General features: G+C 41.5%; 5 protein-coding genes and 1 long non-coding RNA gene across 6 annotated transcripts; 5 read left to right on the forward strand and 1 right to left on the reverse strand.

Annotated features, from left to right (window-relative positions):
- The first annotated feature begins 5,515 nt into the window (after positions 1–5,515).
- Positions 5,516–20,915, forward strand: LOC123728690 (cell adhesion molecule CEACAM1). The gene is made up of 10 exons (XM_082961098.1): positions 5,516–7,042; positions 8,933–9,024; positions 10,173–11,200; positions 11,991–12,314; positions 17,315–17,584; positions 17,844–18,098; positions 18,470–18,590; positions 18,841–18,869; positions 19,139–19,320; positions 20,573–20,915. The coding sequence occupies exons 3-10, from the start codon at positions 11,155–11,157 to the stop codon at positions 20,621–20,623; spliced, it is 1,278 nt and encodes a 425-aa protein (XP_082817224.1). The 5' UTR covers positions 5,516–7,042; positions 8,933–9,024; positions 10,173–11,154; the 3' UTR covers positions 20,624–20,915.
- A 6,406-nt stretch (positions 20,916–27,321) lies between these two features.
- LOC106578688 (cell adhesion molecule CEACAM1) lies at positions 27,322–61,739 on the forward strand. Its single transcript, XM_082961084.1, has 11 exons — positions 27,322–27,453; positions 42,533–42,622; positions 42,886–43,206; positions 43,947–44,231; positions 44,690–44,956; positions 48,705–48,980; positions 50,262–50,516; positions 50,864–50,981; positions 53,785–53,828; positions 54,327–54,370; positions 58,918–61,739. Exons 2-11 carry the CDS (start codon positions 42,553–42,555, stop codon positions 59,158–59,160), a joined length of 1,923 nt encoding a protein of 640 aa, XP_082817210.1. The 5' UTR covers positions 27,322–27,453; positions 42,533–42,552; the 3' UTR covers positions 59,161–61,739.
- An 11,688-nt stretch (positions 61,740–73,427) lies between these two features.
- On the forward strand, positions 73,428–77,463 carry LOC106578696 (hemicentin-1). The gene is made up of 6 exons (XM_014157806.3): positions 73,428–73,566; positions 74,480–74,524; positions 74,751–74,999; positions 75,771–76,046; positions 76,177–76,452; positions 76,968–77,463. Exons 1-6 carry the CDS (start codon positions 73,515–73,517, stop codon positions 77,057–77,059), a joined length of 990 nt encoding a protein of 329 aa, XP_014013281.1. The 5' UTR covers positions 73,428–73,514; the 3' UTR covers positions 77,060–77,463.
- A 4,422-nt stretch (positions 77,464–81,885) lies between these two features.
- LOC145863971 (uncharacterized) lies at positions 81,886–87,194 on the forward strand. Its single transcript, XM_082968621.1, has 2 exons — positions 81,886–81,940; positions 82,438–87,194. Exons 1-2 carry the CDS (start codon positions 81,886–81,888, stop codon positions 82,803–82,805), a joined length of 423 nt encoding a protein of 140 aa, XP_082824747.1. The 3' UTR covers positions 82,806–87,194.
- A 21,922-nt stretch (positions 87,195–109,116) lies between these two features.
- Positions 109,117–122,828, forward strand: LOC106578676 (hemicentin-1). Its single transcript, XM_082961124.1, has 21 exons — positions 109,117–109,324; positions 109,733–110,032; positions 110,771–111,052; positions 111,320–111,595; positions 111,723–111,998; positions 113,772–114,023; positions 114,137–114,412; positions 114,659–114,910; positions 115,075–115,350; positions 115,812–116,063; positions 116,177–116,452; positions 116,699–116,950; positions 117,115–117,390; positions 117,852–118,103; positions 118,217–118,492; positions 118,739–118,990; positions 119,155–119,430; positions 119,894–120,145; positions 120,703–120,981; positions 121,281–121,538; positions 122,019–122,828. Exons 1-21 carry the CDS (start codon positions 109,270–109,272, stop codon positions 122,096–122,098), a joined length of 5,226 nt encoding a protein of 1,741 aa, XP_082817250.1. The 5' UTR covers positions 109,117–109,269; the 3' UTR covers positions 122,099–122,828.
- A 755-nt stretch (positions 122,829–123,583) lies between these two features.
- On the reverse strand, positions 123,584–124,180 carry LOC106578730 (uncharacterized). Its single transcript, XR_001322513.3, has 3 exons — positions 124,101–124,180; positions 123,854–123,931; positions 123,584–123,716 (listed from the first exon to the last, which is right to left on the reverse strand). It is a non-coding gene; the product is annotated as an uncharacterized LOC106578730 (long non-coding RNA).
- Positions 124,181–142,125: the final 17,945 nt, after the last annotated feature.

The raw sequence follows: 142,125 nt of genomic DNA on the forward strand, positions 1-142,125 counted from the left end.
TTACACTTCGGATAGTGTCTTGAACGCACGAACAAAACGCCGCTATTTGGATATAACGATGGATTATTTTGAACCAAACCAACATTTGTTATTGAAGTAGCAGTCCTGGGAGTGCATTCTGACGAAGACAGCAAAGGTAATAACATTTTTCTTATAGTAAATCTGACTTTGATGAGTGCTACATTTGCCGGGTGTCTAAATAGCGAGCCCGTGATGCCTGGGCTATGTACTTAGAATATTGCAAAATGTGCTTTCACCAAAAAGCTATTTTAAAATCGGACATATCGAGTGCATAGAGGAGGTCTGTATCTATAATTCTTAAAATAATTGTTATGCTTTTTGTGAACGTTTATCGTGAGTAATTTAGTAAAATGTTAGCGAATTCCACGGAAGTTTGCGGGGGGTATGCTAGTTCTGAACGTCACATGCTAATGTAAAAAGCTGGTTTTTGATATAAATATGAACTTGATTGAACAAAACATGCATGTATTGTATAACATAATGTCCTAGGGTTGTCATCTGATGAAGATCATCAAAGGTGAGTGCTGCATTTAGCTGTCTTCTGGGTTTTGGTGACATTATATGCTGGCTTGAAAAATGGGTGTCTGATTATTTCTGGCTTGGTACTCTGCTGACATAATCTAATGTTTTGCTTTCGTTGTAAAGCCTTTTTGAAATCGGACAGTGTGGTTAGATTAACGAGAGTCTTATCTTTAAATGGCTGTAAAATAGTCATATGTTTGAGAAATTGAAGTAATAGGATTTTTAAGGTTTTGAAAATCGCGCCACAGGATAGCCGTGGCTGTTACGTAGGTGGGACGAATTCGTCCCGCCTAACCTAGAGAGGTTAAATCTGGCAATGCGGTTGCGTTCAAGAGATGTAAATCTATAATTCTTTGAATGACAATATAATATTTTACCAATGTTTTCGAATAGTAATTATTTAATTTGTTGTGCTGATTGACTGGCGGTATTGGAGGGAAAATATTTCCTCAACATCAACGCCATAGTAAAACGCTGTTTTTGGATATAAATATGATCTTGATAGAACAAAAAATGCATGTATTGTCTAACATAATGTCCTAGGAGTGTCATCTGATGGAGATTGTCAAAGGTTAGTGCATAATTTTAGCTGGTTTTCTGCTTTTGGTGACGCGTGTCTTTGCATTGACAAAACATTACACACAGCTATTTTCAATGTACTGTCCTAACATAATCTAACTTTATGCTTTCGCCGTAAAGCCTTTTTGAAATCGGACAACGTGGTTAGATTAAGGAGATGTTTATCTTTCAAAGGGTGTAAGATAATTGTATGTTTGAGAAATTTGAATTATGACATTTAATTGTTTTCAAATTTGGCGCTCTTGATATTTCACCTGTTGTTGATAGGGTGTACCAGGGTTGGGACGCTTGCGTCCCACATAGCCCATAGAGGTTAAAATACTCCTTCTGCAACTCAGAGTTCGTAAAGTTCTGGTTTAAATAAAACAGACAGAATTCCCAGCTTACAATTATAAAGAATGTTTATTCATGAGTGCGCTCTGAAGTCCGTTGTACAGAGACATCATTTTTATAGTTCACTCCTTACTTACGCACACACATACATTCCTCTCCTATCCTAGTCCAACCTCGTTAGACTTATGCTTAACCCTTAAGTTACTCATTCTACATACTATATAGACCATATCCCTAATACTTACGTTTCAGGGTAGAATTATTTAATCATCACATTCAAACATATAAATCCCTTAACAATCCAACCTTAATGACTAAATAATACACACTGATACATCAAACGCTATATGGAAACATAAATGTTGCATAAGAATAACCAAAACCAATACATTTACATTCGATACTCATCAATTATTGTTCTAGGCCTATATCCAATTATAACTCTTATTTTCAGGATTTTCATCATAATCTTCACGAAAGGAACAATCAGTCTAAACATTGAAGATCGTCTCATCAAACATTGACTCCTCGTAATTGAATGAATCCTCCACCAGGCTCGGCAGCAGGTATTCTTAATGTTTTTCCTCATAATCCTGGACTATCGGACCACCATTTTATTACGTTTGCAATTGCAACAAATAATCTCCTCAGACCCCAACCAAGGAGCATCAAAAGGCGTGCTATAAATTCTCGGACAACCCAAAGATTCCTTGATGCCCTTCCAGACTCCCTCTGCCTACCCAAGGACATCAGAGGACAAAAATCAGTTAACCACCTAACTGAGGAACTCAATTTAACTTTACGCAATACCCTAGATGCAGTTGCACCCCTAAAAACTAAAAACATTTGTCATAAGAAACTAGCTCCATGGTATACAGAAAATACACGAGCTCTGAAGCAAGCTTCCAGAAAATTGGAACGGAAATGGCGCCACACCAAACTGGAAGTCTTCCAACTAGCTTGGAAAGACAGTACCGTGCAGTATCGAAGAGCCCTCACTGCTGCTCGATCATCCTATTTTTCCAACTTAATTGAGGAAAATAAGAACAATACGAAAAAGAAATTTGATACTGTCGCAAAGCTAACTAAAAGGCAGCATTCCCCAAGAGAGGATGCCTTTCACTTCAGCAGTAATAAATTCAATAAATTCATAATTGAACTTCTTTGAGGAAAAGATCATGATCATTAGAAAGCAAATTACGGACTCCTCTTTAAATCTGTGTATTCCTCCAAAGCTCCGTTGTCCTGAGTCTGCACAACTCTGCCAGGACCTAGGATCAAGGGAGACACTAAAGTGTTTTAGTACTATATCTCTTGACACAATAATGAAAATAATCACGGCCTCTAAACCTTCAAGCTGCATACTGGACCCTATTCCAACTAAACTACTGAAAGAGCTGCTTCCTGTGCTTGGCCCTCCTATGTTGAACATAATAAACGGCTCTCTATCCACCGGATGTGTACCAAACTCACTAAAAGTGGCAGTAATAAAGCCTCTCTTGAAAAAGCCAAAACTTGACCCAGAAAATATAAAAAACAATCGGCCTATATCGAATCTTCCATTCCTCTCAAAACATTTTGAAAAAGCTGTTGCGCAGCAACTCACTGCCTTCCTGAAGACAAACAATGTATACGAAACGCTTCAGTCTGGTTTTAGACCCCATCATAGCACTGAGACTGCACTTGTGAAGGTGGTAAATTACCTTTTAATGATGTCAGACCGAGGCTCTGCATCTGTCCTCGTGCTCCTAGATCTTAGTGCTGCTTTTGATACCATCGACCACCACATTCTTTTGGAGAGATTGGAAACCCAAATTGGTCTACATGGACAAGTTCTGGCCTGGTTTAGATCTTATCTGTCGGAAAGATATCAGTTTGTTTCTGTGAATGGTTTGTCCTCTGACAAATCAATTGTAAATTTCAGTGTTCCTCAAGGTTCCGTTTTAGGACCACTATTGTTTTCACTATATATTTTACCTCTTGGGGAAGTCATTCGAAAACATAATGTTAAATTTCACTGCTATGCGGATGACACACAGCTGTACATTTCAATGAAACATAGCGAAGCCCCAAAATTGCCCTCGCTAGAAGCCTGTGTTTCAGACATAAGGAAGTAGATGGCTGCAAACTTTCTACTTTTAAACTCGGACAAAACAGAGATGCTTGTTCTAGGTCCCAAGAAACAAAGAGATCTTCTGTTAGGGCTAGGGGGCCGTATTGACACGGCTGGATAAAAAACTTACCCGATTTAATCTGGTTACTACTCCTGCCCAGTAACTAGAATATGCATATAATTATTGGCTTTGGATAGAAAACACCCTAAAGTTTCTAAAACTGTTTGAATGGTGTCTGTGAGTATAACAGAACTCCTATGGCAGGCCAAAACCTGAGAAGATTTCAAGCAGGAAGTGGCCTGTCTGAGAAGTAGTGTTTCATCTTGGCTCTTTTTATTTATCTGTGCAATAACGTGACACTTCCTACGTCTTCCATAGGGTCTCAGAGCCTGGGAAAACATTGAACGATATCGAGGCAGGCTCTGGCTGAAACACTTTATCAATTTTGGCAAGTGGCCGCTCAGAGTACTATGGGCTTAGGCGCGTGCCCGCTTCGACCGAATGCTTTCTTTTCCTTTGTCTGTTTATCTAAACGCAGATTCCCGGTCGGAATATTATCGCTTTTTTATGAGAAAAATGGCATAAAAATTGATTTTAAACAGCGGTTGACATGCTTCGAAGTACGGTAATGGAATATTTAGAATTCTTTTGTCACGAATTGCGCCATGCTCGTCACCCTTATTTACCCTTTAGGATAGTGTCTAGAATGCACGAACAAAACGCCGCTGTTTGGATATAACGATGGATTATTTTGGACCAAACCAACATTTGTTGCAAGATAAGCAAAACATTAGATTATGTCAGCAGAGTACCCAGCCAGAAATAATCAGACACCCATTTTTCAAGCTAGCATATAATGTCACAAAAAACAAAACCACAGCTAAATGCAGCACTAACCTTTGATGATATTCATCAGATGACACACCTAGGACATTATGTTATACAATACATGCATGTTTTGTTCAATCAAGTTCATATTTATATCAAAAAACAGCTTTTTACATTAGCATGTGACGTTCAGAACTAGCATACCCCTGCAAACCTCCGGTGAATTTACTAAATTACTCACGATAAACGTTCACAAATAACATAACAATTATTTTAAGAATTATAGATACAGAACTCCTTTGTGCAATCGAGGTGTCCAATTTTAAAATAGCTTTTCGGTGAAAGCACATTTTGCAATATTCTGAGTAGATAGCCCAGCCATCACGGCTAGCTATTTAGACACCCACCAAGTTTAGCCCTGACCAAACTCCGATTTACTATTAGAAAAGTTTGATTACCTTTGGTGTTCTTCGTCAGAATGCACTCCCAGGACTGCTACTTCAATAACAAATGTTGGTTTGGTTCAAAATAATCCATCGTTATATCCAAATAGCGGCGTTTTGTTCGTGCGTTCAAGACACTATCCGAAGTGTAAATAAGGGTCACGAGCATGGCGCATTTCGTGACAAAAGGTTTCTAAATATTCCATTACCGTACTTCGAAGCATGTCAACCGCTGTTTAAAATCAATTTTTATGCCATTTTTCTCGTAAAAAAGCGCTTTTCCGGGAATCTGCATTTAGGTAAACAGACGAAAGAAAATAAAGCATGGGGTCGACTCGGGCACGAGCCTGAGTCTCACAGTACTGTGACCAGCCACTACCCAAACGCGCTACTTTTTTTCAGCCAGAGCCTGCAAAGCCACGATTCAGCTTTTTGCCGCCTTCTGAGAGCCCATGGGAGCCGTAGGAAGTGTCACGTAAAAGCAGAGATCCCCTGTAATGGATAGAGATAATCAAGAAGGGCAAGAAATTGTCAGACAGGGCACTTCCTGCATGGAATCTTCTCAGGTTTTGGCCTGCCAAATGAGTTCTGTTATACTCACAGACACCATTCAAACAGTTTTAGAAACTTTGGAGTGTTTTCTATCCAAAGCTAATAATTATATGCATATTCTAGTTTCTGGGCAGGAGTAATAATCAGATTAAATCGGGTACGTTTTTTATCCGGCCGTGAAAATACTGCCCCCAGCCATAACAGGTTAAAGCAAGGGCTGATTTCAAGGTTTTACTGCTAACCTACAAAGCATTACATGGGCTTGCTCCTACCTATCTTTCAGATTTGGTCCTGCCGTACATACCTACACGTATGCTACTGTCACAAGACGCAGGCCTCCTAATTGTCCCTAGAATTTCTAATCAAACAGCTGGAGGCAGGGCTTTCTCCTATAGAGCTCCATTTTTATGGAATGGTCTGCCTACCCATGTGAGAGATGCAGACTCGGTCTCAACCTTTAAGTCTTTACTGAAGACTCATCTCTTCAGTGGGTCCTATGATTGAGTGTAGTCTGGCCCAGGAGGGTGAAGGTGAACGGAAAGGCTCTGGAGCAACGAACCGCCCTTGCTGTCTCTGCCTGGCCAGTTCCCCTCTCTCCACTGGGATTCTCTGCCTCTAACCCTATTACAGGGGCTGAGTCACTGGCTTATTGGTGTTCTTCCATGCCGTCCCTAGGAGGGGTGCGTCACTTGAGTGGGTTGAGTCACTGACGTGGTCTTCCGGTCTGGGTTGGCGCCCCCCCTTGGGTTGTGCCGTGGCGGAGATCTTTGTGGGCTATACTCGGCCTTGTCTCAGGATGGTAAGTTGGTGGTTGAGGATATCCCTCTAGTGGTGTGGGGGCTGTGCTTTGGCAAAGTGGGTGGGATTATATCCTTCCTGTTTGGCCCTGTCCGGGGGTATCATCGGATGGGTCCACAGTGTCTCCTGACCCGTCCTGTCTCAGCCTCCAGTATTTATGCTGCAGTAGTTTATGTGTCGGGGCGCTAGGGTCAGTCTGTTATATCTGGAGTATTTCTCCTGTCTTATCCAGTGTCCTGTGTGAATTTAAGTATGCTCTCTCTAATTCTCTCTTTCTCTCTTTCTTTCTTTCTTTCTTTCTTTCTTTCTTTCTTTCTTTCTTTCTTTCTTTCTTTCTTTCTTTCTTTCTTTCTTTCTTTCTTTCTTTCTTTCTTTCTTTCTTTCTTTCTTTCTTTCTTTCTTTCTTTCTTTCTTTCTTTCTTTCTTTCTTTCTTTCCCTCTCTCTCGGAGGACCTGAGCCCTAGGACCATGCCTCAGGACTACCTGACATGATGACTCCTTGCTGTCCCCAGTCCACCTGGCCGTGCTGCTGCTCCAGTTTCAACTGTTCTGCCTGCGGCTATGGAACCCTGACCTGTTCACCGGATGTGCTACCTGTCCCAGACCTGCTGTTTTCAACGCTCTAGAGACAGCAGGAGCGGTAGAGATACTCTCAATGATCGGCTATGAAAAGCGAACTGACATTTACTCTTGAGGTGCTGACTTGTTGCACCCTCGACAACTACTGTGATTATTATTATTTGACCATGCTGGTCATTTATGAACATTTGAACATCTTGGCCATGTTCTGTTATAATCTCCACCCGGCACAGCCAGAAGAGGACTGGCCACCCCTCATAGCCTGGTTCTTCTGTAGGTTTCTTCCTTGGTTTTGGCCTTTCTAGGGAGTTTTTCCTAGCCACCGTGCTTCTACACCTGCATTGCTTGCTGTTTGGGGTTTTAGGCTGGGTTTCTGTACAGAACTTTGAGATATCAGCTGATGTAAGAAGGGCTATATAAAAACATTTGATTTGATTTGATATTTGTCGTCCCACTGTTCTTAACTTGGGATCGGTCCATATCTCACCATCTGTTGCGTCATCGATCTCTCCAGAGTCCTATTAATCAAACCTCTCACACAGGGAATCAATCAACAACCACTCAACAATAACACACTCATACAGGTGAAAACAGCCCACAACACAGTGATTCCAACATTTTTCCATTTCCCAAACATACTATCGAACCACCCTGTCAGGGAAGTCTCCACCCCAGAGTTCTCTGCTAACTCATTTGCCAATGTGGTTAAACCAGCCAGGGCCTTGGTCACTGATCCATCTGGAGCTGTGTGATTTGGGATGAAAGTACAGCACATTGATCCAAATATCACACACACACACCACCCTTCTCAGCCAGTAATATATCCAATGCTATTCTATTCTGCCAAGCCATCAAACTAGCTGCCTCCGTCTGTTCTGCTAATCCTTTTATCGCATCACTACTATAGTTGATGAAGCGCTGTTGATTATGAATAGATATAATTTATCCAATCCACATTCTTATTTAAGGTGGAGCACCAGAAAATGCTTGACTCTAACCCTGCTAATATTTGGTTTCTTGCTTTAAATTCATATGGCACCCCTCGTGGAACCCCAATACTATCAATGTATACTCTATCGTCGAAGGACCCTGACGGAGCACTCCTCCTCTCTCTTCTGCCTTGCTCTAGGTCTTTGTGTTGAATAAGGGTGAAGGGCAAGCCTAACTGTACAAATGCTCAAATACCTGTCCAATTCATAGGTAAATTCGGCCACAGTTTCACTCCCCCACACAACCACCAAACATCAGCTCTTGGCTTCTCAATCTTACTGAAGTCCTCGGATCTCAACCACCCTGTCAGATCCCTCATAGTCTCATCAGTAGTGACATTTTCAGTCCTGTTACATCTGGCCACCTCCCCCAAGTCTCTCCCATGAGTATTGTACCGGGCCAAACCGTAATTGCCTCCTCCTGCCACTATGAAGGGGGGAAACCTAGATCTACTAGGCACATGGGGATACAAATAATGTAGATCAGTACAGCTATCATTGTCAGGCTTTCCTGCTTTCATGAAAAGATTTACCATACACGCTACCCCTCTAGGTGAATTAGTTGCATCAAGTGGGAATGGTGTAGTCGTTAATCGGGGTTTGGCTGCTCCACAGGCATAACCTTCTTTCTTAGCCATAGACCTTGCTGTATATTGGATCCACTCCATCCATAAATTAGTATCCGCGAACCCTATTTCTACCTCTATAACTTCGTTAACAGCTCTGGCAGTCTGTCCTGCTCCTCCTCTGGCTCCTCCTTGACTTACCGCTGGCTGAATGGCAGCTCTGAGGTCACAGCCATTGATGGAGTTCAGCTTGGTGATGGCAACAGCACTCTCACCATAGTCAGAGTGACCCGGTATGACCAGGGGCCATTTAGCTGTAATGTGTCCAACCCAGGCCCCCAGTGTCTGGTCTGGAGCGCAGTCACGAGCTCTGCAGGTCGGCTACTGCGTAGCATCCTAGCGATGACAAAAGCCACGGTCTTCCCCAGAAAGACTATGTAAATCACGATTGTCAGACGGCCAAACAACTTTTTGGAAGGCCGTTTTGGGCTCTAAAATTACTTTATTATTATCAAATTCGATCCCCGCGCTGAATTATTTGAAAGTTCAAATCAAGATATTTAATTAAATTGTGATCCATTCTGATGACTACATTTGTCATCACACAGGACCACGTGCTGACACAGACCAATCACTGACACAGACCAATCACGGGCCGGCAGACTACGAGGCTACAATTATCATTGTATCAGGAACCAAGGTAAGACCCAGATGCAGACTGTCGAAGTAACAATGTTTATTATAGCAACAGGGGCAGGTAACGACAGGTCAAGGCAGGCAGGGGTCGATAATCCAGAGTAGAGGGGCAAAGGTACAGGACGGCAGATAGGGTCAGGTCAGGCAGAGGTTGGTAGTCCAGAGTAGTGGGGCAAAGGTACAGGACGTCAGGCAGGGTCAGGTCAGGCAGAGGTTGGTAATCCAGTGGTGGGGCAAAGGTACAGGACGGCAGGTGGGCTCAGGGTCAGGACAGGCAGAGTAGTCGGGCAGGCGGGCTCAGAGACAGGACAGGCAAGGGTCAAAACCAGGGGGGCGAGAAAATGAGAGACTGGGGAAAAGCAGGAGCTGAAAAAACGCTGGTTGACTTGACAAAACAAGACGAACTGGCAACGGACAAACAGAGAAAGCAGGTATATATACACAGGGGATAATGGGGAAGATGGGCGACACCTTGAGGGGGGTGGAGACAATCACAAGGACAGGTGAAACAGATCAGAGTGTGACACATTGAATACATATTCAAATACCATGGTTTGATGATAACTAGACTAGATAGGGAATTTGCTCACACTTAACTTTGTGCTAATTTTTGTTTGATTTTACAAAGCCAGTCACCATGCCGGCATGTTTAGTATTTAACTGTACTAATCGTCATTCAAGAGTCTAATCGTACTTTTTTCTGGTAAGTTAGTCGTAATTCTGATTATCATTGTTCATATTTGTTGTCCGTTTTTTTGTTTTCCAATGTTGACCTGGCTAAGTTCTAGGTAACGCTGATCTTTTAAATTAACCTTCTGCTGCAAAGGTTTAACAATAGACTAGCATCAGGTTATTGCATGTTTATGCAGGTTATGGGCCTACCAGGTCGACTTAGCTAAATTAATTTGGTTAGCTTTGTTTTTATGACATGCAGTAGTAAGCTTTAATGGCTATGCATGTGCGGTAGCTAATGGGGATCCTAATAAACTAAACTAAACCATATATACTCAACAAAAATATATAAATGCAACATGTAAGGTGTTGGTCCCATGTTTCATGAGCTGAAATAAAAGATCACAGAAATGTTCTATTTGCATACAAAATGTATTTCTTTCAAATTTTGTGTACAAATTTGTTTTACATCCCTGTTAGTCTAGACAGTCGTGACAGTCGTGAAGAGGGCACGACAAAACCTATTCTCCCTCAGGAGACTGAAAAGATTTGGCATGGGTCCTCAGATCTTCAAAAGGTTCTACAGCTGCACCATCGAGAGCATCCTGATTGGGTGCATCACTGCCTGGTATGGCAACTGCTCGGCCTCCGACTGCAAGGCACTACAGAGCGTTGTGTGAATGGCTCAGTACATCACTGGGGCCAAGCTTCCTGCCATCCAGGACCTCTATACCAGGCGGTGTCAGAGGAAGGCCCTAAAAATTGTCAAAGACTCCAGCCACCCTAGTGATAGACTGTTCTCTTTGCTACCGCACGGCAAGTGGTACCGGAGCACCAAGTATAGGTCCAGAGGCTTCTAAATAGCTTCTACCCCCAGGCCGTACGACTCCTGAACACCTAATCAAATGGCTACCCAGACTAGTTGCATTGCCCCTCCCCCCACTCCCCCTCTTTTACACCGCTGCTACTCTCTGTTGTTATCGTCTATGCATAGTCACTTTAATAACTCTACCTAGATGTACATATTACCTCAACTAACATTCCTACAAAGCTGGGTGTTGGTTCTAAGTGATCCTACAGTGATGTCAGTGTTTGAGAAGGAGTATATTATATATAATATATCATCTATTATCAGAAAATACCTAAAGACCAAAGTCTACTATCTTTATCAGTCAAAGCCTGCAAAACAATAGAGGGCAACAGGCTCAGTGAATGTAAAACCCAGCAAAGCTTCCTTATTAGTCTTAGTGGAGGTGGATTGTAGTATTCTGAAAGTGGAGTTTGGTCATTTGTTCCTTCATGCAGCGATATCTCATCAAAACCCTTTATCTCAATATTCCTTCCTCATATCAGGTTTTGATGTTACTGTAGACCACTTTTATTGAAGCCCTGTCTCTTATGCAATACTTATTTCTAGGTACAGAAGTAGTCTGAAACACAGGCATTTGTTACATCAGAAGAGATGGTGGCATCTGTAGTCGTCTTTCTTACCATGGCAATACTCTCAGGTGAGACCTTATCTGCTGCACTCAATAAAATACAGCCACATATAGGTTAGCCCTAAAAGCACCGACAAGGGACAATTTTAAATCCAAGGGGTGAAACACGTTATAATTTCTAAACCCTTTTTGATCCTTCTGAAAATGTAGGACCATGATTTCTGTGTTAATGTAATACATTCTTCTCTGTTCCCGTGACAGTAGGAATGGTTCTTCAATCAATAGCAGGTTCTTTGTCAATATTCATAGACGTAGTTTCAATGATGTTCATGCCCATCTCTAAGGCCATACACATTTAATTAAATGTTTAACGGATTGGTGTCAGATCTTGTCCATAGATGGCTTGCATGGTAAAGAAATCAATATGTCATTTTGTAATTTGGGTGAACTATCCCTTTCAGTTGGTGACAAATGCTGCTTAATATTTGCTTGCACAAAAGATAGTCATTCTACTAGGCACAATGGCTTCCACAGTGACTTCCAAAATTGTCTTGATAAAATAATTATGTTATAATTAATTTTGGGGGCGGCAGGTAGCCTAGTGGTTAGAGCCTTAGGCCAGTATCCAAAAGGTTGCTAGATCGAATCCCTGAGCTGACAAGGTAAAAATCTGTTGTTGTGCCCCTGAACAAGGCAGTTAACCCACTGTTCCTAGGCTGTCATTGTAAATAAGAATTTGTTCTTAACTGACTTACCTAGTTAAATAAAAGTGCATAAGAACTCATAAAAACTGTCTGGTTACAGTGTTTTTTGTTTGTTTTGGAGACATGATAATCAAGCCCTGTTAATGTTTCCTCAGTATATTGTGCTGGTCTAGAAGTGCTTCCACCTGGACCTGCGAATGGAACATTGGGAGGAAATGTGTTTTTCAAAACCACCATCAATCCAACCACACTTAGTGCAATTGTCTGGACTTTTGGTGACCCCCCTGTCATCATTGTTGACTTTCTCAGTTCTGAAGGTCCTGTGACCGGAGAGGGATATGTTGGCAGGATCAGTCTGGACAATAGCACTGGATCTCTGGAGCTCTTGAAACTGACCATTGCTGACAATGGAGAATACAGAGTGATCCTAAGAGAGTCTGATTTGATGTATTTGTCAAATACTTCACTGAATGTCTATGGTGAGTACCTCCTGAGTTCCAAAAGATGTCACTTAATGTTAAAGTTGAGTTGTCAACTGTGAATTGAATGTACTTCCATACCTAAAAACAATACAAAACAAAAAACTGAATGTGCTTGTTGAAATGCAGTTACTCTAGTCTTTTGATGGTGCAATTTATTTGATGGATATCTCTTGACACTCTACTACAAACATGATCCATGGTCAGAAGCAGAGCTAGTGTGAGGGCCATGGGTACGACCAGCGTGGGTTTCAATTCCAATTAAATTCCAGTCAATTCAAAAAGTTAAGCAAACTCCAATTCAAATTTCAATTTTTACTAATTGAAAACCATAGAAGATAATTGGAATTGGAAATTAAGTGTACTTCCTGAATTTACAGGAACTGAAATTGAATTTACCCCAACCCTGGTGATCACCCCAGGGACCACACACCTAGGGGCCCCCTGATCCTGGAGAAATAAATAAATAAATAACAACAAAAAAACTTTTCAACAATGATGTACCAAAAACCAAAGAAAAAAACATTTTTGACACTGTAAAACATCCCAATATATACAGTTGAAGTCGGAAGTTTACATACACTTAGGTTGGAGTCATTAAAACTCATCTTTCAACCACTCCACACATTTCTTGTTAATTAACAAACTACAGTATTGGCAAGTCACAAGTCATTTTTCCAACAATTGTTTACAGACAGATTATTTCACTTACAATTCACTGTAACAAATTCCAGTGGGTCAGAGGTCTACATACACTAAGTTGACTGTGCCTTTAAACAGCTTGGAAAATTCCAGAAAATGATGTCATGGATTTAGAAGCTTCTGATAGGCTTATTGACATAATTTGAGTCAATTGGAGGTGTACCTGTGGGTGTATTTCAAGGCCTACCTTCAAACTCAGTGCCTCTTTGCTTGGCATCATGGGAAAATCAAAAGAAGTCAGCCAAAACCTCAGAAAAAAAATTGGAGACCTCCACAAGTCCGGTTCATCCTTGGGAGCAATTTCCAAACACCTGAAGGTACCACGTTCATCTGTACAAACAACAGCACGCAAGTATAAACAACAAAGGACGATGCAGCCATCATACCGCTCAGGAAGGAGACATGTTCTGTCTCCTAGACATGAACATACTTTGGTGCAAAAAGTACAAATCAATCCCAGAACAACAGCAAAGGACCTTGTGAAGATGCTAGAGGAAACGGGTACAAAACTATCTATATCCACAGTAAAACGAGTCCTATATCAACATAACCTGAAAGGCCACTCAACAAGGAAGAAGCCACTGCTCCAAAACCGCCATAAAAAATATAGACCAAGGTTTGCAACTGCACATGGGGGCAAAGATCGTACTTTTTGGAGAAATGTCTTCTGGTCTGATGAAACAAAATTAGAACTGTTTGGCCATAATGGCCATTGTTATGTTTGGAGGAAAAAGGGGGAGGCTTGCAAGCCACAGAACACCATCCCAACCGTGAAGCACGGGGGTGGCAGCATCATGTTGTGGGGGTGCTTTGCTGCAGGAGGGACTGGTGCACTTCACAAAATAGATGGCGTCATGAGGAAGGGAAATTATGTGGATATATTGAAGCAACATCTCAAGACATCAGTCAGGATGTTGAAGCTTGGTCGCAAATGGGTCTTCCAAATGGACAATGACCCCAAGCATACTTCCAAAGTTGTGGTAAAATGGCTTAAGGACAACAAAGTCAAGGTATTGGATTGGCCATCACAAAGCCCTGACCTCAATCCTATAGAAAATTTGTGGGCAGAACTGAAAAAGCCAGTGTGAGCAGGGAGGCCTACAAACCTGACTCAGTTACACCAGCTCTGTCAGGAGGAATGGGACAAAATTCACCCAACTTATTGTGGGAAGCTTGTGGAAGGCTACCCGAAACGTTTGACCCAAGTTAAACAATTTAAAGGCAATGCTACAAAATACTAATTGAGTGTATGTAAACTTCTGACCCACTGGGAATGTGACGAAAGAAATAAAATCTGAAATAAATCATTCTCACTACTATTATTCTGACATTTCACATTCTTAAAATAAAGTGATGATCATAACTGATCTAAGAGAGGGAATTTTTACTATGATTAAATGTCAGGAATTCTGAAAAACTGAGTTTAAATGTATTTGTCTAAGGTGTATGTACATTTCCAACTTCAACTGTAAAACTATTTCATTAGATCCTGGAATTGGTCTGAGCTGGTGTTGCTTATTTTATAAAGCAATGTACAACTAGCTGTCTGTCACTCTACCCCCTTGAGGGGCCCCCTGGCCTGGGACTGGCAACTGCCAGGGCTGCTGTCTGCTGCTGGGAGGGACCAGGGTCTTCAAAATGATTATTCATTTATTTAGTACGTTTGTTAGTTTAAAACTGCTAATAATGATTGAAAAAAATAAATATGAACATTGAAAAGGCTTGGCTAAACAATTTGTTTTCATTTAATATTATTGTCTAATTATTACCTGGAAAATTATTCTAATGTTGTATTGGTGCTGTATGAAGTAGACTATTAGTAGTGTTAAACTAACAAACTACTAATAGTCTACTTCATACAGCACCACTACATTGTTTCACAACCAAGAGACTCTAGGCCATTTTTTAACATTCAGCTACTGTAATATAGCAAGCAATGTATTAGGCTACATCATTTTCCAACATGCAATTAGCGGGAAAACACTGTTCTAAAGGGCAGCTGATCCCAGTGGTTTCATGTGACAGGTACAAATATCTGTTAGAAACTTAGAATGAGTGGAAATCTAAAGATGCAACAACTAGAATGGGTTGCTAATATGACTTATAAAAAAAAGTGGCTATCTAAAACCTAATAGGGTTCTTCGGCTGTCCCCAAAGGAGAACCCTTTAAAGAACCATTTTTTGTTCCAGTTAGAACCCTTTTGGGTTCCATGTAGAAACCTTTCTACAGAAGGTTCTACATGGAACCCAAAAGGGTTCTACCTTGAATCAAAATGGGTTCTACCTGGAACCAAAAAGGGTTCTCCTATGGGGACAGCCATTGAACCCTTTTGGAACCCTTTTTTCTAATAGTGTAGGATTGTGACTTTGGCTTCTGGACAATGAAATAAAGTTGATATAAAAATGTATAGCACAAGAGAGAAATGCTGGTTTCAATGATATATGAGGAATAGTTATAAAATTATTCCCTAAACATTTCTATGGTCCAATTTTGGCTATAGGCTACTTCGAAGCAAGGTTAAACATGTGTCAAAATAGGATATGACGTAAAACGGTTTTCACACGCGATTGTATGTAGAAATGTTGCACAATGACTGGGATTATAAGAACACATGATCAATGAGCTGCGAGCTCTCGCTTTGCTCAAACTAGGCTCTGTATGCGGTTTGCAGTAACGCAAGTTATAAATAAGTTAGATGATAAAATAACCTACTAACAGCCTAATTTTTTTTTATGATGGGGCATATCAGCTATTAATTTTAAAAGATTTGCTAAGGACCTGTCATGCCAAATAGTGTCCCCTTGCCAAATAGTTTCCCCCTCTACGTCATTGATGGGATTCGATCAGTTCTAGCTTCTGTTGCTGGGCTGTTGCTAGAACTTCAGGTTGGATTTCACAGCTGTTTCACAAGGTGTTCATTATTGTAAATTGTAAGGTATCCTTTGATGGTATTTATTTGTTCCACATTATTCATTGTTGTAGCCTAGGACCTACAATATATTGAACCACAAGGGTGTACTAATGTGCTATGCCAGAAAAGAAAATCCTAATAGAGGACTAGTGAAATTATATTATTTCAGTGTAGACAAGGGAAGGGCAGGTTAAAATAAAAACATGACAGCCAGACAAGCTAGTGTAAGAATCAAATGGATTTGCATATGAATGGAGTGGAAATTAGCTGACTTTGTGATCTGTAAGGTAAGTAACTTTAATGTGTCAAGCAGATTACACGTTTGCTTTGCCATTTCTGAAATGTAGCAATGTTTAAGACATGGATTTCATGTTGTAATGTTAACAAGGTACCCAAAAGTAGTTTGAATTAATTGTTTCATTTTATTAGCTAAACCAAACTTGTTTAAACAGCGAAATTGTCACGAAAATCAGCCTTGTTTGCATAGCAATGATGAAAAGAATGTAATTTAGAATGTAATGATCTCAAAAATTCGAATCATTAGGTCATCCCACCGTTGATATAACAACGGACGCTAATAGTTTAGCGAATCCCATTGTGACGTAGAGGGGGACACTATTTGGCCGGGAGACATTATTTGGCATGACAGACCCTTTGAGAGCGCACTGCCCCGTCTATGCTGATGAGCTCTGCGCCTGTCCATGGTAATGTCACACCAGTGGTGTATATTTTTTAAGTACCAATACTTTAAAGTACTACTTAGCCAGTTTTTGGGGGGTATCTGTACTTTACTATTTACATTTTTGAGAACTTTTAATTTTACTCCACTACATTCCTAAAGAAAATAATGTACTTTTTATTCCCTACATTTTCCCTGACACCCAAAAGTAGGCGTTACATTTCCAATGCTTAGCAGCACTTATCAAGAGAACATCCCTAGTCATCCCTATTGCCTCTGATCTGGCAGACTCATTAAACACAAATGCTTTGTTTGTAAATATGTTTGAGTATTGGAGTGTGTCCCTGGCAACCCGTAAATTAATTAGACAAGAAAATCGTGCTGTCTGGTTTGCTTATCAGGACGGTGAAATTATGTACTTTTACTTTTGATACTTAAGTATATTTCAGCAATTACATCTACTTTTGACACTTAAGTATATTTAAAACCAAATACTTTTAGACTTTTACTGAAGTAGTATTTTACTGTGACTTTCACTTTTACTTGAGTAATTTTCGATTAAGGTATTTTTACTTTTACTCAAGTTTGACAGTTGGGTACTTTTTCGATCCACTGTGTAACATGAACATAAAACTAACTTGTTTCTCCTTTTCTTTTTTAACAAACCACAATAATTAGTATTATCTCATCTTGTATTAACTTCACAGAAACCGTATCTGGTGCTTCTATCACAATTACCCCAAACCCACCAATCATCGAGGGGGGCTCTGTCACTTTAACCTGTGATGCAGCTGGCTTCAACATCACCAGAGAGTGGATGAAGGATGGTCATCCTGTGTCTTCTGGTGACAATATCATCTTATCTGAGGATAAGAGAGTGCTGTCCATAAAGAAGAGAACAGACAGTGGTGAATACCTGTGTAGAGTCAGCAACCATATCAGCTCTGAAAATGCCAGTGACACTGTGAATGTAATCTGTAAGTACTTCCCTATAAGCCTGGGGATAAATCAAATCAAATCAAATTTGTTGGTCGCATACACATGCCAATAAAATTTGATTTGATTTGATAAATGTACCAGATAAATGTAGCAACCGTACCATCAACAGATGATCGTGAAAAGAATATAACAATGACTGAACACACACTTTACACCAACCATTATGACTCCACCGTCACACTGATTACAAACTAATGAACTTGTAGCTATGACTAACTGGTGATCTCTGTGTTACAGATGGACCTGATGGTATGGATATCAGGGTTCCAAATGAAATAGAAGTAGGACAGAAGTTTACATTGACCTGCTCTGCTGACTCCAACCCGCCTGCTAGTTACACCTGGATGCACAATGAGACAGAGATACCAGGACATTCACCTGAGTTCACTAAAGAGAAGAGTGAATACTCTGACAGTGGGGATTACACCTGTACAGCAACAAATGATGTCACTGGAAACAAAACATCTGTGGTCCATAAACTGTCAGTAAAAGGTAAAGTTAGTAGAAGTTTTAAAGACAATATGAAAATAGTAAGTAGATAAGTTACATCTAGTCATTTAGCATACCCTCTTATCCAGAGATACTTACAGTTAATGCATTAAGGTAGCTATGTGGGACAACCAAATATCTCAGTCATAGTAAGTACAATTTTTCTCAAAGTAATTATCAGAAAAGTCAGTGCTAGTAGAAGAAAAGTTATACGTATGAAGTTTTGCATTCCAAACTTGTTTTTAAATAGTGCCTTTTGTTGTGTTTGTTGTGTTGTAATTGTCACCTAGATGCACTGTAATGTGCAGTACTGCTTGTTCACTGTGTGTAGCCTTTCTCTCAGCTCTGTATGGTTGTCTCTCTGGTCTCTGCAGCGGAGGGCTCTCTAACTCCAGACGGACTGTCTGTTGTTGTCATCACTGGGATTGTGATAATAGTGTTGCTGGTTGTGGAAGTGGCAGTTAGTGTTGCAGTCTATTTCATCAAGAAAAATGGGTGAGTTAAGAAACGTTTCATTCAAACAAGTGTATTTTCTATCACTGCCGGCAATAGACAATATGGGCTCTGTTTTCACATTGATCTAAACTGGTCAGAAAAAAGGGCTTGGGTATATTTCAAAAGCACCATAAACTTTTAAAAACATTGTAATATTATGTTCTTATCTTATTACTTCACTATAAACTGTTAAAAGCACTGTAATATCATGTTCTTATACCTTGTAATGTTTATTTATTGTTGCATATAGAAGCAATGTTGAGCCAATGCATCGAGGAGGTAAGCATATGCTTTATCTCCAATCTTATAATGAATCATGTTTTCAAACATTTGTTTTATCCATTTACATTAAAATTGTCATTTAGCAGTCACTCTCATCCAGAGAAATGTACAGTTTCCACAAAGAAATGAAATGGATTCATACAAATTACATGATATAGTACAACACCTCTATAACGATGCCTAATACTGTAACAATGCTTATGCAGACAAATGCAGACAAGATAACAGCAACTATACAACCACCTCTATTTGTGTATCTCTTAAAGGCTCGCAACAACATGTATATGAGAACCCATCACCTGTGTATGAGAACCCATCACCTGTGTATGAGAACCCATCACCTGAGAACACATCACCTGTGTATGAGAACCCATCACCTGTGTATGAGAACCCATCACCTGTGCGTGACAACACACAACAAAATCAATCTCCACCTCTACCCCTGACAGTAAGTAAAACATGGGATGTGTCTGTGCACATCTGTATTCTACTACAGTCTTACTGTAATAAACAAGATTACTTTGCTTAACAGAATGTACAGTGTTGAAAATACTGTATGCAAGACTGTTTGCCAATTATTTACATTTACATTTACGTCATTTAGCAGACGCTCTTATCCAGAGCGACTTACAAATTGGTGCATTCACCTTATGATATCCAGTGGAACAACCACTTTACAGAAGTACATCTATATATTTTTTTTTGGGAGGGGGGGGTTAGAAGGATTACTATATCCTATCCCAGGTATTCCTTAAAGAGGTGGGGTTTCAGGTGTCTACGAAAGGTGGTGATTGACTCCGCTGTCCTGGCGTCGTGAGGGAGCTTGTTCCACCATTGGGGTGCCAGGGCAGCGAACAGTTTTGACTTGGCTGAGCGGGAACTGTGCTTCCGCAGAGGTAGGGAGGCGAGCAGGCCAGAGGTGGATGAACGCAGTGCCCTTGTTTGGGTGTAGGGACTGATCAGAGCCTGAAGGTACAGAGGTGCCGTTCCCCTCACTGCTCCGTAGGCAAGCACCATGGTCTTGTAGCGGATGCGAGCTTCAACTGGAAGCCAGTGGAGTGTGCGGAGGAGCGGGGTGACGTGAGAGAACTTGGGAAGGTTGAACACCAGACGGGCCGCGGCGTTCTGGATGAGTTGTAGGGGTTTAATGGCACAGGCAGGGAGCCCCGCCAACAGCGAGTTGCAGTAATCCAGACGGGAGATGACAAGTGCCTGGATTAGGACCTGCGTCGCTTCCTGTGTGAGGCAGGGTCGTACTCTGCCTCACACAGGCTAAATCTATGATGTTAAAATGCCTATTTACTCTGTTCCATCTGACGGCACAATCCACTGTCTCGTCAGCCATGCAATTTATAAACTTGATCTCCATCTCCACTATAAAAAGCATCTAGACATTGTCAATCCCTGTAGCTCAGTTGGTAGAGCATGGTGTTTGCAACACCAGGGTTGTGGGTTCGATTCCCACGGGGGGCTAGCACAGAAAATAAAAAAAATGTATGAAATGTATGAGTTGTATGAAATGTATGCATTCACTACTGTAAGTCGCTCTGGATAAGAGCGTCTGCTAAATGACTAAAATGTAAATCTCACATTTCTTTTAGACTAACATTTAGTTTTCAACAGTGGAGATTTGTATAAACCTTGTTGTCTGTTTCTCTGTCATTTGCAACATTGTTTTACTATTCAAATTTCATCTCCAGCTGTCCCATAGTAATGAATGTGTCGGGAGTCGGGACGAGAACGACAGGTAGTCAGCGTTTCTTGGCTAGACAAACTCATGAATCAGCTGGCATCATTTTTATGGATATACTGTATATATATATATATATATACACACACAAAGAAATGTCAGTTAAAAAAGGTGAAATTAAGCAGTTTTTCCAGCTTCAGTTTGAAGTGATTATGTTAGCTGTGTTGTTGGCTAGCTCCTCTGCTCTGAACAACAGTGTCCTGACGAGTGAGCACATTTTCTATGGCAGGCGAAATCACGCCTCAATAGCCCATTGTTAAGTATGTATACAAATAAATGTCACTAGAAAACAGCTTAAATGCAAATGATACTTTGTTGTTATTCTGGCTGCATGACTGTAAGTTAGCCTTAGTTGGCTAGCTAGCAAAAAAGAGATGAAAACGTTGCTAGCCAGTATGGCAATGGAACATTTAGAACAAACGACTGAGCCGCGTCCATAGATACAGAACAAAAAGACTGAACGACTGTGTCGCGTCTCTAGCAAACAAACCAATAGAACAAATGACCAGCCGCTTTGGGTAGCAACCCTAGATTTGTGTCGGGACTAAGTCTTGTGGAAGGATGAAATAGTATGAATAAATTCATCAAAATAATGTTTTTAATGAAAATATGTCAATCATTATTTGAATATGTTGGTAACCCGTTGTATAAAACTGATAATGCCCTCGAAGCCGATGTTTGGAGGATATATTGGCACGGTTTGCCGGTCCTCGACTTCGTCGTGCCAATATATCCTCCAAACGCCGGCTTCGAGGGCATTATCACTTAATTAGACAACAGCTTCCTCTGTTCGCACTCTCTGTGGTGTCCAACAGGTTGAAACCACCAAACAGCCTACCCGACCGCTCTGAAGCGTCCGCATGGTCATAAAGCACACCGATGCCGCTTTTTGTATCTCAATTCAATGATAAAACTTGGGGGACAAAAATGAAATTTCAGAATGTGGGGGGGTCTTTTTCTATTTTTACCAATGACCTGCCACTGGAATTAAACAAAGCATGTGTGTCCATATATGCTGATGATTCAACCATATACACATCAGCAGCCACAGCTAATAAAGTCACTGAAACTCTTAACAAATAGTTGCAGTCTGTTTAGGAATGGGTGGCCAGTAATAAACTGGTCCTGAACATCTCTAAAACTAAGAGCATTGTATTTGGTACAAATCATTCTCAAAGTTCTAGACCTCAGCTGAATATGGTAATGAATGGTATGTCTGTTGAACAAGTTGATGAGACTAAATTACTTGGTGTTACCTTAGATTGTAAACATTCATGGTCAAAACATATAGATTCAATGGTTGTAAAGATGGGGAGAGGTCTGTCTGTAATAAAGAGACGCTCTGCCTTTTTTACACCACACTCCAAAAAGCAAGTCCTGCAGGCTCTAGTTTTATCTTATCTTGATTATTATCCAGGCGTGTGGTCGAATGCTGGAAGAAAGGACATTGTTAAGCTGCAGCTGGCCAGAACAGAGTGGCACGTCTTGCTCTTCCTTGTAATCAGAGGGCTAATATAAGTACTATGCATGCCAGTCTCTCTTGGCTAAGAGTTGAGGAAAGACTGATTGTATCACATCTTCTTTTTATAAGAAACATTGTGTTGAAAATCCCAAATTGTTTGCATAGTCAACTTACACATAGTTCTGACACACACATTTACTCCACCAGATATGCCACCAGTGGTATTTTCATAGTCCCAATATCCAGAACCAATTCAAGAAAGCGTACAGTATTATATAGAGCCATTATTGTGTTTAAAAAAAAACAGATAAAGCAACACCTCATGGCACAACGCCTCTCCCCTATTTGACCTATATAGTTTGTGTGTATGTATTGATATTTGTATTTATTATGGATCCCCATTAGCTGCGGCCAAGGCATCAGCTACTCTTCCTGTGGTCTGCCAAAATTAAGGCAGTTATACAATTATATATTTTTTTACAATACATTCATAACAGATTTCACAACACACAGAGTGTGTATCCCTCAGGCCCCTACCCCACTATCACATATCTACAACACAAAATCCATGTGTACATGTGTTTATAGTGTGTATGTTATCTTATGTGTGTATCCATGTGTCTGTGCCTATGTTTGTGTTGCTTCACAGTCCCAGCTGTTCCATAAGGTGTTTTTTTTATCTGGTTTTTAAATCTAATTCTACTGCTTGCATCAGTTACCTGATGTGGAATAGAGTTCCATGTAGTCATGGCTCTATGTAGTACTGTGCGCCTCCCAAAGTCTGTTCTGGACTGTGAAGAGACCTCTCGTGGCATGTCTTGTGGGGTATGCATGGGTGTCTGAGCTGTGTGCTAGTCGTTTAAACAGACAGCTTGGTGCTTTCAACATGTCAATACCTCTCACAAATACAAGTAGTGAGGAAATAAATATCTCCTCCACTTTGAGCCAGGAGAGATTGACATGCATATTATTAATGTTAGCTCTCTGTGTACATCCAAGCGCTCTGTGTTCCCAAGTCCCTCTTTTTGGCACCTGATCACACAACTGAACAGTAGTTCAGGTGCGACAAAACTAGAGCCTGTAGGACCTGCCTTGTTGATAGTGCTGTTAAGAAGGTAGAGCAGCGCTTTATTATGGACACACTTCTCCCCATCTTAGCTACTGTTGTATCAATATGTTTTGACCATGACAGTTTATAATCCAGAGTTACTCCAAGCAGTTTAGCCATCTCAACTTGCTAAATTTCCACATTATTTATTACAAGATTTAGTTGAGGTTTAGTGAAAGATTTGTCCCAAAAACTGTACAATGCTTTTAGTGTTTGAAATATTTAGAAATAACTTATTCCTTGCCACCCATTCTGAAACTCCCGCTCTTTGTTAAGTGTAGCAGTCATTTCAGTCGCTGTAGTAGCTGACAATTATACTGTTGAGTCATCCGCATACATAGACACACTGGCTTTACTCAAAGCCAGTGGCATGTTAGTAAAGATTTTAAAAAGTAAGGGACCTAGACAGCTGCCTTGGGGAATTCCTGATTCTACCTGGATTATGTTGGAGAGGCTTCCATTAAAGAACACCCTCTGTGATATGTAGGCTACGTGTGCCTTTTTAAAAATGGATGTAGTTTTGTGCTTGAGCTGCTCTTTTCTATTGATGTTCTGTATTATGTCATGTTTCATGTTTTGTGGGGACCCCAGGAAGAGTAGCTGCTGCTTTTGCAACATCTAAAGGGGAGCCTAATAAAATACCAAAATGCCCCCCCCCCCCCCCCCCCCTTCCTGAGTGAAAGTTGCGGACCTGATTTTAACTTTTGATTTTTATCGTTTTACTTCAGATAGTTATGATTAACCATGTGACAGTGATTTTGAGAAACAACAACGTTATTATTGAAATGAAACTGTTCCACGGAATGTGCATATATAAATATTAATAACTGGTCCATAGATCGGTAGAAATCGTAGGATAAATTGTCTGCTTCCCCAAACTTGAAACTAATGAACTGCCTATGGTCGTTACTATTACACCCATTTAAAAATGTGTTCAAGAACGTGCACACATAGGAGGCCCTGTGAAAAAATGGGCCCGCCTACGGAAATCAAATGCCCGTCCTATCAGGAATCAAGGTAAGACCCAAGTGCAGACTGTGTGAAGTAACAATGTTTATTGTAACCACAGGGGTAGGCAAATGACAGGTCAGGGACAGGTATAGTTCAGTAATCCAGAAGTGGAGCAAAGGTACAGGATGGCTGGCAGGCTCAAGGTCAAATGAAATTGTATTAGTCACATGCGCCGAATACAACAGGTGTAGACCTTACAGTGAAATGCTTACTTACGAGCCCCTAACCAACAATGCAATTTAAAAAAATACAGATAAGAATAAGAGATAAATGTAACAAGTATTTAAAGAGGAGCAGTAAAAAAATAACAATATATACAGGGGGTGCCGGTACAGAGTCAATGTGCGGGGGCACCGGTTAGTTGAGGAAGTATGGACATGAAGGTAGAGTTAATTAAAGTGACTATGCATAGACTGTGGCAGTGGTGTGGAGAGGGGAGGGGGGAGCAATGTGAATAGTCTGGGTAGCCATTTGACTAGATGTTCGGAAGTTTTATGGCTTGGGGGTAGAAGCTGTTTAGAAGCCTCTTGGACCTTGACTTGGTGCTCCGGTACCGCTTGCCGTGTGGTAGCAGAGAGAACAGTCTATGACTAGGGTGGCTGGAGTCTATGACAATTTTTAGGGCCTTCCTCTGACACCGCCTGGTATAGAGGTCCTGGATGGCAGGAAGCTTGGCCCCAGTGATGTACTGGGCCATTTGCATTACCCTCTGTAGTGCCTTGCAGTCGGAGGCCGAGCAGTTGCATTACCAGACAGTGATGCAACCAGTCAGGATGATCTCGATGGTGCAGCTGTAGAACCTTTTGAGGATCTGAGGACCGATGCCAAATCTTTTCAGTCTCCTGAGGGGGAATAGGTTTTGTCGTACCCGCTTCACGACTGTCATGGTGTGCTTGGACCATGTTAGTTTGTTGGTGATGTGGACACCAAGGAACTTGAAGCTCTCAACCTGCTCCACTACAGCCCCGTCAATGAGAATGGGGGCGGGCTCGGTCCTCTTTTTCCTGTAGTCCACAATCATCTCTTTCATCTTGATCAAGTTGAGGGAGAGGTTGTTGTCCTGGCACCACACGGCCAGGTCTCTGACCTCCTCCCTATAGGCTGTCTCGTTGTTGTCGGTGATCAGGCCTCCCACTTTTCTGTCATCGGGCAAATTTAATGATGGTGTTGGAGTCGTGCCTGGCCATGCAGTCATGACTGAACAGGGAGTACAGGAGGGGGCTGAGCACGCACCCCTGAGGGGACCCTGTGTTGAGGATCAGCGTGGCGGATGTGTTGTTACCTATCCTTACCACCTGGGGGCGGCCCGTCAGAAAGTCCAGGATCCAGTTGCAGAGGGAGGTGTTTAGTCCCAGGGTCCTTAGCTTATTGATGATCTTTGAGGACACTATGGTGTTGAACGCTGAGCTGTACTCAATGAATAGCATTCTCACATAGGTGTTCCTTTTGTCCAGGTGGAAAGGGCAGTGTGTAGTGCAATAGAGACTGCATCATCTGTGGATCTGTTGGGGCAGTATGCAAATTGGAGTGGGTCTAGGGTTTCTGGGATGATGGTGTTGATGTGAGCCATGACCAGCCATTCAAAGCACTTCATGGCTACAGATGTGAGTGCTACCAGTCGGTAGTCATTTAGGCAGGTTACCTTAGTGTTCTTGGGCACAGGCACTATGGTGGTCTGCTTGAAACATGTTGGTATTACAGACTCGGACAGGGAGAGGTTGAAAATGTCAGTGAAGACACTTTCTACTTGGTCAGCGCATGCTCGCAGTACACATCCTGGTAATCCGTCTGGCCCTGCGGCCTTGTGAATGTTGACCTGTCTAAAGGTCTTACTCACATCGGCTGAGGAGAACGTGATCACACAGTCTTCGGTACAACTGGTGCTCTCATGCAAGTTTCAGTGTTATTTGACTCGAAGTGAGCATAGAAGTAGTTTAGCTCGTCCAGTAGGCTCGTGTCACTGGGCAGCTCTCGGCTGTGCTTCCCTTTGTAGTCTGTAATGGTTTGCAGGCCCTGCCACATCCGACGAGCGTCAGAGTACGACTCGATCTTAGTCCTGTATTGATGCTTTGTCGGTTTGAGGGTTCGTTGGAGGGCATAGCGAGATTTCTTATAAGCCTCTGGGTTAGTCCCGCTCCTTGAAAGCAGCAGGTCTAGCCTTAGCTCAGGGCTGATGTTGCCTGTAATCCATGGTCTCTCGTTGGGGTATGTACATACAGTCACTGTGGGGATGACGTCATGGATGTATTTATTGATGAAGCCAATGACAGATTTGGTGTACTCCTCAATGCCATTGGAGGAGTCCTGGAACATATTCCAAGCTGTACTAGCAAAACAGTCCTGTAGCTTAGCATCTTTTTAGTCTGACCACATTTTTATTGATCTAGTCACTGGTGCTTCCTGCTTTCATTTTTGCTTGTAAGCAGGAATCAGGAGGATAGAATTATGGTCAGATTTGCCAAATGGAGGGCGGGGGAGAGCTTTGTATGCATCTCTGTGTGTGGAGTATAGGTTGTCCAGTTATTTTCCCTCTGGTTGCACATTTAACATGTTGATAGAAATTAGGTAAAACTGATTTAAGTTTCCCTGCATTAAAGTCCCTGGCTACTTGGAGTGCCGCCTCTGGGTGAGCATTTTCTTGTTTGCTTATGGTGGAATACAGCTAATTCAATGCTATCTTAGTGCCAACCTCTGACTGTGGTGGTATGTAAACAGCTACAAAGAATATAGTTGAAAACTCTCTCGGTAGGTAATGTGGTCTGCAGCTTACCATGAGAAACTCTACCTCAGGCGAGCAGTAGCTCGAGACTTCCTTAAATATTGTGCACCAGCTGTGGTTTACAAAAATACATAGACCGTCGCCCCTTGTCTTACCAGACGCTGCTGTTCTACCCTGCCAGTACATCGTATAACCAGTCAGCTGTATGTTGATATTGTCTTAGTTCAGCCACGACTCCGTGAAGCATAAGGTGTTACAGTTTGTAATGTCCCGTTGGTAGTTTAATCTTCCCAATAACTTGTCCATTTTATTGTCCAAAGATTGCATGTTTGCGAGCAGAATTGAGGGGAGTGGGGGTTGATTCGATCTCCTCCTACTCCTCAGAAGGCAGCCCGCCCTCCGGCTTTTCTTTCTCCGCCTCCTCTTCACGCAGATCACTGGGGTCAGGGCCTGTTCCCGAGGAAGCCGTATATCCTCCGCCTCAGGCTCGTCAGAGTCGTGAAAGAAGAAAAAGGATTCTGCTAGTCCGTGGTGAGTAATCGCAGTCCTGATGTCTAGAAGTTATTTTTGGTCATAAGAGACGGCAGGGACGGGCAGAGTGGTCAAGCGGGCGGGTACAGGGTCAGGACAGGCAAGGGTCACAAACCAGGAGGTAGAGAAAAGAGAGGCTGGGAAAAGACAGGAGCTGACAGGAACAAATGCTGGTAAGCTTGACAAACAAGACGAACTGGCAACGGACAAACAGAAAACAAAGGTATAAGTACACAGGGGATAATGGCGAGATGGGGGCGACACCTGGAGGGGGTTGGAGACAATCGCAAAGACAGGTGAAACCGATTAGGGCGTGACACGTCCAACTGATTTATTCTGGCGCCAGGTCTTCCTCTCTCCACTCTTCAATTAACATCTCTGTTTGACCTCTGTGTGTCTGTGTCTCTGGAGAATGCCAGGTAAAGTCTTACCTGAAAGTACTGCCATGGTGAGAGGAACTACTGTAGCTGCTTCCATCTCTCCTGGTGATTCAGATTGAATCTGTCCAAATAATTAATAAGAGTATTCAGTAGGGTGGGGGGTGAAACGGTTCACAAAACTGACGGTTCGGTACGATACGGTACAGTGTTATCACGGTTCGGTACGGTTTCGATACGTTGACGAAATAAATGCCTGAGAAATATGTCATTTGTATTTAGATTTTCCATTTATTGTAATAGTAAACATGTGTAGCTTGAATTTCCATGAGCATATGGAAACAAAGGGACAACAAAAAACATCAGTGCCTGCCTTATAACATGAAATAAAATAGTGTTTTAAAACAGAACTTAACAAGGTGCATAGTCCAGCAGCATATATCAAAATCAGATAGCAGTGCCTTAAATAAAATAAGACCACTTGAGACTGGTTACTTGTTTTTTTCTTTAAGAAGATTAGTCTATCCACATTATCTGCAGTGTGCACAGATCGGCTTGCTGTGACATTGTCAGCCGCTGTGGAGAATACCCTCTCGCTAGGGACAGAGGTCGCAGGCACAGCCAGGTAGCGCCTTGCTAACATGGCAACATGAGGGTATATTAACTCTTTGGTCTTCCACCAAGTGGTTCACCTCCTCCTCTATGACCTTGACCTTTGACTTGGTTCCCTGCTCCTGGGTCGTGAACAACTCCCCAAAAAGATCAGCCATGGCAGACTTATTTTCTGGACGAGAACCCCTGTTGTCTGCCGTCTCTGGAGCGGGGTTTGCTCCTGTGGTATCTGTGGCTTGACCCTGCAGAATTAAATTAGATGAAAATTACTATCTCTGAAGTGGCTTTAATCTAACCACATTGTCCGATTTCAAAAAGGCTTTATGGCGAAAGCATAACATTAGATTATGTTAGGACAGTGCTGAGACAAGAAAAACCACACAGCCATTTTCCAAGCAAGGAGAGGCGTCACAAAAACCAGAAATACAGCTAAAATTAATCACTAACCTTTGATGATCTTCATCAGATGACACTCCCAGGACTCAATGTTACACAATACATGTATGTTTTGTTTGATAAAGTTCATATTTATATCCAAAAACCCCATTTTACATTGGCCCGTGATGTTCAGAAAATGTTTTGCATCCAAAACTGAATGAGCACATCAATTTACAAAAATACTCACATAAACATTGATAAAATTTACAACAGTTATTGAAAGAATTATAGATACACTTCTCCTTAATGCAACCGCTGTGTCAGATTTCAAAATAGCTTTATGGCAAAAGCACATTGTTCAATATTCTGAGTACAGAGCTCAGCCATCAAAGCAAGCTATACAGTTACCTGCCAAGTTCTGGAGTCAACAAAACTCAGAAATAGTATTATAAATCTTCACTTACCTTTGCTGCTCTTTGTCGGAATGCACTCCCAGGACTCCCACTTCCACAAGAAATTTTAGTTTTGTTCGATAAACTCCATATTTATGTCCAAATACCTCAATTTTGTTCGCGCGTTCAGATCACTATTCCAAAGGCACAATGCGCGAGAGCAAAACCCTAGACGAAAAGTCAAAAAGTTCCATTACCATTCGTAGAAACATGTCAAACGATGTTTACAATCAATCCTTAAGGTCTTTTTATCATAAATATTCGATAATATTCCAACCGGACAATAGCGTATTCATTACAGAGGAAAAAGAAGGAACGGCGCGCCTGTGTGACTGCGCAGTAAACAACTCATTGGCCTCAGGCAGTCCACTTGTTGAGTCAGCTCTTATTCTCTCCCCAGTAACAGTACAATCATGAAACAAGGTTCTAAAGACTGTTGACATGTAGTGGAAGCCTTAGGAAGTGCAAAATGAACCCTAAGTCACTGTATACTGTATAGGCAATCACTTGAAAAACTACAAACCTCAGATTTCCACACTTCCTGGTTGGATTTTTCTCAGGTTTTTGCCTGCCATATGAGTTCTGTTATACTCACAGACATCATTCAAACAGCTTTAGAAACTTCAGTGTTTTCTATCCAAATCTACTAATAATATGCATATCCGACCTTCTGAGCCTGAGTAGCAGGCAGTTTACTATGGGCACGCCTTTCATCTGGACGTCAAAATACTGCCCCCTACCCTGGAGAAGTTAAAAATATGATTTGTTGTTAGAAATATCTATCAGACACGATTATGACAATTACAATTATTACTTTATAATTACTTGTTAAATCACGTATTAATAAAATAATAAATGTCACATTAACAAAATAAATAAATACAATACCTGTTGTATATTGTTCACAATCTCTGCTGTGAGTTCATTGTAGACTCAGACGAGCAGCAGCATCCAGGTGCAGCAGGGACTTGAACCGGTGGTCTAAAGCGGTGCTCTTGTGTAAGAAGTCTTGGACACCAGGGTCAGCATATCTAGGCTCCAGGTTAACTCTGATAGCAGTCTTGACATCCCTTACTGCGGGTTCATCTTCATCAGATGCCACCATTGATTTCAGGATCATTGTTTTCATAGGCAAGACCATAGAAACTGATGGAATGCTCTCAGTGCATATCAGTGCTGTGACTGTTTTGAGAGGTTTGCACACTTTGATAACTTCCTCTGCTAGTCTTATGTCATTTTCAGACAAAGTCACAATATCTTTGACATTCTTCCTCACAGCTTGATCAGTCAGTGTAGAATACACTGCAACTTTCTGCTCAAGGTATCTCTCAACCATGTCATGGCTTGAATTCCATCTAGTAGGGACATCTTCGATTAGTTTGTGATTTGGCAGGTCCAGCATCTCCTGTTTTGTCTTGAAAACATGTGCAGCAGTTGTGCTTTTATGAAAGAAGGATACCACCTTCCTGATCTTTGCCAGGAGGCGAGAGATTGGATTCACTGACATTGCTTTTTGAGATGCTAGATCTGTGGCCCCAATCCAGCTAGTGCAACTGCATTTACAATATTTCTAGCGTTGTCAGTGGTCACAAGAATCGTTACATTATCCCTCTCCAACTTCCACACTGCAACTACTTCCCTTAGCTCTTCCCCCAAGTTTACACTGGTGTGACTACTCTCAAGGGGACATGTTTGAAGGACATGGCTTTTTATCTCCCACTCTGCTGTAATGAAATGAGCCATTACAGTAAGGTAGCTCTCTGTAGCTCTAGATGTCCAACTGTCTGTTGTTAGAGCAACAGACCGGGTTTCTGACAATTCACTCTCAAGTTGTTCTTTGATTTTTTTGTATAAGGCAGTGTCATGACTGGCCTGTTCGGGTCAGGTTACCGTGGACCATAATCCTACAGACATAGCTGACCCCAGCTAAGTAACTCATGCAAAGATTTAGAGAGCAATTATGTGTTTTATCTCCAGTACACTGCCATTATTGTCAGTTATGTAGCTGCTCTACTGATAATCTCAGTGTGTCTTTGCTGGGATGACACAATCAATCTACTGCCGGAGAATATCAACACCAAACACATTGGTTCACCGTTCCACGGGAGCGGACAGTACACAGCATACCATAATGTTCTGAATAATGGCCAAGTCTACCTCGCTCCTTATTCCACTGAACCGCTTTGGCGCAACAAACACAAGTCCAATATTTATCAGAAACTGTTAAACTACCTGTTCACTACCATCCTGCTCTCCGGGGATGTGCAACTCAATCCTGGGCCTAACATCACCGAGCCGGCGATACTCACTGGAGTGGAAAGCAGTGGATGGCCTCATCCACTGATCGTCGCCGCTGCGGAAGTGGGTGAGTGCTATGGTCCCATGGTTTCTCTCGACTCACCCGGCTCCAAGATGGAATTTGACTCTTCAAACATATCGAAGTTGCTATATGCGATCCCTGACTCTGCTTCTGGTACGTAAGCTGTTTTAATTAGTTCCCCACATCCAGTGCAAGCGGGAGGGATTGTTCATTGCACTACCGAATGGCCCCTAATCAAAACAAAACAAAATGGCCTAAACCCAGCTGTCAGAAAACACAGAAAATGTAAAAATGTTCAATGTGTCAATCACTCTCGAGTCATCTGGGACCCACGAGCTAAGCCCTAGGGACTACTAGGGGGGAACTTGAACATTCATAGTGTCATTCCAAAATGTGATCAAATTCAACATCTTCTCGCCTTTCAGAGACATGGCTCCATAAAAACTCTCCATATGCTGCTTTGATTGTGCCTGGCTACATTGTTTTCAGGAGAGACATGATTGAAGGAAGAGGAGGGGGTCTGATGATTTACATTAAAGAACATATCCGATGTAAACAAATTGAGTGGTCATGTGATAATGAACTAGAATGTATTGGCCTGAATGTTACACTGTCTCCCCAAATGTATTTTACCCTTATTGGAATGTATAGACTACCTTCCACCAAAAGTGTGTTTTTTGATCAGTTTAATAACATGCTTAGGAAATTTGATTTTGGGAAAGAGGTGTGGTGGATGAATCAGAATTAGTTGGGTAACATAGATAATTAAGATGTTTTATTTGCATAATATGCTTATGTGAGATACTTGTCATTAGAATGTATCCCTTTGGACTCTGGTGTTGGCAGTGGCACTTTTCCCTTTGCTAGGGCTCAGTCACTTGGGGCCCAGAGAGGGGAGAGGTCAGGCTTGTCTTTCACATATCCCTGGTGCAATGCAGAATATCAGAAAGGGAAGAGGACAGAATGGAACATTGTCTTCATATGTGAATGTGTCTTTACCTATTCTTAAATCATGTGAAGGGATCGCGTGATTAATGGGGAAACAATTATTTGTCTCCACAATGTCTGTGCGCAAGTCACTCCCCTCAGTGAGCTTGTCCAGGAGTGGGATCAAGAGGGGGTTTACTTGAGATGGGAGTAACTAGAGTTGACAATTGATATATGCCATTGGATGAGTTGGTGTTTTTGTACTATGAAGTACCAGGAACGAGATTAGAACCTCGTCATAGGGACCAAACTGAACGATAATTTATAGCGAATGTTATCTGGCTAAGAGATACTCCTTTCTCAAATATAAAGTCCCTTTGTGAACTGTTCCTAAGATCTGTGGTTTGTCATGTACGTTGAGAGGGGTGTATCTTGGCTATAAAAGATCTTTGTACTTTTATGTTGTCACTTTCAATTGTTCATTGGAGATAGCGCATCATTGAAAGTCAAGTGCTTTTGCAAAGCTCTTATTATCAAAGATGTAGTTTAAGTATAACTCTGACTGGTGTGTGAAGTTTGTAACTCTCATCATTTGGTAATGCAGAAATTAGCCACCACAGAGGTCATCTTAATGGGAGATTTTAAGATTAATTAAGAAGACAAGTCTTGTAGGAAAAACCCTCAAACGGATCACTAATGCCTTTGACCTTACACAGCTAGTTAAATGGCCAACCAGGGTGACTTGTTGCTCTAAAACACAGACTGATTTGGTGTTCAGTAATAAACCAGAGAGCGTGACTAAATCATTCAATATGGAAGATCATAATCTGACACATAGCCAGAAAGCTTTCTAAGAGCAGGTTTAACCTCTCTACTGTTAGAAAGCCGGATCAACTAAGAATACCTAAGAGTGAATTCAATTATTTTGAAAACGCAATTAAGGGAATTAACTGGAATGATCTCTTGTCCTCTCTCTTGTCCTATACAGATGTGAAAGTAGTCAGGTTTTTCTTTTCACAATCCAGACTACAATAAATGGCTTCCAAAAGAAAATCAAATCCAAACCTGGCCAAAAGAGCACTCTTCCTTGGCTCAATGGAGAAATCTGGAAATAGATTAAATAATGAGATTACGCTCTAAAAACAGCCCTGAACTCCAAATTAGAGCATGACAGACGTAGGTTTACCATGTTGAGAAATAAGGTGATGAAAGAAATCAGACAGGCTAAGACAAACTTTTTTATTAACATAATTGGTGAAGCAAAGGGAAATTCTAAATTGATCTGGGAGAATCTAAAAAAGTTAACAGGGAAAGACCATAGTAACACTGCAAAAAGAATAGAAATCATGGTGAATAAGAATCTAACACAGGATGCAGTCGAAATAGCAATAGCCTTCAATTCCTACTTTATTGACTCTGTCGGGGTACTGACACAGAACCCCTCCACTGGTTTATTGGGCTCAGTGCTAGTGAATGACGTTCAGCCTGTCTTCATCATAAGGGAGATTTCTGAGTCAGAGGTGAACAAGGTGATTAGCTCACTAAAGAACTCTAAAGCCAAAGATGTGTTTGGGCTGGACTATACCTTTCTTAAAAACTACAGAGTCACTCATTGGCCCCATTACTAAGGTCACCAACACATCTATTGGTCAGGGGGTGTTTCCAAGGGTATGGAAGTCGGCCATAATAACGGCCATCTTTAAATCGGGTGACCCTGCTGACGTGAGTAACTACAGGCCCATTAGTATACTACCTGTGGTGTCGAAGGTTGTTGAAAAGTGTGTAGCAGAGCAACTGATTGCCCACCTCAACAACAGGCCATTCACATTACACTCCATGCAGTTTGGTTTCAGAGCAAAACACTCCACAGAAACGGCCAACTGCTTTTTTCTGGAAAATGTGAAGTTCAAGATGGACAAAGGGGGCGTTGTTGGAGCTGTGTTTCTGGACCTAAGGAAGGCTTTTGATACTGTTAACCATGAGGTTCTTATCAAAAAAAATTTGAAGTTCAACTTTTCCCCCAATGCCTTTAGATGGATGAAACTCAGTGTGTCAAAGTGAGCAATGAGCTGTCGCCCACTCTTAGCTATGATGTGGGCGTGCCCCATGGGTCAATACTGGGGCCCCTCCTGTTCAGCCTGTACATTAATGATCTGCCTTCTGTCTGTACTGGGTCTGAAGTTCAAATGGATGCAGATGATACAGTGATATATGTGCATGCAAAGAGCAAACAACAAGCTGCACAATAACTCACTACTGTAATGGTCCAGGTCATAAAGTGGCTCAATGACTCGTGTTTGCATCTCAATGTGAAAAAAACTGTCTGCATGTTCTTCACAAAGAGGGCAACAGATGCTACTGAGCCAGATGTCTATGTGTCATGGGAGAAGCTCCAGGTGGTATCTGATTTTAAGTACCTTGGAATCATATTTGATTCCAACCTCTCTTTTAAAAAGTAGGTGTAAAGGTAATTCAAATAACCAAATTCAACCTAGGTAATTTCCGATTTATATGAAATTGTTTGACTACAGAAGTAGCAAAACTGTACTTCAAATCTATGATACCCCCCCACTTAACATACTGCTTGACTAGTTGGGCCCAAGCTTTCTGTACAACATTAAAACCCATTCAGTCTGTCTACAAACAGGCTCTCAAAGTGCTTGATAGGAAGCCCAATAGTCATCGTCACTGTTACATCCTCAGAAAGTATGAGCTCCTCAGTTGGGAAAATCTTGTGCGATACACCGATGCATGTCTTGTATTCAAGATCCTAAATGGCCTGGCTCCCCCGCTACTAAGTACTTTTGTTAAATAAAACCCAAACATATGGCAGCAGATCCACAAGGTCTGCCATGAGAGGTGACTGTATAGTTCCCTTAAGGAAAAGCACCTTTAGTCAATCTGCTTTCTCTGTGAGTGCTTCCCATGTCTGGAATACCCTGCAATCAGACACACATAACTGCACCACCTATCACACTTCCACAGAAAACATGAAGACATGGCTAAATGTCAATCAGATTTGTGAACATAATCCCTAGCTGTGTATTGTCGCTTTCCATGTTGTCTGTTGTCTGTAGCTTGTGAGGTGTGGAAACACTTTGTTGCTTTTATGGTTTTAGCTTTCTGGCGTTTTGTGCTATGTTGCTCTTTCTGCATGCTATGTCTTGCTGGTCCTATGTTGCTCTGCGTGTGCTCACTGCTCATTGATTGTCTGTATTTAAATTGTTTTTAATAACCTGCCCAGGGACTGGGGCTGAAAATTAGCTGGTTGGCTAAAACCGTCACTTTTACTAAAACGTTGATTAATGTGCACTGTCCCTGTAAAAATAAAAATAAACTCAAATTCAAACTCACACCCACCACCGGGGGAGAGATCAACAGGTATGAGGTAGGGGGTTTTATGACACCTCCCGCCCATTGTAAATCTTAAGGCAGCAGACAAAATCCCTTTGTCCTCTCATTATGGAGAACCTATCTCTAACCAGTAACATGCACTAAATGGACTTTGGGACAATATGTTTCGTCAGCCAAAATGATAGTACTGATGATACGTAGATGGAATATGAAAATGAATGTTGTTTTTGTTATGTTATTAAAAGTTAAATGGCGACTTTATAATTCAAACATTGTAATTTGAAGAGTTTTCACAATATGTACTTGATGTTTGCATACTGTACGTTGTGTGGAAAATGTCCAGATCAAATAGAATGTTTTTGTAAAGATGAAATGTGAAGTTGGTTGTCTAAATTGGATCTGAGTAAAATCCAGACCTTGCCTCGTAACTAGTTACGCCCAGAGAACTTGCCCTAAAGGTGGAAACACCTATTTCTGACCCGAGGGTATAAAACATGTGAGTTAAGAATTGACACATCAGTCTAGGTGACCCTGCGCTGCAGCCAAGGTCTGAGTAGTCAGCAACCCCAAAACATAACACAAGGTTGAAGACAAAGGAACCTTTTAACAATCTATGCTATGCATGAATAGCTGTGTCCAAGAGGGTGAATTCAAGCAGGACCACCGAGTTACCAATCTCCAAGGAATCGTGTGTCTACACTGTTTTCATTCACACGCTGGAACCATCTACACGGCTGATTAGCCGTCCTCAGAAGACCCCTTTTCAGAACAAGGGCGAGGAAACAGACCACTAAGAGAAAGGACACTGACATCGTGTGGACAATCAGAGAGTCACACCCGGTAACCACAGGAGTGTCGCCATCAGAGGAGAAGTCGGAACCCGGTCCACGAAGAAACACCCCATCAGAGACCTTCAACACGTAATTACATATTATATTCTGACCCATAAGAGCGGCAGTTCGGGGCAAGGTTAAGGTTAAACTAAGCATAGCTTACAAATGTACCCAAGTGTACCATTTCTCTCGTGCACTCTCTCTTTCTCTCTCTTTTGAAATCCCCATTTTGTGCGAGAGACAGCCCCCCAAAAAATTTGTTGGGGGGGGGGGGGGGCACATGGGGAGATTGGCAGAGTCAGGTTGGAGACCTGAGCCAACTCCCCGTGCTTACTGTGGGGAGCGAGTGATCGAGCAAGCACCATGTTATGCTGAGATACGCACTGTGTCGCCAGTGCGCAGCTACAGCTCGGTGCACTCAGTGCAAGCTCCTCACAGTGCCATGCTAGAGTTGGCATTCAGCCAGGAAGGAGTATGCCTGCTCAGCGTTCCTGCTCTCCGGTGCGTCTTCTCGGCCTAGGTTATCCTGCGCCAGCTCTACGCACGGTATCCCCAGTTCGCCAACACAAACCTGTGCAACCTGTCACAACGCCTCGCGCTTGTCGGGCTACGGTGGTTATCCAGCCAGGACGGGTTGTGCCAGCCATAAGCTCCAGATCTCCAGTGTGCCTCCACGGCCCTGTATACCCTGTGCCTCCTCTCCGCACTCGCCCTGAGGTGCGTGTCATCAGCCCGGTGCCACCTGTATCGGTCCCACGCATCAGACCTCCGGTGCGCCTCCACAGCCCAGAACGTCCTGTACCTGCTCCTCACACTCTCCTTCCAGTGCGCTTCCACAGCCCATTACGTCCTGTGCCTCCTCTCCGCACTTGCCCTTAGGTGCGTGTCATCAGCCCGGTGCCACCTGTACCAGTCCCACGCATCAGGCCTCCAGTGCGCCTCCACAGCCCAGTACGTCCTTTGCCTCCTCCCTGCACTCGACCTGAGGTGCGTGTTACCAGTCTGGCGCCACCTATGCCAGTCCCACGCATCAGACCTCCAATACGCATCAGACCTCCAATGCGCATCCCCAGTCTGGAGCCTCCAGCGACACTCCCCAGTCCAGAGCCTCCAGCGACGCTCCCCAGTCCAGAGCCTCCTCAGACGGCCTGCAGCCCGGAACCTCCTGAGACGGCCTGCAGCCCGGAACCTCCTGAGACGGCCTGCAGCCCGGAACCTCCTGAGACGGCCTGCAGCCCGGAACCTCCTGAGACGGCCTGCAGCCTGGAACCTCCTGAGACGGCCTGCAGCCCGGAACCTCCTGAGACGGCCTGCAGCCCAGAGTCTTCAGCGGCGGCCTGCAGCCCAGAGTCTTCAGCGGTGGCCTGCAGCCCAGAGTCTTCAGCGGTGGCCTGCAGCCCAGAGTCTTCAGCGGTGGCCTGCAGCCCAGAGTCTTCAGCGGTGGCCTGCAGCCCAGAGTCTTCAGCGGCGGCCTGCAGCCCAGAACCTCCAGTGGCGGCCTGCAGCCCAGAGTCTTCAGCCCAGAACCTCCAGCAATGATCTACAGTCCGGTTCTTTCGACAACGATCCACGGTCCGGTGGTAATAAAGCAGAAGGATCAGCAGGTTGAGCGGGGATTACGCCCCGAACCGGAGCTGCCTCCTCTGCTGGAGGTTAAGGTTATGTGGACTGAATTTGAGCCACCACAAACAGGAGTTGCCCACCCTACCCTTCCTTTTGTTTTTGTTTGTTTTTTGTTTAAGAGCATTCGGAGTCTGCACCTTTGGGGGGGGGTTACTGTCACGTCCTGACCATAGTAAGAGGTTATTTTCTATGGTAGAGTAGGTCAGGGCGTGACAGGGGGTGTTTTGTGTTTTTCTATGTTTTATATTTCTATGTTTAAGTTCTAGTTTTTCTATTTCTATGTTGTTGTTTTTTGGGTTGATCTCCAACTGGAGGCAGCTGGTCCTCGTTGTCTCTAATTGGAGATCATATTTAAGTAGGGGTTTTTCTTCCTGGGTTTTGTGGGTTATTATATTTTGAGTAGTGTTTGTTTCTCTCTGCGTCACGGTTTGTTGTTTTGTCATTTCAGTTACTTATGTATTGCAAAGTTTCACGGATTAAATAAAATGTGGAACTACAACCACGCTGCACTTTGGTCCGCTCCTTTCGACAGCCGTGACATTTAGTTTGTTAGTAAATAAATAATCAACTCAATTGGTGTGGTACGCACAAACTCGGGTTTGTGCAGATTCCCAGATTATGCGACATTCAGAATGAAACTGTAGAGGAAATGAATTAATTAGCGACTGTTGGACAATCGATCTTCTGATATTCTTTGAGTTCATTTGGGAAATAGAAACTCAGTAATGTCAAAACTTTCCCACAGTGCCCCAGGTTAATGAGTTAATAATTACCTGGTCCATTTAATCACATAATTATAAACAGTTAATCATTTGATGAACAGCAGTCGTCACATTAATCAATACAACGTTACGACAGCAGGTATTAATGTCTGGGCAAAATGTGTACGGGAAGGAATAGCGGCTCGACCACTTTAAGCGTTTCTGAACCGCGCATTCTCTACCACAGAGAAGGGTCTCATATCTGCCGCTATTAATTTTGCTATCGCGGCGTTGATTTCTTTAACCCTACCGTAGTCAGCCGCATATTGTTGCCTGAAGGCTGTGGGGAGTAAGTGGTTGCCGATTGGTTGCCGCTTCGTTTTTTCACCTAGTCCCACCGATTGGCACTTTGGGGTGATGTCGGCGCAAATGAGTAGTCATGTTACTCTCATTGCCACTGGAATAGGCTATCAACAATGAACAGAGCCTACATGTTGTAGAGGTTTTATACACCACTCTTTGGCAATCCCCGTTATAGTTTACAAGGATACCAAAATGTTCCCAGACGGCAGACCTGAATGACACTGGGGAATCTTCGAGTCCTGGCTCGCCAATGCTTGCCATGTTGCTCCTTTGCATTTAGCTAACTGCTAATTCCTTCATAAGCTAATTGCTGCTACGACGGTCTCTCAGCTCTGTTCTCTCTGGAGTGAAATAACTAATGAACGGAGCTGCATACAGCTACGAGACAACTTTATTACTATGTGGATATTTTACCCATGTTAATATATATGCCACTGGTTTATGCAATAATACTTTTTTTTACAATGACATATATATATATATACATTTTCCTAGCTATAATATATGATTAATGTATTGTTCGGTTCGCAGTGCGTACCGAACCTTGCACCGTGGACCCGTACCGTTTCACCTTTAGTATTCAGTCATACCAGACTCCTTGCATTGTGATCAAAATCTTAAATAAAATGTAGATAAAATGTCTTCATAAGTGATACTGCAGCACAACGGAACACATAACCAAACTCCAATGACACTTCAATAAGGAAGCTGCACAGGATTTCCCCTGTCATACAGTGTTACCCTCTACTGGTATAATACTATGCTGATCATAAATAACAATACTGGACTTTGGTGTTGAGATGTTTGACATAACAGTTTGATAATCCATCATTGTTAAAACACAACTTTTCCAACCCTGAATTTGAAAGTGATTATATTTCCCCAGCCCCATCAAACAGTGTCAGGTTTAGGCTGTCGAAATAGAAGATTGTACCTTTAGATCAGTAGAGGCTGCTGAGGGGAGGACGGCTCATAATAATGTCTGGAATGGAGTCAATAGAATGGTATCAAACACATCAAACACGTGATTTTCATGTGGTTGATACCACTTCATTGACTCTATTCCAGCCATTATTATGAGCGTCTTCCCCTCAGCAGCCTCCGCTGCTTTAGATAGAAAATAGGTTAGTTTGAGATGCTTCCTCAGTAGGAGGGACTAAATATCCTATAACTGAACACCACCATCAGGAGCCAATATTGTTTAATTTATTTTTAATTGATGATGGCCGTTGCCTCCTGACAGATTTCTCCCCCCAATTTCTGTGCTATATTAGTTTCATTAATTAATACCTTCTGTTGACTGTGACATATTATACATACAATAATATAATATACATCCAGTACATTACATACAGTATAATGTATATAAAATATACATTATTGACAAATACTTATAGAAATGTCATTAATATCAGGCATCATAGCATGGGAAAGAAACTGTGCATTAGTGACTTTGAAGTTGAACATTTGTGAAAATTGAATACTGAAAATGTTTATTTTTTGTAATAAAGGGAACTCTAAAAGAGATCCACAGCTGAACAACAATTTATTTATGTCCATTGCACTTTTCTCTGCTTACTTCTCCTTCAATTGTCAATTGTCAATTTTCAATTGTCCCTCTTAAAAGGAGCAATCTGCAGAATAGAACTTACAAATGTCTCATGAGCTTAGTTCAACTGTCATACCCCATCAGAACCCAAAATATAAGCTTGCTTTACTCCATTGTTTATAAACAAAGTAAATGTAAACAAACACTCAAAACATGGTTAAAACTATACTTTTGATATCATTGTTTTATAACAATAGAATATGTTTCTGAAGACTTCAACATTAATGTGGATGCTACCATGAATACGGATATTCATGAATGAATCGTGAATAATGACGAGTGAGAAAGTTCCAGAGGCATAAATATCATTCCCCCCTGAAAAAACGCTAACCTCCCCAGTTATTGGTAATGGGCGGAGGTTAGCATATTTTGAGGGCATGATCTTTGTCTGTGCATCTGTATTTTTCTCACTGATGATTATCCGTAATCATGATAGTAGCTACATTAATGTAGAAGTATTTAGAAACCTATTCTATTCTTATTTACAATAAAAATTAATCAAAAATGACAGAATACATTATTTACCATTCATTTCTATTGGGCACAACATAATCCAAAACACAACCAAAACAAACTGCAAATGCATCCAACAAGTTTGTGAAGTCACAAGCTTGATGTAGTCATTGCGTGCTAGCAATATGGTATTAAATACTAAACGTTTGACTAAATTTTTGAATTTGTCCAAATACTGACATCATCAAATGGGGGATTTACATACATAAAGTGCTTTCATTTCTAAACGGTAAAACAGGTATGTATGAAAACAATGTCAAATAAAAGGTGGCATTCGGTAGCTTACTGTCGCCTCATATAAAACATTTGAACTCAAATCCAAAATGCTGGAGTAAAGACCCAAATGAAAAGTTTTAGCTTCACTGTCCACATAAATATGTAGGGGAGTGTAACTAACCTAGATGAACATATTACACCACCACCATCAGAAGTCAGTATTGCTTCATGTATTTTTAATTGACAACAGCCAGTGCCTCCTGACAGATCCCCCTCTACTTTTATGTCACATTACTGTTGACTGTGTCATTTTTCTTTGTATAAATAGCTATCTACTCTTTAATGGTTACACAAATCCATTTTACAGTACAGTGCCCTTATAATCTTGTAATTGTTCCTATAATTATACACTGAACTTACATTGTAGCCTATTTAGGGTTATGGTTAGGCCTATAGGTTATGTTTAGGGATTAGGGTTAAGTTTACTGCTGTAAATTGTAACTCACTGTAATAATGAGTAATTACAATACGTATTACACTACATGAATAGTTACACCGTTTTAAGGATCCTTACTGTAATGTAGTGTTACCTACATTTGTTTGTAAAGCTTCTTTAACCATCACCAGGCAATTTCTGATTCTATTTCACCAATAATAATAACTACCTTGAGATGTTTCATCAAGTTGTATGTGAATCTAATAGGTAATATCAGTCAATGGTTTAACCATTTTGAAGGTGGGAGGACTTCGTACTCTACAACTGGGTGTGTTCTACTGGAACTAAATTCTGCTCACACACAGGCTGCTGCTGCACATGCAGGATGTCCTACAGACGGATGCTTCGAATGGATTCTCCCCGTATATGTTATCTTTATTTACTGGCTGTTATAGGTAAGAGGGAGTCATTTGAATGACTTTTTCTGCCCCATGAAATTATAAATGTGTGTTGTCATTGTTGACTGTGTGCCCTATTTCATGGAATGGAAATTAAATTATGGTAAATTCAGCTCAATCAGCCTGTTTAGAATGTAACCTGGTGAGAAGAAACACTGCCAATTTTGGCCCATTCAACTCGACCTATGCATTTCATGTTCTTTGGAAATATGTGTATGTAACTCACATATTGTTACTCAAACCTGTTCTTGCCTCCCTAGGGTCTTGTTATGGAGCAGGTGTGTTACCAGACGGGCTCCTACTTGGGAAGGTTGGAGGGAATGTGACATTTAACAGAGCATCAGACCAGCCATTTGTAACATTACAAATGAGAGTTAATAGTACAACTATATTAAACTATATCAGCAGTTCTGACACTTTCAAACCTGAAGATGCATACAGAGACAGAATCAATCTGGACAGATTGTCAGGATCCGTGGAGCTCATGAATCTTGTTCTGACTGACAGTGGACAATACACAGTGACCATTTTAACACATGAAGCAGTATCAGTGGAGGAAAACACCAAACTGGAAGTGTATGGTAAGATGTTTTGTATTCTACCTTTATCAGTCAATACTTTCCCTTCCATGTTCTAGCTTGAGGTTTCACATCATCAGTGTACGTACTTAATTGTAAGGCTGGACTGCAGAAACATTTCACAGCCATACATATACCATACTACTATACCATAACACTGACAGACGATATTTAGTAAATGGGTTTGAAGTAAAAAGCACATTTCCTGTTGCCAAATCTCAGACATATCTATGGCGGATACGTTGATTAGGCTACTCTTTGCTCCTACTTTTGCATTAGTAGGTGTTTCTCAAATTCAATGATTTCACTCAGTGTGAACCATTACTTCTGTCCATCTCTTCCCATTCCCAATGTTGTATATTACTATGCGTTGTATAATACTTGTGTATGATGGTGTTGAAAAAGGCCAAATCTGTTACATTTACATTCATTAATGTACTTCTCAGAAATATATATGGTCAGCTTGTGATGGCGTACTTGGTTCCCAAGTTATGATAACTGCTTTGTTGCAAATTTGTTTGAGGTATGGAGCAGTTAGGTCCTGCTGGTTCCAAATCTATTTGTTATTAATACCACTGTTGAGCTCTTCTGAAGGACACTTACAGGTATTTTTAGGTGTTCTAATCTGCTGTGTTGATGGAAATGTGTCTTACTGAAGCCAAGCCAAGTGTAATGTATGGTTTAGATTACTGTAAATAGTCTACTAAGGAAAGATACAATTGTTTTTGTGTTTTAACCCACAGAGCCAGTCGCCAACGTGACAATAACGCTGAACAACACTGACATATTAGTAGAGTTCAACAACTCTGTCAGTCTGTCTTGCTCCTCCTCTGGCACCTCCCTCTCTTACCGCTGGCTGAATGCCAGCTCTGAGGTCACAGCCGGGGATGGAGTTCAGTTTGGTGATGGCAACAGCACTTTCACCATAGTCAGAGTGACCCGGTATGACCAGGGACCGTTCAGCTGTATTGTGTCCAACCCTGTCAGCAGTGACATCAACAGACAGAATCTAACCCTCACTATCAGCTGTGAGTCTCTAACCTGCCTGTCTAACTCTTCTTAGTTCACTGCATGTGGACAAAGCCATTTATGTAACCTTTGTTTACCTTTCACAATTCATATGGTCATCTTCATAGCGCTTCCTGCAGTGCCTGTCTGATACTGTAAACGTAATATTTTTTGAAATAACAAGACTCATATTAATAATCCACTATATTCTGGTATTATGTCGTTAATTTATCATGCTTTGGCACATTGTTATCTTTCTGTGGCTTTCATTTCTACCTAATCAGGCCCGCCTACTGTATGTTTTGGGTGTCTGATTAATGGTAATGTAAAACCTAAACAAGATAAATGCATTTTGTGTTGACATTTGTTAGGTGGGTCATTTCAACATGGTATCAATACTCTAGAGCACTACTGTACATCCCTTTTGGTTGAATTGCCTTCATTAATGCTGGTGTTAAACATGGATCATTCATTGCAGATGGTCCAGAAAACACAGCAATGAAGGTGATCCCATCAGATGTACATTATGAAACAGGATCAAACCTCAATTTGTCCTGCTCAGCTAAGTCCAGTCCTCCTGCCAAGTTTCAGTGGGCTCTGAATGGAACACTGCTGTCCAATAAGGGACCAGAACTCAGTCTGGAGAACATTCAGGCCAGTCAGAGTGGTAGCTACAGCTGCTGGGCCCATAACACCAGAACCCTGAGGTACCAGACCTCTGAGCCCACTGACATCACTGTGCTGGGTAAGTGGTAGAGAGGTGATGGAGAGAGTCATGGGATGAGAGAGACAGACTGGTTCTTAGGGAGTCAAGGTGCTTGAGTACACATTTTTCCTTTTCCTTCCATTTTATACAAACATTTGGATGGGTAGCCTTCTTGTGTGTAGAAGAGAAGATTGTCCCTTTCAACAGAGACAGTGTCTACGACATATGACAATAGAGCTCTCTGAGTAGCGTGTGAGACAAAGCACATAGCGTTGGACTATTAGCTGGTACTGTACTGTATACTGTACAGGGGTTATTCCATGTTATTTGTTGTCAAGTTGAGGTTTGTGCTCAAGGCCTATCCAAGGTGTTTGAGTACACCTTTTCCTTTTCCTTCCATTTTGTAAAAGTGTTTGGATGGGAAACCTTCTCCTGTATGTAGCAGAGAAGTCCCTTCTAACAGAGACTGGGTGATCAACACTTTGGATGAGAGCTCTGAGTGGCACATGAGACAAAGCAGATGACATTGGACTATTAACTGATACTGTACTGAATGCTGTTATGGGTTATTCCATGCAGTGTTGGTTGCTGTGGTTGTGAACATTTTCTATAGGAGCATTGCATGTTGTAGCTGGTCAATGCTCTGTCATGCTGTTAGGAAAAAAAAACAAAAAACATGATCATCCCTTTGTTACCATTCAATGGCCTGAATAGTGTCCAAATACTGAGAAGGATGAACATATACAGTGCCTATAGAAATCTACACCTCCTTGAACTTTTTTCACATAAAAATACATCCTACAGATCTACACAACCTAGTCCACTCTTTATAGAAACGTTTTAAAAGAAAAACGAAAAAAAGGAAATATCATAATTGGATAAGTCTCCACCCCACCACTTCGTCAAAGCACCTTTGACAACCATTACAGCTGTGAATAATTTTCATTAATATTCTACCAACTTTGCACAACTCTTAGGACAACATATATCTATCGTTTTTTTTCAGAATTGCTCAAGCTCATTACATTTGGTTGGGAATCATAGATGGACAGCAATATTCAAACCTTGTCTCTGATTTTGAAGCAGATTTAAGTCAGGACGGAGACTAGAGCACTCAGAAACACTCAACACCTCTTGGAAAGCCATTCTGGTGTGTATTTGGCATAAAGAATATTGTCTCGCTGGTAGAATCTTAATGAAAATGATTCACAGCTGCAATGGCTGCCAATGCTGCATCCACCAAGTGTTAACTCGGGGGTTGGAGACTAATCCAATTATGATATTTCTGTAAAAAATAAAAATAATTGAACATTTTCTATAAGTTTCTTTCACTTTCAAAATGTGGACTAGATCGTGTAGATCTGTAGGAAAAAAAATTATTTAATTCATTTTTAGATGGAAAAAGTACAAGGGGGTGTAGTTCTTCTATAGGCCCTGTATGGGCAGAATGAAAGAGATCTTGGTATAGCTTTGACAGCTCTTCCGCATTGCACTTTTAGCCTTAAACTTCTTCAGGATCAGTGGGTCCCCCACAGGACGGTTGAGCTAACGTAGGCTAATGCGATTAGCATGAGGTTGTAAGTAACAAGAACATTTCCCGGGACATAGACATATCTGATATTGGCAGAAAGCTTAAATTCTTGTTAATCGAACTGCACTGTCCAATTTACAGTGGGTATTACAGTGAAATAATACCATTCTATTGTTTGAGGAGAGTGCACAGTTATGAACTTGAAAAGTTATTAACCTCTTGGGGCTAGGTGGGACGCTAGCGTGCCACCTGTGGTGCACTCCATCAACAGCAGGTGCATTTCAAGAGCGGCAAATTTGAATCCAAATAAATGTCAAAATTCAAATTTTTCAAAAATACAACTATGTTACACCATTTGAAAGATAAACATCTCCTTAATCTAACCACGTTTTACGATTTCAAAAAGGTTTTACGGCGAAAGCATAAATTTAGAGTATGTTAGGACAGTACATTTACAAGAGTTGTGTGTAATGTTTTGTCAAGTCAAAGACAGGGTCACCAAAACCATAAAACCAGCTAAAATGATACACTAACCTTTTACAATCTCCATCAGATGACACTCCTAGGACATTATGTTAGACAATGCATGCATTTTTAGTTCTATCAAGTTCATATTTATATACAAAAACAGCGTTTTACTATGGCATTGATGTTGAGGAAATCGTTTCCCTCCAATAACCGGCAGTCAAGTCAGCGTCAGAAATTAAATAATTAAAATTAGAAAACATTGTTAAAATATTATATTGTCATTTAAAGAATTATAGATTTACATCTTTTGAACGCAATCAACTTGCCAGATTTAAAAATAACCTTACTGGGAAATCACACTTTGCAATAATCTGAGCACTGTGCCCAGAAAAATACGCGTTGCGATACAGACTAGACGTCATGTTGGGGAGATCTAAAATCGAAAATACTATGTAAATAATCCATTACCTTTGATTCTCTTCATCAGATGTCACTTCCAGGTATCACAGGTCCATAACGAATGTAGTTTTGTTCAAAAAAGCTCATCATTTATGTCCAAAAATCTCCGTCTCGTTAGCACATGATGTAAGCCAGCCGGACTTCTCGTCATGAACGAGGGGAAAAAATATATTTCCGTTCGTTCAAACATGTCAAACGTTGTATAGCATAAATCATTAGGGCCTTTTTTAACCAGAACATGAATAATATTCAAGGTGGACGAATGCATAGCCTTTTATAACGTATTGGAACGAGGGTACCCAACATGAAGTAGCGCGCCAGGTGTCTAATGGGACATCACCGTTCCATGGCTCTTGTTCGGTCAGATCTCCCTCCAGAAGACTCAAAACACTTTGTAAAGGCTGGTGACATCTAGTGGAAGCAATAGGAAGTGCCAAAATATTCCTAAACCCCTGTGTTTTTCAATGGGATAGCTTTAAAGTCAATACAACACATCAGGTATCCACTTCCTGTCAGAAAATGTCTCAGGGTTTTGCCTGCCAAATGAGTTCTGTTATACTCACAGACACCATTCAAACAGTTTTGGAAACTTTAGAGTGTTTTCTATCCATATATAATAAGTATATGCATATTCTAGTTACTGGGTAGGATTAGTAACCAGATTAAATCGGGTACATTTTTTTTATCCAGACGTGCAAATGCTGCCCCCTAGACCCAACAGGTTAATAAACAAACTAGGCACATTTGGGCAGTTTTGATACATTTTGAACAGAAATACAATGGTTCATTGGATCGGTCTAAAACTTTTCCCATACACTGCTGCCATCTAGTGGCCAAAATTACATTATGGCCTTTCTCTTGCATTTCAAAGATGATGGTACAAAAAAAATACAAAAACAGTTGTTTTTTCTTTGTATTTTCTTTTACTAGATCTAATGTGTTATACTCTCCAACATTCATTTCACATTTCCACAAACTTCAAAGTGTTTCCTTTCAAATGGTATTAAGAATATGCATATCCTTGCTTCAATGCCTGAGCTACAGGCAGTTAGATTTGGGTATGTCATTTTAGGCGAAAATTGTAAAAAAGGATCAGATCCTATCATTTATTCACATTTGTCAGATACTGTACCATGTGCAGGCCTACTTTCTTTATCATACACAAACTTTACAGTGTTGCATGTCATTGTTCATATCACGTGTGTTCATCATGTCTGCAGGAAACTGTTACTGTTTGACAAGATAATATATTATCTACATTATAATCTAAACTAAAATCTGTATTATCATACCAACCTATCTGATTCATATGACCATTATCTTTCACAGAACTAATATCTGGCGCTATCATTACAACTTCCCAAAACCCTCCAATCCTCGAGGGCAGTTCTGTCACCTTAACCTGTGATGCTTCTGGCTCCATCATCACCAGAGAGTGGATGAAGGATGGTCAGCTTCTGTCTGCTGGTGGCAACCTAATCATCTCTGAGGATAAGAGAGTGCTGTCCATAAACCCTGTGAAGAGAACAGACAGTGGAGAATACCTGTGTAGACTCTGCAACCCATTCAGCATCGCTGATGCTAAACACGGTCTCATTGTAAACTGTAAGTAGGCCTGCTCTGCTATAAGCCTGGGGTTACAATTACTGTGTTTAAACAGGTTTTTTTGCATTAAAATGTGACAGACACAGTGTGAATGCTGGATATGCAAGACATTACAGAGTAATTGGATATAAACGGTGTTTATAAACTGCGTTTATTTTCAGCGAACTTGACATGTGTAATTATTTGTATGAACATAACAAGATTCAACAACTGAGACATAAACTCTACAAGTTCCACAGACATGTGACTAACAGAAATGGAATAATGTGTCTCTGAACAAAGGGGGGGTCAAAATCAAAAGTAACAGTCAGTATCTGGTGTGGCCACCAGCTGCGTTAAGTACTGCAATGCATTTCCTCCTCATGGACCACACCAGATTTGCCAGTTCTTGTTGTGAGATGTTACCCCACTTTTCCACCAAGGCACCTGCAAGTTCCCGGACATTTCTGGGGGGAATTGCCCTAGCCCTCACCCTCTGATCCAACACGTCCCAGACATGCTTAATGGGATTGAGATCCGGGCTCTTCGCTGGCAATTGCAGAACACTGACATTCCTGTCTTGCAGGAAATCACGCACAGAACGAGCAGTATGGCTGTTGGCATTGTCATGCTGGAGGATCATGTCAGGTCTACAAGCCCTCAGTCCAGCCTCTCTAAGCCTATTGCGGACACTCTGAGCACTGATGGAGGGATTGTCCGTTCCTGGTGTATCTCGGGCAGTTGTTTTTGCCATCTTTTACCTGTCCTGCAAGTGTGATGTTCGGATGTAGCGATCCTGTGCAGGTGTTGTTACACATGGTCTGCCACTGCGAGGATGATCAGCTGTCCGTCCTGCCTGTAGAGCTGTCTTAGGCGTCTCACAGTACGGACATTGCAACTTATTGTCCTGGCCACATCTGCAGTCCTCATGCCTCCTTGCAGAATGCCTAAGGCACGTTCACACAGATGAGCCTAAGACAGATGAGCCTCTTTAGTGTCCTAAGTTTTCATAACTGTGAACTTAATTGCCTACCGTCTGTAAGCTGTTAGTGTCTTAACGATCGTTCCACAGGTGCATGTTCATTAATTGTTTATGGGTCATTGAACAATCATGGGAAACAGTGTTTAAACCCTTTACAATGAAGATCTGTGATGTTATCTTTGAAAGACAGGGTCCTGAAAAAGGGACATTTATTTTTTTGCTGAGTTTATATAACAGTTTGAGTGTGTAACTTCAAACTGATTACCAACTAACAAACACATGGCTACCTCTCATTGGAACTGGCGATCTCTGTGTTACAGATGGACCTGATGGTATGGAAATCAAGGGTCCAACTGAAATAGAAGTAGGACAGAAGTTTACATTGACCTGCTCTGCTGACTCCAACCCGCCTGCTAGTTACATCTGGATGCACAATGAGACAGAGATACCAGGACATTCACCTGAGTTCACTAAAGAGAAGAGTGAATACTCTGACAGTGGGAATTACAACTGTACAGCAACAAATGATGTCATTGGAATTAAAACATCTGTGGTCCATAAACTGTCAGTAAAAGGTAAAGTTAGTAGAAGTTTTAAAGACAATATGAACATAGTTAGTAGATAATTATGGATCTCCAACTTGCATCACATACAGTTGGCTATGTGGCTACAGGTATGTAAATATGTAACCTGCATAGTGATATATATTTCGATATCTGCTGCTGATATGCTGTGTGAGAATGTTCCATTTAGAAAACTTGATGCAAGATGATTCATTTGTATTAGTTTAGCATTTCATGCCTTTAGTTGTGTTTGTTGTGTTGTCATTGTCACCTAGATGCACTGTAATGTGCAGGACTGCTTGTTCACTGTGTGTAGCCTTTCTCTCAGCTCTGTATGGCTGTCTCTCTGGTCTCTGCAGCGGAGGGCTCTCTAACTCCAGGTCTGTCTGCTGGTGCCATTGCTGGGATTGTGATTGGAGTATTGCTGGTTGTGGGAGTGGCAGTTGGTGTTGCAGTCTACTTCATGAAGAAAAAAGGGTGAGTAAAAAAAAATACATTTTGTTGTAAGATCACTTTTCATTCTGAAATGAGACAGTTTGAAATCAGATTATTTTATTTAGTAATAAATAAAGAATGACGTTATATATCAACTTTTTGCATGAAAAGGTTTTATTGTGGAATCCATTTCACTGAAGTATATCACTTACTGTCTCCCACACCAACAGCCTGAATTGTGGGTCTGTGAATTCTTACTATCTGTCCCACATATCCTTGCTCTGTATGGCATCTTTGTCTTAAATTGATTGAGTTAGCTTTGAAATAGCTTTCATAGCTCAATGCTGATTTGTCAGACAACCAAATACTTAAAGTTCTTTAAGATACAGGACAGTAAACCAATGAAGTCTCATTTGTTTGTTGCTCAATTCTCTGTAGTATCACCCACCTGTAAATCAGTTGGTCTATTGCATAAAGCATTTGGTAACTAACCTAAGGGCCGAATCTGAGGTGGATAGTGAGGAACATTTTTGAAACAGAGTATAACAGTAGTATACATGCGCATTGAAAAACAACACAGGCCCAATAGTATCTGAAAGAGAATCAATTCTAAATGACACTGCAATTTTCTATGTGGTTAATGGTTTACTAGTCACAACCCACAGAGGGAAATCACAACTGTATTCAGTTTAAAAAGTATTAGCTTTGTGACATATCTCCCTGACCTTTGACCCTCAGGTTTATGTGTCTCTCTGACCAATAACTGAAACTAAAAAAGATTCCTAACAAACTTTAACTCATGGAACTTATAAGGTTGGAGGCCATGGAGAGAGATTTCTAAAGTTGGGTAGTCAATTATGAATTCCTAAGTTGTCACCATTTGTTTAGAGACCATTTAGTGTGATAGAGCCCTATCATAAGTTGTCTCTGTGTTTTAACTCCAAGGTATGGCTTTTCAAGTAACCAAACACACAATTCTGGAATCAGATATCCAATCATGACTTATAATAAGAGAGGGTTTCAAAATAAATAGTAATAAACAATGTGTGAAGGCTGTGGAAATGTCAATTGAAGGGCAGTTGACCATTTCCTATACGTCATTATAAACGGATAACAACCAAAGTATTGTGCCGCCGCGTGAAGACGAGATATATAGAGTATACTGTAGTTTACCTCTATGGGCTAGGCGGGACGAATTCGTCCCACCTACGTAACAGCCACTTGAAGCCTGTGGCGCGATTTTCAAAACCTTAAAAATCCTATTACTTCAATTTCTCAAACATATGACTATTTTACAGCTATTTAAAGACAAGACTCTCGTTAATCTAACCACACTGTCCGATTTCAAAAAGGCTTTACAACGAAAGCAAAACATTAGATTATGTCAGCAGAGTACCAAGCCAGAAATAATCAGACACCCATTTTTCAAGCTAGCATATAATGTCACCAAAACCCAGAAGACAGCTAAGTGCAGCACTCACCTTTGATGATCTTCATCAGATGACAACCCTAGGACATTATGTTATACAATACATGCATGTTTTGTTCAATCAAGTTCATATTTATATCAAAAACCAGCTTTTTACATTAGCATGTGACGTTCAGAACTAGCATACCCCCCGCAAACTTCCGGGGAATTCGCTAACATTTTACTAGATTACTCACGATAAACGTTCACAAAAAGCATAACAATTATTTTAAGAATTATAGATACAGACCTCCTCTATGCACTCGATATGTCCGATTTTAAAATAGCTTTTTGGTGAAAGCACATTTTGCAATATTCTAAGTACATAGCCCAGGCATCACGGGCTAGCTATTTAGACACACGGCAAGTTTAGCACTCACCATAATCATATTTACTATTATAAAAGTTTGATTACCTTTTGTTGTCTTCGTCAGAATGCACTCCCAGGACTGCTACTTCAATAACAAATGTTGATTTGGTCCAAAATAATCCATCGTTATATCCGAATAGCGGCGTTTTGTTCGTGCGTTCCAGACACTATCCGAAATGGTAAAGAAGGGTCGTGCGCATGGCGCAATTCGTGACCAAAAAATTCTAAATATTCCATTACCGTACTTCGAAGCATGTCAACCGCTGTTTAAAATCAATTTTTACGCCATTTTTCTCGTAGAAAAGCGATAATATTCCGACAGGGAATCTCCTTTTCGGCAAACAGAGGAAAAAATCACAAAGGCGGGGGCGGTCGGGTCACGCGCCTAAGCCCAGAGTCCCTTGATCGGCCACTTGAGAAAGGCGATAATGTGTTTCAGCCTGGGGCTGGGATGACGACATTCTGTTTTTTCCCGGGCTCTGAGCACCTATGGACGACGTTGGAAGTGTCACGTTAGAGCAGAGATCCTTAGTAAAAGATAGAGATGGAAAAGAAGTTCAAGAAATGGTCAGACAGGCCACTTCCTGTAAAGGAATCTCTCAGGTTTTGACCTGCCATTTGAGTTCTGTTATACTCACAGACACCATTCAAACAGTTTTAGAAACTTTAGGGTGTTTTCTATCCATATGTAATAAGTATATGCATATTCTAGTTACTGGGTAGGAGTGGTAACCAGATTAAATCGGGTATGTTTTTTATCCAGCCGTGTCAATACTGCCCCCTAGCCCTAACAGGTTAACAGTAAAATGAGTTTATAATCATTTTGACCCTCCTTGTATTTGGCTGGCAGGGCTTTTTGTCAGTGGTTGTTATGAACAAATATAATTGTACTGAATTTGTTGGCAGTTCATAACGCACTTGTCTCATCTAAATTGGGCCTAAATGTGTCTCTGCAAATAACAATAATAATTTCCCCAAAATACTGACTGTTTCCTAACTTACATTAGTTTCTTCAAGAAGGAATCCTCCATTGAAATGAGTGTTGGCAACAGTAAGTATGAGCTCTGTGTCTCACATACATTCATTGATTTAGTAAATAATGTATATGCCCACTTAATGACCTTCTGATCTCCATCCACTTCTGCTCTGTCTACTACCACTAGTAGTAAATGGATCTCCATATGTCTACACACACAACGTTGTTTCCACATCATTTCAATGAAATTACGTTGAACCAACATGGAATATATGTTGAATTGACGTCTGTGCCCAGTTGGTCTGTTCCCAGCTCTCTAAATACATAATCTCCTCTGTCTACGTGGGCAATCAATTTCTCGGGTCCTGTTCACCATAACTTTCTACACAGACACACAAAATATAAACTAACGATAACCTGCTAATGTGAAGCTTCATGCCTGTAATCTAAGGCAATACTTTCAATGAAGGTGTGTGTATAGACAATCAAAGTTGATCGCTGCTTCAGGATTGTGAAGCCTATATACTGTAAACTACAGTCCCATCTCTAACTGCTGTTTGTGTGTCATCTCAGCAGGTAAAAGCTCTGCTAATGGACGGGGACCAGGAGGAAACCAGGTACTACGAACTGTCATGTCATGCATTTAACTGTCATGTATTTCTGTTTTCATAGCTTCCATAGTACATTTGTTTATCTGAAATGGATGCAGGCTAATATGTAATACCAGTGTATACTACATCCATTATTGACAATATTGACATACTGCAGGTGCACAGATAAGCGACTGGCCTGCTTATATTCCTTTGATTCTGCCATTTTGAGTAGAAGAGCTGCACATTGAGCTACCTGTACTGTATTATAGCTTGTCTGGCTATCAGAGATCCTGATCAGAATAGTAAATATCAGCGTTGTGTAAGACTGAAGAGAATACTGTAATGACTCTTTTATCTGTATATATCAACGATGTCGCTCTTGCTGCGGGTGATTCCCTGATCCACCTCTAAGCAGACGACACCATTCTGTATACATCTGGCCCTTCTTTGGACACTGTGTTAACAAACCTCCAAACGAGCTTCAATGCCATACAACACTCCTTCCGTGGCCTCCAACTGCTCTTAAATGCAAGTAAAACTAAATGCATGCTCTCCAACCGATCGCTGCCCGCACCCGCCCGCCCGACTAGCATCACTACTCTCGATGGTTCTGACTTAGATTATGTGGACAACTACAAATACATATTCGTCGCCAGACCCACTGGCTCCAGGTCATCTATAAGTCTTTGCTAGGTAAAGCGCCGCCTTATCTCAGCTCACTGGTCACGATAACAACACCCACCCGTAACACGCGCTCCAGCAGGTATATCTCACTGGTCATCCCCAATGCCAACACCTCCTTTGGCCGCCTTTCCTTCCAGTTCTCTGCTGCCAATGACTGGAACGAATTGAAAAAATTGCTGAAGCTGGAGACTTATATTTCCCTCGCTAACTTTAAGAATATGTTTTTGTTTCAGTCTCCATCTCCACTAACTGAAGCTAATTGTATGGATTTTTTCCCTAATAATAATGTAAAATTAACATCTGCACAGAAAGACTCATGTGAAGTCCAAATTACAGAGGAGGAACTTCTTGATGCAATTAAAGCCTTTATTAAGGCTGGAAAAACTCCAGGGCTGGATGGCATACCAGTGGAAGTATAAGAAACTTTTTTTGATATTCTCAGAGGATCATTATTAGCATGTTTTAACCACTCCTATATAAATGGTAGATTATCAGACACGCAACTAGAAGGTCTGATATCATTATTACTGAAACAGGACCCAAGTGGTGTATATAAAGATCCAGTCCATTTAAAATAGTGGAGGCCTCTTACACTTCAGTGTTGTGATGCAAAATTCCTAGCAAAATGCTTGGCAGTTACAATTAAAAAAGTATTGTCAGATATTATTCATCCTAATCAGACAGGTTTTTTACATGGACGATACATTGGAGATAATATAAGACAAGTACTGGAAACAGTAGAGTACTATGATATATCGGGGACATCAGGCCTGGTTTTCATATCTGATTTTGAAAAGGCTTTTGATAAAGTACAACTGGAGTTTATATCTAAATGCCTAGAAAATTTCAATTTTGGGGAATCTTTTATAAAATGGGTTAAAGTTATGTATAGTAACCCTAGGTGTAAAATAGTAAATAATGGCTACATCTCAGAAAGTTTTAAACTATCTAGAGGAGTAAAACAAGGTTGTCCAAAATCAGCATATCTATTTATTATTGCCATCGAAATGTTAGCTGTTAAAATTAGATCCAACAATAATATTTAGGGATTAGAAATCTGTGGTTTAAAATCTAAGGTGTCATTGTACGCTGATGATTCATGTTTTCTTTTAAAACCACAATTAGAATCTCTCCACGGCCTCATAGAGGATCTAGATACTTTTGCTATCCTCTCTGGATTAAAACCAAATTATGATAAGTGATATTATTATGATATTACGTATTGGATCACAAAAAAATGCTAATTTTACATTACCGTGTAATTTACCAATTAAATGGTCTGAAGGAGGTGTGGACATACTCGGTATACAAATCCCAAAAGAAAGAAATGATCTCACTCCAATAAATGTTTATAGAAAGTTAGCAAAAATAGATAAGATCTTGCTACCATGGAAAGGAAAATACCTGTCTATTTGTGGAAAAATCACCCTGATAAACTCTTTAATCATATCACAGTTTACCTATTTGCTTATGGTTTTGCCTACACCTGCTTTTTAAATTATATGAACAAAAAATATTCAATTTTATTTGGAATGGCAAGCCAGACAAAATTAAAAAGGCCTATTTATATAATGAACATGAATTCGGAGGGCAGAAATTATTAAATATTAAAGCATTAGACCTCTCACTAAAGGCATCAGTCATACAAAAGTTATACTTAAATCCAAACTTGTTCTCTAGTAAATTGGTAGGAATGTCTCATCCTATGTTCAAGAATGGCCTTTTTCCCTTTATTCAGATTACAACTGCTCACTTTTGGTTGTTTGAAAAGGAAATAATCTCCCAAATATCATTATTTTTTAAACAAGCTTTAGAAAGTTGGTTGCAATTTCAGTTTAATCCACCTGAAAAGACAGAACAAATAATACAACAAATATTGTGGTTAAACTCAAATATACTAATTGATATAAAAAAAAACGTATTCCTGGAAGAAATTTTTAAAAAATGTATAATTTTTGTGAATGATATAAATAGGACTGGTGGAGTTATGTCACACATACAGCTAACACAGACATGGAAATGTCTGCTCTACAACCAATTAATTGCAGCATTACCACAAAAATGGAAGAGGCAAGTAGAAGGGGAAAAAAGTAAGGAACTTGTATGTCGGCCCTGCATTAAAGAACATAAATGGTTAAAGTAAAGTGTGATAAATAAAAACGTATAACAATTTCATTTAAGGACCAAAAACTGACATCTGTGCCATATAAATTGCAAAATAGTTGGGAAGAGATTTCCGATGTACCCATTCCATGGCGCATGGTTTATGAATTGATACGCAAAACAATGCAGGGTTCAAAACTTCGAATTTTTCAATTTAAATTACTATACAAAATTCTTGCAACCAATAGAATGTTATATATATGGCGGATACAATCTTCCCAGCTCTGCAGATTTTGCTGTGAGGAGGCAGAGTCATTAGATCATTTATTTTGGTATTGTCCATATGTAGCTTGATTTTGGTCACAGGTCCAGGAATGGCTGAAGAATTGCAATATTTGCCTAGAACTAACGCTGCTGATAGCAATACTGGGTGATTTGAAAAGCAATAGTCAATCAATCAATAATATAATAATTATTTTAGTAAGAAAAAATATTTGTAATTTACGATCTGTAGAAGCTATGAGAATAGAAAGGTTCAGTACTTTTGTGAAGCATCACAGCACAGGTGAAAAATATATGGCAAATAGAAATCCAAAATGGATGGTGTTAAGATATAGATGGGAGGGGTTGACTGGAGCTGAAGGGTGGGACTAATAACAAGATAACCAATGTGAAACATACAGGGTCTGTAAAATGTATATATGTTTCGACATTTTGTGAAATAGCATAGTTACAAATAGAAATCAAACTGGTTGGACATCAGAAATAGAGTAAGGACTAAAACAAACAAAATATAACTATTGTAAAATAGATTGTGTCTGTAAAATGTGTATAAGATGTATAAACTGAAGATAGAAGCCCAAGTTTTATTGTTTATTAGTTTAGGGGAATAATAAAGGTATATTCTAAAAAAAAGTATGTATATCTATATAGGTATGTGTATGTATATTTGTGTATATGTATGCATATGTGTATGTACGTGTATGTATATGGATATATATATATTTACCCCAAAAATATATGGGGGATTGGAAATGATGCAAACAATTACATTGAAGGAAGAAACAATCTTTCCACAATATTAAGCTGATCCACCCCTAGATTTTCTATTTTTTTAATAATAAAAAAAAGCAACAGTCTGGCCTTTGACCAGGTTTATAACCTCATGTCATTATTGTGATGAGTACACTTCCAGGCAGGGGCAGTATGCGTGGACTGTTTACTGTAAGGCTGAGGGACTTTGCTCCAGGAAGAGAATATTTTATTGAGCTTACACACCTTTTATTGTGAAGTATTTAAAATAGATACAACGGTTTCCTCGGCCACTCAGTTAAGACAAATGTATTTCTGTCATGTGCCACGAGTACTAATGTGTCCATTTGGCTACAATTTATTCTCCCTGAAACTCAACCGAAAGAAATATGAAAGATATGTGGAACTGTCTTTGTAATCAACAACACTGACCTCTTTAAAGATAACAATAGAAACACGCCAACCTGTTCATAATGAACTAGTCTGGTAACTGGTTCACTAGCTTTGTGACACACCTTCACTCCTGGCATACAAGGCTAGTAACGACCACACAGTTTGAGATGATGTAACAAGCTCCCTGCCCTCAAGAATTTGTACACGAAATAACCAAAAGCAAGTTGACTGAACTAACTCTGTTTGTAATTTTCCACCGCTCTGGTGCTTATAGCTCTAGATGTCAGGCAATATTTTTGTTTTCTTGTCAGGTCATGGTCAGGACTTCACTAGGACATGTCTCTCCTCTCTCCTCCTAGGAGCTGAACTATGCAGACATCACGCAATTCCAGAAGAGGGACGGTGGGTCAGTTCAGCTGGGGAACCTGGGTACTTCCTCCACAGAGTATGCTCAGGTCCGAGTCAACAACCGGCCTGGTCAGCCTGCCAAACCGCCCACCTACGAAGCCCACCAATCCCAGCATCCCCAGGTGAAAAAGCCTGTCCTTAAGCCTGCCCCCGATGCTGCATCCACCATCTACTCAGACGTTCGAAGGAACTGAACACGCCTCCCTGTCAATCATCTGGACCAGTTGGGGTCAGTCAGGGCGACCAGGCCTGTTCAGACATGGTCAATGAAGCCCCACAACCTTCTCTTTGTCTATGTGCCAACAAAACTTTTATTCTAATACTTTATCCTTTATTAGGCCTTACAGATCCTTGAACAAACTAAAATGTCAGTTAACCCTTTAGCCATTATCAATTCATTGGGTGTTCATCTGTTTTATAATTTGTACTCAACTAATAGTAAATGTCATAATAGATCATCAGATCATGATGGATAGTGAATATTTGTATAGACAGAAAATATACAGCTACATACATAATGTGCCATTAACCCTCTAGAGCGGGGATCAACTAGATTCAGCCACGGGCCGCAAGAAGCCCAAACAGATATAATGTTTGACTAAAACACAATCATTTCAAACCTTGCTTACATCTGTATACAATCATGTGTCTCTCTATTATGTGTGGGAATACTTGGGAACAGATTTCTTAAATTGAAATTACTTGGAGCTGATTTCCTGGTGTTTTTCCAGTCTTTTATGTCCACCAATGAAGAAAATAATAAAAATAAGAAATTAGCTTGGGGGGCCAACTAAGACCACCCATGGGCCACCCTACTAAACTAACACATGGAATTGTTTTAAGATGGTCATACCAAGGATCATTTTAGATGTTTGATTTTGAATTTTAAGACCCCTTAAAGATAGTTTCTCTTACTGCTATTTTCAGTTCCCATACATACTGTTGAGGTAACTGGAGGCCTATTATACCACAAATTGGGAAAATCATTAGCATGCATCCCATGGTTTAGCAGAATAGCAACATAGAGGAACACCATCTCTCAGGGTGACGTGGGTACCATTGCCCTGGTCATTTGCATTTACCGTTTGTACTGTTAGATATCATAAAAGGGAAATGAAAAAACCCTGTGTGCAGTATGTGTAAAGGATTGATCCTATGTTTGTTTTGTTTATTAGCAATAGATGGCTCTCACAGTTGCTTTGTTTCTCTGGTTATCTTTTTTGAGTGTACAGGATGTACATTCAGGAATTATTTTTATGAATATTTTCCCTATGGCTATTTGATTACAAAAACACCAATAATAATATAGGAATTAAAGATACTATATTACTTATTATTTCTGACTATCTTCTCTGTAAATTGAAAGGTTCAGTACCAGACACATCTATCATAGAACGAGCTGTCTTGTTGTTTGTGGACAACATAGTCCCAACCAGGTAATGGGAAGTTATTAAACACTGCACTACTCCTTTAGCTTTAATAATGAAGCTGTATTTATTATTTGGGACATTTTCTACAATGATGCTTGTACCTCAAACTTATTATCAATAACATATATTACTATTTTTTGTATGTTTAAATTATTAAATTAACGTACAATGTGTGAGAAAGCAGGCTTGACTTACCATGAGATGATGACTATGATCATCTGTATGATTGCCAGCTTTATTCTGGTTTATTGTGGTTCCAATCATATTTGTTTTTTGAGAATTCACCTATGTTTGAGTCATTATGTATTTTGAAGCAAAAATAGAAGTGTCTGTATGCTTAAGAATTGTTTATTTAATGTCAAATGTACTGTACTGTCACGTTGGCATGAAGAGATTCAGGAGACAGACGCAGGAATGTGTAATACTGGGTTTTATTAAGCCCTAATTTACGGCGTGCCGTGTTAAGGGCACGAGGACAAAGACCAAACAAACACGTAACAAAACACACAGGGTAGAAACCCCAAACAAAAGAACGAGGAGTACCTCAAATAAATACACACGCGCACAATGATTAACACACAGGATGAGACCCGTAATCATCTGTGCAATCCACAAGGACATGAAAGCCCAAAATACACAGCACAGGTACTCACACGCACCAACGGACATTGGAACAATTATCGATAAGACCATGGAAACCAAAGGGCACATATATACAAATACTAATCAGTGAGAATACGGGACAGGTGTGCGTGATGAAAGTTCCAGAGGCATCCGTGACATGTACATGATTTAGTGCCATGTCTACTCTCAAACCAAACATTCCGGTCTATCTACTACCAAACAAATCATAGAGTTGTTATTTACTAACACAGGGAAAGGCACAGCATGTGTAATGCTATACTCCAACTTCAAAGGCCCTCTCATTAAACCCTTTCAATATACTTAGTAGTTCATTTACACTCATGAATCCTGTGTGGCTCAGTTGGTAGAGCATGGTGTTTGCAACGCCAGGGTTGTGGGTTCGATTCCCACGGGGGACCAGTACGGAAAAAAATGTATGAAATGAAATGTATGCATTCACTGCTGTAAGTCACTCTGGATAAGAGTGTCTGCTAAATGACTAAAATGTAAATGAATCCATTGGTTCCTATGATGTTAGTGTGTCATTGAAGTTTTACTTTTCCACCTATTGACTGCTACTGTACATGATTATTCTGCATAATGAATTTTAAACTTGTCTGCCTTTAAAAAAAGAGTAATTCAACTATTTATTTTGACATAATTGCGCTTTTATGGAAGAATTCGTTTTTCTGCCAATAAATTATATTTGCTGTAACATGGCCAAAGTGTCTGTATTGGAGTGGCAGGGAATAAGAACATGGGGTTCTGTTTTCAAATTGCTGTGTAGTACAGAAAAAGTACATCTGAGACAAGCTATTTGGGGTTTAAATGGTTTGTACTAAAGAATATATCAGTAACATATTCTCAATTTTAATAATGAACTGTAATGAATGAGGTCCACGTATAATGTTAAAACACTTCTCTCTTTTAACAATGTCATATTTTTGTAACGTCCTAGTTGAATATTTTAAAGCACGTCTCTCTTTTAAAGGGCAATTCCTCCACTGTTCAGTCTTATATTCATTATCTCCAGCACCAAACAAATGTCAACATATGTGAAAATCCATGAAAGGTCCTGAAAAATTATTCTTTGTGACATCACTAAGGAGGATTAAAAGTAAAAAAAAGCATCTTATATGGTGAGCTACCGAGTGACTAGGACAGGCAAGCCCCATACTGTTGTGGAGGACTTAATTCTTCCTGCTTGCGTGGATATCGCTGGGACAATGCTGGGGGAAAGGGACAAAAAAACTATACAGACAATGCCTCCATCAAACAACACTGTTTCACGACACATCAGTGACATGATAGAAGATGTTTTGAAACAATTAAAAGCCAGTGAATTTTATGCGTTACAGCTGGATGAGTCAACAGACATGGCAGGCCTGGCACAGCTCCTGGTATATGTCCGTTAGGTTTATGGTGGGTCAATTAAGGAAGGCATCCTCTTGTGCAAACCACTAGAAACCAGGACAACAGGAGATTATATTTTTAAAGTACTGGACAGCTTTGTGACATCAAATGTACTTTGGTGGTCAAGATGTGTTGGTATCTGTACTGATGCCGCAAAAGCCATGACAGGGAGACATTGTGGAGTGGTAACACGCATGCAAGCAGTTGCTCCCGATGCCACTTGGATACACTGCAGCATCCACCGAGAGGCTCTTGCTGCCAAGGGAATGCCTGACAGCTTGAAAGATGTTTTCGACACTGAAATGTGAAAATGGTTAACTTTGTTAAAGCAAGGCCCCTGAACTCTTGTGTATTTTCTGCACTCTACAGTGATATGGGCAGCGACCATGTAACGCTTTTACAACATACAGAAGTGCGCTGGTTATCAAGGTGCAAAGTATTGACACTTTTTTTTATTGAGAGACGAGCTTAAAGTTTTCTTTATTGACCATCATTTTCCCTTGTCTGACCACTTGCATGATGACGAGTTTCTTCCACGACTGGCCTATCTGGGTGATGTTTTTTCTCGCCTGAATGATCTGAATATAGGATTACAGGGACTCTCAGGGACAACTATATTCAATGTGTGGGACAAAATTGAGGCTATGATTAAGAAGTTGGAGCTCTTCTCTGTCTGCATTAACAAGGACAACACACGGGTCTTTGCATCATTGTATCACGTTTTAAGGTACGACCCAGATGCAGACAGGGTTGAAGAAACAAAAGTGTATTCCTACAACAGGGGCAGGCAAACAACAGGTCAAGCCAGGCAGGGGTCAATAATCCAGAGATGGCGTAAAGGTACAGGATGGCAGACAGGCTCAGGGTCAAGTCAGGCAGAGGTTAGTAATCCGGAGTAGTAGGGGGACTGTACAGGACAACAGGCATGCTCAGGGTCAGGGCAGGCAGAACAGTCAACCGGGAAAACAAGAAAACAAGGGCAAGACACAGGCAGGAGCAGGGGAACAAAACGCTGGTAGGTTCTACGAACAAAACTAACTGGCAACAGACAAACAGAGAACACAGGTATAAATGCACAGGGTATAATGGGGAAGATGAGCGACACCTGGAGGGGGTGGAGACAAGAACAAAGACAGGTGAAACAGATCAGGGAGTGTATGATTTTTGTGTGCAAATGAACTCAAGCTTACGGACAATGTCAAATGTTATATAGCCATGCACCTGAGTGAGTTGGGTACGCAATTACGCAGGTACGTTCCCAAAATGGATGACACAAACAACTGGATTCGTTATCCCTTTCATGCCCTGCTTCCAGTCCACTTACCGATATCTGAACAAGAGAGCCTCATCGAAACAAGCGGTTCTGTGAAAATTTAATTTAATCAGAAGCCACTGCCAGATTTCTGGATTGGGCTGCGCTCAGAGTATCCTGCCTTGGCAAATTGCGCTGTTAAGTCACTGATGCCCTTTGCAATCACGTACCTATGTGAGAGTGAATTCTCGGCCCTCACTAGCATGAAACTAAATACAGGCACAGACTGTGTGTGGAAAATGATTTAAGACTGAGACTCTCTTCAATACAACCCAGCATTGCAGAGTTATGTGCATCCTTTCAAGCACACCCTTCTCATTAACCTGTTGTGAGTTATTCACAATTGTCGATGAACAAATAAGGTTTTATATATAAGATGGTTAAATGAAGAGCAAAATTATTGATAATTATTATATTATTATTTGTGCCCTGGTCCTATAATAGCTCTTCGTCACTTCCCACGAGCCGGGTTGTGACAAAAACTCACACTCATTCTTATGTTTAATAAATGTATCATATAGTGTGTGTGTGTGTGTGTGGCAGGCTTACGATGATGGCAAAAAACAACATTTGAGAGTGCGCTGACCCTGGTGCTAGAGGGGGTACGCAGCTGGAGGTTGAATGTTTGAAGGGGTACGGGACTATAAAAGGTTTGGGAACCACTGCCCTAGAGGCACCACTTCATCCAATGAGAGCTTTGGAGATTATTTCACAAGTGCAAAACAACAAACTTTCATGCCATACTTAAAACCAATAATACAGTGGCACAGGAAGAATAAGCAATATTGTCATACTGTACAGTGCTCTACCTGTGACATCACACAAGGAGACTGTGAATCAAACTGTATAACCATATGAAATTTGTAAAACAGTTGGTGAAGTAGAATTTCCATGATAGACAGTGAATAATCTAGATATATACTGCATGTGATGCTGATCTCCCCTGAGGATATTGCACTGTCATTTTTTTGCTTCAGATCTGCTTTCAGAAGGCCAAATTTCATAATGTGTTTCAGCAGTGTGTAACCGTTTGCGAAACTATTTGTGGCTTTTCTTGAGAAGAGACAAAAGCAACATTCTTGACCAAATATACACGTTACCTTTATTTCAGACCCATAGACTGCAGTTACTGAACGTGTAGTTAAGAAATGATTAGCAACAAATGCTAAGAAAATTCTAAGGTCTCTCGTTCTATCAATAACTCATGTAGTATTCATGCTATCCTAAAGGAGAGAGAGAGAGAGAGAGAGAGAGAAGAGAGAGAGAGAGAGAGAGAGAGAGAGAGAGAGAGAGGAATATGGATTCAAAGCCCATAAAAGGCAAATGTTGTGTAAACAACAGTCACTGCCAGGAATAATGCAGCATTGCAGCCCTTTTACAATGTGCTGGTAAATTGCAACATGTATCGTGATAGGACCTAGCCCCATGTCCATTCCTCCTGTTGCTTTACATGTCAACCTTTACTCTTTGGAGTCATATTTATGTGCTCCATAAAGACTAGAGTGGCATAGCAACCACTTTAGTTTTAGTCCATGGTGCAGTCAGGTGAGATGGTCATACCTGCAGAAACACCAGATCAGATCACATCAACTTGGGCTCCCAAGTGGTGCAGTGGTGTAAGGCACTGCATCTCAGTGCTTGAGGTGTCACTACAGACACCTTGGTTTGAATCCAGGCTGTATCACAATCGGCTGTGATTGGGAGTCCCATTGGGTGGCACACAATTGACCCAGTGTCGTCCGGGTTTGGCCGGTGTAGACCGTCATTGTTAATAAGATTTTGTTCTTAACTGACTTGCCTAGTTAAATAAAGGTTAAATAAAAAGATCAGACACACCTTATTCGTCTTCACAGTGATGCTGACCTTGTCCCCAGGCTATTGCGCAGTGGGCACGAGATTACAGTGACGTTAACTTCCAGTCAGTTTAGTCACTGACTACCGCAGCTGTGCTAACCTGTTAGGGCTAGGGGGCAGTATTGACACGGCTGGATAAAAAACATACCCGATTTAATGTGGTTACCACTCCTACCCAGTAACTAGAATATGCATATACTTATTACATATGGATAGAAAACATCCTAAAGTTTCTAAAACTGTTTGAATGGTGTCTGTGAGTATAACAGAACTCAAATGGCAGGTCAAAACCTGAGAGATTCCTTTACAGGAAGTGGCCTGTCTGACCATTTCTTGAACTTCTTTTCCATCTCTATCTTTTACTAAGGATCTCTGCTCTAACGTGACACTTCCTACGTCGTCCATAGGCGCTCAGAGCCCGGGAAAAACCTGAATGTCGTCATCCCAGCCCCAGGCTGAAACACATTATCGCCTTTCTCAAGTGGCCGATCAAGGGACTCTGGGCTTAGGCACGTGACCTGACCGCCCCCGTCTTTGTGATTTTTTCCTCTGTTTGCCGAAAAGGAGATTCCCGGTCGGAATATTATCGCTTTTCTACGAGAAAAATGGCATAAAAATTGATTTTAAACAGCGGTTGACATGCTTCGAAGTACGGTAATGGAATATTTTGAATTTTTTGGTCACGAATTGCACCATGCGCGCGACCCTTCTTTACCATTTCGGATAGTGTCTGGAACGCACGAACAAAACGCCGCTATTCGGATATAACGATGGATTATTTTGGACCAAACCAACATTTGTTATTGTAGTAGCAGTCCTGGGAGTGCATTCTGACGAAGACAACAAAAGGTAATCAAACTTTTATAATAGTAAATATGATTATGGTGAGTGCTAAACTTGCCGGGTGTCTAAATAGCTAGCCCGTGATGCCTGGGCTATGTACTTAGAATATTGCAAAATGTGCTTTCACCAAAAAGCTATTTTAAAATCGGACATATCGAGTGCATAGAGGAGGTCTGTATCTATAATTCTTAAAATAATTGTTATGCTTTTTGTGAACGTTTATCGTGAGTAATTTAGTAAAATGTTAGCGAATTCCCCGGAAGTTTGCGGGGGGTATGCTAGTTCTGAACGTCACATGCTAATGTAAAAAGCTGTTTTTTGATATAAATATGAACTTGATTGAACAAAACATGCATGTATTGTATAACATAATGTCCTAGGGTTGTCATCTGATGAAGATCATCAAAGGTTAGTGCTGCATTTAGCTGTCTTCTGGGTTTTTGTGACATTATATGCTAGCTTGAAAAATGGGTGTCTGATTATTTCTGGCTTGGTACTCTGCTGACATAATCTAATGTTTTGCTTTCGTTGTAAAGCCTTTTTGAAATCGGACAGTGTGGTTAGATTAACGAGAGTCTTGTCTTTAAATAGCTGTAAAATAGTCATATGTTTGAGAAATTGAAGTAATAGGATTTTTAAGGTTTTGAAAATCGCGCCACAGGCTTCAAGTGGCTGTTACGTAGGTGGGACGAATTCGTCCCGCCTAGCCCAGAGAGGCTAAGAGGCCAGGGAACTTGACTTTGACACTGTTATCCACAGGGATATCATACACAAACCACAGGCATTGACTACAGGGTAGTGTGCAGGCTTTTGTTCCAGTTCAGCTCTAACACACATGATTCAATATAATCAAACAAATCAAAGTTTATTCGTCATGTGTGCTGAATACAGCAGGTGTAGACCTTACAGTGAAATGCTTACAAGCTTTAACCAACAGTGCAATTTCAAAAAAAAAAAAAGGTTTTAGGTGAACAATAGGTAAGTAAGGAAATAAAAACAACAGTAAAAAGACAGTGAAAAATAACAGTAGTGAGGCTATATACAGTAGCGAGGTTATAACAGCAGCAAGGCTATATACAGGCACCGGTTAGTCGGGCTGATTGAGGTAGTATGTACATGTAGATATGGTTAAAGTGACTATGCATATATGATAAACAGAGAGCCATCAATTACTGATTAATCAACTGAAACATTCGCTTTGTGGCAACAGGACATTGTGGAATCAGTAGCAGTCATGAAGTGATGAGGCAAGAGAGGAAGGCATTTCACCAAAATTTGAACTCACATACTAGTTTTGAAGTCATCATTTAAACCAGCCCACTCTCTGAGGTAACAAGTCATCATTTAAACCAGTCCACTCTCCGAGGTAACGAGGCATCATTTAAACAGCCCACTCTTTAAGGTAACAAGTAATAAACACATAATCGATTAACAACCTGGAATCTTTAGTCAATGTTTCTCAGCACAAGAGGCATGTATAAAGAATCAAATCAAATGAAATGTATTTATAAAGCCCTTCTTACATCAGCTGATATCTCAAAAACCCAGCCTAAAACCCCAAACAGCAAGCAATACAGGTGTAGAAGCACAGTGGCTAGGAAAAACTTCCTAGAAAGGCCAGAACCTAGGAAGAAACCTAGAGAGGAACCAGGCTATGAGGGGTGGCCAGTCCTCTTCTGGCTGTGCCAGGTGGAGATTATAACAGAACATGGCCAAGATGTTCAAATGTTCAAAGATGACCAGCATGGTCAAATAATAATAATCACAGTGGTTGTTGAGGGTGCAACAGGTCAGCACCTCAGGAGTAAATGTCAGTTGGCTTTTCATAGCGATCATTGAGAGTATCTCTACCGCTCCTGCTGTCTCTAGAGAGTTGAAAACAGCAGGTCTGGGACAGGTAGCACGTCTGATGAACAGGTCAAACAGTTGAAACTGGAGTTGAACAGTTGAAACTGGAGCAGCAGCACGGCCAGGTGGACTGGGGACAGCAAGGAGTCATCAGGCCAGGTAGTCCTGAGGCATGGTCCTAGGGCTCAGGTCCTCCGAGAGAGAGAAAGAACGAAAGAACGAAAGAACGAAAGAAAGAAAGAAAGAAAGAAAGAAAGAAAGAAAGAAAGAAAGAAAGAAAGAAAGAAAGAAGAAAGAAGAAGAAAGAAAGAAAGAAAGAAAGAAAGAAAGAAAGAAAGAGAGAATTAGAGAGAGCATACTTAAATTCACACAGGACATCGGATAAGACAGGAGAAATACTCCAGATATAACAGACTGACCCTAGCCCCCCGACACATAAACTACTGCAGCATAAATACTGGAGGCTGAGACAGGGGTAGGTCGGGAGACACTGTGGCCCCATCCGACGATACCCCCGGACAGGGCCAAACAGGCAGGATATAACCCCACCCACTTTGCCAAATTACAGCCCCCACACCACTAGAGGGATATCTTCACCAACTTACCATCCTGAAACAAGGCTGAGTATAGGGGGGGGACCAACCCAGACAAGAAGATCACGTCAGTGACTCAACCCACTCAAGTGACGCACCCCTCCTAGGGATGGCATGGAAGAGCACCAGTAAGCCAGTGGCAGAGAATCCCAGTGGAGAGAGGGGAACCGGCCAGGCAGAGACCGCAAGGGCAGCCATTTGCAGCCATCCACTTCCTTATGTCTGAAACACAGGCTTCCAGCGAGGGCAATTTTGGGGCTTCACCATGTTTCATCAAAATCTACAGCTGTGTATCGTCCGCATAGCAATGAAAGTTAACATTATGTTTCCGAATGACATCACCAAGAGGTAAAATATATAGTGAAAACAATAGTGGTCCTAAAACGGAACCTTGAGGAACACCAAAATTTACAGTTGATTTGTCAGAGGACAAATCATCCACAGAGACAAACTGATATCTTTCCGACAGATAAGATCTAAACCAGGCCAGAGCTTGTCCGTGTAGACCAATTTAGGTTTCCAATCTCTCCAAAAGAATGTAGTGATCGATGGTCTCTAAAGCAGCACTAAGGTCTAGGAGCACGAGGACAGATGCAGAGCCTTGGTCTGAAGCCATTAAAAGGTCATTTGCCACCTTCACAAGTGCAGTCTCAGTGCTATGATGGGGTCTAAAACCAGACTGAAGCTTTTCGTATACTTTGTTTGTCTTCAGGAAGGCAGTGAGTTGCTGCGCAACAGCTTTTTCTAAAATATTTGAGTTATATTGGTACACATCCGGTGGATAGAGAGCCGTTTATTATGTTCAACATAGGAGGGCCAAGCACAGGAAGCAGCTCTTTCAGTAGTTTAGTTGGAATAGGGTCCAGTATGCAGCTTGAAGGTTTAGAGGCCATGAATATTTTCATCATTGTGTCAAGAGATATAGTACTAAAACACTTGAGTGTCTCCCTTGATCCTAGGTCCTGGCAGAGTTGTGCAGCCTCCGGACAACTGAGCTTTGGAGGAATACGCAGATTTAAAGAGGAGTCCGTAATTTGCTTTCTAATGATCATGATCTTTTCCTCAAAGAAGTTAATGAATTTATCACTGCTGAAGTGAAAGCCATCCTCTTTTGGGGAATGCTGCTTTTTAGTTAGCTTTGCGACAGTATCAAAAATACATTTGGGATGGTTCTTATTTTCCTCAATTAAGTTGGAAAAATAGAATGATCGAGCAGCAGTGAGGGCTCTTCGATACTGCATGGTACTATCTTTCCAAGCTAGTCAGAAGACTTCCAGTTTGGTGTGGTGCCATTTCCGTTCCAATTTTCTGGAAGCTTGCTTCAGAGCTCGGGTGTTTTCTGTATACCAGGGAGCTAGTTTCTTATGACAAATATTTTTTGGTTTTAGGTTGCGACTGCATCTAGGGTATTGCGCAAGGTTAAATTGAGTTCCTCAGGTAGGTGGTTAACTGATTTTTGTACTCTGATGTCCTTGGGTAAGCGGAGGGAGTCTGGAAGGGCATCTAGGAATCGTTGGGTTGTCCGAGAATTTATAGCACGAATTTCGATGATCCTTGGTTGGGGTCTGAGCAGATTATTTGGTGCGATTGCAAACATAATAAAATGGTGGTCCGATAGTCCAGGATTATGAGGAAAAACATTTAGATCCACAACATTTATTCCACGTGACAAAACTAGGGCCAGCGTATGACTGCGGCAGTGAGTAGGTCCGGAGACATGTTGGACAAAACCCACTGAGTCGATGATGGCTCCGAAAGCCTTTTGGAGTGGGTTTGTGGACTTTTCCATGTGAATATTAAAGTCACCAAAAATTATATTATCTGCCATGACTACAAGGTCCGATAGGAATTCAGGGAACTCAGTGAGGAACGCTTTATATGGCCCAGGAGGTCTGTAAACAGTAGCTATAAAAAGTGATTGAGTAGGTTGCATAGATTTCATGACTAGAAGCTCAAAAGACGAAAACGTCTGGGGTTTTTTGTAAATTGAAATTTGCTATCATAAATGTTAGCAACACCTCCGCCTTTGCGGGATGCGCGGGGGATATGGTCACTTGTGTAACCAGGAGGTGAGGCCTCATTTAACACAGTAAATTCATCAGGCTTAAGCCATGTTTCAGTCAGGCCAATCACATCAAGATTATGATTAGTGATTAGTTCATTGACTATAACTGCCTTGGAAGTGAGGGATCTAACATTAAGTAGCCCTATTTTGAGATGTAAGGTATCACAATCTCTTTCAATAATGGCAGGAATGGAGGAGATCTTTATTCCAGTGAGATTGCTAAGGCGAACACCGCCATGTTTAGTTTTGCCCAACCTATGTCGAGGCACAGACACGGTCTCAATGGGGATAGCTGAGCTGACTACACTGACTGTGCTAGTGGCAGACTCCACTAAGCTGGAAGGCTGGCTAACAGCCTGCTGCCTGGCCTGCACCCTATCTCATTGTGGAGTTAGAGCCCTGTCTATGTTCGTAGATAAGATGAGAGCACCCATCCAGCTAATATGGAGTCCGTCACTCCTCAGCAGGCCAGGCTTGGTCCTGTTTGTGGGTGAGTCCCAGAGAAAGGGCCAATTATCTACAAATTCTATCTTTTGGGAGGGGCAGAAAACAGTTTTCAACCAGCGATTGAGTTGTGAGACTCTGCTGTAGAGCTCGTCATTCCCCCTAACTGGGAGGGGGGTGAGAGACAATTATTCGATGCCGACACATCTTTCTAGCTGATTTACACGCTGAAGCTATGTTGCGCTTGGTGACCTCTGACTGTTTCATCCTAACATCGCTGGTGCCGACGTGGATAACAATATCCCTATACGCTCTACACTCGCCAGTTTTAGTCTTAGCCAGCACCATCTTCAGATTAGCCTTAACGTCGGTAGCCCTGCCCCCTAGTAAACAGTGTATGATCGCTGGATGATTCGTATTAAGTCTAATACTACGGGTAATGGAGGTTAACAATCCGCTACAGATAGAGAAGTGAAAATATAGGAAGCATATTTCGTGCTTCCTCCCATGAGTGTGGTAGACTGTGTGAAACTGTTTCTGGTTATCTGGACCTTTTTTTTAGACTGCGGTCAGTATGGTCTCTCCTCCTCCCATTACGGGGTCTGAGACGCCGAACCCTCCCACCATTAGCTCTGACAAATTGAAAACCCTTGTCATTGGCCAATGGTGGGAGGGTTCGGCGTCTCAGACCCCGTAATGGGAGGAGGAGAGACCATACTGACCGCAGTCTAAAAAAAAGGTCCAGATAAGCAGAAACAGTTTCACACAGTCTACCACACTCATGGGAGGAAGCACGAAATATGCTTCCTATATTTTCACTTCTCTATCTGTAGTGGTTTGTTAAGCCACATTAGACAAGCAAAGGACCTTGTGAAGATGGTGGATGAAACAGGTACAGTGTTGCCTGGGAGGGAATACACCTTTACCTGCCAGGTGAACTGCACTGTCGACCTGGACTGCTCCATCCGCTGGCCGTTGAGGGGGAGTATCCTTACTAGCGCCTACTTCTCCGTGAGGAAGAATATCCTGAAATGTATCCCGTCGGTACCTGGTACGGTCCAGGTCTTCACCTTCATTGTGGAGCCCTGTCTAAAGAATCAAGAATGTATGAATAAATATAATTTTGTGAGTCAGATGTTAAAATCCAGGACGTTACAGTATGTCAACATAACACTCCCTGTACTAATGAAGCTATAAAGGTGTCCACATATTTTGGGTGGCCACAGAAAGAGTGGTACAAGACTGAATAGAAGTTTTGTAATGACTAGGTTGTTAAGACTGCACTGATAAAAGTGGACGCACGTGGCATTTTGGCAATATAATAGAAAATGTTTGGTGCAGTCCGTGGTGTGGTCAGGTGAAACAGTCGGTCATATAACAAACTGAGGCCTGATTACCCCCGGTGGCTCCTGGTAACACCACCCGCAAACACATCAGCTCAGACACACCTTACACAACTTTACATTGACGGTAACCTCTTTCCTATGCTACTGCGCACAGCAGGGGAACTAGATTATAGTGACGGTAACTTCCAGTCAGTTTTGTCACTGACTTCCACAGTATTGCCAAGAGGTCAGGGAACTTGATCAGTAAAGACCTCCAGTGACCCAGTTAACCAAGGGGATATCATACACAAACCACAGGGGTTGACTACAGGGTTGTGTGTAGGCTTTTGTTCCAGTCCAGCTCTAACACACATGATTCAATATAATCAACTAATGATGGTCGTCAACTGAAACATTCTGCTTTGGGGCAACAGGACATTTTGGAATCAGCAGCAGTCATAAAGGAAAGAGGAAGGCATTTTACACAAATCTGAAGTCTCCCAATATTTACTACTGTACACACTATCATTTAAACCAGCCTACTCTTTGAGTAAGGTGAGGAAATAAAAACAGAAATGTTTTAGCAACCTGGAATCTCTACTGAAGGTTTCTTAGCACAAGATGGCTGAGACGTGAATAAAGAATGTCTGAATAAATCCCAATTTTGTGACTCAGATGTTGAAATCCAGGACATTACAGTATGTCAACACAACACTTCCTGTACTAATGAAGGTATAAAGGGGTCCACATATTTTGGGTGGCCACAGAGAGTGGTAGAAGACTTAGGTAGTAATACTATGGCATTCTATTTGAAGACTTTCTACACTGTGTTGGTACTGACACTGACAGGTAAGGGGTCGCTCTCTCTCTCACACACACACACACACACACACACACACACACACACACACACACACACACACACACACACACACACACACACACACACACACACACACACACACACACACACACACACACACACACACACACACAGAATATATTTAATTCACATATATACAGATGACTGAATCATTCAGTCAATTAATCCCATAAAGGATGAGCCTACAAATGGTGATTTGGCACGAAAATAAGATAAGTCATTAATTAATTAATTCACACACACACACACACACACACACACACACACACACACAAAGTCACAATTTCAGTGTGATCATTGTAAAACATATAGGGCAGATTGTTAGCCACTCACATGAGTCTGTGACAAACAACATTATTCAGACACAGCTCATCAGGTTGTATGATGCCCTTAACGTGGCAATCAGCAGCTGCTACACCATTTTTGGACTTGAATGTAAATGAATGAATGATATGTACCCATTGATTCTTGAAGAATATAACTTATAAATGCTTCATGAGCTTAGTTCAGCTGTCGTTCCCCATTAGAATCCAAAATATAAGCTTGTTTTACTCCAATGTTTGTAAACAAAGCAAATGCAAACAAACTATATAGCCTCACAACATGGTTACAACTATAATTTTGATATCATGGATGATCAGTCCTTACATCCATAGCTCTGTCTATGAATTAGAGTTGTTTGATTTCTCCAGCCCCATCCCTCTGCTTTTTACCGAACCAGGGGTGGGGCTCCAGCTTTGTTATTGTTTTTACTGCTGATTGCCGCTTTAATGAGGTCTCTCTATCTTTCCTCGTCCTCCCTGTCTCTCTGTCTCTCTGTCTCTCTCCTCGCCCCCCCCCCCCTCTCTCTCGCTCTCTCTCTCATATATATATCTCCAGGAGGCCTTGATCCTACCAGTGTCTCAGCAGCATCTCCTAATGCAAGTGAGTATCCAACTACCTAAAACCATCAAAGATTACCTCTAATCTCTTACCATTACCACCAAAGCAATTATGTTAACTCGCAATTATATAGAGCCACATTTTACTATATGTTCAGTATCATAGTGTTTGGCATTGTGTTGTTTGTTTGTTATGTTGTTATGATATTGCGACATTGGCTTTTTATGCTGTAACAATGATCTGTATAGTAAATCAATCTCCCTTGCAGGTGGACCTGATTTAACAGGCCTTTCCTACGTGGGTTGGGTGAGAGCTGGATATGAGACGAACTTCACCTGTACCTCCAACTGCATCCCAGGATGCACCTACACCTGGTTGCTGAAGGGGCGCACTTTCATTGGGAGTGAGTTGACCTGGACCCCAGACGGTCTGGACCACATTGTGGAGCTGCAGTGTACTGCGGTCAACACAGAGAATGGGCGCTCCAAGAGCATAACCACAATCTTGGAGGTGAAAAGTAAGAGATTTTAATGTTTTTAATTTACGGTCATGCGTGCATGTGGTCCCAGAAATGGAACCCACCATCCTGGTGTTGCAAGAGTCATGCTCTACCAACTGTGCTACAGAGGCTCACACTACTCCAGCCACCACTGAAGCCTGTATTACAGATTTCTAAATCTAGTGTCAACCCCTTCGATCCTGTGCGATACCCTGCGATGCAAAGAAAATAAGAATACTTTATAGTCCATTGTCCTTACACCGAACTCAAACCGGCGGCGCGCGTGCGCCATCGTGTGCAAATTGATTTTGTCCCTCCCACACCAAACGCGATCACGACACGCAGGTTGAAGTATCAAAACAAACTCTGAACCAATTATATTAATTTGGTGACGGGTCGTAAAGCATTAAACATTTATGGCAATTTAGCTAGCCAGCCTGGAGTTGCTAGCTAATTTGTCCTATTTAGCTAGCTTGTTGTTTCCAGCTAATTTGTCCTGGGATATAAATGTTGAGTTGTTATTTTACCTGAAATGCACAAGGTCCTCTACTCCGACAATTAATCCACACATAAAATGGTCAACTGAATCATTTCTAGTCATCTCTCCTCCTTCCAGGCTTTTTCTTCTTTGGACTTTATATGGCGATTGGCATCTAACTTTAGTTACCACAATGACCGACCGAACTCGTATGGAAAACCAGTTTTCTGCCCGGATTGAATATGCTTTAGATTCCTAACCCTAACCATCCCTCCAATCACACCTCTGGATCTCCCTTCTGTGTGTTCCAGGCTCAGTGTCCGTGAGGCCCAGCCCACAGCTCTCTCTCCCCGTCCTCAACCAATCCTTCAGCCTGGACTGTAATGGCTCCTTCCCAGGCCTGCCAGTGCTCTGGTACAAAGACGGCCAGGTTGTAGCTCCAGACGCCATGATAAACCTGTTGGAACACAACACCTCCCTCCACTTTAACTCCCTGCTGCCCTCTGATGGTGGCTTCTATCAGTGTGAGGTGACCATGGCAAACATGGCTAAAAGCAAGGTCATAAGCGTGGGCTACCTGCTAAACTGTGAGTATAAGATGTAATGCCTACGCTTCATTTGAGAGAATCAGTGAATATGGGTGATCCTGTCCAATTTTCCTTAAAACATTTTTAGAGGCAAAGCTATTTTGCTGACATTTTCTTCCTTTGCTGACAGTTGATCATTGGAGTGTTAGTATCAGTGGCCCTGACACAGTGTTGCCTGGGACAGAATACACCTTTACCTGCCAGGTGAACTGCACTGTCGACCTGGACTGCTCCATCCGCTGGCCGTTGAGGGGGAGTATCCTTACTAGCGCCTACTTCTCCGTGAGGAAGAATATCCTGAAATGGATCCCGTCGGTACCTGGTACGGTCCAGGTATTCACCTGTGTGGTGGAGAACACAGCAGCTGGACGCTCTGCAGAGGCCTCCAAGACAGTGAAGGTCACAGGTAGTCACTCCCGTTTTATTGTGTGATAAAATTAAGCTTCACTGCAGAATCAATTCTTGCAATGGCAGTTTTGTGATTGTTAGGGGGTTCTTTAGATCGTAAAGAGATGACTCTCTAGACAAACCCTGGATGGAGACTGATTACTCTTTGGCAGATTTAATGATGAACTGACCACATTCATTCAGCCATGCATAAAGGTAGATAATCAATTACTATTACAATTCCAAAGTACTGATTCACCATATTGTAAAACTACACTACACTTCGACTTATATAATAATATCCATCATAAAATATTCCTACACTATTAACACCAAGTTATCTTGATACAAAATGTATTAACTCAACCTTAAACCCAGTTTTAGGTACTGTTAAATCGAAATATTGAAATCGAAATGCTTTGTTTTTTAACCTAGCTAGAATACCTGCGTACTACATGGTAAAATACTGTTTTAGACCGTTTCCATCATCTCCATAATCCCAGACTGAAGTCATGTTATTGTTCCCTCATGCAGGACCCACAGTATCAGGATCTGAAACAGTGAGGCTGAGTGGAGTTTTAGGACTGGTTCTCTGTGTGGGTCAGCTGTTCCTCCTGGATCCCTAGAGGGGGCGCTATAAGACTACAGACTATGGGAAGGACAGAGGAGAACATTGAATGAGTTCAGGTTCACCTTCAGAACAAATAATAAAACAGGAACCAACGTTTTGAAACTCTTAATCCTGTCCAATAAGAATGCTCATTTCTCAGAATAAGAATATAAGGATATAAGAATGTTTCCTCTGTTGTGGGATAATGATAGTTGAGTCATTGGAAGTTTCCAGTGAATTATGTTTATCATTCACATGCAGTAGGTAACGATGAGAAAATAACAAAACGTACATATTGATGTTATCTATGTAATATTTTCTTATTTGCAATACGTACTGCATTATTATCTTTGTTGTTGTTGAGATTACCTTGTAAAATAAACTCCCAAATGAGTGTGGTAATAAATACCTATCTTTGTATGGAGTTGTCAACTTCGGTCTTTGATTGGCAGAGGTAAGTAGCCAACTACTGTACAGTGGTACATTATATTAAAAGAAGGACCCACCAAACCTCCAGATCCACTGCCAGACGTACCAGCAGAGTACACTGTACTGTCCCTCCTCTCACTAGGGAGCAGAGACGACTCTGCTGTCTTCAAGGAAAAGTCCTATGAAAAGCTGCTGTTATAATCACACCATCTTCACACCATAACATCACTTGTTTATGTGAGAGGGGTATTATGAGACTAGCCTGACCTACATAAACAGAAGTCGTTTCATAACATGATAGTATACTGTAGGCTGTCAGTGTGTAGGCTCATATAGCTACTGTAGCCTACTTATTGCAAAGGCTAACCTGATGTACAAGTTGTACAACTCTTTACGCCAGTCCTAGCACCATGTCCAACACAATCACACACATTCAAATGTATTTGTTGGCAAATCACTTTCTGTGTGATAAGGTAATGTCAACCTCAGGCCATGTTTGCCTACCCTGTTTGGTCAGGGCATGATATGGTGAAATTGAACAATGGACACCATTTGTCATGGACCCAGAATACCACAAACTAGATATTGAAGCTAACTTCAAACCTGGAAATGGCACATGAGGAGGCGTTTATTTATCATTACAACTGGCACAAAGCCATTGGTTATTTATCATTTACAGGGTAACCTATACTGGATGCATCATACTCCAGCATCTCTTTTGATATACACCTTTATCTATGACCACATCATTTGCGTTCTATTGGAAGTGAATGCATTATTCAAACAGTATCCGGTAGTTAGTGCGCCTATCCCTAACCGTGACCCTAACCCTAACCCTAGCTTCATGTCCACACCCCGGCTCAACCCTAACTCTAAGCACCTGTGTGCCACAATAGTCACCCATTAGGAACTTCTCTCAGGGGATAGCGTTGAGCAGGGCTGTGGACATTGTGAGGGTATTTTGACGTTAAACCTTACTAATGCTTGTGTACTAAAACATCTGTCTTTAAGCCTAGGCATTGGGTTTGAGATTGTCATATAAACGAACTCATATAAGATAGAAAAGTGTGTGTGCGCATTAATAGAGGTCTGTTCTGACTGTTTGTGTGTGTAGAATGACCTCATGATGTCTGGGCACTCAGCTAAAGACTTGACAGAAACTAACCGGTTCCTCTTTGCTTAATTGGAGACAGGGCAAAGTGTTATATTCTGCACACCAGTGATAGAGCTATTGTTCTGTTTGGAGCCTGTTTCTGGGATAAACATTCATGTTTTGTCTGTGTGTGTGTGACCAGTACAACCATACATCATCTGGGCCGACAGTCAAAGGCGCTTGCTTGCCCAACTTGGGGGAACCGTTGAGCTACTGTTAGAGGAAGTATGTCTGGGGTAGCTTGACTACTGTATATAAATGCTCCTGTACTCTATGTACAAGAAGCTCTCACTCCATTACACCTGAGTGGGTGGCGTGACCAGCCTCGTTATTATAATACGTTTTTAATAAAAGTAGTACCTTGATTGATTATTGATTTTGCATCTCCTCATTATTAGTTAAAGGTAGAATTTCCACCACAACATGTAGTTAGGGTTAGGTTTATTATTACATTATATTAGGGTAAGTTATGATCACCCCCTATATTACATTGAGTAATAGTGATATGAATGATACAGACATACTGTAAATCAGGCCAAATTGTGGGTGTGACCGGTGTAGATTGCCTCTGCATTGTGTGTTGATTGGCTTGCACATGACCGTAGGATCAGGGTTGGTGTTGATCTGTATTGTCTGATAAGGTATGGACAGACTCCATAAACAAATCCTGTGGTGCCCTTCTACACCAACTCCTCTCTTCCACATGAGTACAGTAGACAGGGCAGGGAAAAATAACAATAATCTCCTTTCACATAACAGTACAATATAAAGCAAACACAATGTAGAGTATGAAATGTAAATGTACAGTAGCCTATAGACCTAGGCAGCCAACTTTCCCAATGACAGCCAGGCGTTACGTATAGTACAGTAGTGACGTGAACATAGCTAGCCTTGGACAGTAAATATATATCATCCACATATCTTAAAGACCCAGTGCAGTCAAAAACTAGATTTTCCTGTGTTTTATATATATTTCCACACTACCACTCCCAAACAGTTCTAGCAAAATTCTTGCTTGAGAAATTGCTTTTGCTATAACGCTATTTCTGTTTCTTTTTTACCCTTTTAATTGAAAACAATCACAGCAAAGTAATGAAGTGCTACTAGAATTGTTTTGATATTGAGATAAAAACGTCTGCTTCGAACCTATAACAAGCATAGCACATGACATACCTGAAAAGGAAAGGAAAAACATCCATAAACAAATGCTGTGCTGCCCATATACAGTACACTAATTCCTCTGTAAAGTATAAATTAACAAGGAAAGGGGACATACAAATCATTAAGTACTGAGACATACAAATCATTAAAATCCAGACAGAAAATATTTACACAAGAAGCAACCTAATATCATACAGCTAATATCACACATGCTAGCCCAATGACGCCATGTACAGTAAAAAGTGCAGTAGCTAGCTAACATGTACAGTGTTCATTGACTACAAGATTTTAAAAAAAGTATAAATACATGAAATGCATGAATATCCCAATATAATGGTAGGATGCCATAATAATAATATGTCAGGGACCATATAAATTAATTATCGGTCCTTTTACATATATAGTGAGTGAACAAAAGTCCTTCCATGACATAGACTGACTAGGTGAATCCAGGTGAAAGCTATGGTTCCTTATTGATGTAACTTGCTAAATCCACTTCAATCAGTAGAGCTGAAGGGGGGGACAGGTTAATGAATGATTTTTAATCCTTGAGACAATTAAGACATGGTTTGTGTATGTGTGCCATTCAGAGGGTGAATAAGCAAGAGATAAGATTTAAATGCCTTTGAACGGGGTACGGTAGTAGGTGACATACGCATCGGTTTGATTGTGTGTCAAGATCTGCAACACCGCTGGGTTTCTCACGCTCAACAGTTTCCTGTGTGTATCAAGAATGGTCCACCACCCAAAGGACATCCAGCCAACTTGACACAACTGTGGGAAGCATTGGAGTCAACATGGGCCAGCATCCCTGTGGAATGCGTTCGACACCTTGTAGAGTCCATGCCCCGACGAATTGAGACAGTTCTGAGGGCAAAACGGGGTGCTACTCAATATTAGGAAGGATTGATTATGATTTCCATGGGACAATTTCACTGTAACCTACCTCTTCTACATGTGTAGAGTAGACAGGGTAGACAGGGAAGATGTAAGAAGGCAGGGGATGCTTATGGGGGGGAACACAGAAGGAGAAGGAAGTGTGAAACATTAAAAAGGGCACCACCAAAAGGAATGTACACTAATATCAGACATGGGAACTGTTCAGATGTTGTGTAAATATATAACATGAAAAACAACACTTGTTACATGAGCAGGCAGAACATTCAGGCACTGAGATAAGTACAAGATCTCACTGTTCAACTCAGCTCTCATGTTTTGATGGTGTTATCATAGGGTACCTGTTCTCTCCCTCAGGGCTTTATGTTGACCTCTTACCCTCAACCTGAGAGCTTTGTAATACAGCATGTGGGTACTTATGTTGGTTTCATAGAATAGCTGAGTGTCTTCGCATGACCAGTTTGTTCCTCTATTCATGCTCCAGTGAGATAACGACAGGCAGCATACCTTTTCCTCCACTGTTCATAAATCAAACCTGATCTGGCATAGACCCACATAGGTGTGCTCAGGTGTTCCCTGATTGGAACCTGCCCCCACAATTCTACAGGTGTTGACCTGGGAGATGTGAAAGGTATGTGTTTGCCTTGTTACACACACACTGCCAGGAATAACAGAGGGAGATTTCTCAATATTTGTGAAAATTGTGAAATGGGGATGTCAATTATGTACTGAATGATGTTACAATATCACAGACACAATATATATATATATATATATATAGTGGGGAGAACAAGTATTTCATACACTGCCGATTTTGCAGGTTTTCCTACTTACAAAGCATGTAGAGGTCTGTAATTTTTTATCATAGGTACACTTCAACTGTGAGAGACAGAATCTAAAACAAAAATCCAGAAAATCACATTGTATGATTTTTAACTAATTAATTTGCATTTGGTGACATACTCTGTCACCATTGTCAATCAGATTACCCTAATTGGTCATTCACACAATGCCACCGAGGAAAATATTTGTAGAAAGAAAACTTGAAAATTTGAGACCTCTTTTGTAGTTTGACAAGAACGAGTATGACATGAAGAACACTGGCATATAAAGATATGATATGATATGATTTTTGGTTAGGGGGCTGGACCCCAAAATACCATTATAAAAGAGCAGGAGCACTCATAGACCACCAAAACACAATGGGGGAGACAAGAGGAAGGGTCCCACATGTTCTTCTACTGGCTTTGATACAAGGTAACATGTCTTATTCTTCAATAATACAAGTAACTCAGGGAGATAAGTTTCAGTTTCATTTACTGTAAAGAAGATGGAGAAATTAAAGTGTAAAATAGAGACATTTACAGTAAAATGTGAATTTAGAAATTGTAACTTGTACTAAAGTGGATACAATTTTAGACTAGATAGTATGTGAAAACTTTTTGGGATTGAGTACCTGTTTATTGTATTTGTATTATATCATTACCAAAGAAATTGCAAAGTTGTATTTACCAGGTAGACTCTAACAAATGGCCCCAAAATATTGCATGTTAAAGACTAGTGACCTCAAGTTCATATTTGACTGTGATAATATCACTTCAAAATAACTAAAAACTGTAAATTCAACTAATGTATTTCTTAATCGGAAACTGATTAGCTGGAAGAGGAACAAAAGTGGGTACAGCCGGTTGTGTTCCAGGACCAGGATTGTTGACCACTGGATGCTAAAGACCCATCTTTCCACTCTTTTCCAGGTGTGCTGAGCTTCAGTACTGAGAAGGTGCTTCCGTCTGAGAACCCGGCCCTTGCGGGCAACACGGTGACCCTGACGCTGTCTCCGGTCACTCAGCTGCAAAGTGGCAGCTGGACCGTGGGGGACCCTCAGATCCTGATCTGGTCGGGGGCCCAGCAGGCCATGTTCCCGAGCCACAATGGCAGGGCATCGGTGGACGTCAGCACGGGGACTCTGACCCTGACCTCCATCACGGTGGTCGACTCAGGGGTCTATGTGGTCCAGAGCACCAGCCCTCAGCTCACAGCCACCTCCACCCTCACTGTGATAGGTGAATCAGAGACATCAGCCCAGCTCACTATTAAATTAGTTAGATTAGTCAAATACTGAAGGCCCTGTGGGTCTATACTGTAACTACTGTTAAGATAGCCTAGCTTCCACCATGACTTGAAGTGTAATACAACAATTCTGCCAGTATAGAAATACTGGTTCAGTTTGAGTGTGCACCTGTGTGTGATCGGAAAGTGTACTGCTCAAAAAAATAAAGGGAACACTTAAACAACACAATGTAACTCCAAGTCAATCACACTTCTGTGAAATCAAACTGTCCACTTAGGATGCAACACTGATTGACAATACATTTCACATGCTGTTGTGCAAATGGAATAGACAACAGGTGGAAATTATAGGCAATTAGCAAGACACCCCCAATAAAGGAGTGGTTCTGCAGGTGGTAACCACAGACCACTTCTCAGTTCCAATGCTTCCTGGCGGATGTTTTGGTCACTTTTGAATGCTGGCGGTGCTTTCACTTTAGTGGTAGCATGAGACGGAGTCTACAACCCACACAAGTGGCTCAGGTAGTGCAGCTCATCCAGGATGGCACATCAATGCGAGCTGTGGCAAGAAGGTTTGCTGTGTCTGTCAGCGTAGTGTCCAGAGCATGGAGGTGCTACCAGGAGACAGGCCAGTACATCAGGAGACGTGGAGGAGGCCGTAGGAGGGCAACAACCCAGCAGCAGGACCGCTACCTCCGCCTTTGTGCAAGGAGGAGCACTGCCAGAGCCCTGCAAAATGACCTCCTCCAGGCCACAAATGTGCATGTGTGCTCAAACGGTCAGAAACAGACTCCATGAGGGTGGTATGAGGGCCCGACGTCCACAGGTGGGGGTTGAGCTTACAGCCCAACACCGTGCAGGACGTTTGGCATTTGCCAGAGAACACCAAGATTGGCAAATTCGCCACTGGCGCCCGTGCTCTTCACAGATGAAAGCATGTTCACACTGAGCACATGTGACAGACGTGACAGTCTGGAGACGCCGTGGAGAACGTTCTGCTGCCTGCAACATCCTCCAGCATGACCGGTTTGGCGGTGGGTCAGTCATGGTGTGGGGTGGCATTTCTTTGGGGGGCCGCACAGCCCTCCATGTGCTCGCCAGAGGTAGCCTGACTGCCATTAGGTACCGAGATGAGATCCTCAGACCCCTTGTGAGACCATATGCTGGTGCGGTTGGCCCTGGGTTCCTCCTAATGCAAGACAATGCTAGACCTCATGTGGCTGGAGTGTGTCAGCAGTTCCTGCAAGAGGAAGGCATTGATGCTATGGACTGGTCCGCCCGTTCCCCAGACCTGAATCCAATTGAGCACATCTGGGACATCATGTCTCGCTCCATCCACCAACGCCACGTTGCACCACAGACTGTCCAGGAGTTGGCGGATGCTTTAGTCCAGGTCTGGGAGGAGATCCCTCAGGAGACCATCCTCCACCTCATCAGGAGCATGCCCAGGCGTTGTAGGGAGGTCATACAGGCACGTGGAGGCCACACACACTACTGAGGCTCATTTTGACTTGTTTTAAGGATATTACATCAAAGTTGGATCAGCCTGTAGTGTGGTTTTCCACTTAAATTTTGAGTGTGACTCCAAATCCAGACCTCCATGGGTTGATAAATTGGATTTCCATTGATTATTTTTGTGTGATTTAGTTGTCAGCACATTCAACTATGTAAAGAAAAAAGTATTTAATAAGATTATTTCATTCATTCAGATCTAGGATGTGTTATTTTAGTGTTCCCTTTATTTTTTTGAGCAGTGTATGTGTTTTATGATTTTGAGACAAACCAGCAATCAGGGGTTAATTTGCCTATTTTTGTATCTACCATGACTTTCAAGGGTGAAAAGTGGTCGGCAGAGGGACCCAATTGTGCACTACTCTTTCTAAAACACTTCAGAAAACCCCAGTACAGAAACTTCACGTTTATAGCTCACAATTCTAGAGCCTATGATTCCTATCTTCTTTTGAACCTCTTGATACAACAAGGCGTCGCACCCAGTGTCATAGCGCAAGGTAGTAAAATCTTGTGTTTTGTAGACCCCGTCTTCAACCAGAGATACATTGACAGTTTAAGTTTCTTACCCATGAGATTGGCTCAAATGCCTGAGGCCTTGGGTTTGGAAAACTCTGTGAAAGGTTGGTTTCCTCATTTCTTCACATCTGAGGAGAATCTACATTATATTGTATCTTATCCCAGCCCCGAAATGTACGGGTGTGATCAAATGTCTCCCAAAGAGCGAGATAGATTCATGACATGGTATGAGACAGTATGTCATATAACACCTTTGATTTCCATAAAGAGATGGAGTCATACTGTGACAATGATGTGGTTATACTTTGTGACGGATGCCTCAGATTCAGAGAAGAGGTAATCAAAGATACAGGCATTGACCCCTGGAGTTGTACAACTATTGCATCGGCATGCATGAAAACCTATCGTACACACTTTTTACCTCCAGCGTCTATAGCTATTCCATCGCCTGACAACTACCGATGACAATTCAAGTCATACTCTAGCGGGTCCATTCAATGGTTGGAGTACTTGGCCCAGGATAGAAACATTTTTATTCAACATGCTTGGAATAGTGGGGAGAAGGCTGTTGGGCCGTATCACGTAGATGAATACACACAGATTGACGCTGTTGAGACAGTGTTTGAGTACAACGGTTGTTTCTTCCACTGTTGTAAATCTTGCTTTGTGCCCCAGGCCATGTGTGTCCTAACCCAAAAGACTTTTGGGGATATGTACCAGGAGTTTGAAGACAAATTGGAATCTTTACAGGCTACTTATGGGTTTAAAGTAAATGTGATGTGGGAGCATGAGTGGACCGAACTCAAAAAGTCTGATCCTCATGTTCGAGTTTTCCTTTCCAGCTTTGACACACCAGAACCCTTGGAACCCCGACAGGCCTTGTATGGAGGTCGTACCAATGCTTTGACATTACGGTATGTAGCGCAACCTGACGAGACAATAGGATATGTAGATTTTACATCCCTTTATCCTCATGTAATGAGTTCCTCTTGCTATCCTATGGGTCATCCTGAAATTATTCACCGTGACTTTGACTTACCCCAAAACTATTTTGGTCTGATTAAAGCAACGGTTTACCCTCCCCGGGGTTTGTTTCTGCCAGTGTTGCCTTACAAGGGACCTCAAGGAAAACTTTTATTTCCCCTTTGTCGCACCTGCAGTGAAAACAACAACCAGGAAAAGCCTTGTGATCATTCAGATCAAGAAAGAGCCCTGACAGGTGTATGGGTCACCGTTGAATTCTCTAAGGCTCTAGAGAAGGAGTATCGTGTGGCCAAAATCTTTGAAGTGTGTAACTTTTCCAGGAAATCAGACACTCTTTTTAAAGAGTACATCAATACCTTCTTGAGATGCAAGCAAATGGCTTCTGGGTATCCTGTATCGGTTACAGATCAAGAGAGCAAAGACAAGTACATTCAGGACAGTCACGACAGAGAAGGTATACGTCTTGACCCCGACAGAATGGAGGTCAACAAAACCAAAAGAAATCTGTCGAAATTGTATTTAAACTTACTTTGGGTCAAACTATCCCAGAGAAGCAATATGCTAACAACGTCGATCATTAAAGACCCCGAAGAATTTTTGGAATTAGTTTTTTCGGACCAATACGAAATTTCACATTTTTCATTCTTGAGTCAAGACATTGCCCTGGTGCAATGGAGACGTAACAAGAAGTGGGTTCTACCCCCGGGTAATGTAAATGTGTTTCTTGTAGCATTTACCACAGCCTATGGTTGACTTGAACTGTACACGCCCATGGAGCAGTTGCAGAGGCGTGTTCTTTATCATGACACATACTCTGTGGTCTATGTAAGCAAACCGGGGGATTGGAACCCCCCTCTTAGTAACTATCTGGGTGGTTTAACGAATGAACTCGAAGATGGTGACCATATCACAGAGTGGTCCTCCTGTGGTTCCAAAAGTTATGCTTTTGGTGTTGAAAGCCAAAGGCGTGACTCAAAACTATGAAAATGCCCCACGTGTAAACTTGGAATCAATCACACGCTTGGTCAAGGGGTTCATAAACGACCGGAATAGTGAATTGGACATTTTGAACTCCTACAAAAAGATTGTTAGGGATAAAAAAGGGTTTCCATCTACGGAATGCCCCACTTACTAAAAGATTTCGGGTAGTCTATGACAAGAGATTGCTTTTACCTGTTGGGACCACCTTGCCCTTTGGTTATTGACTTATGTTACAAGCCCCGTGTGTCTTAAACCTTAAGATATAATGGCTGCTGTAGAAGGTTTTGATCCCAGGTTGCAACTACCATTTACGGCCTTAATCGCAGGCCCATCCAATAGCGGTAAAACTTGTTTTGTAAAAAGTATTTTAGAGAATTCTGAACATGTATTATCTCAGAAACCTGACAATATTGTGTGGTGTTATTCATGTTATCAACCTTTGTATGATGAGCTGTTGAAGAAAATAAAAATCATTCCTTCAATCTTGTTGAAGGAATACCCGCATCCCTGTCTGATGATGAACTTTTACCTCCTCATAAAAACAATCTGCTGGTTTTGGACGATATGCTATTTGCCGGTAGCAAACATCCTGAAATTTGTCAGAGCTTTTACACAATATAGTCATCATCGAAAACTGTCCGTGCTTTGCTTGGTACAAAATGTGTTTCATCAAGGTAAAAATAGCCGTAACATTAGTTTGAACGCCAATTACATGGTTTTATTGTTTTATTCAAAAACCCTAGAGACAAACTACAAATAAACACTCTAGCTCAGCAGATGTACCCTGGAAGGAAATCCTACTTTATGGTGAGCTATGAGGATGCTACCAAAGCGCCATTTTCTTATTTAACCGTGGATTTAAAATCAAATATTCCAGAACACCTGAGGCTCCGAACAGGCTTGTTTCCATGGGAGTGGCCGACGGTTTACATTCCTAAAAAGTAACCGATATGTCTCTGCATTTAAAAATAAACCTACCGCTCTTGAGAACCCTAGTTGGGGCTACCCCTAAAGAACGTAAGGCCATCTTGGCTCACTGTTCTTCAGATCTCATATTATCCCTATGTGAGATTGCTTTGAATCTTCTCAAAGGACGCAGTCCAGTCACCCTGACCCAATTAAAAAAATTAAAGAGACAAAAGACCGCAATCAAAATCTTTACCAATAAAAGGGCCAGTCTTCAAAAGAAAAGACATACCATACAACAGTCTGGGGGTTTTCTTCTACCTTTACTAAGTATAGCCGTGCCCTTCATCACCAGCTTTATTGCTGCCAGACGTAATTAATAATAATCCACTAAGACTTGTCTTTGGGCATTCACTTCCAAGATTGAATCAGAGCATCCATAAACAATCATGCTAACTGTACAGGCTAAAGGTGTACGGAAACGCATTTCCCGCCTGAGGTTACCTTGGGACACCACAGACAGATTTCCTGAGGTGTCATCATCAGGTGATAAATTGAAAGCATACAATGTGTAAGCCACTGCAAAATCATTTCTGTCATTAGGTAAAGAGAGATCTTTTAGATGCCTCCCGGTAGCCAGGAATATATTGTAAAATTCTCGCACAGATATGTTGTTATTAAATTGTGGTTGGAAAGCCTTAGCAGGGAACTGACATCCGTCCTGACAGAGAGCTACATACTCTGCATTGAAATGTTGAAAATTAAAGTTTTTTTTAATGTAAGCTGCCCGTATTAGAGTCGTGATCAACCAAGCCTATAACCATGTAGCGGGGTAAAGGGCCTAGAAAAAGGTTTTCTTGACTACAGATTCTACTGCCCACCGGTATGCTAAAGGTTTTCATGGTAATTCTTTGGAGAGGGTAAAGGGCATTTCCTTTCATCAAAGCCTGTGAATGATCCAGACGAACGGTCGGAGATACAGACACTTTTTTTTATAAAAAGCGTAGCCCCCAACACTTTTAAACTAAAGTCACCGTCTTGGGCAGACATCAGACAAAACTCATCCTTGGCCCTGGTTAATTTTAGCCTTAAAACAAATGAATTTAAGAGTAAACGTTCTTGAAAGAAAATGTCAGAGTGTATAGGCCCTAGCAGATGAAACTCTCGAGATTCAGCACAGTAGCGAGCACGTGCCTCCAGTCCTTTGTTTGCCCCGGTGGTAGGGTCTATGGATTCCATAGATGCTCCTGTGTATCCTTGCCAAATAGCCCGGCGTTGAATTGTGTCTTGAGAGTATCTTCGAGGGTAGTTTAGTAAACATTCCAGGATGGCCCTATAAGGATAGGTGGCACTGCTTTGACTGATTAGGCGTTCACCCAAAGTCACATCCACTTGGGAGAAGATGGTGGCCAAGGAGTAATTAATTACACTCACTTTGGCATCGTTTGCAATATTAGTACCATCTCTTTTGGTCACTTTGAGACATAAATGCAATAAGGTGTTGTTGAGGTCCAGGTGTCACCATGGCCTGGTATGAAACATTCTATAGAACCATTGTCTGTAATGGCAGAGAGTGGGGCTATCTTCACATAACAGGACCAATCTATTGAAAATTGGGTTAAGGGGGCCGTGAAAAGATTGAGCTCTGTCTTTATAGCTTCAGAGGACATGCGGTGTAAAAGAGCCATGTTGCTTGTTCTTTTAGAAAATACTTCCGAGTATTCTTTTTGCTGTTTTTGGTCCAGACCTCCTCACTTTACCTCGTCTTTGACTTCTTTGACCCCTTTTTAGGGGCTGGCCTGCACCTTATACCAGGAGGTCTCTTTTTTGGTCTTTGATACAACAGCATAAGCCACGAGCCTTCTTGATGCTTGGGATCTGATGAAGCCCTTCTGGTCATAGCATTGGCTACAACCTCACTTACAATATTTTTTGCCGCTGATTTTAAATGTGGTTTGGCTATGCTGAGACCTCTCTTCATAAATGGTAAAACCATCCTAAAGAGGTTCCAAAATATGCCTCCTATCCCCAAACCGTACATGGTCGGGGATCCGTGATAGCCGGGTAATCCATTACCCACTTGATCAACATAGTATGAGACATATCGGTTAGGGTCGAGATGGTGGTTGTGTACCATAACCATTTTAATTTATTTGTATTATGTTTATAAAAAATATATATATAATACTAAAAATATATTAGATATGTAGAGAGGTTTTGGTGGGTCTAAAGTGGAGTTTTACAATCGTTTTACCTTAAGTAAATTCGATATTTTCGTTCGGATAGCATTTTAAGCTCAACCAGAACGTTTTCAATATATTTCTTGCTTACAGGTATATAGTGTGGCTTGTCATAGTTAATAGTGACTACATCACCATCCTTTCCCTTTATCCTGTTGAGGACAGAGGTTCCGCTAGCGGAACCCCATTCCACCTGCGGAACCCCTAGCCAACAGCCAATGGCATCGCACGGCGCGAAATACAAAACCAACTAAAATACCACAATTCAATTTTCTCAAACAATCAACAATTTTACAACATTTTAAAGATAAGACTCTCGTTAATCTAACCACATTGTCCGATTTCAAAAAGGCTTTACAACGAAAGCAAAACATTAGAGTATGTTAGGAGAGTACATAGACACAAATAATTACACAGCCATTTTCCAAGCAAGCATATATGTCCCATAAACCCAAACCACAGCTAAATGCAGCACTAACCTTTGATGATCTTCATCAGATGACACACCTAGGACATTATGTTATACAATACATGCATGTTTTGTTCAATCAAGTTCATATTTATATCAAAAAACAGCTTTTTACATTAGCATGTGATGTTCAGAACTAGCATACCCACCGAAAACTTCCGGTGAATTTACTAAATTACTCACGATAAACGTTCACAAAAAACATAACAATTATTTTAAGAATTATAGATACAGAACTCCTTTGTGCAATCGAGGTGTCCGATTTTAAAATAGCTTTTCGGTGAAAGCACATTTTGCAATATTCTGAGTACATAGCCCAGCCATCATGGCTAGCTATTTAGACACCCACCAAGTTTAGCCCTGACCAAACTCCGATTTACTATCACAAAAGTTTGATTACCTTTGATGTTCTTCGTCAGAATGCACTCCCAGGACTGCTACTTCAATAAAAAATGTTGGTTTGGTCCAAAATAATCCATCGTTATATCCAAATAGCGGCATTTTGTTCGTGCGTTCAAGACACTATCCGAAGTGTAAATAAGGGTCACGAGCATGGCGCAATTCGTGACAAAAATGTCTAAATATTCCATTACCGTACTTCGAAGCATGTCAACCGCTGTTTAAAATCCATTTTTATGCCATTTTTTCGTAAAAAAGCGATAATATTCCGACCGGGAATCTGCGTTTAGGTAAACAGACAAAAGAAAACAAAGCATGAGGTCGACTCGGGCATGCGCCTGAGTCTCACAGTACTGTAACCAGCCACTACCCAAACGCGCTACTTTTTTTCAACCAGAGCCTGCAAAGCCACGATTCAGCTTTTTGCTGCCTTCAGAGAGCCCATGGGAGCCATAGGAAGTGTCACATAACAGCAGAGATCCTCTGTAATGGATAGAGATAATCAAGAAGGGCAAGAAATTGTCAGACAGGCCACTTCCTGCATGGAATCTTCTCAGGTTTTGGCCTGCCATATGAGTTCTGTTATACTCACAGACACCATTTAAACAGTTTTAGAAACTTTAGGGTGTTTTCTATCCAAAGCCAATAATTATATGCATATTCTAGTTACTGGGCAGGAGTAGTAACCAGATTAAATCGGGTACGTTTTTTTATCCAGCCGTGTCAATACTGCCCCCTAGCCCTAACAGGATAATAAATGTTTTTCAACATCTGCTCCGCCATCCTTCTTGCCTCTCTCATGTACAATAACATTAATGAGCCCCTTTCAAATAACGAAAACATTTCATTTTCATTTTGCATTTTATTTTTGCAAACATGAAGTATTACATATACAGACAATTCAGGATACGTAACAGGATATTAGTACCCATTTTTTCAATGACCCATGCATGCAACACCTTGAACACTTGGTTTACATTTACAGACTTGTATCGCTGAATTTTTAAAACACATACATCCGTTATATAAGTATATAAACAACACATATGATACATGTTACAATTAAACGGTGTTTCAAACAAATAAACTAAAATCTTAGACAGGGATGTTTCTAGTTCTTCAGAATCATCCACAAGACGGGATACCAGTTGTGTCCTTTGTAGAGTCTCGCCCGTATGTCTTACATGATTTATGATTTTCTCCATTTTTAGCACACTCTCTGCATTAGCCCATGTATTGTGGGTTGTGTAGAACGATACATTGTTCATTTTATTTTAAATAATTTACTGCATAAAATGTGTACGTTTTCTCAAAAGAAAACATTTATTTATTCTCTCTAACATTGTATGCATATAGTTACCCATTGCTTTACATCTAAACAAAAAAAATATATTGTTACTCGTTCTCTTGGGGTTTATTGAGCCAGAAAGTCACCACATCAGCCACCAAAGCTTCCTCGTATTTGTTGTCGTCCACCAGTGTGTGCCGGATTTCTTTGAGTTTCTCGTGGATGTAAATCACCTCCTTCAGTTCATGTAGGAAAGCCTCGGTTACCCCGTAAACTCTGGGAATAGATGGCACAAGAACCATAGACTCCAGGGCTCTGACCATCGAAGGTATAAAGCGGCTGGACCACAGTCTTTTCACCAGCTCCTCAAAATGGTTGAAGAAGTAGTACCGGGGTGGGTCATATAAACACGGATGTCGTCGTTGGCTGGGGTGATTGATCTCACAACTGATGCATTTTCTCTTATATACTCTCCAATCACCACTTCTTAAAGTGCGGCTACAGAGGCCTTGATGGTGTCCACAAAAATAGTACTGACCACCCCATCAAACACATCCTCAGGCTGTGTTCATGTAGGGGGTGTCGGGGGGCTTGCCTGGGGGGAGTAGAATGGAGGGCTGTGAGGCATAGAGTCCTTAGGGTCTGGTACCCATGACGTATCGGAGTCCTGGTATGGTATATGAATATCCATGGTATATGCTGAAATGAAGAACCGGAGGCTTTCTGGTCACCCCTTTTATTGTTGAACCATTCCTTTGGTATCGGGGCGTGGTTAACGTAGCAGCCGCGTACTTAGTTTTCTTCAGGGGGCTGACCCTTCTGAGGATGAACCTTCTTGGGGTTCCATTGAATCATAATCCTTAGGATTCGTTTATATATCGTATACATCTTCTTTAACTGAACAATACTCCGCCATTGTTTTCTCTGTACAAAAAGAGCATCCACTAACTCTAACATTTTCAATTCCGTTATATCCCAACTTTTAAAAGGTATAAGCATACGCAACCTAAAATCCCCAGTCAGGCCACCATCACTGTTGTTTTCGTTGAGGATTTTCTCGTTGATGATATAGAACTACACGCACCCACATGGAAGTCCATTCTTTATTTGTATTTTCACCCTATGAAATATTCTTCCTGAGGAGTCAGGGGCACCTTCCCAACAGGTCTCGTAGCCCGTGAGCAAGCTATACCCCTTTGTGATAACTCTCAGTTTGAGACACACCAGCTTGAGAAACACATGCCAGTCTTCAAGCCTGTAGTCCACTCCTAAAGTCTGGTCTGTATATTCTTCTCTTTCGGCTACGGTATAGAGTTTCACTCTACAGGCCGGGTAATCAAACAGATAACCCCATAGCTGTCCATTAGACATCAACACTTGATCTTTCAGCGCAATTGCGGGTGGTATTTGGGTTCTATGCATATTTTGATACCGCTTTTTTGGCGCATCGTATATTGATGCTTTATAATCTGCCCTTTCTCTATGTTCAACCGAGGTCCTGCTTCCATTGTTACGGTCATCACGTGTGTGTCACTGATCACAAAATCCATGTTTAATTTCTTGTTTAGTGTTCTGGGGTTTATCAAGGTCGCTTGTAGTGTTCAGCTCTAATTTATAATGTGGCTGCCCCCAATAACTCCGGACATTCCTGTTTCATAGACAACAGCCCTAAGGTCACTACAACAGGGGGGTGGGCATACTCTTTGAAATGTTCAAACACATCCCCCAGTTCAATGAGGTCCCTACACATCAATCATCATGACAGCTTCAAAGGAACAGATGCACTATCTGGTTAAATAAACACTCACTCTAAAGCGTGAAAACTTCCTGACAGGAAGTACATATATGGGCACTTCCTAGAGAGCGTGAGAACTTCCTGACAGGATGTCCTGCAGGATGCCCATATATGGGCATACACACCTAACCCATAAAGTAGGGTCATAAATCACACGTTTGACGTGTGCCGTTTACTGTATTCTCTCTTACATACACTCAATTAGTATTTGGTAGCATTGCCTTTAAATTGTTTAACGTGGGTGAAACATTTCGGGTAGCCTTCCACAAGCTTCCCATAATAAGTTGGGTGAATTTTGGCCCATTCCTCATGACAGAGCTGGTGTAACTGAGTCAGGTTTGTAGGCCTCCTTGCTTGAACACACTTTTTCAGTTCTGCCCACAAATTTTCTAAAGGATTGAGGTCAGGGCTTTGTGATGGCCACTCCAATACCTTGACTTTGTTGTCCTTAAGCCATTTTGCCACAACTTTGGAAGCATGCTTGGGGTCATGCATACTATTATTTGTAAAGATGAATTTGGTACCTTCAGGCGTTTGGAAATTGCTCCCAAGGATGAAGAAGACTTGTAGAGGTCTACAATTCCTTTTCTGACGTCTTGGCTGATTTCTTTTGATTTTCCCATGATGGGCTTCATCCGTATATTCTTATGGTAGCTGTAGTTGTAACCCTTTACTAAAATCTTGAACTATATCTACATATCTATGGGGGTTGTGAGCCGAAAAGTATTTCCACATCCTCTCCTTAAAAGTTCTGTTAAAGCGTACACATCACAGACAAACTGAAATGGTCAACCTCAGGAGGCTGAAGAAATTTGGCTTGTCACCCTAAACCCTGCCAAACTTTTACAGATGCACAATCGAGAGCGTCCTGTCGGGCTGTTTCACAGCCTGGCACGGCAACTCCACCGCACTCAACCGCAAGACTCTCCAGAGGGTGGTGCGTTCTGCACAGCGCATCACCAGGGGCAAACTACCTGCCCTCCATGACACCTACAACACCGATGTCACAGGAAGGCCAAAAAGATCATCAAGGACATCAACCACCCGAGCCACTGCCTGTTCACACCTCTACCATCCAGAAGGTGAGGTCAGTACAGGTGCAGCAAAGCTGTGACCAAGAGACTGAAAAACAGCTTCTATCTCAAGGCCATCAGACTGCTAAACAGCAATCACTAACTCAGAGAGGCTGCTGCCTACATTGAGACCCAATCACTGGCCACTTTAATAAATGGATCACTAGTCACTTTATACAATGCAACTCTATATAATGTCACTTTAATAATGTTTACACAAGCATTTCGCTACACTCGCATTAACATATGCTAACCATGTCTATGTGACAAATACAATTTGATTTGATTTGAGTCTCATAGGAAAGGATCTGAATACTTACGTAAATAAGGTATTGAATTTTTTTATAAATACGCAAAAAAATCTAAAAACCTGTTGTCGCTTTGTAATTATGAGGTATTGTGTGTAGATTGATTAATTTTTTATTTCATTAATCAATTTTAGAAAATGGCTGTAATGTAACAACATGTGGAAAAAGTCAAGGGGTCTGAATGCTTTTTCCAAATGCACTAATAAATATTCGCAACCGCCCGACTATATGTGATGAAGTGAAAATCTGGTTGCGTACCTGTTACGAGAATTATGTTCTCAAAGTTAACTTCAATTAAAATATTCAGTCTGCCACCCAAAATGTGTGAGATTCTGGTTGAATGAAACAGACGGAGGCCCAGCTTACAAGAATCAGAAGTGTTTATTCACGAGTGCTCGCTCCAGTCCATTGTACAGAGACATCGATTATTTACCACTCCTTATTTACGCACACACATACACACAAACGTTAAGGCCCCAGATCTCTTATCACTGTAGATCATTACCCAGCCAACAGTTTCATTCCTCTGAGATTAGGGAAACTCCCTCTCATATCTTAAACCCTCAGAGTTCAAGCTAGGGCAGGTCAACCACAGTTTAACAGTTCTTGGTGTTTACTCAAACACACAGGCACACATTCTTCAGACAGAAATACTCCTCAGTTTCATCAGCTGTCTGGGTGGCTGGTATCAGACTTTTTCCACCACTGCTGAAAGGGCTATAACATATTTAGATAGGATTCTGCAAGTCATCATGGCTACAGACAAGTACGGCCAAAAGATGGGCTGACACCAACAAACTCCACTAAAACAATGGGCGTAATGGAAACAGGTTGTCTTTGTCCCTTTTCCCGCATGGTGTTCCCTCTGGTTTCTGTTATGTGTTTTCCCTCTCTTTCTTTCCCTGTAACTCTCTCTCTCTCTCTCTCTCTCTCTCTCTCTCTCTCTCTCTCTCTCTCTCTCTCTCTCTCTCTCTCTCTCTCTCTCTCTCTCTCTCTCACAGAACCTGTTTCTGCTGTGAGACTGGTGGCCAACAACTTTTGGAATTCAAAAGTGCTGTCAGTCTGTTTTGCTCTTTCTCTGGCTCCTCCCTCTTTTACCGCTGGCTGAATGGCAACTCAGAAGTCACAGCCAGTAATGGTATTCAGCTTAGTGATGGGAACAGTACTCTCACCATAGTCAATGTGACTCGATACAACGATGGGCCTTTTAGCTGTGATGCTTTCAACGCCGTCAGTACTGGAACCACTGAGCCTCTACATCTCAATATCAGCTGTGAGTATGAGATGTAACGCCCACACTAACTCTACTTGATGAATTCACATATTTTGGCTGCAGTCCACATGTCAAGCTTTGACTCTTTACAGTGATTTGGGAGTGACATTACAATCAAATGGCCAATGATGTATGATTTATCATGATCAATTGATTTTCTTCTAAACACATTGGCTCCCTGAATATCCCTTCATGCGTCTGGTTCCTCTCTACCACCAGGCCTCATTGAGTATCTACTACATTTCCATAGTAGATAAACTATATATCCAAAAGAATGTGGAAACCCATTCAAATTAGTGGATTCGGCTATGTTAGCCTCACCCATTGCTGACAGGTGTTTAAAATTGAGCACACAGCCATGCAATCTCCATAGACAAACATTACTGAAGAGCTCACTGACTTTCAACGTGGCATCATCATAGGATGCCACTTTTCCAACAAAGTCAGTTGGTTAAATGTCTGTCCTGCTAGAGCTGCCCCGGTCAACTGTAAGGGCTGTTATTGTGAAGTAGAAACATCTCGGAGCAACAACAGCTCAGTCGCATAGTGGTAAGCCACAAAAACTCACAGAACGGGACCGCCGAGTGCAGAAGCGCGTAGCGGCAAAAAAATTGTCTCTCCTCTTCAACATGACAATATCTCTGTGCACAATGGCAGGTCCACACAGAAAATGGTTTGTCAAGATTGACATGGAAGAACTTGACTGGCCTGCACAGAGCCCTGACCTCAACCTCATCAAACACCTTAGGGATGAATTGGAATGCCGACTGCAAGCTAGGCCTAATCACCCAGCATCAGTGCCCGACTTCACTAATGCTCTTGTGGCTGAATGGAAACAAGTCCCCGCAGCAATGATCCAACATCTAGTGGAAAGCATTCCCAGAAGAGTGGAGGCTGTTATAGCAGCAAAGTGGGGACCAATTCCATATTAACGCCCATGATTTTGGAATGAGATGTTTGACAAGCCGTTGTCCACATACTTTTGGTCATGTAGTGTACCAACACTATCTGTTGAGTCATGATAGTAATGCATATCTCCATACACAGATGGTCCAGACGGTGTGTCCTTCACAGTCTTCAACAACAGAACCATGAGATACAGCAACGTCACCAGACAGATCACCATCAGCAGTGGGTCAGTGTCGGTACAGTTGGCGATCAATGGCAAGAAATGCATTCAGTAGAGTGAATCCATAAAATATATTTATTTAAACACTAATTTTATGTACGTAGTGCCATGGTCCAGGGCAATGTGAATACATAATGTAATAGACTAAAACAAAAAAAAATGTAGTTTTATATTAGGGTGAAATAATGTCATGTTTATTGATAAAACCGAACATGTTCTTTCTTGTTCAATGCCAGACCACAGTGTACTTGCTGTGATAAAAGGAGAATGGCTATATTATCAGGAGTGTTCCCACTGGCTTGAAATATATAGAAAGAGAAAATACATTGCACCATATTCAACTGTTTAAATGAACTCAGCTAAAAAAGAAATGTCCTCTCTCTGTCAATTGTGTTTATTTTCAACAAAAAGAAAACTTAAAATAAATATTTGTATGAAGATAACAGGATTTAACAACTAAGACATAAACTGAACAACTTCCACAGACATGTGACTAACAGGAATGGAATAATGTGTCCCTGAACAAAGGGGGAGTCAAAATTAAATGTAACAGTCAGTATCTGGTGTGGCCACCAGCTGCATTAAGTACTGCAGTGCATCTCCTTTGCCAGTTCTTGCTGTGAGATGTTACCACACTCATCCACCAAGGCACCTGCAAGTTCCCGGACATTTCTGGGGGGAATGGCCCAATCCAACAGGTCCCAGACGTGCTCAATAGGATTGCGATCCGGGATCTTCGCTGGCAGAACGCTGACATACCTGTCTTGCAGGAAATCACGCACAGAACGAGCAGTATGGCTGGTGGCATTGTCATGCTGGAGGGTCACGTCAGGATGAGCCTGCAGGAAGGGTACCACATAAGGGAGGAGGATGTCTTCCCTGTAACGCACAGCATTGAGATTGCCTGCAATGACAACAAGCTCAGTCCGATGATGCTGTGACACACCGCCCCAGACCATGACGGACCCTCCACCTCCAAAGCGATCCCGCTCCAGTGTTCAGGCCTCGGTGTAACGCTCATTCCTTCGACGATTAACGCGAATCCGACCATCACCCCGGTGAGAGAAAACCGTGACTCGTCAGTGAAGAGCACTTTTTGCCAGTCCAGTCTGGTCCAGTAACGGTGGGGTTGTGCCCATAGGCAACGTTGTTGCCGGTGATGTCTGGTGAGGACCTGCCCTACAACAGGCCTACAAGCCCCCAGTCCAGCCTCTCTCAGCCTAACGCGGATAGTCTGAGCACTAATGGAGAGATTGTGCATTCCTGGTGGAACTCGGGCAGTTGTTGTTGCCATCCTGTACCTGTCCCGCAGGTGTGATGTGCGGATGTACCGATCCTGTGCAGGTGTTGTTACACGTGGGCTGCCACTGTGAGGACAATCAACTGTCTATCCTGTCTCCCTGTACCACTGTCTTAGGCGTCTCACAGTACGGACATTGCAATTTATTGCCCTGGCCACATCTGCCGTCCTCAGGCCTCCTTGCAGCATGCCTAAGACACGTTCACGCAGATGAGCAGGGACCCTGGAGATATTTCTTTTGGTATTTTTCAGAGTCAGTAGAAAGGCCTCTTTAGTGTTCTAAGTTTTCATAACTGTGACCTTAATTGCCTACTGGCTGTAAGCTGTTAGTGTCTTAATGACCGTTCCACAAGTGCATGTTCATTAATTGTTTATGGTACATTGAACAAGCATGGGAAACAGTGTTTAAACCCTTTACAATGAAGATCTGTGAAGTTATTTGAATTTCTACGAATTATCTTTGAAAGACAGGGTCCTGAAAAAGAGACGTCGATGTCCGTTACATGGTTGGATTTCTTTTTGTTGTCTGTGATTTCCTGTAGACCCTGCCACATACAGTTGACGTCGGATGTTTACATACACTTAGGTTGGAGTCATTAAAACTCGTTTTTCAACCACTCCACAAATGTCTTGTTAACAAACTATAGTTTGGCAAGTCGGTTAGGACATCTACTTCGTGCATGACACAAGCAATTCACAGTATCACAATTCCAGTGGGTCAGAAGTTTACGTAAACTAAGTTGACTGTGCCTTTAAACAGTTTGGAAAATTCCAGAAAATGATGACATTGGCTTTAGAAGCTTCTGACAGGCTAATTGACGTTATTTGAGTCAATTGAAGGTGTACCTGTAGATGTATTTCAACGCCTACCTTCAAACTCAATGCCTCTTTGCTTGACATCATGTGAAAATGAAGAGAAATCAGCCAAGACCTCAGAAAAAGAATTGTAGACCTCCACAAGTCTGGTTCATCCTTGGGAGCAATTTCCAAATGCCTGAAGGTACCCTGTTCATCTGAACAAACAGTAGTATGCAAGTATAAACACCTTGGGACCACGCAGCTGTCATACCGCTCAGGAAGGAGACGCGTTCTGTCTGCTAAAGATTAACGTACTTTGGTGCGAAAAGTGCAAATCAATCCCAGAACAACAGCAAAGGACCTTGTGAAGATGCTGGAGGAAACGGGTACAAAAGCATCTATATCCACAGTAAAACGAGTCCTATATTGACATAACCTGAAAGGCCGCTCAGCAAGGAAGAAGTCACTGCTCCAAAACCACCAATAAAAAGCAAGACTACGGTTTGCAACTGCACATGGAGACAAAGATCGTACTTTTTGGAGAAATGTCCTCTGGTCTGATGAAACAAAAATAGAACGGTTTGGCCATAATGACTGTAATATTCATATGTGTAAACATACTGAATAATAATTGGATGCATTTTACCGCCGTATCATACTGTGCTATGATTGGTTAAGACCACCCAGATGGTTAGGTCATGGTCAGTTGATCATGGTTGGAGATAGGTGAACATGCCAGTTGTAGCTAGCAATAAAGAGCTACGTTAAGAAATATTCTGTAGTACTGCGTTTTATTCTTTTGTACAAAGCGTACAAAACAAGACAATGACCATCTTTATGTTTGGAGGAAAAAGGGTGATGCTTGCAAGCGGAAGAACACCAACCCAACCGTGAAGCACGGGGGTGGCAGCATCATGTTGTGGGGGTGCTTTGCCCCAGGATGGACTGGTGCACTTCACAAAATAGATGACATCATGAGGTTGGAAAATTATGTGGATATATTGAAGCAACATCTCAAGACATCAGTCAGGAAGTTAAAGCTTGGTCGCAAATGGGTCTTCCAAATGGATAATGACCTCAAGCATACTTCCAAAGTTGTGGTAAAATGGCTTAAGGACAACAAAGGCAAGGTATTTGAGTGGCCATCACAAAGCCCTATAGAACATTTGTGGGCATAACTGAAAAAGTGTGTGCAAGCAAGGAGGCCTACAAACCTGAGTATATCAAGCATTCTTGTTGGAATATGACTCTGATTTGAATATAAATTTCTTAATTGTTTTGATAAAGTTGTTTTAAACAAACTATTATTTTAAATAAATCTGAATGTTCAATAATGGTACACAGTGCATTCATTCAACATATTCTACAGGATATGGAAGGGAAAGGTATGTGCTGATTTAACAGAACAATATTAACACATCACTAATACTCCTTATTGTTTTGTGCTGACTGAAAACAAGTCATAAAGCATACCTCATTTGAGACAGTATAGATTATGCTGTAAATTCCAAGTATCACACACTTCAAACCCTTAAATATAAAGCGGTGTTCCATACGCCCTTGACCCTGTTCAGTGTTTACATATGTCAACATGTTGGTGACATTCATAAGGAATGACTCTTCACAACAGCACTGCATGTGAGCTGAATCTGCTGGGGGTAGGACCACTATACCATTATTCCTTTGAATGTCATTTACCTGTCAGGAACACAAAGATGGTCACCAAGTTATGGATGTTTTTAGCTTTACAGACAAACAAAACTCATTACATAGTATTCTTGGAAGCAACTATTAAATACCTTACAATTATAACTTTAGCTCTAATGATTATCCACAGAATTACAATAATTCTATGTGGTAGGTCTCTTGTTCTTGGTCCTCATGCCCAGTAGTAATACCCAGACACCCGATACTACTACTCCTAAATATAGTCTACGTTTGGTTAGATAGTGAGATATACAGTGAGCTCCAAAAGTATTGGGACAGTGACACTATGTTGTTGTTTTGGCTCTGTACTCCAGAACTTTTCCATATAGGGTACATCATTTAGAAATTACAGCAGTTTTTGTAAATAGTCCTCCCCCCATTTTAGGGGACCAAAAGTATTGGGACAAATTCACCTATGAGTATTAAATGTAGTCAAAAGTTGAGTATTTGGTCCCATATTACTAGCATGCAATGATTACATCAAACGTGTGACTCTACAAACTTGTTGGATGCATTTACTGTTTGTTTTGGTTGTGTTTTAGATTATTTTGTGGCCAATAGAAAATACCCCCATAGTCATTGTATCATTTAAAATCCAAAGTGCTGTAGTACAGAGCCAAAACAACAAAACATTTGTCACTGTTCCAATACTTTTGGAGTTCACTGTATCCAGTATAAAGAGCATAATCAAAGTTTACACTGTGAGTCCTTCATTTGCTGTGGTGCCATAGTCAGTGCGTCACAGTTTGTCACACTTTGTGTGTAAAGGTGACCTTGTGTGTGTCGAGGTGTGTTACTCTCTTTCAGGTGGGTTGTGGGTTCTAGTCCCAGATACAATTCAACACATCTATTGTGTTTGACAGCTGTGATGTATTACAGTGGCTTGCGAAAGTATTCACCCCCTTGGCATTTTTCCAATTTTGTTGCCTTACAACCTGGAATTAAAATAGATTTTTTTTGGGGTGTTTGTATCATTTGATTTACACAACATGCCTACCACTTTGAAGATTCTTTCTTGTGAAACAAACAAGAAATAAGACAAAAAAAACTGAAGACTTGAGCGTGCATAACTATTCGCCCCCCCCCCAAAGTCAATACTTTGTGGAGCCACCTTTTGCAGCAATTACAGCTGTAAGTCTCTTGGGGTATGTCTCTATAAGCTTGGCTTATAGATTGGATTGAGGTCTGGGCTTTGACTAGGCCATTCCAAGACGTTTAAATGTTTCCCCTTAAACCACTCAAGTGTTGCTTTAGCAGTATGCTTAGGGTCATTGTCCTGCTGGAAGGTGAACCTCCGTCCCAGTCTCAAATCTCTGGAAGACTGAAACAGGTTTCCCTCAAGAATTTCCCTGTATTTAGCGCCATCCATCGTTCCTTCAATTCTGACCAGTTTCCCAGTCCCTGCCGATGAAAAACATCCCTAGCTGTGGGGATGTTTTTGGAGTTCTCGGGGTGATGAGAGGTGTTGAGTTTGTGCCAGACATAGCGTTTTCCTTGATGTCCAAAAAGCTCAATTTTAGTCTCGTCTGACAAGAGTATGGTGCTTGCCTACCATGGTGCTTGCCTACGGAGCTGTGAGGGGAACGGCACCTCCGTACCTTCAGGCTCTGATCAGTCCCTACACCCAAAGAAGGGCACTGCGTTCATGCACCTCTGGCCTGCTTGCCTCCCTACCTCTGCGGAAGCACAGTTCCCACTCAGCCCAGTCAAAACTGTTCGCTGCTCTGGCACCCCAATGGTGGAACAAGCTCCCTCACAACACCAGGACAGCGGAGTCAATCACCAAAGTGGACAGATACTCCAATCTCCGCTGTGGAGCTTTGCAGCTTCTTTGGGGATATCTTCGGTCTCTTTGTTGCCTCTCTGATTAATGCCCTCCTTGCCTGGTCCGTGAGTCTTGGTGGGTGGCCCTCTGTTCGCAGGTTTGTTGTGGTGCCATATTCTTTCCATTTTTAATAATGATTTAATGGTGCTCCGTGGGATGTTCAAAGTTTCTGATATTTTTTTATAACCCAACCCTGATCTGTACTTCTCCACAACTTTGTCCCTGACCTGTTTGGAGAGCTCTTTGGTCTTCATGGTGCTTAGTGGTGTACCTTGCTTAGTGGTGCTGCAGACTCTGGGGCCTTTCAGATTAGGTTTATATACAGTTGAAGTCGGAAGTTTACATACACCTTAGCCAAATACATTTAAACTCAGTTTTTCTCTATTCCTGACATTTAATCCTAGGAACAATTCCCTGTTGTAACGCCCTGGCCATAGAGAGGGGTTTTTGTTCTTTATTTTGGTAAGGCCAGGGTGTTACATTGGGTGGGCGTTCTATGTTCCTTTTTCTATGTTTTTGTATTTCTTTGTTTTGGGCCGTGTGTGGCTCCCAATCAGGCACAGCTGAAGGTCGTTGTTGCTGATTGGGAGTCACACATAAGGAGCATGTTTTTCCTTTGGGTTTTGTGGGTAATTGTTTCTGTTAATGTTTGCACCTGACAGGACTGTTTGGCTGTCAGTTTTCTTGTTTTGTTTGTATAGTGTTCTTTCTTTATTAAATATTCAATGATGAACACTAACTCCGCTGCACCTTGGTCTACTCTCTCTCACGACAGCCCTTACACCTGTCTTAGGTCAGTTAGGATCACAACTTTATTTTAAGAATGTGAAATGTCAGAATAATAGTAGAGAGAAGGATTTATTTCAGCTTTTATTTCTTTCATCACATTCCCAGTGGGTCAGAAGTTTACATACACTCAATTAGTATTTGGTAGCATTGCCTTTAAATTGTTTAACTAGGGTCAATCGTTTTGGGTAGACTTCCACAAGCATCCCACAATAAGTTTGGTTAATTTTGGCCCATTCCTCCTGACAGAGCTGGTGTAACTGAGTCAGGTTTGTAGGCCTCCTTGCTTGCACATAATTTTCCTACCTCATGATGTCATTTATTTTGTGAAGTGCACCAGTCCCTACTGCAGCAAAGCACCCCCACAACATGATGCTGCCACCCCCGTGCTTCACGGTTGGAATGGTATTCTTCGGCTTGCAAGCCTCCTCCTTTTTCCTCCAAACATAAAGATGGTCATTATGGCCAAACAGTTCTATTTTTGTTTCATCAGACCAGAGGACATTTCTCCAAAAAGTAAAATCTTTGTCCCCATGTGCAGTTGCAAACCGTAGTCTTGCTTTTTATTGGCAGTTTTGGAGCAGTGGCTTCTTCCTTGCTGAGCGGCCTTTCAGGTTATGTCGATACAGGACTCGTTTTACTGTGGATATAGATACTTTTGGGCCTGTTTCCTCCAGTATCTTCACAAGGTCCTTTGCTGTTGTTCTGGGATTAATTTGCACTTTTCGTACCAAAGTACGTTCATCTCTAGGAGACAGAATGCGTCTCCTTCCTGAGCGGTATGACGGCTGCGCGGTCGCAGCCGTCATACCGCTCATGGTGTTTATACTTGCGTACCATTGTTTGTACAGATGAATGTGGTACCTTCAAGTGTTTGGAAATTTCTCCCAAGGATGAACCAGACTTGTGGAGGTCTACAATTGTTTTGGCTGATTTCTCTTGATTTTCACATGATGTCAAGCAACGAGGCACAGAGTTTGAAGGTAGGCCTTGAAATACATCCACAGGTACACCGCCAATTGACTCAAATGATGTCAATTAGACTGTCAGAAGCTTCTAAAGCCAATGACATAATTTTCTGGATTTTTCAAAGCTGTTTAGAGGCACAGTCAACTTAATGTATGTAAACTTCTGACCCACTGGAATTGTGATACAGTGAATTATAAGTGAAATAATCTGTCTGTAAACAATTGTTGGAAAATTACTTTTGTCATGCACAAAGTAGATGTCCTAACCGACTTGCCAAAACTATAGTTTGTTAACAAGAAAATTGTAGACTGGTGGAAACACGAGTTTTAATGACTCCAACCTAAGTGTATGTAAACTTCCGACTGCAACTGTATACTGTGATTATGTGACAGATCATCTGACACTTAAATAAAGTTCACCTGTGTGCAATCTAACTAATTATGTGACTTCTGAAGGTTATTGGTTGCACCTGATCTTATTTAGGGGCTTCGTAGCAAAGGGGGTGCATACATAAGCACACACCACTTTTCCGTTTTAAATGTATTTTTCATTTTTTGAAACAAGTAATTTTTTACATTTAATTTCAGCAATTTGGACTATTTTGTGTATGTCCATTACATGAAATCAAAATTAAAATCCATTTAAATTACAGGTTGTAATGCAACAAAATAGGAAAAACGGCAAAAAGGATGAATCATTTTGCAAGGCACTGTAATGTACATTTACATCAAAACCCCAAGCCAATATTGAAGCCCAGAGATTAGTATTGAAATTACTCTGAAATTAGATGGTATTTTTTGAAAATACATTTTACCATTTGGTGAATTTCCAACTTCCTTGTATCGCAACCCTCTTCATCTCTCCAGACCTGGATGGTTACAGTATTTATGACTGACCTTAGAAGAGTTATTTACTGCTGGACCGTGTAGATACAGTAAACAGTGACTAGAGTGATGTGTGTGGACCTGTGTAACCTGTGGTTAGTGGGTTTGTATAATAAACGGTAAACAGAGTGACAGATGGATTCATGTCTCTATTAAATCCCAGTCAATATCACTGAGTGTGAAGCAGTCCATGACCAAACATGCAGTAATAAAAAGACTGCAACCAGCTTTGATGTAGATGGCATACAGTATACACTCTTAGACAAAAGGGTTCCAAACGGGTTCTTTACTAAGGGATATGTTTCTGCCAATAACCATTTTCATCTGAAGAACCCTTTTTGGAAGACGAGGGTTCTTTGTAAGGCAAAGGGTTCTACTGAAAACCTTTTCACCATCCTTCTAAGAAAGGGTTCTTTGATGATTCTTTGGAATTCAAGAAGGGTTCCAGAAGAAAAAGCTTTTTTATAATATTTTTTTCTTTCTAATAAATAGTGAAATAAGACTTGAAATGTCTATATTTTTAAAAGTTTTATGAGTGCAATATTTAAAGTTAATTTCAAATCGTTTTTTGTTGATGTTGTTTTGTGTCTTCTCACTTTTGTTTATTGTTTATTTAACTTGATTTGGCTATGTAAACATGTTTCCCATGTGTCACGACCTCCGCCGAAGTCGGCCCCTCTCCTTGTTCGGGCGGCGTTCGGCGGTCGACGTCAACGGCTTACTAGTCACCACCGATCTATGTTTCCCTGTTCGTTTTGTTTTGTCTTAATTTTACACACCTGTTTATGATTCCCTGATTATGTTCATTATTTAACCCTCTGGCTTCCCTGTTTGTCTTGTCCGTGATTGTTCATGTTTAGTGGTTGTTGGAGGTGTTTCTCCCAACCCTGTTATTTTGCTGTGGGAGAAGTTTTATTGTGGTTTTTGAGTAAACACGTTTGTTTGCACTCGTCCCTGTGTCCTGCGCCTGACTCCGATACTTCTCCTAAAGAAAGCATTACACCATGCCAATAAAGCCCATTTGAATTGAATTGAATAGTGCCTGAGTATTACTGTTTACCTATAAATGAATATCTATATCTATATGAAAATTGTACCTATATGGGAATATTTGTACATGTATAGTATTTATTTGTACATGTACAGTACAGTACAGTGCATTGAGAAATTATTCAGACCCCTTGACTTTTTACACATTTTGTTACGTTACAGCCCTATTCAAAAATGTATTTAAAAAAAATCCCCCTCAATCTACACAAAATACCCCATAATGAGAAAGACATTTACATACAGTAAGTATGCAGACCCTTTACTCAGTACTTTGTTGAAGCACCTTTTGCAGTGATTTCAGCCTCAATTCTTCTTGGGTATGACGCTACAAGCTTGGCACACCTGTACTTGGGGAGTTTCTACCGCTCTTCTCTGCAGATCCTATGAAGTTCTGTCAGGTTGGATGGGGAGCATCGCTGCACAGCCATTTTCAGGTCTCTCCAGAGATGTTCGATCGGGTTCAAGTCTGGGCTCTGGCTGGGCCACTCAAGAACATTCAGAGACTTGTCCCAAAGTCACTCCTGTGTTTTCTTCGCTGTGTACTTAGGGTCATTGACTTGTTGGAAGGTAAACTGTCGCCCCAGTCGGAGGTCCTGAGCACTCTGGAGCAGGTTTTCATCAAGGATCTCTCTGTACTTTGCTCCATTCATCTTTACCTCGATCCTTACTAGTCTCCCAGTTCTTGCCGCTGAAAAAGATCCCCGCAGCATGATGTTACCACCACCATGCTTCACAGTAAGGATGGTGCCAGGTTTCCTCCAGACATGACACTTGGCATTCAGGCCAAAGAGTTCAATCTTGGTTTCATCAGACCAGAGAATCTTGTATCTTATGGTCTGAGACATTTTAGGTGCCTTTTGCAAAGGTTCTACCAATCTACACAGAGGAACTCTGGAGCTCTGACAGAGTGACCATCGGGTTCTTGGTCACCTCACTGACCAAGGCCGTTCTTCCCCGATTGCCTGGGAAGAGTCTTGATGGTTCGCCAGGCATAATGGGACCCATGTCATCCAAAACGTTGATTCAAGTTTGTCAACAATCATCTGGATGCATCTGGATGATCATCAAGACTTTTGGAAGAATGTTCTATGTATACCTTTTTGGACGAGATGGGTCCCATTATGCCTGGCGAAAACCAAACACTGCATTCCACAGTAAGAACCTCATACCAATGGTCAAGCATGATAGCGGTAGTGTGATGGTTTGGAGATGCTTTGGTGCCTCAGGATCTGGACGATTTGCCTTAACAGAGGGAATCATGAATTCCGTATCAGAGAATTCTACAGGAGAATATCAGGGCATCTGGCTGTGAGCTGAAGCTGAAGAGCAGCTGGGTCATGTAGCAAGACAACGATGCAGAACACAATTTTATGTTTTGGAATGGCCTAGTCAAAGTCCAGACATAATCCCAATTGAGATGCTGTGGCAGGACTTGAAACGAGCAGTTCATGCTTGAAAACCCCAAAAGGTCTCTGAGTTAAAGCAGTTCTGCATGGAAGAGTGGGCCAAAATTCCTCCACAACGAGGTGAGAGACTGATCAACAACTACAGGAAGTGTTTGGTTGGAGTCATTGCAGATAAAGGTGGCACAACTATTTATTGAGTGTAAAGGGGCAATTACATTTTCACACAGGGGAATTGGGTGCTGCATATCTTTTAAATTAAAGAAATAAAATAAGTATCAATTTATTTTGTTATTTGTAAACTCAGGTTCCCTTTTCTAAAATTGGGTTTCAGTTGAAGATCTGATAACATTCAATGTCAAAACTATGCAAAAATATAGAAAGTCAGAAAGACGGCAAATACTTTTTCACTGCACTGTAAGTGTTTTCTTGACAGGTTCAATGTGAACAGTGTCTCATGAGCCCCTGTTGCCTTAGCCACTGTGGATGGATCATGAGGATTAGCATCAGAGGACCTATCCCCGGCCTCATTGGCCATGTACCATCCAGCCTTCTCCCAGGACCCGTATAGGACAGACAGAGTTGATCAGATTTACAGTAAACCATAATCAACATGAAAACACCCCTGTGTGTCAACAAGAAACACAGTGGGAAAAATGTATGTGGGCATAACATGGCGTGGGTAGTTGGGTAGGTGTGTGTGAGTGTGTTCTGGTGACAGGTAGGGTGGGTAGGTACATTGGCATCACCTGACTCCAGCAGCATTACATGATCCTGAATAAATATTTGCTGATTGAGAGGAGACTGTGACTGTGCAGTATCGACATGTTTGGTATTATTATCAAGAAGTCTGGACAGTCATTTGGTTCATAGGAAAGTGTCCCGTTCATTTCTGATCAGTGTTTGATAAGTGGCAGAACTATGGACCATCCTCTGGTGTGGGTTCTCATCCTGGTGCTGCTCAACTTCACGACAGGTAAAGTGGACGATAAGCTCATTCTGGAAATATATTGACGCTTATCTGTGCAATATGTCACAAACGCTTTGTTAAATAAGTAACAGGTTGTTCAAATGTCTCTGTTTGGTTGATGAACTTCAGTCAAACAGTATCAAGTCAGAAAGATGGAGATTTCTATTTATCTGACATTGACAACCAACCAATGTCTAGAGTAGACATTAGACATAGATACTAGGTCATGTTGTAAATTCTGCATTCAACTTGAAGGCACTAATTTGTAAACAAAAGCTTGTATTTCTGTTAAAGTTCCTTAGTCTGAAGATTTGATTCATTTCAATTAAAATATTTAAAGGACTTTAAAGACTTTTGTACTGATTAATAATACCTCAAAACATGAATTAAACTCGTCAATCCATCCTCTTCTAGGTGTCTCTGGCCAGGTGGTGGTTCCCTCTATGAACCCCTTAGCTGTGGGCAGTAATGTCACCCTGAACCTAGTTCCCGAAAGCCCCATCAACATAGGGACCTGGTCATACGAAACTACAGCCATCGTACTTTTCTATCCTGGTGGCAGTATTGTGAGTACAAGTTATCAAGGCAGAGTCTCATTCAACCGCTCCTCCTCAGAGCTGTCCATAAACTCTCTCCAACTCAACGACTCAGGACGATATACCGTGCAGGGAATGGAGCCAGTCCTGAAAGCTGTGGTGACTTTGTCTGTCCAGGGTAAGGAACTGACCTCTGTCTGTCTGTTTATCTTTCTACGATGGTAGACTATCTCTCAATGGCACACACGGTAACTTCCTAGCACACATGCTCACCTGCACACTTACTTGCCCATTCACATACTTACTTGCACGCAGGTTCACATGCAAACATGCTTGCACACCAGAGGAGGCTGATGAAGGAAGGACAGCTAATAATAATAGCTGTAATTGAGTGTAATGAATTGAATGGAATGGTATCAAACATATGAAAACGATGTTTTTGATACCATTCCATTCCAGCCATTATTATGAGCCATTCTCCCCTCAGCAGCCTCCACAGATGCAGATACATTGTCTATCAATGATTCATCTCTGTCATAATAATAAAAGTAATTTTCCTGACATGGAAAGCTAACTCTTAAAAATGTCAATGTTTTCTGAACCTATAGTGAAGTTGACCTTCATAATACCTTATACAGATCACAGAGTGTGAGCAAACTGTTCTTTTCAATTTCAGATAAGACGTACACAATACATTTTATGTTTTCAAAGACACTAAGGGCTTAACAGGGCTCAATCCTGAAACCTGGTCTTTATGATAAGTAAACAAAATAGCATATTTAGATTGATTTCCAAAACAAGTGTTTCAGTGTGAAAGAAATAGCAACTATATGGTTGTAATTCAGTAACACACACAAAAACCTTTCTTGAGACACATCCATCTTATCTTGACTGCCATCTACTCTCTCACCCACAGAGCCCATTTCAAACGTGACTCTAAGGGCCAACGCCACTGATCTAGTGGAATTAAACGACACTTCCATTTTCACCTGCTCCGTCTCCTCTGGCACCTCCCTCTCCTACCGCTGGATGAATGGCAGCTCAGAGGTTGCAGCCAGTGACAGAGTTCGGCTTGGAGTTGGGAACAGCACTCTCTCCATAGTCAGTGTGACACGATACGATGAAGGGCCATTCAGATGTGAGGTCATCAATGGAATCAGCAATGGCACCAGCCAGCCCATTGGCCTCAATGTTAGATGTGAGTATCAGAGTATGCAGTGCACATGAGTCATACACAACAGACATGGATTGTACCTTGTCATTGAGAGCCAGCATTCTATGCAATGATGTAATATGCCTATTTTCATCCCAAACCATTACTCTATGTCCACATGATCCAGGTCATTATTTGCATGGATCATTAGTACACTGTGTTTAGTTCCTCAGCCTGCACAATAGAGCAGGACGGAAACATATTCTAGGTAATGTTTACCCAACACTTCATTGTTATTCATTCCTCCCATAGATGGCCCAAGTAACCTCACCATGATGGTAGTTCCTGAGATGACCATAGGACATACAGCCTACATGATGGGCTCTGTCATCACTCTGTCCTGCTCCGCTCAGTCCAAACCCGCTGTGTCCTACAAGTGGAGGTTTAATGGGGTGTTCCTCAACGATCAAAGTCCACAGCTGAGCCTGCAGAACACCAGGGAGAACCAGACAGGAAGTTACGCATGCTTAGCCCACAACAATGTCACACTCCGATACGCCTCCATGACCACAATGATAAAGATCGTGGGTGAGGCAACATTCGTTACGAAATGTCATATAGTTGGTAGTGAATATTTGATTATTGATGGTTATGAAGACAATGGTATTTTTACCACCGATCGAGTGAAGTACTCTTCCTCTTCTTTTTACCATAGAGCCGATATCAGCGGTGTCGTTGAATCGTGATGGGAAGCTACCGATACTGGATCAGTCCTTCACTCTGCGGTGTGAGGTGACTGGACCTGTAGTCTACATTCATTGGTTGATTAACGGCCAGCTCATCTCCCTAAACAACAGAACATTCTTCTCTACGGACAACAAGACAATGGTTATCAACCCAATCCAGTTTTCTGACAGTGGAGAATATCTCTGTGAGGCCTTTAATGCTGTTAGCAACTTGACCAGCATGACATACAAGCTTGTGGTGAACTGTGAGTATTACAAGAGCTGGTAGTCTTTGTCTGATAAAACCAATTCAATGGCCTTGTAGTTAGAGTGTCCGCCCTGAGATTAGAAGGTTGGGAGCTTGCAGAGGTGTAAAGTACTTAAGTAAAAATACTTTAAAGTAGTACTTAAGTAGTTTTTTGGGGTATCTGTATTTTACTTTACTATTTATATTTTGGACAACTTTTACTCCACTACATTCCTAAATAAAATTATGTACTTTTTACTCCTTACTCTTTACTCCCTGACACCCAAAAGTACTTGTTACATTTTGAATGCTAAGCAGGACAGAAAAATGGTCCAATTCATGCACTTATCAACTGAACATGCCTGGTCATCCCTACTGCCACTGATCTGGCGGACTCACTAAGCACAAATGCCTGGTTTGTACATGATGTTTGAGTTTGCCCCTGGCTATCTGCAATTTTTTTAAACAAGAAAATCGTCCCGTCTTGTTTGTTAACATATACGTGTCTTACATCGGTTGAAAGCTTAAATTCTTGTTAATCTAACTGCACTGATCGATTTACAGTAGCTATTACAGTGAAAACATGCCATGCAATTGTTTGAGGACAGCGCCCCACACCAAAAAAAAATCCACGGCACAGGTTTCAGAAATTCACAAATAGCGATTAAATATTCACTTACTTTTTGAAAATCTTCCTCTGATTTGTCATCCAAAGGGTCCCAGATATAACATGTAGTGTTGTTTTGTTAGATAAAATCCTTCTTTATATCCCAAAAAGTCAGTTTAGTTGGCGCCATCGATTTGAGTAATCCACTCGTTCAACATGCAGAGAAAGGAATTCGAAAATCTACCCCTAAACTTTGTTTCAACAAGTCAAAATATGTTTCTATTTACTCCTCAGATACCCTAAAATGTAATCAAAGTATAATATTTCTTTAGGAAAGATGTATGTTCAATAGGAAACCGATTTTAGCAGGTGCATCCTGTATTCATGGCACGCGCAAACACGAATTTCCAAGATTGTGTTCCTGCATTAAAACTGATATTTCTTATTTGTTTTTGAAGTTACAAGCCTGAAACCTTGAACATACACTGCTGACACCCTGTGGAAGCCATAGGAATTGCATCCAGGGAGCTAATTTTCAATATGACCTTTTACTTGCCATTCTAAAAGGATGTCTTTGGCTTTTCTCCTACCATATCTATTGTGTTATATTTTCCTACATTATTTTTACAATTTCTACAAACTTCAAAGTGTTTTCTTTCCAATGGTACCAATTATATGCATATCCTGGCTTCAGAGCCTGAGCAACAGGCAGTTTACCCTGGGCATGTCATTCAGGCGGAAATTGACAAAAAAGGGGCTTAGCCCTAAGAAGTTTAAGCATATTTTAGCAATTACATTTACTTTTGATATTTAAGTAGATTTAAAACCAAATACTTTTAGACTTTAACTCAAGTAGTTTTTGTACTGGGTGACTTTCACTTTTACTTGAGTATGACAATTGGGTTCTTTTTTCACCACTGGGAGCTTGATCCCTGGACGAGTCATACCAACGACTGTAATGGTACCCAATGTGTCTTTACTTGGCACTCAGCACTGAGGAGATAAATTGGGAGTAAGGGCCTGTGAAAACCTAGTGTCCTGTCCAGGGGATGTACTTATATATCAAGCTGCAACACGCAACAGAAACAGGAGATAGGCTTTTGCACCTATGAGCTGTTGTAAGGCTACATTCTTTGTCAAAATAGTAAGACCATAAGACTAACCATACTGTCTTGTATTTAACAGTTGGACCAGAGAGACCTGACGTAACTAGTCCAGCTATAGCAATGACAGGACACATCGTGACCTTCAACTGCTCTGCCTCCTCTCAGCCTCCCAGCCAGTTCAGCTGGTTCTTCAATGGCTCCCAGGTGGCGAGTGGCTCAGTGTATGAGACTGGCCCACTGACCTTAGCCAGTCATGGGGAGTACACCTGTGTGGCCTTCAACAACGTCACTGTCAGAAACAGCACTGTCTCCAAGATGCTCACTGTTGTTGGTAAGACTGAAGAGTCATCCAAACGTAACTTGTACATGTAGATATAGGCCATTCAACATACAGTGATTGTGATTGTAGTCAGTATTATTGTGACACTGATGTTTTTTTCACAGAACCTGTAACCATGGCCATGGTGAAAGTCATGGGTGCCCAGCCAATAGCAGACTACTTGTTTACTCTGACCTGTGACACCGCTGGAACCATTTACTCCATTCACTGGATGAAGAACGGCTGGCCTCTGTATGCTGATAACAGAACAGACTTCTCTATGGACAACAATACACTAACCTTCAACTCTGTCGAGGATTCTGACAACGGAGACTATCAGTGTTCTGCCTACAACCCCCTCAGCAACATGACCAGCCCAGAATACAGACTGATCGTCAACTGTGAGTAGTTATTATGGCCCAAAACCAAACGTATCTGCAAATGTAATTCTAATTTTGAGCAATAATGAAGGAAGGATGGAATTTATAATAATGGAATAGGGATAGGTTTTGATCCCACTTCTGGCACCAATGTAATAAATGCAAGGGGATGCTTGGGTGTTGCAGGGGTCAAACCAAGGTAAATGCACTAATGGAAGTTCCAATAGCTAATGTCATTCAATATCTTCATTATCTTGTGTTTCCCAGATGGTCCAGAGAGACCTGTTATCATGAGTCCGGATATAGCGATGACAGGACACATCGTGACCTTCAACTGCTCTGCCTCCTCTCAGCCTCCCAGCCAGTTCAGCTGGTTCTTCAATGGCTCCCAGGTGGCGAGTGGCTCAGTGTATGAGACTGGCCCACTGACCTTAGCCAGTCATGGGGAGTACACCTGTGTGGCCTTCAACAACGTCACTGTCAGAAACAGCACTGTCTCCAAGATGCTCACCATCATTGGTGAGTCAGTAACTGCTTCTTAAAATCAATGGACTAAAACTTGCTTTACTTCGTTTGTGTTCATTTGATTTTAGACACAGCCTAAGTGCTGTTGAACCTACAGTATAATGAGATGGAAGTTGACATATAAAGTGCTGAAAAAACATTTGATCTGCTATCCACAGCACCTGTGACCATGACCATGGTGAAAGTCATTGGATCCCAGCCAATACTGAACGAGAGATTCTCTCTGACCTGTGGCACCGCTGGAACGGTTTACTCCATACACTGGATGAGGAACGGCGGGCCTCTGTATGCTGACAACAGAACAGACTTCTCTATGGACAACAATACACTGACCTTCAACTATGTCCAGCATTCTGACATCGGAGACTATCAATGTTCTGCTTCCAACCCCCTCAGCAACATGACCAGCCCAAACTACAGACTGATCGTCAACTGTGAGTACACTCATAGAAAAAAGGGTTTCAAAAGGGTTCTGCGGCTGTCCCCATAGGATAACCCTTTTTTGTTCCAGGTAGAACTCTTTTGGGTTCCATGTAGAACCCTCTCTGGAAAGGGTTCTACATGGAACCCAAAACGGTTCTACCTAGAACCAAAAGGGTTTCTTCAAAGGGTTCTTCTATAGGAACAGCCAAAGAACACTTTTTTGGTTCTAAATAGCACCTTTCTTTCTAAGAGTATAGTTCACAAATGCTATAAAGTTCAACTTTAACCCCACAGCTTGATGTGGAATGTTTGAGAACTTCCTTTATAAATATTGTAGTAAAGTCAATGTAAATGTTTCAATCCCACCTCTAACACTATAAACATATTTTGATGACCTTTGAACTTCTTGCCAATAACCTCTATTGAGTGACAGTCAGATGTTGGCTCTAGCTGATTGTTTTTTGTATTATAGATGGACCAGAGATGCCTGTTATAACAGGACCAGCATTTGGAGAAACAGGACACATCGTGACCTTCAACTGCTCTGCCTCCTCTCAGCCTCCCAGCCAGTTCAGCTGGTTCTTCAATGGCTCCCAGGTGGCGAGTGGCTCAGTGTATGAGACTGGCCCACTGACCTTAGCCAGTCATGGGGAGTACACCTGTGTGGCCTTCAACAACGTCACTGTCAGAAACAGCACTGTCTCCAAGATGCTCACTGTTGTTGGTAAGACTGAAGAGTCATCCAAACGTAACTTGTACATGTAGATATAGGCCATTCAACATACAGTGATTGTGATTGTAGTCAATATTATTGTGACACTGATGTTTTTTTCACAGAACCTGTAACCATGGCCATGGTGAAAGTCATGGGTGCCCAGCCAATAGCAGACTACTTGTTTACTCTGACCTGTGACACCGCTGGAACCATTTACTCCATTCACTGGATGAAGAACGGCTGGCCTCTGTATGCTGATAACAGAACAGACTTCTCTATGGACAACAATACACTAACCTTCAACTCTGTCGAGGATTCTGACAACGGAGACTATCAGTGTTCTGCCTACAACCCCCTCAGCAACATGACCAGCCCAGAATACAGACTGATCGTCAACTGTGAGTAGTTATTATGGCCCAAAACCAAACGTATCTGCAAATGTAATTCTAATTTTGAGCAATAATGAAGGAAGGATGGAATTTATAATAATGGAATAGGGATAGGTTTTGATCCCACTTCTGGCACCAATGTAATAAATGCAAGGGGATGCTTGGGTGTTGCAGGGGTCAAACCAAGGTAAATGCACTAATGGAAGTTCCAATAGCTAATGTCATTCAATATCTTCATTATCTTGTGTTTCCCAGATGGTCCAGAGAGACCTGTTATCATGAGTCCGGATATAGCGATGACAGGACACATTGTGATCTTCAACTGCTCTGCCTCCTCTCAGCCTCCCAGCCAGTTCAGCTGGTTCTTCAATGGCTCCCAGGTGGCGAGTGGCTCAGTGTATGAGACTGGCCCACTGACCTTAGCCAGTCATGGGGAGTACACCTGTGTGGCCTTCAACAACGTCACTGTCAGAAACAGCACTGTCTCCAAGATGCTCACCATCATTGGTGAGTCAGTAACTGCTTCTTAAAATCAAGGGACTAAAACTTGCTTTACTTCGTTTGTGTTCATTTGGTTTTAGACACAGCCTAAGTGCTGTTGAACCTACAGTATAATGAGATGGAAGTTGACATATAAAGTGCTGAAAAAACATTTGATCTGCTATCCACAGCACCTGTGACCATGACCATGGTGAAAGTCATTGGAGCCCAGCCAATACTGAACGAGAGATTCTCTCTGACCTGTGGCACCGCTGGAACGGTTTACTCCATACACTGGATGAGGAACGGCGGGCCTCTGTATGCTGACAACAGAACAGACTTCTCTATGGACAACAATACACTGACCTTCAACTATGTCCAGCATTCTGACATCGGAGACTATCAATGTTCTGCTTCCAACCCCCTCAGCAACATGACCAGCCCAAACTACAGACTGATCGTCAACTGTGAGTACACTCATAGAAAAAAGGGTTTCAAAAGGGTTCTGCGGCTGTCCCCATAGGATAACCCTTTTTTGTTCCAGGTAGAACTCTTTTGGGTTCCATGTAGAACCCTCTCTGGAAAGGGTTCTACATGGAACCCAAAACGGTTCTACCTAGAACCAAAAGGGTTTCTTCAAAGGGTTCTTCTATAGGAACAGCCAAAGAACACTTTTTTGGTTCTAAATAGCACCTTTCTTTCTAAGAGTATAGTTCACAAATGCTATAAAGTTCAACTTTAACCCCACAGCTTGATGTGGAATGTTTGAGAACTTCCTTTATAAATATTGTAGTAAAGTCAATGTAAATGTTTCAATCCCACCTCTAACACTATAAACATTTTTTGATGACCTTTGAACTTCTTGCCAATAACCTCTATTGAGTGACAGTCAGATGTTGGCTCTAGCTGATTGTTTTTTGTATTATAGATGGACCAGAGATGCCTGTTATAACAGGACCAGCATTTGGAGAAACAGGACACATCGTGACCTTCAACTGCTCTGCGTCCTCTCAGCCTCCCAGCCAGTTCAGCTGGTTCTTCAATGGCTCCCAGGTGGCGAGTGGCTCAGTGTATGAGACTGGCCCACTGACCTTAGCCAGTCATGGGGAGTACACCTGTGTGGCCTTCAACAACGTCACTGTCAGAAACAGCACTGTCTCCAAGATGCTCACGGTTGTTGGTAAGACTGAAGAGTCATCCAAACGTAACTTGTACATGTAGATATAGGCCATTCAACATACAGTGATTGTGATTGTAGTCAATATTATTGTGACACTGATGTTTTTTTCACAGAACCTGTAACCATGGCCATGGTGAAAGTCATGGGTGCCCAGCCAATAGCAGACTACTTGTTTACTCTGACCTGTGACACCGCTGGAACCATTTACTCCATTCACTGGATGAAGAACGGCTGGCCTCTGTATGCTGATAACAGAACAGACTTCTCTATGGACAACAATACACTAACCTTCAACTCTGTCGAGGATTCTGACAACGGAGACTATCAGTGTTCTGCCTACAACCCCCTCAGCAACATGACCAGCCCAGAATACAGACTGATCGTCAACTGTGAGTAGTTATTATGGCCCAAAACCAAACGTATCTGCAAATGTAATTCTAATTTTGAGCAATAATGAAGGAAGGATGGAATTTATAATAATGGAATAGGGATAGGTTTTGATCCCACTTCTGGCACCAATGTAATAAATGCAAGGGGATGCTTGGGTGTTGCAGGGGTCAAACCAAGGTAAATGCACTAATGGAAGTTCCAATAGCTAATGTCATTCAATATCTTCATTATCTTGTGTTTCCCAGATGGTCCAGAGAGACCTGTTATCATGAGTCCGGATATAGCGATGACAGGACACATTGTGATCTTCAACTGCTCTGCCTCCTCTCAGCCTCCCAGCCAGTTCAGCTGGTTCTTCAATGGCTCCCAGGTGGCGAGTGGCTCAGTGTATGAGACTGGCCCACTGACCTTAGCCAGTCATGGGGAGTACACCTGTGTGGCCTTCAACAACGTCACTGTCAGAAACAGCACTGTCTCCAAGATGCTCACCATCATTGGTGAGTCAGTAACTGCTTCTTAAAATCAAGGGACTAAAACTTGCTTTACTTTGTTTGTGTTCATTTGGTTTTAGACACAGCCTAAGTGCTGTTGAACCTACAGTATAATGAGATGGAAGTTGACATATAAAGTGCTGAAAAAACATTTGATCTGCTATCCACAGCACCTGTGACCATGACCATGGTGAAAGTCATTGGATCCCAGCCAATACTGAACGAGAGATTCTCTCTGACCTGTGGCACCGCTGGAACGGTTTACTCCATACACTGGATGAGGAACGGCGGGCCTCTGTATGCTGACAACAGAACAGACTTCTCTATGGACAACAATACACTGACCTTCAACTATGTCCAGCATTCTGACATCGGAGACTATCAATGTTCTGCTTCCAACCCCCTCAGCAACATGACCAGCCCAAACTACAGACTGATCGTCAACTGTGAGTACACTTATAGAAAATAGGGTTCCAAAAGGGTTCTGCGGCTGTCCCCATAGGATAACCCTTTTTGGTTCCAGGTAGAACTCTTTTGGGTTCCATGTAGAACCCTCTCTGGAAAGGGTTCTACATGGAACCCAAAACAATTCTACCTAGAACCAAAAGGGTTTCTTCAAAGGGTTCTTCTATAGGAACAGCCAAAGAACCCTTTTTTTTTGGTTTTAGATAGCACCTTTTTTTCTAAGAGTGTAGTTCACAAATGCTATAAAGTTCAACTTTAACCCCACAGCTTAATGTGGAATCTTTGAGAACGTCCTTATAAATATTGTAGTAAAGTCAATGAAAATGTTTCAATCCCACCTCTAACACAATTAACATGTTTTGATGACCTTTGAACTTCTTGCCAATAACCTCTATTGAGTGACAGTCAGATGTTGGCTCTAGCTGATTGTTTTTTGTATTATAGATGGACCCGAGATGCCTGTTATAACAGGACCAGCATTTGGAGAAACAGGACACATCGTGACCTTCAACTGCTCTGCCTCCTCTCAGCCTCCCAGCCAGTTCAGCTGGTTCTTCAATGGCTCCCAGGTGGCGAGTGGCTCAGTGTATGAGACTGGCCCACTGACCTTAGCCAGTCATGGGGAGTACACCTGTGTGGCCTTCAACAACGTCACTGTCAGAAACAGCACTGTCTCCAAGATGCTCACCATCATTGGTAAATCAGACCTCTGATTCTTTGCTCTGTTGTGTTTATTTACAATCTAGTAAGAATTACAATAGACATACTTATCTTACAAAAGAGCCCAAACACTTCAAATCTTTACTCAGTGCAGATATACAGCTAAATACATCAATGCAATACAGTGCAGTGTTCACTTATACCTTGAGTTCTCACCTCCTCCTTCCACAAATATGTACTTTTCCATCAGCCTGGATTTTTCTGTGCTCCTCAGTCAGGAGAGGGCTTGGGATTACACTTTCCTACAGTCCACTGCAGTCCACTAAATAATTAAACTCTTCTCATACACAGAGTTTGAACCTAACACTACTTTCAATCTCTAAAGATGTAAAAACCATCTATTCATACTAACAGGATATAATGATATAAAACAGGAAATATATAAAACAGTAACATAAAACAGTAATTTCCAATCAATCAGATCGTACAACCGTTTGTTTTATATATCTATTGCGTCGCTGGAACTAACCATTTGATCAAATGAAAAATCTTGATACTGTACATAAAGCAATACTCATGCTCTCTCCTCACAGAGGCTATAACGTCGGTGACGGTGAAACGAAACAGATTACCAATAGCATCTGACAACCTAACCCTGACCTGTGATGTCACCGGGCGCTATGACACCATCTACTGGATGAAGGACAACCTGTCTCTGGTCCTGAACAACACCTTGAACTCTGACATAACCATCTCTAACAACTCTCTGCACTTCAGTCCAGTCAAGGTGTCTAACGATGGAAACTATCAGTGTGTTGCCACCAACCTCTTTGGTCCAAACACCAGCCCTAAATACCAGCTACTGGTGAACTGTAAGTACTGGTGTTTTAGTAATATTTTAAAAGATACACGTTTATATAATATAGAAACAGTCAGAAACCCACCACTGGTATGATGGTTAGTGCTATCCAGGATACTTGGGATGTCCCTAGCTTAAACCCTAACCTTAATCCCTACCCCTACCTTAACCTTTACCTAGCCCTAACCTTAACCCTTACCTTAACCGTTTTACATTTCAACTTCAATGGGGTGACGTAAGAGTTGAATGTCCCAAGTATCCCATTTAGACTTTTCCCAATTATGACCCCCCTTTCTAAACCTCTTTCTGTAGATGGCCCTAAGAGTGTGAATATCTCTGGCCCAGTCTCAGTGGTGATTGGCTCAGTAATCACAGTTACACTGAAGTGCTCTGCCGACTCCCGGCCAACCAGCGAGTATGGGTGGAAATTCAACAACCAATCAGTTCTTGGGACTGGTCCTATGATGGCTGTTATCGCCTCATTGGAGAATGCAGGGGACTACACTTGTGTGGCCAAGAACCCTGTGACCAACATCTCAATGTCCAATACCATTAGTCTGGATGTCACTGGTAAGTGGGTGGGCTGTTGCAGTAAGACCTAGGAGGGACGTACTGAGTAATTAAATGTCACAAAGTTGTTTTTATTATGTTTAATTTAATTTGGTTCTAGTTTGTGTACTTGTTTGTGCAAGGATCATTTTCATGCATCATGGAAATGCAATAAAGACATCTGGTGAACTGGGGGGTACAGACAGGAATAAAAACTGTATTTTTTTTAAACTTCCTCACTCATTCACTTTGTCCCCCTCCTCTCCCATTCTCTTTGTCCCCCTTCTCTCCCATTCTTTGTCCCCCTCCTGTCCCATTATCTTTGTCCCCTCGTCTCCCATTCTTTGTCCCCCTCCTCTACCATTCTTTGTCCCCCTCCTCTCCCATTCTCTTTATCCCCCTCCTCTCCCATTCCCTATGCCCCCTCCTCTCCCATTCTTTATCCCCCTCCTCTCCCATTCTCTTTGTCCCCATTCTCTCCCATTCTTCTTTCTCTCTCAGGCCATTCACTTGCCCCTCCATTCCAGTCCAGAGGTGGTCTGATGCTGACAGCCCTGCTAGCTCTCTCTCTCTGCCTTTGATCAACCACTGAGACCACCACAGTAAGCACACTGCATGTATGTCTGCTGGTTGGCAGCCAATCACCCCCTTCCCTCTACCCTCACTGACTCTCCTCGCAGATATGAAAAAGGACTGGATAGGAACAAGTGGTATTGTCGATATTGTAATTGCCCCATCTTGCCACCATAGGGCTGGGTTTAGTATGCTCAGCTCCTTTCCAATGCTTTTAGATTGTGAGGAGAGTCAACAAGAGGTCAGATGGGAGGGGTCTATCCCCTTAGAATAGAACCCACCTCTACAGTGTATTTATATGTCAATCATCTCTATAAATAAAAACCAAAATCTTGAAAACTGGTTTTCAACATGGTCATTGAAGGGGCAAAGATCCACTGCTCAGCTGCGCTGCCTATTTCTGTTTCTAATTAAATGTTCTTAGATATTCACTGCACTTATGACTGTGACTATTGCCCTGGAGTCCATTCACTCAGTCCCTTTCTGTGTTTCATCATGTATGTAAACTCTGTTCAAGTACAAATTCAGGTTTATTTAACTTATAAATACCTTAAAGGTAAAATGTTTCAAACGATAATACATTTAGCTGGTGTTTATGTAAAGCATGGGTTGTTTTTCACATATTAAATTTATAAGCTTGTGAATCCTCAGAGGAGATGCAGGCTTGTGCTGTTGTCTTACGTTTATATTTCCTCTTCATTAATTATTGTCTTAATTAAATAAAGTGCTGTCTTTTCACACCTGTATTACTGAATGGTGCAATCTTGGGTGAAGAAATGGTGTGAAGAAATGTGGTTCTTGGGCCTCCCAAGTGGCGCAGCAGTCTAAGGCACTGCATCGCAGGTGCTAGAGGCATCACCACAGACCCAGGTTCGATCCCGGGCTGTATCACAACCGGCAGGGATCGGGAGTCCCATAGGGCAGTGCACAATTGTCCCAGTGTCGTCCGGGTTAGGGGAGGGTTTGGCCAGAGGGGGGGCTTTACTTGACTCATCGCGCTCTAGCGACTCCCTGTGCGAGCCGGGCGCCTGCAGTCTGACCTTGGTTGTCAGGTGAAATGTGTGTTACCTCTGACATATTGCTGCGGCTGGCATCCGGGTTAAGCGGGCGGGTGTTAAGAAGCGCGATCTGGCAGGTCATGTTTCGGAGGACGCATGACTCGAACGTTGCCTCCCGAGCCCTCTGGGGAATTGCAACGATGAGAGAAGATTGAAAAGGGGTAAAATGCAAAAAATATGTGGATCTAGTAAAGTAGCAACAGAGGGATTTAGAGTGGCACAAAACACGTAAAAGGAAATATAAAATTTAATGAATAAAACACTGAAATAATACATTGGATATCACTCCACACACATATTGAAACTGTTTATAAAAAATGTGTATTACAAAGGAGTATAATTATATAATACATTTTTATTAAAAAACGAGTCATGGTTCTTGAGCGAGCAACATGAGATTACAAAACATGGTCACAAGGTTTATAAAGAAGTTATTAAATGTCAACTCTTTAAACTGGAATACTCATGAAGTTTTTGCCTAAGTCACCCTTTGACCTTTCTACCCTTTCCATGATCTTCTGGCATTTCCACTGATTCTGGAATCCTTTCCTTCGGCACATTGCCACAACTGGATTGTGTATAGGTCAGAGAGGATGGGATGGGAGATACACAGATTGGTGACTTTGGGAGAGTCCACTGTAACAAGTATTGTAGAAACTCTTCAATATACTGCTGTTAGTGTTACAGAAACACAGGACTACTCACAGGCCTTCCTGGGCTTGCGGTAGGATTTGGCAGACTCCTGGCAGAGGCAGCCTCCACTCAAACCCTCTCTCCTCCTCCCTGAGTGACACAAAGCAAACTGCTGTATTAGCCTGAGTGCCATTCAGTTTCTGCCAACTATTTGACATCCAAAAATATTACTATCATGGGCTGCCAGAAACAGACTGACAAGCGGGCTTGGATTGTGCCCACTTACTGGACAAATAGCAATGACTTCCTAATCACACACCCTTACAGTCACACAGTCTGTCATGGTGTCTGTGGGGGGGTTGATCTGGTCTCCAACTCTCCCTGGGTCCTCCACTGTAGTGGCACTGACACCTGAACTGTGTACATCAGTTCAGGAACCCCTTGGTAGAGAGGATAAGAGAGAGAGAAAGGTTGATCAGAATGGATATGTACAGTGCACTTGGAAAGTATTAAGACCCCCTGACTTTTTCGACATTTTGTTATGTTACAGCCATATTCTAAAATGGATTAAATATTATTTCCCCTCATCAATCTGCACACAATACCCCATAATGACAAAACAGTTTTTTTAGAATTGTTTGCAAATGTATATATATATTTTTTTCAATCTCACATTTACATCAGTATTCAAACCATTTACACAGTCATTTGTTGAAGCATGTTTGGCAGCGATTGCAACCTTGAGTCTTGTTGGGTATGACGCTGCAAGCTTGGCACAGCTGTATGTGGGGAGTTTCTCCCATTCTTTTCTGCAGATCCTCAAGCTCTGTCAGGTTGGACGGGGAGTGTCACTGCACAGCTATTTTCAGGACTCTCCAGAGATGTTTGATCAGGTTCAAGTCCGGGCTCTGGCTGGGCCACTCAGGGACATTCAGAGACTTGTCCCGAAGCAACTTCGACATTATCTTGGCTGTGTGCTTAGGGTCGTTGTCCGGTTGGAAGGTGAACCTTTGCCCCAGTGTAAGGTCCTGAGCACTCTGGAGCAGGTTTTCATCAAGGATCTCTCTGTACTTTGCTCCGTTCATCTTTCCCTTGATCCTGACTAGTCTCCCAGTCCCTGCCACTGAAAAACATCCCCAAAGCATGATGCTGCACCACCATGCTTTACCGTAGGGATGGTGCCAGGTTTCCTCCACATGTGACACTAGGCATTCAGCCCAAAGATTTCAATCTTGGATTCATGAGAGCAGAGAATCTTGTTTCTCATGGTCTGAATGTCCTTTAGGTGCTTTTTGGCAAACTCCAAGTGGGCTGTCATGTGCCTTTTACTGAGGAGTGGCTTCCATCTGGCCACTACCATATGAGCCTGATTGGTGGAGTGCTGCAGAGATGTTTGTCCTTCTGGAAGGTTCTCCCATCTCCACAGAGGAACTCTGGAGCTCTGTCAGAGTGACCATCGGGTTCTGGTCACCTCCCTGACCAAGGCCCTTTCCCCTGATTGCTTAGTCTTGGTGGTTCCAAACTTCTTCAATTTAACAATGATGGAGGCCACTGTGTTCTTGGGGACCTTCAATGCTGCAGACATTTTTTGGTACCCTTCCCCAGATCTGTGCTTTGACACAATCCTGTCTCCGAGCTCTATGGACAATTATTTCAACCTCATGGCTTGGTTTTTGCTCTGATATGCAGTGTCAACTGTGGGACCTTATATAGACTGGTGTGTGCCTTTCCAAATCATGTCCAATCAATTGAATTTACCACAGGTGGACTCCAATCAAGTTGTAGAAACATCTCAAGGATGATCAATGGGAACAAATCAAATCAAATTTGTCACATGCCAAAAACAACAGGTGTAGACCTTACCATGAAATGCTTACTTACAGGCCAACAATATACAGTGCCTTGCAAAAGTATTCATCCCCCTTGACATTTTTCCTATTTTGTTGCATTACAACCTGTAATTTAAATAGATTTTTATTTGGATTTCATGTAATGGACATACACAAAATAGTCCAAATTGGTGAAGTGAAATTTAAAAAAATTACTTGTTTCAAATAAATTACAAAAATAAAAAACGGAAAAGTGGTGCGTGCATGTGTATTCACCCCCTTTGCGATGAAGCCCCTAAATAAGATCTGGTGCAACCAATTACCTTCAGAAGTCACATAATTAGTTAGATTGCACAGAGGTGTACTTTATTTAAGTGTCACATGATCTGTCACATGATCTCAGTATATATACACCTGTTTTGAAAGGCCCCAGAGTCTGCAACAACACAAAGCAAGGGGTACCACCAAGCAAGCGACACCATGAAGACCAAGGAGCTCTCCAAATAGGTCAGGGACAAAGTTGTGGAGAAGTACAGATCAGAGTTGGGTTATAAAAAAATATCAGAAACTTTGAACATCCCACGGAGCACCATTAAATCCATTATTAAAAAATGGAAAGAATATGGCACCCCAAAAAAAAACTGCTATGAGAGGGCCGCCCACCAAATCTCATGGACCAGGCAAGGAGGGCATTAATCAGACAGGCAACAAGGAGACCAAAGATAAACCTGAAGGAGCTGCAAAGCTCCACAGCGGAGATTGGAGTATCTGTCCATAGGACCACTTTAAGCCGTACACTCCACTGAGCTGGGCTTTACGGAAGTGTGGCCAGAAAAAAAAGCCATTGCTTAAAGAAAGAAATAAGCAAACACATTTGGTGTTTGTCAAAAGGCATGTGTGAGACTCCCCAAACATATGGAAGAAGGTACTCTGGTCAGATGAGACTAAAATTGAGCTTTTTGGCCATTAAGGAAAACGCTATGTCTGGCGCAAACCCAACACCTCACATCACCTCGAGAACTTCGTCCCCTAAGCATACTACTGAAGCAACAATGGTTTAAGGGAAAACATTTAAATGTCTTGGAATGGCTTAGTCAAAGCCCAGACCTCAATCCAATTGAGAATCTGTGGTATGACTTAAAGATTGCTGTACACCAGCGGAACCCATCCAACTTGAAAGAGCTCAAGCAGTTTTGCCTTGAAGAATGGGAAGAAATCCCAGTGGCTAGATGTGTCAAGCTTATAGAGACATACCCCAAGATACTTGCAGCTGTAATTGCTACAAAAGGTGTCTCTACAAAGTATTGACTTTGTTATGCACGCTCAAGTTTTCCGGTTTTTTGTCTTATTTCTTATTTGTTTCACAATAAAAAATATTTTGCATCTTCAAAGTGGAAGGTATGTTGTCTAAATCAAATGATACAACCCCACCCAAAAAATCTATTTTAATTCCAGGTTGTAAAGCAACCAAATAGGAAAAATACCAAGGGGGTGAATACGTTCGCAAGACACTGTACTTCAAGAAATAGAGTTAAGAAAATATTTACTAAATAAACTAAACTAAAAAAAATATATACAGTGAGGGAAAAAAGTTTTTGATCCCCTGCTGATTTTGTACATTTGCCCACTGACAAAGAAATGATCAATCTATAATTTTAATGGTAGGTTTATTTGAACAGTGAGAGACAGAATAGCAACAAAAAAATCCAGAAAAACGCATGTCAGTGGGCAAACGTACAAAATCAGCAGGGGATCAAATACTTTTTTCCCTCACTGTATATCAAAAAGTAACACGTGAAAATGACGTAACAATAACGAAGCTCTATACAGAGGGTACCAGTACTGAGTAAATGTGCTGGTTTACAGGTTTGTCGAGGTAATTTGTAAAGGGACTATGCATGGATAATTAACAGCGAGTAGCAGCAGTGTAAAAACAAGGGGGGGGGGGGTCAATGTAAATAGTCCGGGTGGCCTTTTGATTAATTGTTCAATAGTCTTATGGCTTGATGGTAGAAGCTGTTAAGGAGCCTTTTGGTCTTAGACTTGGCTTCTCCGGTACCACTTGCTGTGCGGTTGCAGAGAGAACAGTCTATGACATGGGTGACCGGAATCTTTGAGAATTTTTTGGGCCTTCCTCTGTCACCGCCTAGTATATAGTTCCTGTAATGTACGGGGCCATACGCACGACCCTCTGTAGCGCCTCACGGTCAGATGCCGAGCAGTTGCCATACCAGGCGGTGATGCAACCGGTCAGGATGCTCTCGATGATGCAGTTGTATAACTTTTTGAGGATCTGGGGACACATGCCAAATCTTTTCTGTCTCCTGAGGGGGAAAAGGTGTTGTCGTGCCCTCTTCACAACTGTCTTGGTGTGTTTGGACCAAGGATAGTTCGTTGGAGATGTGGACACCAAGGAACTTGAGACTCTCGACCTGCTCCTCTTCAGCCCAGTCGATGTTACTCGGGGCTTGTTCGGCCCTCCTTTTCCTATAGTCCATGATCAACTCCTTTGTCTTGCTCACATTGAGGGAGAGGTTGTTTTCCTTGCACCACACTGCCAGGTCTCTGACCTCCCCCCTATAGGCTGTCTCATCATTGTCAGTGATCAGGCCTACCACTGTTGTGTTGTCAGGAAACTTAATGATGGTGTTGGATTCGTTCATGGCCACGCATTCGTGGCTGTACGGGGAGTACAGGAGGGGACTAAGCACGCACCCCTGAGGGGCCCCAGTATTGAGGATCAGAGTGGCAGATGTGTTGTAGCCTACCCTTACCACATGGGCCGGCCCGTCAGGAAGTCCAGGATCCAGTTGCAGAGGGAGGTGTGTTTAGTCCCAGGATCCTTTGCTTAGTGATGAGCTTTGTGGGCACTATGATGTTGAACGCTGAGCTGTAGTCAATGAACAGCATTCTCACATAGGTGTTCCTTTTGTCCAGGTGGGAAAGGGTAGTGTGGAGTGCGATTGAGATTGCATCATCTGTGAATATGTTGGGGCAGTAGGCAAATTGGAATGGGTCTAGGGTTTCCGGGATGATGGTGTTGATCTGAGCCATGACCAGCCTTTCAAAGTACTTCATGGCTACCGACGTGAGTGCTACGGAGCGGTAAGCATTTAGGCAGGTTACTTTCGCTTTCTTGGGCAAAGGGACTATGGTGGTCTGTTTAAAACATGTAGGTATTACAGACTCGGTCACGGAGAGATTAAAAATGTCAGTGAAGACACTTTCCAGTTGGTCAGCGCATGCTTTGAGTACACGTCCTGGTAATCCATCTGGCCACGCAGCTTTGTGAATGTTGACCTGTTTTAAGGTCTTGCTCACATTGGCTATGGAGAGCATGATCACACATTCATCGAGAACAGCTGGTGCACTCATGCATGCTTCAGTGTTGCTTGCCTCGAAGTGAGCATGAAAGGCATTTAGCTCGTCTGGTAGGCTCGCATCACTGGGCAGCTCATGGCTGGGATTCTCTTTGTAGTCTGTAATATTTTTCAAACCCTGCCACATCTGACGAGTGTCAGAGCCTGTGTAGTAGGATTCAATCTTGGTCCTGTATTGATGCTTTGCCTGTTTGATGGTTCATCTGAGGGTATAGCGGGATTTCTTATAAGTGTCCGGATTAGTGTCCCGCTCCTTGAAAGTGGCAGCTCTCTCCTTTAGCTCGGTGCGAATGTTGCCTGTAATCCATGGCCTCTGGTTGGAAAATGTGCGTACTATCACTGTGGGGACAACGTCGTCAATGCACTTATTGACAAAGCTGGTGACTGAGGTGGTCTACTCCTCAATGCCTTTGGCTGAATCCCGGAACATATTCCAGTCTGTGCTAGCAAAACAGTCCTGTAGCATAGCATCCGTGTCATATGACCACTTCCGTATTGAGCGAGTCACTGGTACTTCCTGCTATAGTTTTTGCTTGTGAGCAGGAATTGGGAGGATATCATTATTTTCCTCTGGTTGCACATGTGACATGCTGGTAAAAATGAGGTAAAACGGATTAAAGTTTGCCTGCATTAAAGTCCCCGGCCACTAGGAGCGGCGCTTCTGGATGAGCATTTTATTGTTTGCTTATAGCCTTATACAGCTCATTGAGTGTAGTCTTAGTGCCAGCATCGGTTTGTGGGGGTAAATTAAACTAAAGAGAAGGATAATCTCTCAAATCAGCTCAATCAAATCTCAAAGGGTGATAAGTGGTCCAATCTGACTACTAACACAGATATTTGATCCCATTAGTGCTTAGCGGTCCTCTACGCAGCCATTTTGGTGGTAAGTTACAGTACGGTCCCATAGAATAGAGTAGTGCAGTGGTTACCAACCCTGGTTCTGGAAAGCCTTTTAAGTTCAGGCTTTTCTTCCAGCCCAGCATTCAAAACATTCAATGTTATTCAACTAATCATGACTAGATCATTATTTGAATCATGGGTTGGAACAAAAGTCTCTACTAAAATACTAAAAAGTGTTCTAAAAGCAGTGAATGTGCTAAAAGCCTGTACTCTTGTGGCTCTCCAGGACCAGGGATTTTACCTCTGATGTAGTGAGTGGGTCATTGGGTCATTGGCCATCAGTTCTCCATCTGTTGGTCTTCAGTTTTCAGCCTGTTTCTCCAGCAGGCCCTTGAGGTGGGCGTGTAGCGGCTGGCACACAGCCTGGTAGCCCTGAGGGGTGAGGTGGAGGAAGTCATACAGGTCCTGGTGGGAGATGCTGCCGTCCGAGTGCACAAAGCCAGGGTCCACGTTGAGGAGAGAGGCGTGGGGGAGAGAGGACACGGCCTCCTTGACCAGCTTGTTGACCTGGGCATTCCTCTCCCTTCAGGAGGTTGGGCATCTTACCCCTGGGCAGCACTCCTTGTGGTTGGAAACATACATGATAGCACAGGAGGCTGCTGAGGGGAGAACGGTTCATAATAACGTTCGGAATGGAGCAAATGGAATGGCATCAAACACCTGAAAACCATGTGTTTGATACAATTCAACTGATTCAGCCCCAGCTTTTACCACAAGCCCATTCTCCCCAATTAAGGTCCCACCAACCTCCTGTGCATGATAGTCACTAGATGGCCTTGCTAGAAAGGACAAACGTGCCAATATAGTTAGCAATGACAATGGAGTCCATAAAGTATGCAGTTCATCATTTAGGTTTGGGTTATCATGAAGGTTAATGGTTGTAAAGGGGATTTTCCAGGTGAACAAAAGGGAGAGCAGTCAATCACATTAATTTAAATTATTTCAGTTTATTACAAGAATTCAGGGAGAACATCTCCAGAGCAGAAGCCAAGAGAAATGTCTAACGGGCTTCTCTGAGAGGGAACTTATATATTAGTCCCACAGCACCGAGTGTTGAGTAAACACCAGCCCGAGAGGCTTGTAGGAAGTCACAACATCAGCTGCTACAGAATCACAGTGTCACAGATACATTATCAGTGTGTCCTCTGCAAAGTCTTTCAGCAAACTTTAACCATAACATTCAACACTGGCAGACATTTGATTCTGGCAGTTAAACAGGTCAGGAAGGCCGACAGCGGAACGGGATCAAACATTTCCCATTACAATGGTTTAAGTCACATGTGGTAGAAAAGAGGAAGAAAAAGAAAAGAGTGTAAGCCTTCGGCAGCTTGTCCTTGATGAGTTGGACTATGGCCATAATGCCTCCACAGATCTGTTCTGCAGTGTGACCGTGATTATGGGTGCCCACCCACAGCACCACAACCTGGTTGAGGCAGAGGCACAAACATCAACTTGGTGGGCAGTTTCATTCATACCACTTGATTTAAAAGCATTTTCAATGATTGATTGTGAAAGTGATTTTTGGCCTGAGAACAAGCTTGGGACCATGGGTCTGTGCAGACATTAGGGTTTATATCTGAACAATGAGTAGTGTATGATCAACTCTAATGTAATGTACTAACGTGTTGTCTTTGTGTATACATACTTTTGGGCTGATGTGGGCCAACTCTCCATTGCTCAATCTCCACAAGACATGCTGTGTTTCGTCACCACCCACCCCAAAGTTGAGAGTGTGGAGAACATCTGACAAAGACACATCAACACAACATCAGTATGTCAGCTAGAATAAAATAGCAGCTGTTACTCAGTCGTGCAACTGGTTACCACCAGTGGTAAAGAGCGCCACAGTCAGGCAAAAAATCTGAATGTTCTATCAAAGTGAGAACAATTAGTTTCCCTGGCTGATATAGCTGCTACTAACAAATACATGAATGCTCTAAATACATCTCCTTATGAAAAGGCGTCCACTGGTCAACCAACTCAATGTATTACTAAAACTTGTGGTAACCAGATGATCCCAATAATATAGGCACCTTAGTAAACGATGGTATGTCCTATTGCAAACTGTCTGGGACTCATTGTTGTTTACCTGTTAATACTCAAATACACTCAAAAATATTTGACTTACTAAATCAAAGACTAAATTAACTGCAATACACTGGTCTCAAATATATTAGCATAACTAGGCTACACAGAACCCAAGGACGACCCATTGTACAATTATATATTTTTATAATTTTATAACTTGTCCCATTCCAACATGCCTAGCTCTGCCCATTGGGGCGTGGTTCATGGAGCGCTCTTTGAAATAAATTCTCCTCACATCTTCGTATTCCTCCAGATCGATTTACAATATATCACAACACCTTCTTCTATGGTATCATGGCGTTCTTCAAACAAACGTTTAAAGTGCATGGTGCCACTTACTGTGCTGGAATGTACGATCAATCAGGCTGCATGTTCTGCCCAATTCTGTACTACCATTAAAATAAAATACCCAAACAATCTGTACTAACTTCTACCACAACCCCCCTCCCAAAAAACACCTCCCCAATCCCCCGACCACATTAAACTTGATCTATATCACGCTGAAATACTCCATCCTTAGGATTGTTCAGCTTGTCAACAACCATTTCAACATTTCAACACTGCGTTTCCACATGAACAGGTGATGAGATAGATTACTCCCTTGGTCTTGCATGAGATGATACCCCTAACAGGGATTTATCTACCTGTATGTGGGTGTCTGAAGAAGGATTTCTGTATAGTGCTATTGCACTGTGCGCATGAGCCACATTTGTAGTTCCCATTTGGAATGGGTGTCATTTTGTATACAAAACAAATGTTACTATGTGAATGAATGTCGCCGACAACCATGTAAAGGTAACTTCTATCGCAAACTGAATTATGACCCTACCCTAGAATTCCTGCATACATTAATATCACATCCACAGTGGAAAGTTGTTTGAAATCAGGACAAATCACCAAAAGAGAAGTGGAATTTCTATGTGTCAAATTTCCTAAGATACCAACTTTTTATACAGCCGCTAAAATACACAAACAAGTGCCATTGTAGCAGCAATCGACTCTCTGACATCCAACATTTCTACGTTTGTGGATTACCACATTAAACCAATGGTTGAGAATCTCCCATCTTATGTCGAAGACACTAGTCACATGATCTCATTGATAGAGGGCTTAGGAAGGATACCAGAGGGCACCCTGCTGGCCACTTTTGATGTGGAGAGCTTGTACACTAACATCCCACACACCGGAGGCTTGCAGGCGCTGCAACATTTCCTTCAGCATAGAGACTCTACTCTTGCTCCATCCAATGATTGCATCTTACAACTTACTGAACTGATATTATCCAATAACTACTTTGTCTTTGAGCCAGACCTTTTCCTTCAAATTCAGGGTGTAGCCATGGGCTCCCCTTTCCCCCCCAACTATGCAAACATATATGTGGGACAATTTGAGGAAGCACTCCTTTACAAAACAGAGACACACCCCTACTTTCTAAAATCCTCCTATGGAAGAGATACATAGATGATGTCTTTGTGCTCTGGGAAGGAAGTCAGCAGGAACTAAATGAATTCCAAACTCTAGTAAACGAGAGCTCTGAATAGCTCAAATTCACCATGCAGACTGATGAGAGAAAAATAAACTACCTGAACTTATGGATCATCAAAGAGAATGATGCATTACACACAGACTTACACACAAAGCCCACAGACACAATACCTTGCTATGTGTGGATAGTATGCATCCCCTTCCCCTCAAGAATGGTCTACCATATAGCCAGTTATGCAGGGTTCAACGAATCTGTGGCCACCAGACAGATTTTGACAGCGATGCTAAAAAAAATGACAGATAAATTAAAATGAGAGGCTACAAGGACAAAACTCTTGATGCTGCAATTATGAAAATATCCTAGTGGTTAGAGTGTTGGACTAGTAACTGAAAGGTTGCAAGATCAAATCCCCCAGCTGACAAGGTAAAAATCTGTTGTTCTGCCCCTGAACAAGGCAGTTAACCCACTGTTCCTAAGATGTCATTGAAAATAAGAATTGGTTCTTAACTGACTTGCCTAGTTAATAAAGGTACAAAAAAATGGGACGGTTACTGGATATCCTTCTCTAAAAATATTGACCCCTACTGGTCTGAATATTGACTTTGATCTCAGGTCCTTCTTAGGAACAATTTCTCATTTTTCTTTTATGAACAAGTTTTATGATTTGATATATCCTTTCTACAGCTCATTAGCGAACACCTAAGATGTTCCCCTGTTGATGATGCTTATTATGCATTAAGGTTGAACCAAAAGATGACATGTAACAAATATGAAATGAAATACAAAACTATTAAATATATGAAATTCAATTAAACAATACTGTATGTTAATGCTAATATTATGTACAATATTTAATTATGTTTCTATATGATAACAATAGCCTAATATATTTAATATGCCATAAAATTGTTTTTTTTAACAGTTTCACTAATTCATTCTAATTAACTTATATGACACACCCCTCACTATTGTCATTGCTTGCACTATTTGTCTACATAACCTGGTTCAAGAATTCATGACATTACCCTGAAGAAGGCACAATGATGCCAAAACGTTGGTAAATTCCCAATAAATTACTGGGAGTTTATATATGGAGTGTGCGACTCTTTATTTTGATAGTTTATAGTTTATTTGCCGTTAGTCAGCACCTCCACACAAAATAATTTTTCTGGGTGTGCGCCAACTCATCTTTTTTATTCTATGAAGATCCTGACAAACAGTTCTTGTGCTGACGTTGCTTCCAGAGGCAGTTTGGAACTCGGTAGTGAGTGTTGCATCCGAGGACAGACCATCTTTACAAGCTATGGTGCCGTTCTGTGAGCTTGTGTGGCCTACCAGTTCGCGGCCGAGCTGTGGTTGCTCCTAGACATTTCCACTTCAAAATAACAGCCCTTACAGTTGACCGGGGCAGCTCTAGCAGCGCACAAATTTGACTAACTGACTTGTTGGAAAGGTGGCATCCTATAACGGTGCCATGTTGAAAGTCTCTGAGCTCTTCAGTAAGGCCATTCTACTGCTAATGTTTGTACATGGGCACTGCATGTCTCTGTGCTTGTCACGGATCCCTCCGGAACTTTTATCACGCACACCAGTCCCTTATTCCCACTGATTAGTATTTGTATATATGTGCCCTTTGGTTTCCATTGGGGTGTCGATTATTGTTACAATGTCCGTTGGTGTGTGTGAGTACCTGTGCTGTGTGTTTTGGGCTTTTGTGCTCTTGTGGATTGCGCAGATGATTACAGGTCTCGTCCCATGTGATAATCATTGTGCGTGTGTGTTATTTAATCGAGGTACTCCTCGCTCTTTTGTTTGGGGTTTCTACCCTGTGTGTTTTGTTACGTGTTTGTTTGGTCTTCGTCCCGTGCCCTTACATGGCACGCCGTAATTTGGGGTATAATAAAAAATCCTATTACGCATTCCTGCGCCTGTCTCCCGATCCTTCACGCCAACGTGACAGTGCTCGATTTTATACACCTGTCAGAAACGGGTGTGGCCGCATACACTAATTTGAAGGGGTGTCAACCTAGTTTTGTATATATAGTGTAGCAAGAAGTAAGACAAGGACAAAACATTTGACAATAACAAGAAGAGGAGTCTTGAATCAGCACACATTAGCAAAATAAAAAGTGTAATCTACAATGTCGCAAACTATCCAAAAATGGAGTTGGGGTGAACACTAATCAATGAAGCTACATGTGTAGCTATTCAATAATAGCAGCAAACTGAGTAAAAAAGCACATTTAATTGGCATCATCTCATCAAGTGGCTCATCATTATTCCTATTATTACCTCTTAAAGCGCTCGTCCCGTATGCGGGATCAATATCCAGCGAAAAATCATATCGCCATATTCATAACCGCACCATTACAGAATTTTATACATTTTTTTCTCAAACATAGGACTATTTTACATCGTTTTATAGATACATCTCTCCTGAATCGAACCACGTTGTCCGATTTCAAAAAGGCTTTACAGCAAAAGCAAAACATTACATTATGTTAGGAGAGTACATCGTCAAAATAGCCACATCGCCATTTTCCAACCAACCACATGCATGACAAATAACCAAAACACAGCTAAATGCAGCACTAACCTTTGACAATCTTCATCAGATGACACTCCTAGGACATCATGTTACACAATACATGCATTCTTTTGTTCGATAAAGTTCATATTTATATATAAAAACAGCATTTTACATCGGCGCGTGAAGTTGATAAAATATTTTCCCTCAAATTCATCCGGTGAATCAGCGCTACAATTTACTAAATTACTATTCGAAAACATTTTTTAAATTGAATATTGTCATTCAAAGAATTATAGATTAACATCTCGTGAATGCACCCGCATTGCCAGATTTAAAAATAACTTTACTGGGAAATCACACTTTGCAATAAAAGGGGATGCTATGCTCAGAATAATAGGCTAGGCGATACAGGTTAGCGCCATCTTGGAACAATCTAATATCAAATATACTCTTGCATACTATTGTAAATATTCCCTTACCTTTGATTATCTTCATCAGAAGGCACTTCCAGGAATCCCAGGTCCACAACAAATGTAGTTTTGTTCGAAAAAGGTAATAATTTATGTCCCAATAGCTTCTTCTTGTTAGCGCGTTCCGAAGGCTACTCAAAATGTACCGTAGTGCGCGGGACTTGTCGTCACGAATATGCAAAAAATATATATTTAAGTTCGTTCAAACATGTCAAACGTTGTATAACATAAATCTTTAGGGCCTTTTTCAATCAGAGCTTCAATAATATTCAAGGGGGACGATTGCATTGTCTTTCTAAACATTTCGAAAGGGGAGGGTAGCCAGGGGCGCCCGCGTCATAATGGTAATGGCCCTCCCCCTGTGACCAACTTCCAAAGCCTCTCTTTCGGTCAGTTTGTACCATAGAAGACTCAAACCACTTTGTAAAGCCTGGTGACATCTAGTGGAAGCCTTAGGAAGTGCTCAATGAATCCTAACTCACGGTGTGTTTTATAGGCAAAGTGCCGAGACACAGGGAGGAGGACAGGATTTAGCCACTTTATTGAAAAAGTGGATAGAAATGGAGGGAGATATAAAGATGAGAACTAGGGGTCGAGAGCGTGTTGGTGGTGCTGCACAAACCAGAGCCCTCAGTAGACTCGTTTCCCATAACCAAAGTCCGGATAGGAATAGACAAAAGAAAGGGGGAGATGGATGCTTTAACTGTAACAAACCGGGTCATTTTGCTAGAGAATGAGAGGTTCTGTGTAAACACTGCAATTAAATTTGTCGAAACCGTAAAAAGAGTGAATCGGTTGAGATAGAGCATCTAACAGTAACTGTCGGGGTAACAGAGTACCTGATAGCAACCCTAGGAGAAATAGCGGGGAGGAGCAGAGACTCCGTAGACAGAAGGGGAAAAACAGGGAGACGCGCTGACAAAGACGGAGAGAAGCAGTGTTTTAACTGCGATAGAACGGGACATCTCGCCAGAAACTGTAAAACACCCTGTAAACATTGTGACCAATTAGGACACAACCACCGAAATTGCAGCTCTAAGCAATAGCATTGTGGTTCAGTGGTAGAATTCTTGCCTGCCATGCGGGGGACCTGGGTTCGGATCCCAGCCCGTGCACCATGGGACTAAAATGTAAATATTGTTATGTTTTGACTGGAACCAAACGGTTGTTAGTGGTTGTTTAAGATATAAACCGAACGTTTTGATGGCTTGTTTAGTTTAAATTGAAGAGACAGTTACCAAAATCTAATGAATTATAATGAGCGGATAGGTTTGAAGGGAGTTGTATTAAGTTGTATTAAGTATTTTATAAATTTGGCGATTTACATGGTACATATAAGGTCATAGACATTTCATAAGTGTGAAGCCGAAAGAGAGATACAGCATTGGTTTTAATCTTGCGATAGAGGAAAGGCAGAACGCTGTTTGAAAAGAGGTAATACTTTTTCCTATGAGTATGTGGCTGGAAGCGATTCTGGTCTGAATAATGGAATCGTATGTAACGCCCTGGCCATAGAGAGGGGTTTTTTGTTCTTTATTTTGGTTAGGCCAGGGTGTTACATTGGGTGGGCGTTCTATGTTCTTTTTCTAGGTTTTTTGTATTTCTTTGTTTTGGGCCGTGTGACTGTCCAATCTGGCACAGCTGAAGTTCGTTGTTGTTGATTGGGAGTCACACATAAGGAGCAAGTTTTTCCTTTGGGTTTTGTGGGGGATTGTTTTCTGTCTCGTTCGTTTTGACCAGACAGGACTGTTAGCTTTCGTTGCTGTTTGATGTTTTGTTATTAGTGGTTCATTTTATTAAATATTTATAATGAATCCAAAACCTCCGCTGCATCTTGGTTTTCTTGCGACGACAGCCGTTACATCGTAAAAGTTCTGTGATAAATTCTGGTTATTGATTCGTGGTATTGATTGTTTAGTAATACCAGTGAATTGAACATTGCATGGAAAAATATCAAGTCATTAAAGTGAATTACAGGTGGAGTTAATTTTATTTTTACAGGGACGGTGCACATTAAACACAGTTGTGTATAATGGCAGGGTATTCCTAGCAAACAGAATGGGCCGGTTTGCAGACAAACTGAAGGGGTTTTAAGGTTTTAAGCAATCTTGGGTCAAATTAGTCAAATAGTACATTAAAATATGGGGTTTCATAGATTGGAAGTAAAATATTTTATCCAAGGGTAGTGTATGTTCAATTAAAGTACACAGAACCATCGAGGAAGTTTAAAACGAATGATTAATGATTTGAGGAAGTACAGGGGAGTTATTATTAGGTTTTGTTTGTAGTTAACTTTTGGGTTTTTGAATCGGTGTAGTATGATGAAATGCTGACCAAGTGGTTATTTTATGGAAAAAGGAGCGCTTAGATCTCTTTGGGAAAAATTCCTGGGGACAGGATATCTTAAAGGGGTATACACATGGCATTTTGCAAGTTTTGTTTTCTGAGTTTGAATTAAGCACGTGAAATTATTTTGATAGGGAATGTTCTGGGAACTTGAGATACAAAATGTAGATAAAGTTCTTAGCTTTCATTTGTCTAATGTAGTAAGAAAAATGGTTCTGAAAAGGGGGTATGACTTTTGACCCTGCTGGTGACTTTCCCTTTGTGGTCTGATCAGCTGCAATGAAAAGCCATTTGGATGGTGAATTTAAGGTCATTGGTGATATTGATTTTAACCTGTTATGGCTAGGGGGCAGTATTTTCACGGCCGGATAAAAAACGTACCCAATTTAATCTGATTATTACTCCTGCCCAGAAACTAGAATATGCATATAATTATTAGCTTTGGATAGAAAACACTCCAAAGTTTCTAGAATTGTTTGAATGGTGTCTGTGAGTATAACAGAACTCATTTGGCAGGCCAAAACCTGAGAAGATTCCATGCAGGAAGTGCCCTGTCTGACAATTTCTTGGCCTTCTTGATTATCTCTATCCATTACAGGGGATCTCTGCTGTTACGTGACACTTCCTACGGCTCCCATGGGCTCTCAGAAGGCGGCAAAAAGCTGAATCGTGGCTTTGCAGGCTCTGGCTGAAAAAAAGTAGCGCGTTTGGATAGTGGCTGGTTACAGTACTGTGAGACTCAGGCTCGTGCCCGAGTCGACCCCATGCTTTATTTTCTTTCGTCTGTTTACCTAAACGCGGATAGTGTCTTGAACGCACGAACAAAACGCCGTTATTTGGATATAACAATGGATTATTTTGAACCAAACCAAAATTTGTTATTGAAGTAGCAGTCCTGGGAGTGCATTCTGACGAAGAACACCAAAGGTAATCAAACTTTTCTAATAGTAAATCGGAGTTTGGTCAGGGCTAAACTTGGTGGGTGTCTAAATAGCTAGCCGTGATGGCTGGGCTATCTACTCAGAATATTGTAAAATGTGCTTTCACCAAAAAGCTATTTTAAAATCGGACACCTCGATTGCACAAAGGAGTTCTGTATCTATAATTCTTTAAATAATTGTTATGTTTTTTGTGAACGTTTATCGTGAGTAATTTAGTAAATTCACCGGAGGTTTGCAGGGGGTATGCTAGTTCTGAACGTCACATGCTAATGTAAAAAGCTGGCTTTTGATATAAATATGAACTTGATTGAACAAAACATGCATCTATTGTATAACATAATGTCCTAGGTGTGTCATCTGATGAAGATCATCAAAGGTTAGTGCTGCATTTAGCTGTGGTTTTGTTTTTTGTGACATTATATGCTAGCTTGAAAAATGGGTGTCTGATTATTTCTGGCTGGGTACTCTGCTGACATAATCTAATGTTTTGCTTTCGCTGTAAAGCCTTTTTGAAATCGGACAGTGTGGTTAGATAAAGGAGAGTCTTGTCTTTAAAATGCTGTAAAATAGTCATATGTTTGAAAAATTGAAGTTTTTGTATTTTTGAGGAATTTGAAATTCGCGCCACGCCTATCATTGGATATTGGAGCAGGTGTTCCGCTAGCGGAACGTCTAGATGTAAGAGGTTAAGGAAATTTGTAGAACTAATAATTATAATGGAGTTAAAGTTCTTAGACACAATTGATAATTTGAGCCAATGAGAAGACAGAAGGACGAAAAGGGTACAATAATTTTTCTTTGTGGAGTAGTTCAGATTAGTCATTTTGATCTGATTATGTTATGTGAATATCGTTTGATAATTAGGGGTATTTTTACATTATCTAGATACGTTTATTTTCCCTTAGGAAGTCAGCTGGGGTTGTATTCAGTGTAAGAGATTTAACTCAACAAGGCTGTGGAATTGACATAACAGTATTATTATATTTTGTTGTGAATAAGACTTATGTCAACAAGACAGAGATATGACATTTGTAGGTGATCCAGGATCATTGAGGGTATCGAGATAAAATTAAACGAATTAAACAAACCTGTCTAGATAGGCAATATCTAGACAGGTTGATTTTTTCAAAAAATTCAGAAGCGCAACAGGGGAGACCATGAGATATTTAGTCAATATTTGGAAACAAACCATATTTGATATTGACAGTTATGAGAAAGAGCGACAGACAGATGGAAGGAAGGGCAGATGGAGAAGTCCTCCCCTGCACTGCTGAGACCTTGGTGGGTTGGCAGTAGCAGGAGGAGAGCATAAGCCAGGAAGAGAAGATAAAAGTGACACAGAAGAGTTAGATAACGGTTAGTGAGTGAAGACCAGCATAGTTAAATTATAAACAGGTGAGGACAGAAATAACACTGGGACAGACAGAAAAGAAATAAGAATAGAAGATAGGAGGATAATTTAGTTTGGTTCGTTTATAGTTAGGATATTAATACATGGAGGGACTATCAGCTCCATTGGCATGTATTTTAGTTTTGATTTTAAGTTTATGTTTGGTCAATTCTCTAAGAAGAGATATGCCTATTTACACAGACAAGCACATAGGCATTTAAAACCACACAAAGCAGCACAGATAAATCTTAAATAAGACACTTGACAGAGAATTGTTACAGGGTAACTAAGGATGAATGCCCCAGGGAGAGTTGGACATGTGGAAAATGAAAGGGGGCAATCCTACAAGAGAAGGGCTGACATAAGGATAATTTACTGATCTTATCAAAGACATTGTTTAGATATGCAGCAAAATGTGATACATGGCTTGAGCCATGTATAAATAGGGGGAGTATAGTAGAGCAGACGATAGAACAGGTTAGGATATTACTTAAACAAAAACATTTTTTGTAGAATCTCCATTCCAACATTTGGAAATGGACTAATTGAACTATTCCGAATTAAGAGGAAGAAGGGGTGTTTAAAAATAACAGATAACTATAGCAAATGGGTAGAAGCGTTCCCAACTTACTTGGTGGACATGATTATGGTGTAACGCCCTGGCCATAGAGAGGGGTTTTTTGTTCTTTATTTTGGTTAGGCCAGGGTGTTGCATTGGGTGGGCATTCTATGTTCTTTTTCTAGGTTTTTTGTATTTCTTTGTTTTGGGCCGTGTGTGGCTCCCAATCAGGCACAGCTGAAGTTCGTTGTTGTTGATTGGGAGTCACACATAAGGAGCATGTTTTTCCTTTGGGTCTTGTGGGGGATTGTTTTCTGTGGTGTTCATTTTGGGACCAGACAGGACTGTTTGCTTTTGTTTCTTTTTGTGTTTATGTTCATTCAAATAATGAATAATAATGAATACACATCCTCCGCTGCACCTTG

This window comes from Salmo salar, chromosome 02 (genome assembly GCF_965601325.2).
Source record: "Salmo salar chromosome 02, fSalSal1, whole genome shotgun sequence".
NCBI lineage: Eukaryota > Metazoa > Chordata > Actinopteri > Salmoniformes > Salmonidae > Salmo > Salmo salar.

Coding starts and splice junctions, on each gene's coding strand:
- LOC145863971 (XM_082968621.1), top strand. CDS start 81,886: ATGGGGGAGACAAGAGGAAGGGTCCCACATGTTCTTCTACTGGCTTTG. Junction 81,941..82,437: donor TCTACTGGCTTTGATACAAG/GTAACATGTCTT, acceptor ACTCTTTTCCAG/GTGTGCTGAGCTTCAGTACT.
- LOC106578696 (XM_014157806.3), top strand. CDS start 73,515: ATGGCATTCTATTTGAAGACTTTCTACACTGTGTTGGTACTGACACTG. Junction 74,525..74,750: donor AGCAGCATCTCCTAATGCAA/GTGAGTATCCAA, acceptor TCTCCCTTGCAG/GTGGACCTGATTTAACAGGC. Junction 76,047..76,176: donor CGTGGGCTACCTGCTAAACT/GTGAGTATAAGA, acceptor CTTTGCTGACAG/TTGATCATTGGAGTGTTAGT.
- LOC106578688 (XM_082961084.1), top strand. CDS start 42,553: ATGTCCTACAGACGGATGCTTCGAATGGATTCTCCCCGTATATGTTAT. Junction 43,207..43,946: donor CACCAAACTGGAAGTGTATG/GTAAGATGTTTT, acceptor TTTAACCCACAG/AGCCAGTCGCCAACGTGACA. Junction 50,982..53,784: donor TACTTCATGAAGAAAAAAGG/GTGAGTAAAAAA, acceptor AACTTACATTAG/TTTCTTCAAGAAGGAATCCT.
- LOC106578676 (XM_082961124.1), top strand. CDS start 109,270: ATGGACCATCCTCTGGTGTGGGTTCTCATCCTGGTGCTGCTCAACTTC. Junction 116,453..116,698: donor ATACAGACTGATCGTCAACT/GTGAGTAGTTAT, acceptor TGTGTTTCCCAG/ATGGTCCAGAGAGACCTGTT. Junction 119,431..119,893: donor CTACAGACTGATCGTCAACT/GTGAGTACACTT, acceptor TTTGTATTATAG/ATGGACCCGAGATGCCTGTT.
- LOC123728690 (XM_082961098.1), top strand. CDS start 11,155: ATGGTGGCATCTGTAGTCGTCTTTCTTACCATGGCAATACTCTCAG. Junction 11,201..11,990: donor TACCATGGCAATACTCTCAG/GTGAGACCTTAT, acceptor ATGTTTCCTCAG/TATATTGTGCTGGTCTAGAA. Junction 18,870..19,138: donor TGAGCCAATGCATCGAGGAG/GTAAGCATATGC, acceptor TATCTCTTAAAG/GCTCGCAACAACATGTATAT.